The 141,079-nt window shown below is 51.4% G+C and overlaps 3 protein-coding genes and 1 long non-coding RNA gene across 12 annotated transcripts in view; 1 reads left to right on the forward strand and 3 right to left on the reverse strand.

Moving 5' to 3' along the window:
* Positions 1-4,276, reverse strand: part of Capn11 (calpain 11) — a 15,895-nt gene extending 11,619 nt beyond the window's left edge. The window contains exons 1-3 of the mRNA XM_075978924.1: positions 4,046-4,276; positions 3,705-3,774; positions 554-672 (exon numbers count right to left, since the gene is read on the reverse strand). Of these exons, the coding sequence (XP_075835039.1) occupies positions 554-672; positions 3,705-3,774; positions 4,046-4,273 (417 nt within the window). The 5' untranslated portion in view covers positions 4,274-4,276. The remainder of the gene's footprint in view (positions 1-553; positions 673-3,704; positions 3,775-4,045) is intronic.
* Positions 4,277-12,445: 8,169 nt separating this feature from the next.
* Tmem63b (transmembrane protein 63B) lies at positions 12,446-39,701 on the reverse strand. Of its 3 annotated transcripts, none has more exons than XM_075980720.1 (24): positions 39,437-39,701; positions 39,120-39,288; positions 32,627-32,909; positions 32,320-32,399; positions 31,058-31,148; positions 28,837-28,874; positions 27,585-27,727; positions 27,442-27,493; positions 27,199-27,307; positions 26,527-26,597; positions 22,831-22,911; positions 20,238-20,361; positions 19,111-19,244; positions 18,846-18,983; positions 18,572-18,725; positions 17,544-17,650; positions 17,261-17,347; positions 17,087-17,152; positions 15,765-15,927; positions 15,117-15,222; positions 14,069-14,236; positions 13,734-13,849; positions 13,504-13,584; positions 12,446-13,227 (listed from the first exon to the last, which is right to left on the reverse strand). In XM_075980720.1, the coding sequence occupies exons 3-24, from the start codon at positions 32,783-32,785 to the stop codon at positions 13,036-13,038; spliced, it is 2,460 nt and encodes an 819-aa protein (XP_075836835.1). In that variant the 5' UTR covers positions 32,786-32,909; positions 39,120-39,288; positions 39,437-39,701; the 3' UTR covers positions 12,446-13,035. The 3 variants fall into 3 exon arrangements, with proteins under 3 accessions (XP_075836835.1, XP_075836832.1, XP_075836834.1); XM_075980717.1 differs by lacking the exons at positions 39,120-39,288; positions 39,437-39,701 and adding exons at positions 32,088-32,126; positions 38,898-39,034; XM_075980719.1 differs by lacking the exons at positions 39,120-39,288; positions 39,437-39,701 and adding an exon at positions 38,898-39,034.
* Mrpl14 (mitochondrial ribosomal protein L14) lies at positions 38,548-51,154 on the forward strand. 5 transcript variants are annotated; one of them, XM_075980725.1, is made up of 3 exons: positions 38,548-38,571; positions 48,238-48,328; positions 50,700-51,154. In XM_075980725.1, exons 2-3 carry the CDS (start codon positions 48,258-48,260, stop codon positions 51,064-51,066), a joined length of 438 nt encoding a protein of 145 aa, XP_075836840.1. In that variant the 5' UTR covers positions 38,548-38,571; positions 48,238-48,257; the 3' UTR covers positions 51,067-51,154. The 5 variants fall into 5 exon arrangements, with proteins under 5 accessions (XP_075836840.1, XP_075836836.1, XP_075836839.1 ...); XM_075980721.1 differs by lacking the exon at positions 38,548-38,571 and adding an exon at positions 39,120-39,206; XM_075980724.1 differs by lacking the exon at positions 38,548-38,571 and adding an exon at positions 39,788-39,812.
* A 32,015-nt stretch (positions 51,155-83,169) lies between these two features.
* Positions 83,170-88,505, reverse strand: LOC142853754 (uncharacterized). Of its 3 annotated transcripts, XR_012911250.1 has the most exons (4): positions 88,201-88,505; positions 86,947-87,146; positions 86,046-86,291; positions 83,170-84,683 (listed from the first exon to the last, which is right to left on the reverse strand). It is a non-coding gene; the product is annotated as an uncharacterized LOC142853754 (long non-coding RNA). The 3 variants fall into 3 exon arrangements; XR_012911251.1 differs by having other exon boundaries at positions 83,170-84,288; positions 86,046-87,146; XR_012911249.1 differs by having other exon boundaries at positions 86,046-87,146.
* Between the last annotated feature and the right edge of the window lie 52,574 nt (positions 88,506-141,079).

A 141,079-nucleotide genomic window follows, 5' to 3' on the forward strand; every position in this document is an offset into this window, starting at 1 on the left:
TTTAAAAAACTTAGCTGACATGACTTCTTTCATGAGCTGGTATTTCTCTGAATATTGTTGAAAAGCCATCCCAATTAGTATATATTTGAGAAACCAAGTAAGGTTCTCTCTCTCTCTTTCTCCTCTCTATCTGGTGGTTTGAATGATAATGGCCCCCATAGGCTCATATATTTGCATGTTCATCACTAGGGAGTGCAACTATTTGAAAAGATTGGAAGGACAGGGAGGTGTGGCCTTGCTGGAGGAAGTGTGTCACTGGGGGTGGGCTCTGAGGTTTCAAAAGCCCAAGCCAGGCCCAGGAGTTCTCTCTTCCTACTGCCTGTGGGTCAGGATTGTAGCTCTCAGCTCTAGCTTCAGCGACATGCTTGTCTGTGTGCTGCCAATGCTCCCTGCCATGGTGGCAATGGACTAACCTCTGAAGCTGTAAGCCAGTCCCCAGTTAAAGGCTTTCTTTTATAAGAGTAACCGTGGTCATGGTGTCTCTTCACAGCAATAGAAGAGTGACTCAGTCTCCTTCCTTCCCTCCCTCCCTCCCTCCTCCACTTCCCTTCACCTGAAAATGGAAGATACCAGCATAGTTTTTCTTGAAATTCTGGCTCTTGGGCACGACACGGTACAGCAGTTTGGGACATGTAGTAAGGGCGCCAATGGCAGCCAGCAGCCAGCAGTCCCCTTGAAGGCAGACAGGAGGGGTTAATCCTTGAATAGCCCCACGTGTGTGGAGGCCCCAGATCCCAGTCAGGGGAGCAGCCCCCAGATCTCCCCAGCAGAGATCACTCTGCCTTTTACTGTGGTGTGTTGGGAATGGGGCCAAATGGGAAAACTGAGGCAGAGCTTGGGTTCTGGGACAGTGAGCACATCTATTAGTTCAGTCCAGGGAGTCACAAATCAGGGTGACATTTGTGGTTTAGGGGAACTTGGGGAGGCCGCTTAGCACCTTGCTTTCCTATCTGTTGAATATATCCAGTAACCTTTCTGTATGATTCCTTGTGAACAGGCTGGAGTAGCAGCCAAAGGCCCGAGAGGAATCTCTAGAAAACTTCTGTCTCTCATCTCAGTATTTAGGTGGTGAAGGATAAAAGCTTTCTAAGTTCGTTTGTCACCAACCTGGTCTACAAAGTGAGACCTTGTCTCAGAAAACCAGCCAAGAGCTGGAGAGTTGGCTCAGCAATTAGGAGTACTTCCTGCTCTTTCAGAGGACTTGGGTTCAGTGCAGCATCCACGTCAAATGGTTAGCAACCACTTGTAACTCTAGCTGCAGGGGACCTGACAGCGCCCTCTTCTGGCCTCTGCAGGCTCTGCACCCACATGCACAAACCCGTGCACAGAAACACCTACACAAAATTAAAAAGAAAAATTGCAACTCCCCCCCAAAAAAACCAATCAGCCAACCAATAAAAGATGCCTTGCAACTGGAGAGAAGTCTCAGGAGTTTAAGAGCACTTACTGCTCTACCATGAGCACCAGAGTGCAGGTCCCAGCATCCACATCAGCTATCTTACTAATGCCTATAATTCCAACTCCAAGGGATTGTAATACCCTTTTCTGGACTCTGAAGGCATCAGACACACATCTGTGCATACTCTGACACACACACACATCAATAATTAAAATAAAAGTTTAAATCTAAAAATGGAAAAATGTCTATCCCATCGCCAACACTCTGCTGAAAAAGCTGGGCTCTGTCCATATGCCTGGACATATGGAGGCCGGGAGCTAGCTGAGGATGGAGCACAGTGCCCCTGTGGAAGTATGGGAGCACGGTGCCATGCATCAGTTGCCCACTGCCATCTGTCCCCTGGGGTCTGCCCTCAGTGACAGGCCAGGTAACAGGAGGGTCTGGGAAGTTTCTGTGATGGTTGGTAGCCTCTGGGCTTTGGAGGGAGGCTGCAGTCTGGAGGGAATGGTAAGGACTCTGTCATCAACACAAGGGAGCTACAAAGGAGACACTGATCTCCTCCTCTTGTACCCAGCATCCCTCGGGCCCATTGAGCCACAGAGACAGTTCTGGTCCTAGGGCTCTTTGGCCTCTTGCTATACTTATTTCTGCCATTTTCCCCTGCAACGAATAGGAAATAGAGTGGCCCTGGTGCCTGCCCTGGGCCTGAAGGGGCACGAGGAGATTGTGAGGCAGGACTAGCTCAGGGAGGAGGAGATAACCTGGTGCGTGGTGTAGTGTCATGTGACTCCATGCCCCATTATTGATAGCCCAGACCAAAGAAGTCCTACCACCTGTGACAGTTTTGTTTCCTCAAAAGATAGAACCCAATCCCTGTGCAAAAATAAATAAATAAATAAATAAAAAGGGGACTGGTCTCCTCTAGCCCAGGCTAGCCCTGAACTCATCTGAACACATTGCATTGCTGTGAGTGACCTTAAATTTCTCACCCTTTGTTGTTGCAAGGTACCTAGGCTTTTGGCTGGCCTAGAACTCACTTTGTAGACCAGGCTGACCTTGAATTCATGAGTAATCCTCTTGCCTCTTCTAGATTTTGGGATTATAGGCACATGCCACCATACCCAGTTTTTTTTATTAAAATAGGTTATTTATTTTTATTTTATGGTGCTTTCTTTGCCTGCATGTATGTCTGTGTGAGGGTGTTAGATCTTGGAGTTATAGGCAGTTGTGAACTGCCACATGGGTGCTGGGAATTGTACCTGGGTCCTCTGAAAGAGCAGTCAGTGCTCTTTTTTTAAAAAATTTTATTATTTATTTATTTATAATTATTTTGTTTGTTTGTTTTGTTTTTCGAGACAGGGTTTCTCTGTGGAACAGCCCTAGCTGTCCTGGAACTAGCTTTGTAGACCAGGCTGGCCTTGTTTGTGGCTAACTAGTGCGACCTTGTCTCAATAAATAAATTTTAAAAACCTTGAACAAAACAAATAAACGAAAAGTCCCTGTGTTTTCTCTTGGGCTACCATGGAGCCCCGCAGAGCTTCTGGGAAGGGGCTCAGGCTGCACTGAGATCTCATGCACGGTGGTATCTCAGCAGTGGAGCACTGGACCCAGCCACATCTTCAGACGACCAGGGTCCCACAGTGCAGCTGACCTCAGCTGCAACCTCATGAGACACTGGGTTAGCCCTGCCGCTCCACTTCTGAGGCTCTCCCACAGAACCTGGGAGTTGAGAATTGCTTGCTGGTTGTTTGGGACAGTCTCACGTGGCCTCAGGTTGGCCTTGAACTCTTGCTCCTTTTGCCCCTTTTACCCTAGTGCCAAAATTGTAGCTATGCACCACCATGCCTAGTTTGACGATTAAAAAATTTTTTTCTGTCTGAGAATGTGTGCACCTGTGGTGGCCTGGGGGCGGCGGCTGTGGGGTGGGGTGCATTCCTGTGCACATGGCAGCCAGCAGGGGGCGCTGAATTCCTTGGAGCTGGAGCTGAGAACTTGGCTGCTGGGGTCTGAACTCTGGACTTCACTATTTTGTAGCAAGTGCTCTTAACTGCTGAGCTGTCTCTCCACCCGCTTCCAGTTGCTAAGCCTTGGGTCATACATTATGCAGCAACAAATATCTACTAACTATATCATCCCAATTCACTCCCCAACCAGACCGCAGTAGGTACAGAAAGAAGGTCCCTAGAGGACACACGCGACCCAGACTTCCAGGCTTGAGAGCCATTCCACAGCCCCCTCCCCATCCCAATTTTTTTTGGGGGGCCCCACTTTCCCGATGGGGGCCAGCCCCTTGCTCCCCACTCACCGAGGACCCCTTGGCGGATGTCTGTGGGAGAGAGCTCATTCGTGATGAATACGGGGTTAGTCGTGATATCCTGTGGTGAAGGAATAAGAATGTTAAGGGGTGAAGGGCCCCCTCCCTACCTCCCGTGCACCTCTGAGCTCTAGGTGAGCACTAGGAGGTGCTGAGCCCTCTGACCACAGCCTGGCTATGAGAGATAGGCTTGGGTGCCAGCCCAGGATTAAACTAGGAGGCTGGGCAGAAGCACGTTCAGAACAGCCCTAGCTCTGATGGCATCGGGGCCTAGTGCCAGGGCCCTCCCCGCTTCCTAGGCCCCAGGGCCCTCCCGGCTTTCCGGTGCCCACCTTGGGCCGCTGCCAGGAGATGTTCTGCACCTTTTTGGAGTTGGGACCCAGATCCTTGAAGCCTATAGACTTGGATTCAGCAGGGAAAAGGGGGTCCTCAAACAGTTCCCCCTTCCTTAGACATGCCTCTCGGAGCTCCTCAAAGTTCTGATTCTTGTAGTTGTAGGCGTTTTGGTGTTGGCCCACGCCCTTGGCCTTGAGCCGGCTACTGTTTATAGAAGCCGCCATTCCCTTTTCAATATAAATGGGCTCTGTTAGATAAAAAAAAAAAAAAGACAAATAACCCAATTTAAAGCGGTCCTGAAGCTGGGTGGGTGGGAATAGCAGCTGTTTGGGAGGGGGGAACAGGAGCGTCAGAAGCTGACCATCTTCAGTTACAGAGGTTTTATCTTTTTAATACTATTCTGGGTGGTTTTGTGTGTCAACCTGACGCAAACTAGAGTCATTAGGGAGGAAGGAACTGTAAGGAGGTTCCTCAATTAGTGATCAATGGGGGAGGGCCCAGTTCACAATGAGTGGTGCCATCCCTGGGCTGGTGGTCCTGGGTTCTACAAGAAAGCAGATGGAGCAAGCCATGGGAAGCAAGCCAGTAAGCAGCTCTCCTCCTCAGTCTCTGCATCAGCTCCTGCCTTCAGGATCCTGCTGTTTTGAGTTCCTGTCTTGACTTCCTTCAGTGATGAACAGTGATGTGGAAGTGTAAGCCAAATCAACCCTTTCCTCCCCAGCTTGCTTTTTGGCCATGGTGTTTTGCTGCAGCAATAGAAACCCTCACTAAGACAATACTTATTTACTTTTATATGCATTTGCACATGTGCCTGGTTGTGTATCTGTGCACCACGTGCTCACAGAGGTCAAAAGAGGCATCAGATCCCCTGGAACTGGAGTTACAGATGGCCGTGAGCTGCCACGCGAGTGATGCGATTCAAGCCAAGTCTTCTGCAAGAGCAGTAGGTGCTCTTAACCGCCGAGCCCCTCCACCTGCCTCTGCCTCCTAAGTGCTGGGATTAAAGGTGTGCGCCACCACGCCCAACCTTATTTAATTAAAAAATATGTAGGGAGTCTTGCCTGCCTATGTGTCTGGGCAGGTGTATGCAGTGTCCGTGGATGCCAAAAAGGACATCAGATCCCCTGGGGCTGGAGTTAGTGGCGTCTGTGAGCTGCCCAATGTGGGTGCCGGGAACTGAACCAGTGTCCTCTGGAAGATCAGTCAGTGCCCTTAACCTCTGAGCCATCTCTCCAGCCCCATAAACCTAAAAGATGTATTTTATTTACATGTGTACATGTCTGTGTTTGTGGGAGTGTATGTGCATGTGTGTGTTGGGGGGGCAGAAGGGGTCAGATTCCTGGGAGCTAGAGCTACAGACATTCGCAGACTCTCAGGCTTCTCATATGGTGCTGGGATCCAATACGGGGCCTCATTATTGTGCAGCAAGTGCTCTTATGGTGGAGTCATCATCACTCCAGGACCAAACGAAGAGCAAGCATCATGTGTGTAGAGAGCTTTGGTTAATGTCACCTGGCCTCCGAAAACGAAAACAGTGTGGCCGGTTTACAGAAGAGAAGATCAAGGCTTCAAGGGCATCAAGAAGAAATGCCCTTCCTGCTCGCAGATGGGAGGAATGACGGGGCATTCATAAGGCACAGGGAAGAAGTGAAGACACTGGAGCCCTTGAGCTCAGCCAGGGAGAGCAGAGATGATGGGGTCCCTTTGGAGGGCATCGTTTGACAGCACTGACTCAGATAACAGAGCACAAGGACTGAAGAGATGGCTCAGAGATTAAGAGTGTTTGCTGTTCTTCCAAGGATGCAGGCTTGGTTCCCAGCACCCACACGGGAGCTTCTTGGGTACCTGCCCCCATGTGCATATACCCACATATAGACACATAATTTAAAATAAACAATCAGGGGCTGGAGCTATTCCTCCATGATTAAGAGCACTGGCTGCTCTTCCAGGGAATTCAGGTTCAATTCCCAGCACCCACATGACAGCTCACAAGCATCTGCAACTTTAGTTCCAAGGAAGCTGATTCTCTCTCCTGGCCTCTGAGGGCACCAGGAACTCATATGATGCACAGATGTACATGCATGCAAAACACCCATGCATATTTAATAACAAAATAACAATAACAAAATACAGCACGTGGGAGGCAGAGGCAGGTGGATCTCTGTGAGTTCAAATCTGGTCTACATAGCAAATTACAGGCCAGGGCTACATAGTGAGATCCTGTCTCAAAGAAAGAAAGAAAGGAAGAGAGAAAGGGAGGAAAGGAGGGAAAGAAAGGGAGAGAAAGGAAGGAACGAAGGAAGGAAGAAAGAAAAGGAGGAGGAACAGAGAAAGGGAGGGAAGGAGGAAGGAAGGTAGGTAGGAAGAAAGGAAAGAAGGGAAGAAGAAAAGAAGGAAGGAAGGAAGGAAGGAAGGAAGGAAGGAAGAAAGGGGGAGGAACAGAGAAAGGGAGGGAAGGAAGGAAGGGAGGGAGGAAAGGAGGGAGGGAGGGAGGGAGGATGGATGGATGTTCTCAGTAAGGGAGATTGTTTTACCCAGCCTAAGGATTCTTGGCCATGTCTTAGAGACGCTGTTGGCTGCCACAACTGGAGGGCGGTTGCTATTGGCATCTAGCAGACAGTGCCCACATGGGACAGCATTGCTTCCATGTGGACCAAAGGTTACTCAGCCTGAGATGTCAGCAGCTCTGCAGAGGCTGGAAAATCTGGGGCAGGTATCAGGTCATCTACACAGGGAAGTGAGCGACTTGGATGCCTTCCACTCTGGACTTTCCTGGGAGGCCTCTGTCATGGCTGCACTAGGACTGAGGGGACTCAGCCTCTGCTGGAGGTTTCGGAGGATCACAGAAGGTGCTGGCACCCAAGAGAACTGGACATCACCACGGACAGCCCAGCCCAGTGAACGGGCAGTCTTACCTCCTCATTTCCCTGGAAGTTCTGTCCAGGATCCTTGTCCAGCTAAGAGTCATGTCTCACCATACTGACCGTAAACGCTGGTTAGAGCCCCCATTCAGGTCGCCAGTGTCTGAGCTCGTTACTTAGTGCTGACAGCAGGGAGTCATACACCCTACTTTGCCCCCCACTGCCATTGCTATGGCAAACATCTCTAAAGAAGACAGCTGCCCCAAGTCCTGTCGCATGGTGTTGTGGGGCCTTGTGCTGCAAGTAGAGCACCCATCGTCATCTTCATCAGAGTAGCTGGGATTATTAGCAATGGACTCTCAAGGTAGAAGCCACTGGATCCTCACCTAGGTCCCAGCCACTCCCTCTTGCACTTCCTAGCCAGCTGATGGTAACTCTGTGCTAACTCTGTGTGATCTTGGGGGGCACTAGAGTGTGTATAGCATGGAAGGTTAAAGGGGAAGTTGTCATTCACGCTAGGGTGAGACTTTTGGGTGATGCATATGTGTTGGGGTCACCCATGCTCTTGTGAGTAACTCCTCACCAACACTCTGTAAACAAGCCCAATAAACTCATGGGCTCACCAAGTTAGACTTTGGTCTCTCAGGGTCTTTCTTATCTGGGGTGAAGTAGGCATTTGTTGACGTCATGAATTTGAAAAGTTCATGCAACACACGGGTTGGTGAGAGGGGGGCAAGCTGGGACAAACAGAAGAGGTAGGAGAAGTTCAGGCAGACAGGCGTGTTGACACACACTTTCAATCCCAGCACTCAGGAGGCAGAGGCAGGTGGAGCTCTGACTTCAAGGCTAGTACAGTCTACAGAGTGAGTTCCAGGACATCCAGGGCTACACAGATAAACCCTGTCTTGAACAACAACAACAACAAAAAAGGAGATATGACTACATATGAAACTGCCTCCTCCATCAGACTAAACGTCAAGATGGGGAGCAACCCCATCAGACTAGGGGTCCTGCTGATTGCACATGTTTATGTGTTCATTATGTTTTATATGCACACACATGTGCAGAGCGTATCTGTCTGGAGGTCAGAGAACAACCTGTAGGTTCTTGGGGATTGAGCACAGGTCCTCAGGGTTCGGGGCAAGCGCCTTTATCTGCTAAGCTATCTTGCTGGCAAGGATCCTGCTTTTGAGATCTAAGCCACAGAGTTAATGAAATCCAGTCTCTGAAACAAAAAAACCAAGAATATTTCCTCCCAATGCCCTAAATCTATTTATTTGGGTTGCGGCAGTTGAGCCAATTATAATTAATATGTGACGCCCAATCTCACACACTTTTTGTTGTGGTAAGAACACTGACTATGATACTATTGTTTTGTTTTGAAGACAGGGTCTCAGAGAGACTAGGATGGCTTCATGCTCTCCTAGTAGTGTGGGGGAGGAGACCTTGAACCGCAGACCCTCCAACTCTACCTCCTGCGTGTTCAGATGACAGGTCTGGGTCTTTGCATTCAGTTTATCATTTTACAGGGATGGAACTCAGGGTTTCGTGCATTCGATCATTCTACCGCCTCAGTTACATCCCAATCACTATTGTCAGTGATATAAGATTTATTTTTAATTGTGCGTATGGGTGCAAATGCCCACAGACGGTAGAAGTGTTGGGTCTCCTGTGAGCTGGAGTTACAGGCGGTTGTGAGTCCCTCAACATGGGCGCTGGGAACCAATCTTGGGTCCTCTGCAAGAGCATTATAGGCTCTAAGGAGCCACCCCTCCAGTCCCATTCCCAGTGACTTTTAAACCTATTCCATCGCAATCAGGGAACCAGTGGTTTTATGGATAGTTTGCTCTCCAGCATATGGAGGAAAATGAGATTCATCTTCGGAAAACTCTAGGGGTTTAGGGTCTCCTTCAAACCTACACATCCAGGGGTCAGGTCCCTAGCCTGTCACAGAAGCCCGGAGGCAGGGTCTAGAGGCCTTTTTAGTTCCCTCCCTCTTACAGGCTTGAGGGGGAGGGCCAGAGCTGAGCCCTGTTCCTCCTCTGCTGCTGAAGCTAGATTCCCCAAAGGAACAGCTTCTCAGCTTCTCTTACCTGCCCTGCTACCAGCCCAGACCACCCTGGATCTGAGGGGAGGGCTCAGGCTCCATCCAAGTAGCTTGCTTCTGCTGTATCTTCGGACCTCAGGGTTTGGGACTAAGAAGGCTACTTATCTAGGCTTGGGAGATAGTCTCTGTTCCCTAGGGTTTGCCATATCTCTAATGGCTGATGGGGGCCCCTTACACAAACCCATTTGTGGACAGCCATGACTGAAGGGTACAGGACATTGCTCTACCCATCAATGTGTCGGTGAAATGACAGAGGAAGGCTACCTGCCTAGTCTTTCCCTATGTCTAAGAAGACCAGCTTTTATCCCCAGAGCATCCAGCGTGAGGAAGGACCGCCTCTTCTCTGTCTGAGGTCTCAGAGAATACAGCTCCATTTCCGCAGGAAGTGCTAATATACCGAAGGCCCCATTAGTGCCTACCTGGGGAGTACAGCATACCGAAGGCAATCAGGTGAGCACCTAGCACAGTGCTTGACAGTTGAAGGTTCTTGGCGGGGGGTGGGGGGGCACAGACCACCCCTCCCCCCACAGAACTCTCTAATGTAGGGGAGCCTTAAGCCAGGGGCAGTGGTCTAACAGTTGCCTTTCTGTCCTTCCTACTTGGCCCTTTTACCTCGGCCCTTCTGATCTGCCAGGTCCCAGGCCTGTCCCTACTGGGATGGGGACAAGCACCTAACTGGGGAGCCACCCTAGGGCAAGTCCCTCCCTGTCAGTCTGAGATTTCTGGAAGTGGTTGTTCCTATCCCTTCAGCCTGCATTTTTTTTTATCCTGAAAAGCTTCTCGTTTACAAAAAAGCCATGATCTCACAAGTCTGTGCCATGTCTTTGTGTCTTACTATCTCACCATTTTTTTTTTTTAAGATACGTAGCCCAGGCTAGCTTCGAACTTGCTTCATAGCTAAGGCCTTAAACCCAGGGTCCTCCTTGTCGCTACCTCCCAAGTGCTGAGACTGTGGGCACGTGCTACCAGACCCTCCTCCTTCCTTCATATGCCATGTGTACCAGAACACCAGAGGACAACTCTGACATCCTGTTTGAATACTGTGGGTCTCAGGGCTTGAACTCGGGTCATTATGGCAAATGCTTTATCCTGCTGAGCCATCTCCTGGGCCCCTGACCTTCTGACCCTAAGTACCTCTGCTTCCCCAGCGCTGGGGTCACAGGTGTGCACCCCACACAGTTCACGCCTTGCTAGGGAGCAAATCCATCCTTGTGCGTGCTAGGCAAGCACCCCATCAGTTGAACAGCACCCCAGCTCCTATTCCCCATTTGTAGGTGAGGTCCAGGGTTGTGATGTTATTTGCTCAGGGTCACTCAGCAGGTAAGAGGCTGAGCCAGGATTTGAACCTAAAGCCTCAACCCTTACCTATTATTCCATAGAAGGAGGATACCTGGGAGTCTCCCTGAAGCCACTTCCCTTGCTCTTCCTCTACCTGCAGCCAGGATAAAGCCAGTAGGTTGTAGAGACTGTTAGGTTTCTTGAAGAACCCAGACCAGAGCTAAGTACTGTTTGCCAAATACGATTACTACTGGGTCCCAGTTGACCTGAGTTCTGTTTGATGCCAGGAGCCAGGAATAGGTGGGCTTGGGTCTTCTCCATTGCAGACTTTCACCCTGGGGAGCGGCTCTCCTCAGTACCCCTGCTATGAGCTGTTTGAGTCTTACCTCATTTCTTTTCCCTAAGCATTTCAGTTTGGCTTAGAACTTGAGGCCCACCAGGAGACTCCCCATGGAAGAACCATGAGAACCCCATTTCCACCTCCCACCTCAGGGCCGGGAGGCACCCTATATAGGTGAGCGGCGAGGTCAGGTCCAGGATACACTGGGCAGGAAATGGGACTTCCCAGGTAGGGTGTGGTGTGCCTGCTCAGCCATACAGACGATGCCTAGGAGCCTTTCTGCAGCCAAGATGCTTGCTTCAGACTCTCCTCAGTTTCTGCTACCAGGAGCTGGTACTCTGCCTCCAGCCCTTGGCCTGGCAGCTGTTCCCCTTCCAGCACTTAAGGGACTCTGCCCGGGAGCTCATACTGACGGCTGCAGCTCGAGTTTACAGGACTGGGGCTAGGACCAAGGCCACGCCTGTCACCTTGGTAACTAGCTTGGTCCTACGCCCATGGTCAGTTGCCGTGAGCACTGTGTGTGTGTGTGGGGGGGGGGGGATTTATGATGCTTTCATCATGTAACTGGCTTGGTCCTACGCCCATGGTCAGTTGCCATGAGCACTGGCTCTGTGTGCATGTGTTGGGGGTTTTTATGGTGTAGATGGTATCACCACTTCTAGGGAGGGGCCTAACTCCTGTTCCTGATGCCATCATCAGGGTCTTTGTGGTCTTCTCTGCCTACCCTCTTGTCTCTATAGGCCTTTGGGTAATGTTTTGTTTTGTTGTCTTCCTATCCTGGACCTCTTCTCTCTGGGCAGACCTCAACTCACTTTCCCATCTGTTGGTTGAAGGATGGAAAATTTACTAGGCAGTAGTAGCACATGCCTTTAATCCCAGCACTCAGGAGGCAGAGGCAGGAGGATCTCTGACTTCGAGGTCAGCCTGCTCTACAGAGTGAGTTCCAGGACAGCCAAGGCTACACAGAGAAACCCTGTCTCTGTAAAAACTTTTGATCCTACTGCACGTACTGGCTTTGGGGGAGCCTAGGCAGTTTGGATGCTCACCTTACTAGACCTGGATGGAGGTGGGTGGCCCTTGGATTTCCCACAGGTCAGGGAACCCTGATTGCTCTTTGGGCTGATGAGGGAGGGGGACTTGATCGGGGGAGGGGGAGGGAAATGGGAGGTGGTGGCGGGGAGGAGGCAGAAATCTTTAATAAATAAATAAATTAAAAAAAACAAACAAACAAGCAAACAAACAGGACGTAAAACTCCAGTCAACAGAGGCCAAGGCTGGAGAAAGGCATGTGAGATTGGCTTTTGAGGTTACGTGGCCATACAGCTTGATTTGATAGAGAAAACAGGTCCAGAGAGGCTAAAGGCTTTCTCAGAGACACACAGCCAGCTGGTGACACAGCCAGCCTGGGGCAGAGGCTCTCTGGCCTGTGCTGCACGTGACACACTGTGGGGATACACATGGCTGTGCCCTTGCTGAGAGGCCTAGAGAGAACCCTTAGAGAAGATGAGTTTGGGGTCTTAAGAAAAAATTGGCTAGAGAATGGGGGGTCCTGGAGACATGTGGGGTTGAGGCACGCCACACACTGGGCCCACCTGGTGCAAAGCTTTTGCAGTTTTCTCATGACCCTTGTCTCTAGGAATTCTTGGGACGCTCAGAGCATAGGGCTGGCGTGAGGTGGCCTGAGTCCAGAGCTTCTTCCTAACGGATGGTCCCTCTAACAAAGCAGGGAGCTCATTCCAGGACTGTAATTAGGACCTCTCGGGAGGGCAGGGAATGAGGTTCCAAGGCTGTGCTCCCAATCAGACACAAGTTTGGAGCTTTTGTTTTTATTTTAAAGGAAAACAAAAACAAAAAACAAATCCAGTGCAAAATCCCATTTTCCAGTGTCAGCCATAGCCCCCCAGGTCACCCCCTGGCTCAGGCCTGACTCTTCCTCCTACTCTGCACCCCTCCCTTCTCCTGCATCCCAGAGGGCTGCAGGCTCCATGTCCCTGGAGGCCCAGATCCAGGGGCAGGAAGAGGAGAGCTGGGAGCAGCCAGAGATGTGCTTGTTCTCCCCAGGCCTCCAGCCATGGCACCAGGTACCCACCTTGGCTCTCATTAACCCTTTCCTGGCCACGTTACTGGGTGGTGAGGCTGATCTGGGGGGGATTCCCTCCACACCCCTCTTTGCCCCGGGGCCTGCTCGGGGCTGTCCTCACTGAGGTTGGGGGGCTCCCTTCCTCCCTCCATGATGAGGGAGAGCAGTGAAATCCCCAGGTTTAAATACCTTAATGAAAGCAGGGGACAGGCGAGGAGGATGGGGGCTTTAGTTCTAATAAATTATTAGCGTTTTGTTTTTTAGTGTCCGTGTGGGGGGGTTTAGGGGCAGGGCGTGGCCTCCAGGGCCCCTCCCTCCCCTTACTGGTGAATCTCATTCTCTATGAGGCTGTCCTCGCATGACTGGAAGTCCGTGTCCGTGAGGCCCTCGGGCGGCATCAGCAACTCCTCATCTTGGGAGGAGGAGGATGGGGGCTCGTCGCCCGAGCTCCCCGGAGCCCCATCCCCATCCCCGTCTCCCTCTGAGTCCTGCAGCACCTGAGCGATGTATTTCTGAAGGGAAAAGGAATAGGGGTAAGGTGGACAGCTGCCCCTTCTGGGTGGGTAGGTGGGGGCAGGTATCTTAGGGCCTGTGGGCAGCACAGTGGGCAGTGCCCTAAGGGTTGGAGTGGAGAGGGTGAAGCCAGTTCTGTCCCATGCTGGTGTCCACCGCCATGAGGTCTGGTTCAGGCTGACTTCTGTGGAGGACTAACGGTCCACCCAGATTTGGGACTGAGTCTCGGCAAAGGCCTCCCAGGGTACCCATGGCTGTGGAGTAGGGGCACTCACCGCAGATTTGGGGACAGCGGCAGCAGTGGGGGGCCGTCCATTACTTCTGGAGCTGACGGCATCTGTCTCTGTGTGTTCAATCTTAAGGGGACCAGGGAGCAGGAGGAAACATCTTCGTCTTCAGCCCCAGTCATACCCCATCACCCGCTCAGCACCTTTTGACCCTGTATGCCACCCCACACCCCGAATGCCACCCTCCCAATTCCACCACCTCTTTCCCCGCCCCACACCTTGTAGTTGTGGGCACTGAGGTATTTGAAGTGTCCGAAGCAGACGTGGCAGAGACAGATGACAATGGTGATGACCAGAACGACGAAGGTGAACATGGATGTGGGGGCTAGGAATCCTGGGATTGGGGAGCACAAAAAAAGGGGCTATCGCCTGGCCTGCCATTTGGGCTCTCTTCAAGGGGCTCACTACCACTGCTTCTGATTCTTTCACTTCCATCTGTACAACCTTGCCAAGACCTACCAGACTCTACCACGTGGCTCTCATGTCGCAAGTTCTAGCTTCGAAAATCCCTTCTGTCCTTGCCACCCCACCCCCAACAGGACGGCGGCCTCACCTGTACGCATGGTGGAGAAGAAGAGCAGCCAGAAGAGGCATAGGATGGGTGCAGCCACCACCTGGTTCACAGCCCCTGAGTGGATCTTCTTGTCCAGCTTGGCCGGCAGGTAGGCATAGTAGAGATTGTACCTGTCTACCAGGTGCTTCAACAGCATGTACATGAGCCCTGAGGAAAGCCAATGGCCCTGACCTCGGAACCAGCGCCCACAGACCCTGTGTGTCGGCCACAGGCTGCCCTGGCCTTCTGAGGTGGCTGCTCCCTGTCCTGCCGCAGATGGAAGCTGCAGCTTCTTCCCCTCCGGTCCCTTCACCCTGTGCAGCCTCCCTGTCCTCCCCCCCATAACAACCACCAGAGAGCCATTCATTTAGATGATCAAGAAGCCTTTGGAACCTCTCTTACGTCTTCCTACCCGTCCCTAAAGAGTTGGATATAAAGTCAGGGAAGGTTCTGCTTCCTGAAGCACAGGGAACTTTAAACAAGGGCTGGGCGGTTAATTTGAGAATCTGGAGCTTTGAGGAGAGGGTTAGGATGCTATGGGGGAAGGTGAGGTTATTGGTGGGACCACGGTCAGTGAGAAACTTAGCTAAACACCTTCAAAGAGAAGAGGGACCTTTCCAGGTTACATGTCCCTAAGTTACAAGGACCTAGTCTAATCTGGAACCCAAGGGGTTTTCTTGAATTTTGAGGTCTGTGTATACGTGTAGATGTTGGTAATAGGAATGTGTGTATATGTGTGTAACAACTCGGAGGGAAGTATGTCCATGCATACCCAAAGAAAGACTTCAGGGCCAGTAAATATCGCTGAAGTGGATGGTTTGACCCAGGGACTGGGCGTGCCAGGTGGGCCACGCCTCAACAGAGCTGCTCTCCCCTTCTTCCCCAAGGCCCAGCCCCAGACTGAGCCAGGAACCAGGCGGGAGGCCAGAGGGGCCGGTCTCCCAGCCGGGGCCCTGTCCAATCGGGGTGGCCTGCCTTACTAGAGTGGAGCGAGTGAGGCCCTGGGTTCCCCCGAGCAGGGCCCAGGTCCCGGCGCGGCGGTGCCTACCGAAGGGCACGATGATGGGGCAGGTGATACTGTAGGTCATGACCACCGTGAAGACGCACATCATCCAAGCGTAGGCTGCGCCAAACTGGAACTCGTAGGCCTGATGCTGGGGGGGACATGGGCAGGAGGGTGGCTCAGGGTGGAGGGGACAGGCTGCAAGGGGGCGAGGCAGGTAGGAGGCGGCCAGGAACTCTGGGGCTGGGAATAAAGCCATGGGGAGTGAGGGACCTAATGTGGGGGTGGTGCAGGGGAGAGCAAAGCAGGTGGGAGGCAGGGGTTGTGGCTGATAGGGAGGCCAGGCAGGGGCAGTGACGGGGCATGGGCAGGTAAGAGCAAAAGTTGAGATCTGGGGACAGCTATCCAGCGCCCTCTTGTGGAATGAAGGCAGAGGGAACCTAAACCAAGGGAGCTAGACCTTTCCCAACTCCAAGCACAAACAGTATGCTCTCAGAACTCAGGGACCTCCTGGGATAATCTGTCCACCCATAGCTATATGTGCTGGGAAACTGAGGCTTCAGATGGGAACTAAAATCGCTAAGGTCCAGCATTCTTGTGCCCCACCCCCACCCCAGCCTGACCGCTGCTGTTTCTGGCTGGGCCACCAAGAGAGGGCGCTGTGCGTGTTGCCGCTGCCCCAGGCGGCCATACCCGCTTTACGTTGCGTCTTTCAGCGGCGGAGCGCGCCAGGCAGAGTCGGATCATGTACATGAGTAGGCCTGGGATGCGCAGCAGGTCCATGGCGTTACCGATAAAGGCTGAGGCAATGACGTAGTTCACGAAGAAAGCGCCGTTGTCCGGCAGGAACACACACCTGCAGGCAGCGGGTGCTCCAGCACAGCTCCCTTGGGGTGACCTGGTGGCTGTTTGCCCACGGCTAGCATGACAGTCCACCACGCCCTCACCCAGCTGCTTCCTCTACATGTACGCCCTCCCATTCCTAGACCCATCCTACCTGTGCTCCAGTCTTTCCACAGTGTGAACCCCAGAATGCCAAAACACCAAAGCCCAGACGTATACTTTGAAAACCAGCCCAGAGACCTACCTAGATGGTGTACCCCATAAACATCCGAGGAGAGAAGAGTTCAAGACCACATAATGCCACTAGTATGTGTAGTAAGTAACTATTGAGACCTCGACAAAAAACCTCAAAAGCGCAGAAAACCCAGGAAGTTTTCTGACTCTGGTATTCCCACAACAGAGCCTTGGACTCTGTCACTAAAAAGCTTCAGAAACCCTCCCTCAGATGTCTTTGATGTGGGAGGAGTGACAAGAACCAGAAAGTCCTTAAGTCCAAGATGGCCAGAGAAGACTCCAGAAAGTTCCTGGAGTCTGAGCCTACGAGAGACACAGTATGCAATGGAGAAAGGTGCTGGGAGGGATAGGTGGGGAGGACACTCCACGGTCACACCTGAGTGAGGTGGGGAGGACACTCCATAGTCACACCTAAGTGAGTGTGACACACTTGAGAGACACAACTTGTGCTGTATAAGCAACCCTGAGCTTTGTGCCCCAGAGCGGGCCACTCTGAGTTGTGAATCTAAGAGACCTCAGTATTCTAGGGACCCTCAGGGATACTCTAAGGGTCCCCAAGTCACCCCCAAATTATGACCAAGTTCCCACTACAGATATCTCCTCGACTTCCTTGTTGAAATCTAAGACTCCTAGCAGTCCTAGAATAAGAACCCGAGACCGCACAGAAGCCCCTACCTAAGAGCTCTGAAGACTTAGATCCCCCCTTGAGCACGCGCTCAGCTCAATTCAGGTGCATTCCCTGAGCATGAGCTCAACACACTCCATCCAAAGACATAGCCTGTGGGTGTCTTCTTTCAGATAACCCAGTAGATGTGGGGTGTTAACCCCACCCCACACAGCTGGAAGCTTGGTGACACCCTCCTATAAAGGCTAGAAGTGTCTCAGACACATCCACCCGCCGCCATCCGCCTCTCTCCCCAAGAGTTCTGATCACTCACTCAAACCGAATAGCTGCCTCGGCCAGGAATTTCTTGTCAAAGAGCCAGCGGAAGAAGAGGTCTAGGCTGCAGGGAGGAGAGAAGGATGGGAGCTAGAATGGCAGAGCAGCAGAGCGCTCTGTTTGGGGACAGGTAAACCTCCACCCCGGCTCCCCTCGGTCCCACGACACTCACCTGCTCAGCCCCAGCGAGGGCAGAAGCAGCACCATGAAGATGAGGAAGGTGTAGCACTTGTGCATCGTGGTCCTGTTCTCCCCGGAGCTATGAGGGTGGGCAGGCGGCAGAGCACAGGCCAAGATCAGGGCAGGGCAGCCCATCCTGGGCCAATGTCCCAGGAGGCTCCCATGGATGGTGGGGGTCCCCTAGGTGAAGGTACAGGGCCCAGGGCAGGGACCCTTCAGGGCAAAGGGCTGGCTGCCCAGAGACAGGGTTGGTAGGTGCAGTGTGGGCAGCTTACCGTGTCCAGTGTGCTTCGAAGAAGGCAGAGTAGTAGACGATGGTGGGGAGCAGGGCGGAGAAACACCATAGCAGTAGTGTAGGGAAGAACTGAGTGATGATGGGGTTCTGTGTGGGGGGACAGGGAGTGTCATTAAGGGTAGCTGGGTGAGCCTAAAAGTCCAGAACACTCGGATGGCTAAGGGGTGGAGGCTAGGGCCATGAAAACAGCTCCAGGGTGATGCTGACGGTGAGTATCTGCTGAATACCTACTATGTGCTGAGTGCTTGTGCACGCTCTACATATTAAACCACACAACCAGGGGCTGGAGAGATGGCTCAGTGGTTAAGAGCATTGCCTGCTCTTCCAAAGGTCCTGAGTTCAATTCCCGGCAACCATATGGTGGCTCACAACCACCGGTAATAAGATCTGGTGCCAACTTCTGTCTGCAGGGACACATGCAGGCAGACCATTGTATACATAATAAATAAATAAATTAAAAAAAAATAAATAAACCACACAACCAGAAGCCAACCTAGGCTACAAGACTCGATGGCTGGGCCAGTTAGTGAGCAGAGGGATGGGGTTTGCACTGGGGCCGGCATCTTGTTTACTGAGCTTCTGAATGCTGAAGTCCATGGCAGGAGGGGCAGAGGAGGCCAGGCAGCCATGTGTGTACCCTACTGTCATCTGAGCAGCCTTGAGCTTCAAGCTGACAAGAGGATCTGAATGTGCACATGAACGTCAAGGGGCCAATCTAAACCTCCCATTTTTCGGAGAGTGGAGAAAAGGGGCCTTATCCAAGGTCATGTGCCCTCCTGGGGGGTTTCTCCAGGAGGTGTAAACCCAAGAGTGGCCTCTCCTGAGGGTAGGATGTGGTGGAACCCAAGGGCAGGCATGGTGGGGAGGTGTGCTGCCTGGTCCTTGGGAAGCATCCTGGAAGGGCTAAGCTGGGACCACTGGAGCCAGAACTACACTAGGATGAGGGGATGCTGCCTGGCGTTGATGCTCACACCACATCATGGAGGGCTGGGTGGGCATGGGCCTCACATTGAGGTATTCCACAGGCTTGGTGACGTTGAACTTGTCCATGGTGGTGATGATGATGGCCGGGGTGGTGAGGAAGAAGAGCAGGATGAAGAGGACCACATTGATAACCAGGCAGCGCAGCCACCAGATGAAGCCTCGGATGGACAGGTGCTCCCTGGGAAGGTGAGGGAGGGTCACTTTGAGGATTCCGGACTGATTGGTCTCTGGCAACATCCACCTCCCTTTCCATCATCTTCCTGCTTTAGGAAGCCCCATTCCACCTGCCGTGGCTCACCAGTAGATGTTCTGGGGGTCCGGAGCGTAGGTCACAGTCCAGTTGGAGATGTGCAGGGCCTCGCTGCAGGAAGAGGCACGCGGCTCCCCACGGCAGGCACAGCCCTGGCATTTGCACACGTTGAAGTCCTTTAGGATGCTGGGGGGGGGGGTGGGTAGATACTTGTTACTGCAGCAGAGACTGGGGACCACAGTGTCAGAGAGAGGTCCAGGGCAAGAGGTGGGGGTGGGGGGAGGAGGGTCATGTGATGATGACAGCGACTCACATGGCTGTGATGGTCTCATTGTGGAAGGTGACAAAAGCCATGCCAAGAGGCTTCTCATTCACCTTCTCCTTCTCTCGCCTGTAGTCTTCCTTCAGCCTCTGCTCCAGCTTTGTGTAGTACTCAATGGCCTCCACCTATAGGCGGGAGGGCCAGGGGCTCTGGTCAGAGCTGGGAGGCACCCGCAGCATCAGCCAGCAACTCCTGAGGCTTTCTGGTATGTCTGGAGTCATTCTGTCCCCGCCTTAGCCTTGCAAGGTGGGCACAATGAACCCAGTCTCAAGGGGGAAACCAAGGAATGGGGTAATTAAGAAACTTGTTATAAATAATTCACGTTTTCCTCCTTCCCTTCCATCGCTCCTCTTCTTTCCGGAAGCTGCTATGCAGTCAAGATTTGTCTTAAACTTGAGCTCCTCTTGCCTCAGCATTCCAAACAATAGGATTACAGGTCTGGACTATTTCACTAGCTTCTGACTATTTTTAAAGAACAGGGTCTCATGTTGCCCAGGCTGGCCTCAAACTCTCTTAAGTAGTGGGTATGACCCTGAGCTTCGGCTGCTCCTGCCTTCACCTCCTGAATGTTGAGATCCCAGACAAGCGGCACACCTGATTTATGTGGTACGGGGGATCAAACCCATGATCTCTGTATGCTAGGCCAGCACTGACCAACACCCCCAGACCCTCGCTATGCTCGCCTAATCTATGGTTTTAAAAGTTATCACAAACCGGACAAACCCAACAGTGAGAACGGGGGCTGCAAGGGCCTGCAAAATGGCTCAGTGAGTAAAAGGAGCTTGCCACTAAGCCTGAGAACCAGAGTTTGAGCCACAGAACCCATATGGTGTAGAGAACTGACTCATAAACTTCTCTGACCTCCACACATGCACCATGGTATACCCTCCCCTAAATAAATATTTAAAGAAAGAATCAGGGGTTTCATAGGCTCCAGAAGGAGGCGGAGGCTTGTCTGGGGTAGGGCCCTGGGCACTCTTCCTCTGGGAGTGTTTACCTTTGGGTCTTATTGTCCACCACACCTGTTTGTCTTCTGATAGTGGACAGATCTACCATGTCCACTGAGACCTGTCCAGCCCTCCCCAGCCTCGCCAGGGACCCTGGGCACCTAAAGGTACCTGCTCGCAGCCTCGAACCACACAGCAGCAGAGGTGGCCACACGGTTTGGGGTTGATCATGGTAGGTACATTTTCCTTGCTCTGCAGGTTCGTGAAGTAGAGTTTTCCCCGCTCAGCCTTCTTCCTGTAGGACCCGGGGGTCAGTCACCCACCACTTAGTGTGTGAGGATGGCTGGGATGTGGGGTGGGGAGTTGAGTTGAGCAAGAAACCCAGTTTTTTGTTGTTGTTGTTGTTTTTTTTTTGGTTGTTTTTTTTGAGACAGGGTTTCTCTGTGTAGCCCTGGCTGTCCTCGAACTCCCTTTGTAGAGCAGGCTGGCCTCAAACTCACAGAGATCTGTGTGTCTCTGTCTCCTGAGTGCTGGAATTAAGGGTATGTACTACCACCACCTGGCAAAACTCAAAGCTTTTTAACTGTGGGCCGTGATATGGGGTTGCATAACTGAACTTGGGGGTTATGAGTATCAGGCACCGGCCAAAGGCAACAGCCAATCACATCCTGCACCTGAGGTGTTTCTGCAGTGCTCGCCTGTACTGGAGCCTTCAACTCCACTGTAGCCTTGGTTCTGGACACTGCTTGCTGTTTGTGTGGCCTTTGCCACAGTGCCAGAGACACTGCAAACATTCTGTCTCAGACTGTGCCAATGAGTTGCTGTGACCCCACTGTGCATGTGCATACAAAGCCTTCTGCTCTCATAGAAGAATAATGGCTTAATTACGAAAAACAAAGAGTTAATATCTCCCTGTGTTATTGCCCGCATCTTTGGTACCATGTCAGACATAGTACATTCATTTTAGGAGTGTGCTCCCATCTTGTTTGTGCTGTGTGCGTGTACTGGTACATGCATGTTCACATGTGTGTATTCATGTATGCATGTGCCTACACACAGAAACAAGGTGCTGACATTGGGCGCATCCCTCGATTGTCTTGTCTTACAACAGGTTTGTCTTTTTTTTTTTTTGAGAGGTCTCTCTATTATATCGTATTGGTTGTTCTGGAACTCACTATGTAGTAAACCAGGCTGGCCTTGAATTTGGAGCCGCCTGCCTCTGCTTCCTGAGTGTGCAAACCACACTGCCAGGCTTGTATCTTAGTTTTTGAGGCAGGGTCTTTTACTGAATATGGAGCTCATAAATTTGGTCAGGCTGGAAGGCCAATGAATCTCAGGGATTGCCTGTCTCTGCCCTCGCAGTACCAGGGTTATAGATGTGCCTGGGGCTTGTTTTTTACATGAGTGATGGGGACCCTGACACTGGTCCTACTCTTGTATGACGAACCCTTTGCCCACTGACCCATCTTCCCAGCCAGCTCTCTTCACTAGCTGATAAATAGAAAGATTATATAAGGACCAAGGGATTTTATTTTAATGAGTGGAGGCGAGAGGACAACTCAGGCACCATCCTTACTCTAGCCATCTACCTTTGAGGCAGGGTCTCTTGGCTTTGCCTCACCAACACTGGGGTTACAGGTGTGTGCTGTGACAATGACATCTTTATGTGGGTTCTGGGTATTGAACTTCTTGCAAGGCATGTTCTTTGCCGATTGAGCTAGCCATCTAGCCTTCTAGCCCCAGGAATTGTCTTAAAATAAATTTGTTTGTTTGTGTTTTGGCTTTTGAGATAGGGTTTCTTTGTAGCACTGGCTGTCCTGAAACTCACTCTGCAGACCAGGCTGGCTTTAAACTCAGAGATCTGCCTGCTTCTGCTTCCCAAGTGCTGGGATTAAAGATGTGTACCATGACCACCTGGCTCTTTCTTTCTTTTTCTTCTTTTTTTGTTTTAAAATAGGGTTTCTTTTTGTGTAGCCATGGATATCCTGGAAGTTTGCTCTGTAGACCAGGCTGGCCTCAAACTCAGAGATCCACCTGCCTCTGCCTCTCGAGTGCTGGGATTAAATGTGAACACAACAACCACCCAGCTAAAATAAACATCTTTCTATTTTTTTCTATTTTTTTTTTTAAGACAGGGTTTCTATATGTAGCCTTGGCTGTCCTAGAACTCATTCTATAGACCAGGCTGGTATTGAACTTGCAGAGATCCACCTGCCTCTGCCTCCTGAGTGCTTGGATTAAAGGCATGTTTCACTACTGCCTGACTAAAATAAATTTCTTTATGATTTATTCTCAGTAAATGTTTGTCTTATATTCCTATTTATATTCCTACAAACCTGAGGTCATGTAAAATTTTCTCAAATGCAAAGGGGTTGGGAGTGGACAAAAATTCAGGTCCCCAGTGACAGGGGCTGTCTTGTTATCAGGTTTGTTTAGTGCACAGGGCTCAGCAGTAGTCCCATCCAAGGACCTCCCTGCCCATTTCTAGAGGGCCAATTCTTCTACTAGTGTGCCATAAATTTCTCGTACTGTAGATGAAGAGGGTTAAGTCCTCAGACGTGAGGACTGTAGACCCCCTCCCTCTTGCAATATACTCTAAGACCCCCAGACCTTGGAAGTAACAGAGACCCCCAAGGTTGAGCTATATTCAAAATGCACAAGGAAACAACTGAAAAGGGAGCCAGGTTCCCACACAGTAGCCAAGGTTCCCTCCACAACGAGCAGAGGGCCCTTGGTGTTAGCCTCCCCGGCCCCAACCCAGTACCTCTCGGCGTCAAGGAACATAAGACGAGCCACGTTGTAACAGGGCCGAGCTTCCAGGACGGTGCAGTTGGGGTAGGCCTCCCTGAAACACAGTTTAGCTGTCATGCTCTGCAGGCCCCACCCACTGCCTATCCTGGCTACCATCCAGGGCGCCAGCGCATCAACACATGCCCAGTGTACCCCCATCTCAGTCTAAGCGCTCCTCAACAACAGAGCTTTGAAACAAACAAACAAACTGCCTGGTGGTGGCGGCTCACACCTTTAATCTCAGCACTTGAGAGGGCAGAGGCAGGCAGATCTCTATGAGTTTAAGGCCAGCCTGGTCTACAAAGACAGTTATAGGACAGACAGGGCCACACAGAGAAACCCTGTCTTGAAAAACAAACAAAGAATAGAACTTCAAAGTCCTTCCTCATGTTATGAGTGCGGCCTGGGTGCAGGTATGCATTCAGACTGTGTAAAGGCAGCGGGTGACAGTAACCCGGGCTATGTGAGGAGACTCCTGTGTGGAGCTGAAGGGCCAGGCCTGTGGTCTGACTCTTGCCCAGGGCTGGGAACTGAGGTTCAGAGAAACTGTCTCTAGTTACAGGCTGTTCTCTAAGCTCTGTTCCCAGAAGCCCTGGTCCTGATCCAACACTTGGCCTTGACTTTGGATTTACTCCAACCAATCTTGGCCTAAGACCAACAAGAAACTGGTCCTGAATCTGATCTCTAACCCTGGCCATGACCCAGGCCCAGGGCTGACCCCTCTCCCCAACCTGAGTATGGCGAGCTGCCCTGACTCTCCAGCAAGTGGCTCTGGAGAGCATTCACAAAATGCTTGCTGATCTACCAAGCGGTGTCCTTCCCACGTGACTGCAAAATGATCCAGTCCTTGAGCTTGACTCTTTCATCTTTTTTGATGTTTTATTAAAATGAAATGAAGGGCCACCAAGTATTTGAGACATGTGATATAAAGTTCCACAGTAGCAAGACGAACACCACAAACTCACGACAATTTAGAGACTCACACCTGGCCTGGCGTCCTTGGAAACGAACTTGCTAGATGGCCACAGTTCTTTCTTTCATGGCTCTGAGCTGCTGTAGGCTTCCTCTTTGGGAGGGTAAGCGCTCACCCTGGCCAGACTAATGGCAAATCCCTTAAAGCTAACCACACAGGCACGGTGATTCTACACAAAGGGTGTTCTCTACTTCTTCTGGGGCAATCCACCTGGACCACGAGTCTCAGTGAGCACTGATGACTGCTCAGTGTGGACAAAGGCCATCCCCTGGTCATCAGCACATACAGAGTTCTGTCCGACAGCCTCCCCACGGTAAGTACCCACCAAAGCACGTGAATGGACAGGGGGTGAAAGGTGGATTTCATTATGCTCAACCCCACTGCAAGCCGCAGACTCCAATAAAGACCAGATTCTCTTCACTCCTCCTTTGAGTGAGGATAAACTTTAACCACAGGCTGTTTCCTAACAAAGTTAGAGACCGATTCCAAAAGCAGCCCAGCCAGGACACGTCAGTCTAGTCTGGCTTTCTGCCTCCCACAGCACACAGTAGGGTAGCAGAGACTTGGTTGGGAGGGCAAACTCCTTCGCTGTACTCAGGTCTCTGATCAAATGCCAGTTGGTGAGAGTAACTTTCACATGTCCCCCTTCCCTCTCAGGATGGCACCTCAGCACTGCCACAACATGACCCTGTCTAGACTTGTCCGTTTCCACTGACTCCCAGGACCCATGAAAGGAAAGCTTCTGGGTTAGTTTACTGCTGTATACTGAGCTCTCTCACCCAGGGCCAGTGATGCAGGCCCATGGGTCACTGGTGCTCCGCATCAGGGCATGTCAATGCAAGCTGACAACTGTCCAAGTGAACAAAATGTCACTTGATCCTGAGCACACACTAGCCCCCACCTCAACCTAGAGGACCCCTATGATGATAAAAGATTGAACACCAAATAATTCTCCCACCCTGGTTTATAGGCTGTTGGAGGGCAGGGCTTACTTCCCTGTGCCTGCAATAGATGTGCAATGGATGTACGTCACATGCGTCAGGTCTAGCTCTGGATCTCTGTGCACAGGCTCAGCGATGTGACCTGACCAGATCCTGCCTCCACCCTTCTCAGACAGGACTGCTGACGGGATGACGTACTGACTGAACTCTGATGTGAGCCAATGACATTAGACCTCAGGGATAAACCTGGGACTGGAGGGACGGCTAGGGCTTAAGAGCACCGGTGTTCTCCCAGAGGATCAGGGTTGGTCCCCAGCATCCACACAGCTACTCAAAACCATCTGTGACTCGTCCCAGGGCATCCGTCTCCCTCTCTGGCTTCCACAGGCACTGCGCCCACATGGTACACAGACATCCACAGTCAAAACACCCATACACATAAAATAAAAATAAGTAAAATTTAAAAAAGAAAAGAGTAAGTCCTAAATCTGCCTGAATCCTGAGCTTGAACCAAGACCAGTGATGCCACTTGTCACGGACACTTGCCGGCTCCTAATCTGGGTTGTCCCTTGTCACAGTCACTGGCTGGTTCCTAATTTGGGTTACAGATTGATTTGGATCAATCTCAGTTCAGACCCTTGACTAACTCCTGCAGCGGATCTCCATGGTGTGACCCTTGAGCTAGACGACCTTTCATTCATCTTTCGCCATGGTAACTGAAGGAAGCTTGGTGGTGAATAGAAGTGTGACCATACCTCGAACCCTGTTTGCAGACCATCCCCCATACTATATTCCTGCAGCTGGGCCCTTAACTTTTTGTTTGTTTTTTGAGAAGGGTTTCTCAGTGTAGCCCTGGCTGTCCTGGAACTCTCTTGTAGACCAGGCTGGCCTCAAACTCACAGAGATCCGCCTGCCTCTCCCTCCTGAGTGCTAGGATTAAAGGTGTGCACCACCACAGCTGGTAGCCCTTGACCCTCTACACCGTGGGCTCAACACCAAGGTGCCTGTTAGGCGCCTGAACTGAAGAGCCAGAGAAGCTGAGGGAACACAGGCCAACCTCCTCAGACCCCTTCAGAAGCCCCCTCAGCCCATGAGCTGAACTGAAGAGCCAGAGAAGCTGAGGGAACACAGGCCAACCTCCTCAGACCCCTTCAGAAGCCCCCTCAGCCCATGAGCTGAACTGAAGAGCCAGAGAAGCTGAGGGAACACAGGCCAACCTCCTCAGACTCCTTCAGAAGCCCCCTCAGCCCATGAGCTGAACTGAAGAGCCAGAGAAGCTGAGGGAACACAGGCCAACCTCCTCAGACTCCTTCAGAAGCCCCCTCAGCCCATGAACTGCCCCACAATGTCTGCATATGCACCAAGTGCTGATAATAATTCTGAGGCAGTTGCCGCCTCAGGACCCAGTTCTAGGCAGGAGGAGGGAGAGGAAGGAAACAAATGTCACAGGCTGTATTCTTCACAATTCCATCTTATTTCTCTCATTTACTAATTTTTTTTTCTGAAGGGCTAGGGATCAAACCTAAGGCTATGGGTGACCCTGAGCGACCCCTTAGCCCCGCCCAGTTCTGAAGGGGCTGTCACTCAGGAAAATGGGAACCCAGCCCAGCTTGGGACATGAGGCCTTCCTCCAATCTGCTCCCCTCAGCCTGGGCTCCAGACCACTGAGTATGAATCCAAAGGTGCAAAGATGTTCTTGGGGCTGATGGGTAAGCAAGGGTCTGCATGCCTGAGGTGGGGTGGGCTGCTTACTCACTCAAAATGCTTCTTGATTTTTTCTGACTCTGCATACTTGGAGATTCCATTGATGAAGAGAGTCCGCTTGACCTGTGGAAGAGGACAGCAGGCATGTCTTCCTGCAGGTGGGCTCCAGGAGAGCCAAAGGGGCAGGGGGATGGGAGCAGGCCTTGGAAACCTGTTAGGTCTCAGTTGAGTGTCAGAAACAGAAGCCTAAAGGTAGAGCCATATTCTGTGAGGGGTTCAGGTGGACGCCTAGATCCCTGGGGACCTAGCACAGTGGCTGGCGAAAAACAAACATTTGGTCCAGGGTGAATGGCTGCAGAAGGTAAAGGAATTTTCCCACCATCCACATTAAGCAAGACAACAATACAACCATCCGATGGCAGTACCAGCCACGGCCATTTCCCACGGCCAGGAATACAACCATTGACAGCACTACCAGCCACGGCCAGGAATACAACCATTGACAGCACTACCAGCCAAGGCCAGGAATACAACCATTGACAGCACTACCAGCCATGGCCATTTCGCAAGGGCTGAGCTCAGCATGGAGAGGCCCAGGCATGGCCTTCCTAGGATCCCTGGAGAAGTGCCCTGATCCTAGAGTAGGAGGGAACCCAGGCAGCTCAACTCCACAGCAGCCACCCCAGGGCTGCCTGGGAAGCCGAGACAGGCTGCGCTTCCTCACCAGGTCGTCCTCCTTGTAGCGCATCTTTGAGGTATGTCTCCGCATGCTGTAGACCGTGAGCAGCAGGTACAGGAAAGCAAAGGAGGTGTGCAGCCAGAGGAGATTATTCCTGTGGAGGGCAGAGGGTCATGTGGGGCTATGGGGTCAGCACGGTCTACCTCTGCTGTGGCCATCCATCTCTGAAGCTTCAAATCTCTCGCCTCCACTCTAGATTCTACACAATGGAGAGGTCCCAAGCCTCACCCTGATTTCAAGTTGGCAATGGTGGTTCTCCCGAAGCTGTAGGCATTGTTCTCTGGAAGGCGAGAAGGAGAAGGGGAGGGTGGTAGGGTCGGCACAGATACCCCTTTGTCCCCTTCCAGTCCGGACACCTGGCCCTCACTGACCTAGCAGGTCTCCTGAGAAGTTGACAGGCAACACGATGCCTACAGAGAGGACGCCCACGACAACCAGCAAGCCAATGATGTGCCTCTGGAAGGACAGGTAGTGCACGGCATCGCCCCCACACTTGTCCCGGATCTCATCATCCCTGTGGACCACAGGAGGCAGACAGAAGATGCGGGTGAGGAGCAGCAACCAGAAAGCTGGAACCTGTCCACCCCACCCCCACCTCCACCCTAACACCCCCCCCATCCCACCCTGCTGGATGGAACTTTTCATCCCGATTTCCTGGGAGGGGAAGAAGGGGGGAAGGAGGAATGCACAGAGCCTGGAAGTGGTTAGAAAAAGAGAAGTAAAGAGAGGGGGAGGTCGGGAGTAGAGAGGGAGGTCGGGAGTAGAAAGGGAGGTCGGGAGTAGAGAGGTCAGGAGTAGAGAGAGGGAGGTCGGGAGTAAAGAGGGAGGCTGGGAGTAGAGAGGGAGGTTGGGAGTAGAGAGAGAGGTCGGGAGTAGAGAGAGGGAGGTCGGGAGTAGAGAGGGAGGTCGGGAGTAGAGAGGTCAGGAGTAGAGAGAGGGAGGTCGGGAGTAGAGAGAGAGGTCGGGAGTAGAGAGGTCAGGAGTAGAGAGAGAGGTCGGGAATAGAGGGGCAAAGATAAGAAGAGGGAAGGGAGGAGGACAAGAAGGAAGGATGGTGAGGAAGGGATGTTGGAAAGTGGGCAGCAGCAGCTCCTCTAAGGCCTTAAGGGTACCAGGGCTGAGCTCCATGGCCAAGGGCCACACTAGGGGAGGGGCCCAGAGCATGGTGAGGGGCCCAGTGCTGACCTGTCTCAGCTTCCTGCCTTTCTCAGCTCACTGCCTGCCTGTGGACTCTGGCTGGATCTCCTGAGTTCTGCCTGCTGGCTGCTGGCTCCTGCCTGTGGCTGGCTGGCTGCTTCCAGCCTGCCTGCTGCCCCCACCCTCTGGCTGCAGAGAGGATGAAGAAAGGGCTCCAGCCCCTGCTCTCAAAGCTGTGGCCATAGCTGGTAGACCAGGGATGAATGACCTCGCGCAGGGCATCACAGAGAGATGGTGGGTCAGAATAAGCATCAGGGGTCAGCACAGGCTGGCCCCATTGCCTGGCCTCCTGGAGTAGGGGCAGGGTACCGTGAGGACTAGGAGCACTAAGGCCCTCAAAGCTGTTGGCCTTGGTTTTGGAGGGAGATGACAGGTTCTGAGGTTTCTTTCTGTTTCTCTTTTAGAGTGCGCAGACCGTTCACTTACTTTATCCTGAAGATGGCTGTCAGCCAGGAACAGAAGCCCTGGGGGAACAGAGGGGACACACTGGAGATCCCAGTCTGCCAGCCCGACCCCCCTTCCCTGAAGCTCCACCCAGGAACACTTCCTACACCCTCCCCTACACCTGAAGAAAACCCCCATCAACACAAAGGACGTCAGTCTGGTAGTTTGCCTTGTATGAGCGAGGCCCTGGTCTCCATCTCTAGTACTAAAAAAATGAAAGTATTTAAGTGGGGTGAGGGAGATGGGTCAGTCAGTAAAGTGCTCGCCTTGCAAGCAAAGGACTTGAGTTCAATCCCCGGATCCTCCAGAAAAAAAAAAGCAGGGCACGGTGGTAGACACTCCCAGCACTGGGGAGGCACAGACAGACGGATCTCTGGGGTTCACTGGCCAGATGGTTAGCCTAATGGAGACCTAGGTCTCAGAGAAAAACAAGGTGGGCCTGGCAAAGTGGCTTATTGGAAGGAGAGAAACTGACTTCTCCAAGCTGTGTTCCAACCTCTATACACACAGCTTAGTATATGCACGTGTGTGTGTGTGTGCGCGTGCGCACGCATAATGAATAAATAAAGGCAAAAACAAAAATAATTCCTCTCCCAAAACAAAAAATAAACCAAGATTGACAGTATCCAAGGAACAACATCAAGGTGGGCCTGCCTCCCCATGTAACTGTATACATGTGCAAACAGACCTGTACACTCACAAATACCACACACACACACACACACACACACACACTATACAAGAAAAACCTCACAAAGAACTAGGAAGGTCAGCCCTTAAGGCAGAAAAGGCCCAACCCCTTACTGTTAGACCCCAGGTCTAGAAGTGTAGATAACTGCAAAACCTTAAGGTTCTATGGGCCAGATGGGGATGGGTAGAAGTTGGGGTTCAAGAAAGGTAGTGGGATCCCCTGATCTCTATCTAATAAGAAGTTTGCAGGTTGGCAAAATGGCTCAGAAGGTAAAGGTGCTTGCCACCAAACCCGATGACCTGAGTTCAATCCTAAGGACCTACCTACATGGTGGAAAGAGAGCCAATTTCCAAAAGTCGCCCTCACCTCCGAACATACAGTGTACACAGTGGTATACATACCCACAAACTTATACAAATGAATTAATTAAACTAAGAAAAATTAGGGGCAACAAGATGGATCACTGAGCAAAGGTAAGGGCATTTGTTGCCAAGGCTGACGACCAGTTCCACATGGTGGAAGACATATGTTGTCCTTTGGTCTCACACATGCTGTGCCATCCTCCCCACGTCTCATCCTCACACACACACAATGTAAACATCTACATAACAAACAAACAAACAAACAAGGCTACAAAAGCAGAGGGGTGCGCATGCTTCCTGCCTCCATCCCCTAGTCTACCTTGAAGGGACCAAAAGTCTAGAGTTGGCAAGGCTGCTTCATCACCGTCTCTTTCTTTCAGTCCTGTCTTCAGGCAGAGAGTGGACACTTAGAAAAACAGGGTCCCCTACCTTCTACCAAGAGAAGGTCCATGTCTAGCACAGGATGGGAGAGTGCGCTGTCTGGCCAAGATGCCAGGTCTCATTACCTGAGCTCCATTCAAGTCTGGGGACCATCTGGACAGCTCTGACTAGCACAGGTGACTCCAGCAGCTTGCCACTTACCCTGTGAGTCTCAGGAAGCTGATAGCTCTGACAAGTTGCTGCAGCAGCTCCAAGAGCAACTGACCAGGGCCACCCCAGACAGTCTGTATGGGAACTTCACTATCAAAACAGCAAGAGGGCCAGGCAGGGAGCAGCTGTGTACCTGATCTGATGCGAAAGAGGTCTGGGGACTGCTGTGACCTGTCAGGTCTGAAGGGGCTGCTCAGTCAGCACTAATACCCAGTAAGGTGGTCCCTAAGAACTGGGCCACCATCCCACAACTGCTATGTAATACGACAGGGTTTAAATTTTTACTGCACAGACCCTCAAGGCTCATTATGGTTTCTAAAACCATGTTCAAAGAAAAAAGAGTTTTCATTGATAGTAGAGGTGGGCATCAGATTTTACTGCAGCAAACAAAGTTTTGACAAATGTTAGGAGTGCCACTCAGAGGACCCCGTCCCGTGTCACATCCTCTGGGCCTGCTGTGGTCCTCTGGTATCACCATGTAACTTCCCCAAGAGAAGGCCACAATGGTGTCCCTGACCTTATAGCAGTACACTCAGGAAACTGGGAGGAGGACACTCACGTTGTCCCTTTGGTCAAAGTCGACGGAGCTGGAGACGGAGGTGAGACGCTCATACCGATCATGACTGTCCCCATGCATAGCTGATGCCACACTGGGGTGGGGAGATAGAGCAGAGGAAGGTGAGAGGGGTGAGAGGGGTAAGCATGAGACTCAGAGGAGCAGATGTGAGCACCCAGAGAGACTAAAGAAGGTACAGAAAGTGCAGAGGCTGAAGCAAGAGTGACCTCCCCCTACCCTGCCTCCCTCAGGGGTCACTGGTGATGGACAGTGAGTGGGGCGAGGGCCGTATGGGAGAGGGTGTCTTCATTACTGCCCAGAATGGAGATTGAAGCAAGAAATGTTAGATGTCCTTGCAGTTCCAAAGGTAACCAGTAGGGGGAGTGAGAGATAGGCAACAAAGGCAATTATTACCCCAAAAGCAAAGGGGAGGTAAAGGAAAGCAGGGATCAGAAGAACCCAAAGGGGTGGCATGATTGGAAGATGTCTCTTGGGCAGGCCCCGACCCTCCCTTTCCCCTGAGCCATCAGATGCCACAGCTCCAATTCAGTCCTATGGACAGAGACCACGAGGAGACATAAAGGCCACAAAGGGGGCTGCTTGGACAGGGCCTGTCCTAGGCCTCCAGAAGGAGCAGGGAACCCTGGAATATGAAGAACTAGCTGTTAGGGGGGAGGAACTGTGGGTGACGCCCAATCTTGTCTCTGCAGGATTGTGCTAGGGGTTTTCTGGGGAGTTCCCAGGACGGTCCATTGTCCCAGCCAGTTAAGGCCAACAGTGCAGGGGTACGCACAGAGGGGATTTTTTAGGCTGGGAGTCTAAGAGGAGGAACAAATCCAGGAAGGGCAGAGACAAGCTGAGGAGCCCCCTGTTCTGCGAAGCACACCGCCTGCGTTAATCTGAAACATGAGCCTGCAGAGGAGAAAGCTGCAAAAAAGAAGAGAACCAGCAACTGGCGCGGGGAGAAGCGTGAAAGGGAGAAGAAAAAGGAAAGCTGGCTGAGTGTGGATGAGGGGGCTGCTGCCCCACATACTATTCCTGTTCCACTCGCTCCCTCTCCCGTCGGCGAAGCCTGGGGACAGAGAACACACAGGTTAGCAGGGGCAGAGGAGAGTCCCTGGGGTCCTCAGACCTCAGTGCTGGCCAGGGACTGTCCTTTTCCATCCCCCAATAGAGGGATGAGAGAAGCTGGCCCTTCCCTATTCCCAAGCAACATGGACCACGATGTTTGTGTGCAGCAGAGGGACGGTCCCAGGCTTTCTTACCTGTCTGCATCTGTCACCAAGGCCAGCCGCCCATAGTCCCAGGCCACCTTCCGGAGGATAGAGAATAAGAACAACAGGGCCTGGGGGCAGAGGGGAGGCAAGTGAATAGCTGTCCACAGCAGGGGTCGGAACCCTAACTTAAAAGGGGGGACCCTGGCGTGGGTGCACGGGCTGAAGTTGGAAAGTGGGAACCCCTTTTTCTTGGTTAGGTATGGGAAGGTGGGACATGGGTCAGAGATGGAGGACATTTGCAGGGGATGTCCTGGGCCCGGGTGTCAAGGGTGGGGGACAGTTGGAGGATACTCACCAGGAAGCACATGAAGTCCAGGGCCAGCACGGTGGGGACGCCCCCAAAGGGCAAGCCCTGCAGGACAGTGCTGCGGATGCGGGCACTGTAGCAGTAGTCCTTGGAGGAGCTGCTGTTGAGGGCCGCAGTGCCCAGCGTGGCCAGCAGGAAAGGCAGCATGGCTACTACTGCCTCATGGTCCTTCTGGGCAGAGGGCGAGTCGGTCAGCTGCGTTCACCCCCTACCCACCCCAGACTTTCAAGGTGGGTACCGGAGGGTTGGTCAGCTGCCTCAGTGGGTGCACCTAGGGAAGGGAGGTGTGTATCACATGGGTTTATTTCATGGCCCTCTGGCTGGGACCACGCTCTGGGTCTGGCCAGCACACTCTGATCCAGTACCCACGTGGAGGCTCACGACCATCATAACTTTAGTTCTAGGGGATAAGATGCCCTTTTCTGACATCTGCAGGCACCAGGAATGTGTGTGGTGCGCACACACACACACACACACACACACACCACTCATACATATAAAGCAATATAAATAAAAATTTCTAAAGATGGGTAGAGGCCTGTTTCTGTGCCAGAGAGTAAGAATCCAGAGTTAACTGCTTCATTCTATCTCAGAACCTCACAGTTCAGTCTTTAGGACCACAATAAGTAAGTGAAGAATTAAAAGAAAAAGGACTTCTCAGTCTTTTGGCTAAGATCAAGTGAAAAGAAAACCAGAATGATCAAATGTGTTTAGAGATTTTAATTCTGTTAACCTCCTCCATACAACCACCTTCAAAACAGATGTTCAGTCCTGTGTCCTCAAAGCAGGGCACTGGGCTGGAAGGCAGGTAGGTATGAGCACCAGACTTCAGAGTTAGTGTCACCTCGCTGGTCCCAGCTACCCCTGTTTTTCTCCAATCCAGCTTCCCTTCCCTCCCTCCAACTAGCTACACAGGGCAAACAGAGGGGTGTGAGGACTACAACTCCCAGAATGCTGTGCTTCTGCCTCCAGAGCAGAGCAGGCTGGGAATGCTGTGCCCTCCAGCCAGCTTTTCCATTGGCAAAAGAGGGAAAGAGTGGGCGGTCGGAGGCCTCTAAAGGCCCCCAGCAACCCACTATACTAGGGTCTTGCCTGGTGCCTGCCTGGTGCCCTGGCACAGTCCTTTGTGCTCTAAGTGGATGAAGGACAGAAGAGGAGGGAAGGGGAAGCCAATTGGACTCCTGGGCTCTTGTGCTTGGGGACAAAGCTGAGCAGGGCTCTGGGGAGGTTCCCAGGCTGGAGAAGTGTGGCTGCTGCAGAGGCAGCTACCACAGCAGCACAGCCCCACCCGGTCCTACTCGGGGCCCCTGGGGGCCCCTTCTGCTGACAACATGGAAGGTCTGCCTGGAGGAGGGTCCCAAGGGAAGAAGGGCAACCAGACAAAAAGAGAATAACAACTCGAGAAGAGGTGACTGGCAACTCAGAAGGAACTGTCTGTCCCTTAGCCCCCCTGGGGTGACCTAGCAGCCCTGGCGTCTCCCCTTTCCCACTCAAACATCCAACCAAACAGAGCAGGAGCCAGAAGCTTTCTAAGGATGAGAACATGAGCATTGTTTATATGTTTCTCTTGGTCCAAGGAATCTTTGCAAAGCCTGGATCAGGATGGAGCAGAGAACAACTGCCTTGCATGTGCTATACAGGCTCCTTTTCTGGCTCAAGCTGCCTTTAAAGACACATGGGTTTAATCATTGTAGCGAGTGTCCACTGTTTCAAGAACAACAATATACGGGGCTCCAGAGATGGCTCAGCAGATGAGAACACTGGTTGCTCTTGCAGACAAGGATACAATACCAGACACCAGCAAGGTCGCTAACAACTGTCTGTAAATCCAGTTCCACGAAATCTGACACCCTCTTCTGGCCTCTGGCAGTACTACACCCACACGGTACACATACACACAGGAAAAACACCCCACATATAAATAATATATCTTTTTAAAACAGAAGAATAATAACATATATGACTGCACTTAATCCTCAAACCTCCTGTGAGTTGTTATCACTGTCATTTGAAGATGTGAGTAGAGGGCTCAGAAAAGTTAAGTACTTTACCACTAGGTCTCACTGCAATAAAATGATGGAAGCTAAATTCAAACCTAAGTCAATTTCTACCAAAGCAGGGACCCTACTCAGAACACAGGTGCTTTGCTGATAGGCCTAGGACAGGTGAAGGTGGATCTGGCCTCATTCTTCTAATCAGTAACAGAGATACTGCAAGGCTCTCACAGGGAGGTAGAAATGTATCCACGACCAGGGGTGGGGGTGGCAGCCCTCTGTCTTCCACTCTTACCAAGGTCTCTATGCAGCCTAGGCTGATCTCCAACTTAAGATACTGTGCATATATGGAAGCTTCATCAATGCAATGATAATTATTTGTTCTTGGGCCAGAGAATTAAAGGGCAGTTGAGACATGTGCTCAGATGTGTAAATGTGCTCATACGTGTCTGTCTGCATAGAAAGCTAGGTGACTACATGACAATGTGCAGAAATAAAGGCACTCATGGCCTCTGAGTGGAGAAATGTGCGTGGGTGCATCTGGGAGCCTGGGTGTGTAAATAGAAGATGTACATCGCTGAGGCCCCAGGACAGGCTAAAGGTGGGTATAGGTATTTTGAGGAGGGAGGCTCTTATTAGCTCCCTGTTTTTCTTGGAAACAAGGGCTCGAATATTCTAGATTGGCTTCATTCTTGTTATGAAGCTGAGGATTGCCTTAACTTCCTGATCATCTTGCCTCTACTTCCTAAGTGCTGGGAATCGATCCTGGGACTTCATTCGGTCTCATCTCTCTCCCTACCACGCGACATGCCCAGTCCTGACCTCTCTGAACTCCAGAAACCTCAGTGCCTCTCCCCACCCCCTTGTTTCTAAACAAGCAGCTCAAAGCCCTTCAGTGCCCTCCTTCCGCTGTGATCTTCTCTACTCTGAACAAAGATGGGACAGTCTAGAAGCTTCTGCATGTGGCTCCACTAGGGTGGGTGAGAGTTTCCCAGGATGCATGGTAACTGGTTACCAGATCTTCTCATTGCCAATCTTTTCACTGCCACTGAGCACCCCCTGCTTCCCAACACCCAAGGCAAGCAGAGCACACCCAGATCACCCATCCATAGAGAGGAAACAGGGACCAGGGAAGGGAATGGAACCAGGTAAGGTCACAGGGTAGGGAAGGGGTGGAGTTGGGTTGGTGGCTTTGCCAGTTGAGCCACCAACTTCCAGGTCTTTAACTGTAGGGTGGGGCTGTTGGGCTGTGTCCTTTGGAGCAATTGCTCCAAATCCAGACTAGGGGAGAGAAGCTGAAGACAGAACACTGCTTGGGGACAGTAGTAGGGGTCGAAGGTTCTCCTAGTCCAGAGGTGCCCAGCCAGCTGTGAGCCCATTTCTCTAGCTGGATACTGAAGCTGGTTTTGTAGCAGGATGGGAATTTTAGACAAAGTCAAGATGGTCATTTCACTACTAGAAACTGTGCATCACAAGGGTAGAAGTTACTTTTTTGTTTTGTTTTTTTCCTCATAGAGTTACTGGGAAAGACTTAAGGTAGGACTTGGGATTCATATAAAGTCAGTGAGAAGAGATTAACTCTTAATACAAAATGGGTCTCACTCTTCCAATCTGTTACAAAATAGTATTAAGGACTTTGCCTGGCGTAAGTGGAATCAGAGAAAGTTAAAAGTGTATCTATCTATCCATAGGTGAGCACCTCACTCCACATCTCTCTCCAGAGTGTAGCTATGCAGTTTAGGCTTTGCTCCAAGTCAAGGTCTTCCTGAATGCTGGGGATACAAGTTACCACACTGGTTTATTCTACTTTCTTCTGTACAAGGTGTTACTACTCTAAGCACTTTGTAAATGTTACTATGTGCTACCCCTCACAACCCTAACAGGCCACTGAGGCACAAGGACAGCAAATAACTTGGGGAAGTCACACAGCCCGTCTGTGAAGGATCCAGAGATGGGCCCACGCATTTTGCTCCTCCTGCAAATAGGGGAGGACCCTAGAAGGGCTCCAAGGCTGCAGGCTGTTAGCACCAGCACGGGAATGCCACACCCTAGATCTACAGGCTGGCCTTTTTTCTTGCTGGGAGCTCCTGATCCTTGACTCAGGGGTTTGTGGGTTCAAGTTCTGAGGCAGGGATAGAGGGCAAGGGCTCTGGCATGAAATGCACTTGACTTCTAGTCTGGAAAAAATGCTCAACCAGCGTGGGTCTCGGGTCCTTCACCTGTGAAATGGGAACAACAACTCAGCCCTTTGGCTGCTTGAAAGGTGAGATAAGATTAAAAACAAAACAACAAAACTCGAATTTAAAGCTCTTAAAAAAACATCCAACCAAACAAAAGAAACCACCAAGAGAAAAGACCAGCTGCTGAAGGCAAGCACACCTGGGAGGTGGAGGCGCGAAGATCAGGAGTTCAAGGCCAGCCTGAGCTAAATGACTTCACAGCTCAATCAAATCAAAAAACAAAATGTTGGTATTAGTAAGATACAGACTCCAGGAGGTTGCTTTAATGGAGGAAGGTTGGTTAAGACCAAATAAAACGTATAATTTCATGATAGGAATAGAACTACTCACGGGAGGGGGGTGCTTTTGCTACATTAGGGACTCTGTCACCAAGTCCCAGAATGGACCCCATCCACCTGCATTAGGCAAGGTGGGGCACCAGAGGTGACTGGTAGGTCAGGAAGTTCAGAGAAGTGAACCCATTACTATTGATCACCTGCCAGGCAGGATGTCCGGCGCTTTACCTGCATTACACTATTGGATCCCGAAGATACACCTCGGAAGGAGTGGTGGTAGCTAATCACGTTTTTAAATAGAAACAGAGGTTCAGGTGGTTAAGTAACTTGTCAAGGTCACACGGCTCAAGAACAGCAGAGCTAGGATTTGAACCCGGGTTTCTGTTACTCTGTTGTACTTGGAAGGAACTTGTATGATATCCAAAAAACGGGTTCTTAGTTACTTATCATCCATCTTCTGCCTCAAAACATCCCCACCCACCTACTCACTCACTCATTGGCCAAGACTGCACTGGATGAACTAACAGCAGGCCCCAGCATGTGCCACCTGGGACATGCCAGGGCGTAGACCCTCTGGTACCCCGGAGGACAAAGGTGCTGCCAGCATACTCCCACCTGAGCCTGGCAGCCACTCCCCTTCCCTCCTTTCAGGAATCTGGAAGGCAGAGAACTGTGGGCCCCTCTTCAGGAGGTGTTGGGCACAGTCTCATTCACCCCGGCCTACTGCAGACCCGGGAGGAGGCTACAGGGTCAAGGAGTGGTACTAGGTAGGGAGAGGAGCCCCAAGCCCCCTTGGGCAATGGGCCGCCAAACCTCCGATCATGGGGCCAAGACTGGTGGCGGCACAAAGCCCCAAGGGCAGCCAGCCCCTCTGACCTCTCTTCCCCACTTCCCAGGCGCCCTTCTTTTTTCTGGGTAACAACGACAAGCTTCGGGACAGCTAGCACCAGGCGGTCAAGACAGCCGGGAGGGACAAAGCGCGCCCCCTCCCCCTCAACAGGGCCTTTGCCTACTCCGGATTCGCGTCTGAATCTTCTCCCCACAGCACCCTCCAACGCAGGCCCGGGCGGCTCATGAATGAACTGCTCTGTGTGGGGCGCAGGAGAGGACATGCTCCCGGGGCCAGCCGCTTCTTCCAGCCGGCAGACCAGTCCCCACCAGGGCCAGGGCCAGGGCCAGCTACCCGTCTGGTGCCAGCACCCTCGAGCCCTGCCTTTTGCCCAAGCATAGACCCCTTGTTCGAGGCCAGCTCCGTCCCCAGCAACAAGAGAAAGAATAAAGAAACCGAGGGCATTGGACTTGGCGACCCTAGAATTCAAAACTCGGGGGCGGAGGCGGGTGGATCCCTTCAGCGGCGCCGGCGGCTGGGGAGCAGCTGGGACCCGAGGAGGGCCGTGCAGGGGCCGCGCACCTGGACGGGGCAGGTGGGACGAGAGTAGCACTCAAGGGCCGGGACAGAGGGGGTCCCACCCCTAGGGATATCCCAGCGGGGCGGGGGCAGAGGACGGCGCACATCTGGAGCCCCGACAGGGGTGGAAGGACTCACATCTGGCCAGGGACGGTGGGGGCTTGGGGACAAAGCGTGCCTCCGTTGGGTCCTGCGGGGCCCGGGCACCTCTGGGTCCCGCAAGAGGTGGAAGGGAGGGGACGCGCAGCTGAGTCCGGGTGTTTTTTTTTTCCCCTTCCTTGGGGTGGTAGTGGGATCCTGTGATCCAAGTAAGGGGTGCTGGGGAGGGGTCCGCGTACTTACCCCCAGGCGCAGACTCGGCTCCGACTCGGGAGCCCCGGCTCCGGGCGGGGCGGGGCTGGGGAGGGGGAGGGGGAGTCGCCGGGCGGCTTGAGCTCTGGGCTCCTGCGGCGGCCGCGGCAGCGCGTGGGGGAGGGGGAGCAGGAGGAGGGAGGGGAGCCAGGGGAGGGGCTCTAGCAGGACCCGCCCCCACGCCGTACACGTAGAAAGTGCGCGCGTACTCACGGAGCACCGCTGATGCGCAGGCGCAGGGTGCTGGGCGGGGCCTGGTCAGCGGGGTTCGTGGCGGGAGATTGCCTGGGAGCCAACGCGGTATGAAGGGGGCTCAGGGGCCGACTTGCTCCCCTCGCGCTGCTTCTTCTCCGCCTTTCTTCTCTGCAGTAGGGGAGGCTCTCTGGGGGAGGGGTGAGGATAGGTCATACTGGGTCCAGAGTCAAGAGAGAGGGGTCCCCACCCTTTGCGAGAGATCTGGACCCTCTGGCTGCATGGTCCACGCCGCTTCCGCGCTTCCCACACCCCCTCGATTGAGCTCACTTGCTTACCCCGGTCCGGGAAGTGGAGTCTTGGGGAATAGGGGCTGCGGTCTAGCTGGGCCAAGTCACTTAGGCCGGTTGCTCTGGCGCGTCTCCTGCGGTTTATCTGCTCCTCTTTCTCCCAGTGGGTCTGGAGATGAGTTTGTTAGAACCTTCTTCCATGCAAAGAGGGAGTCCTTGCTTTCACTTCTGTCAGGCTGAACGACTCCTCTGGTCCAGGGAATTCCCTGCTTTTTCAGTTCACCAAAGCCCTCACCTAACAGGGGTTAAGACTGGGTCCGCCTCTTTTCTGTATGTCATCGCACAAAGACAGGACAAACACCACCTGTTTAATTTCGGGTTCTTAAAGGAGACAGAGGAAATAATTGCTTTCCCACTGTGCGCAGTAAGTGAGCTTTGCCACGCTGAGACGTTAAGGGATTGATTGTGTAGCGGTCACAAGACCTGAGACGAGTCACCTTGGGTTGTTTGGGAAATACTGGCACCCAGGGCCTTGCAGTCACGGCTGGACACTGCTTATCCTGGTCAGTGTGTGTGTGCTGTATTTGGATATTCAGCTGCCCGTTGTAGCTGGAAGGTTACAACTATAACTGTTGTCTTTCAAACATTCCCATGAGTGACTTGAAAATCACCGTAGTACATCATGGCCATCGTGTGTGTGTGTGTGTGTGTGTGTGTGTGTGTGTGTGTGTGTGTGTTGGGACCCAAGGACATGGGAGTGTATTATACTGTTTCTGTGTGTCAGAAAAGTTTGGAAAGGCATTGATCTCTTGTATGCCTCTCGATTTCCTTGACTTGAGTTTTCAGTCAGTTTAAACCTTCTGAAATTGCAGTTGGTGAGTGGACCAGCAGTGGAGTTTCCCTGTAACCCTAGATGTGGCAGGAGTTCATGGCCATCCTCAGCTGCTTGTGACAACGCCAAACCCACATACAAAAACCCAAACCCTTCCCAAACTGTGAGAGTTTTGTTGGAGGTAAGGGAAAGAAGATGGAGGTGAGGATATTGGATTGATTTGGGTTTGTGTGTAAAACTAGCCTGACCCACTCCCTGGAACAATACAATTCACCGAGAGGCCAGACAGCGCTGATAGTGGGTATCTAGAAGATGGAGATGGGGGCCATGGTAATCTGGTTTGGGGACTTCTGGAGATCACTGGAGGATTTGTTTCTGGAATTTTACTATTTTTAAAAAAGTAATACAAGTGTGAATCTGAACCTCTTGACTTCCTGGGTCCATTTTTCAAGTGGCTGTTACCTGAACACAGTGCCTAGAATCTTAGATGATAACAAATCCAGTCCATGCTCCCCGCCCCCCAAGACAGGGTTTCTTTGTGTAACTCTGGCTGTCCTGGAACTCCTGTAGATCCGCCTGCCTCTGCCTCTGGAGTGCTGGAATTAAAGCAAAGTCCTTTAAAGATTATCTTAATATGGTCTTGTGTGGTTTGGCTGTCACGTGTGGATCTGCCCAAGTGTATTGTCTCATTCTTCATGTTATGTGGTTCTGTGGGAGCTTGGGAAGGCCTCGAGAAGTCAAGTTATAGTTTAACCTGTATTTATTTGTTTGTCTGTTTATGTGAGAGCTTAGGTCATTAGCCCAGACTGCCTTCAGAATCACGATCATTCTGCCTGTGCCTTCATAGTACTGGGATTAAATGGGTGCACCACACCCAACTTCAGTCTCTGTTTTAGAGGTCGAAGGTTTATCTGGTATAATTTTACAGGTATGTTAACCATGATAGTCGGGGTTCAAGAAAGGACCGTGATTCACAGCTCATGGTGTTGTTCTGGGTCACGAACGTGCTGCCCCAGGAGAGGTCAGTAGCTTATTAGTCACTAGGGAATCAGGGTGGGAGGTCCCTATCCAAAAACTCTTAAAAATCACATCTGTCCTTGAAAAGTCAGGAAGCACCTTGCTGCGACTCTGAACTGAGAAGCACTTTGAGGACTGTGATTCGAGGTGGCGGAGTCGGTGCTGCCTTGTGATGGAGGAGTCTGTAGACCAGAAGGATGCCGAGTCAAAGTGGTCCCTCGCCTAACTGAAGCTGAAACACTTTCAGATCCATGTGGATCTGCTCTGCCCAGTGCCCCCAAGTGTCCACAGTTCACTGAGACCTGGAGCAGGGACTTAAAGGTCACAGACATCAGAGAGATGAGTTGTGCCAGTAGCATTTCCTCTTTGGGTCTAACCTTGCTAGCCCACATTCCTCCGGCTATCTGACTTCTCATCCCTGGCTCCTTGCCACTGCCTCAATTAAGTCCTCATAGAAAGTTAAACATGAGATAAAAACTGTGGACCTAGTTGAGAAATGGGTTGCTCAGTGGAGCTGTAGTAGAAATAGATCTTCATATTGTTGAGAGGAGCTGTGCTCCTTGGGACTGGTGCTGTGAAAACATACCTGGGCAGGAGAGTCAGATAGCTTCTGCTTGGGCTGTGCTGATTGTGGTGTGTTACTATTATTGTTACAGTTATTGTTTAGTATTGACAGGATGTTACTATGTAGCCCTGGCTAGCTCAGAATTCAGTATGTACACCACCTGACTCTGCCTCTCAAGTGCTGGGATTACAGGCGTGCACCACCATGCGTGGCCTTGGTTATTTGTTATTTTGTTTGTTTGTTTTCTTTTCGAGACAGTCTGATAATTCAGGCTGGCCTTGAACTTGTGTCTAGCCGATCTTAAGCTTGAACTCTTGGTTTTCCTGCCCTGCCACACACACACATAGTGTGTTGTTTGTTTTCGGTCAAGTTTTTTAGTGGGTAGAACTGCATCTGAGCCATACCCCTGTCCTGCAGGGTGTACTGGGTAGGGACAAGTTTGATCACTGGTCTGGACTTGGTTGCCGTATAACCTGGGAGGAGTGGCAAGCAGTAAGTACTATTTCTGACTTCATTCCTCCACCTGGAAAATGATGCAAGTCCTCAGCCTGTCCAGCCTCTTACAGTTGCCTGTTCTTATTTGTTTTCTGTTTCCATTGGGTGCTTAGGGATGAAATCATCAAAGAAAGCGCTCTGGTGTGGATACTTTGAGAATTACAACATACTAGATTTGTGTGAGGTAAAACTGCATACACAAACTTCTGAAAGAGAATGAGAATGGGCCAGTAGGGAAACAGTAGCAAGTGTTTAAGCAACAAATGCAAGTACTTGTTGGTCCAAATGCAAAGGGTCTTTTTGTGATTCTTCAAAGTGTCTAGGCCTTTCCTTTTTCGTACTTAACATTTGATTTATTTTATTTTTGGAGATAGGGTTTCTGTAGGTGAAGCTGGCCAGGAATTCCTAGACCGGCCTTACTAAAGGTACTCTTGTCTGTCTGGATTCTCCTGCCCCTGATGCTAGAGACAACCCAGGAAGTGTAGGCAAGACAAGTGCCTCTGCCTCCAGAGTGCTGGGACTGAAGGTGTGTGCCTCCAGGCCTGGCTTGGAAACAATGTATAGATCTGTGATACTCAGTATACAGCATACTTGTTTAGAGAGCTGCTCTGATGGTTACTTTGTATTGAAATTCAACACCCAAGGAATACCTGGGAAAAGATGGCCCAGTGAGGCACCAACACACTTGTGCACAAGTCTGAGAAACTATAAATTGCTAACCAAACCCATGTAAAGGTGGAAGGAGAGATCTGACCCCGTACTTGCCCTCTGACCTGTGACACACACACAGTAGTAGATAAATATCCTCAATTAATGGTGCTTTTTTTCTTCACAAAGCACACCAACCATAGATGCTTTGGTTTTGGTTTTGGTTTTTTGAGGCAGGGTTTCTCTGTAGCTTTGAGGCCTGTCCTAGAACTCACTCTGTAGACCAGGCTGGCCTCAAACTCCGAGGTCCGCCTGCACCATCTCCTGAGTGCTGGGATTGAAGGCATGCCCACCACCGCTCGGCTGTGCAGATGCTGCCTTAATTGCTCTTCTAGTCCTTAGTTTGAAAACTAGCTGACTTCCCCCCAAAAGAAAAGAAAGCTAGCTAAAAATGAATCCTCTAAATCAGTGATTTTTAACATTCCTAATACTGCAGTCCTTTAATACAGTGAAACCCCCCGACCATAAAATTATGTTTGTTGCTACTTTGTAATTGTAATTTTGCTACTGTTATGAATCATAAATATCTGTGTTTTTCCGATGGTCTTAGGTAACCCCTGTGAAAAGGTCATTCCACCCTCCCCCCAGGGTTGAGACTCATAGGTTGAGAACCACTGCTCTTAAACATCAGGCATCTCAGTGCATGAAAAAAGTCAAAACACACAAGCTCATAGAACATGGAAACTGCAAATTGAACTGCAAATCAGTTGGCTGCCCACTTGACAATTCTGAGCTGTAGCCATGTGTGTCAGTAGCTACTCTACCCTAGAGTACTAAGCAGGGCAGATACTAGACCCTGCCTCCGGGAAGCATGCATTCCAGTGGGATCTGCATGTGGAAAGGCTAGTGGACACCTCACCGACGTGTTTCTGAAGTCCCCCTCTGTGCCTCTGCAGCATGGTCGAGACTTTAGCCAAGATGGCATGCCTCTCAGATGTATGAAATCATCTCCACCCTGCCCTGTGAAGGAGAGGTTGTGATTCACACTCTGAAGTGGGAGGTTAGTGCTCGTGAGTGGACCAGAAAATCACATGAAAGGCCACCTCTGGCACCGAACTCTACCAAGTAACCTGGCTCTGTCTAAATGAGAGTGTCGTAAAGGAAGAAATACTGAGGACTGTCTGGGCAAACACTAGGCTTAGAAAGAAACAGAACATTCTGTGTGCCCAGGTCTATCTAGCCTCTGGTCCTGTGTCTGCAGGCTGGACTCAGGCTAGCAGAGAATGTGAAGGCCTGTCCATTGCTGTCCCGTTGCCCTGGTGTGCACATTGTCCATACTAGACTGGGTGGTGCTTCCAGGGGTCTGCAGACAAAGCATGAACTCTCACCACCACCAGCACCATCTTGGCACCAGGGAACTCCTAGAGGGGTTGCCTGTGGGGTTCCAGTGTCACATGGGGGAGGGGGAACGACACCTAATATATTTATTGCACACCTACAGTTTTTTGGGACCTGAGATTGTTGTTTCCCAGTATGGGAGAAGCAGTTGTCTTTGGAGGAATAGGGCACATGGGTGAGGTCTGTGACTGTGCCTTGGGGCCACAGGAAACTGCTAAGTCCACTGGGGTTGAGGTCAGAGATCACAGCCACTGCCAGATCCGTTAGAAACAGCGAGAGTAACCATGGGTCTTTTCTTAAGAAAGTGGCAGTCTTCCCTGGAGGGGGACCCCTGTGCTTGAGGGTCGGGTACACAGTCGCTGCCCTCCTAGTTCCTGGGGCCATTTGAGAGGTCCTTCTAAGTTTCTGAATTTGGGGTAGAGTGTGAAGGGACATCCAGAATTACCCAGAAACTGCAGGCCTCTGATCCTGGTGACCTGGGAAGCTGAGGCTGAAGGATGCCAAGTTCAAGGCATGGCTGGGCAATTGAGTGAGGTGGTATATCTGTGGTAGAGGCCTTGCCTAGCACTTTTGAGGCCCTAGGTTCAATTTCTCTCTTGTCAGGATCAATCTAGAGCTGAGATGTGGCTTAGTGGTAGATGGCTGTCCTAGGATATGCGAGGTTTGATCCCCTCAGCATATTGAACATTTCCATCAGTACAGGATACAGGGGTGTCCTGGTGTAGATGAGCTGCAGCTCACGTGGACAAAATGGCTCGGGTCTAGGTCAGACTCAGTAGGCAGAGAGGGCGAGGGCCACAGGGTCAGCTGAAAGCAGGTGCTAAGTGGAGGCCTGGGCCTCTTCTGTAGTGGTCAGAAGGTTCCTTGAAAACTGGGATTTGTGGTGGGACCCATCAGGAGCTTCTGGGGACCCCTCGACACTTGTGCAGGCCTCAGGCTAGCATTCTAAGAGCCCAGTGCAGAGGTGAGGTCCCTGTGACCTCAGGACTGACCATGTAGACTGCATTTGATTCATTTTGAATATCCAAGGATTCCCTTTCCTCTGGGAGCCAGCTTGAAAGTCTGCTGGCATCAGATGGCCCAGCGTGGCTGGGGTTGAGGGTGCAGGCTGGTGCCCTTCAGAGCTGTGGTGGAGCTCTACCCATTTTTGGTTATACTTAGAGCATGAACCCACACTACAGATTGTCTCCAGAACTCAGATGGGGACTGGGCTGTCACTCAGCTGTGGAGTGCTCGGCAGACAGGCTGAAGGTGCCGGGTGCAATCCCAGCCCCACAGAACACAACGGAAACCTTGGGTTGGATTTAAGAGAATCCCCTCACCTGGGATTTCTAGTTATTCAGCAGGCAGTGAAGTGCCTACAGATAAAGTGGGCATGTAATGTCAGTTGTTTTTTTGCTTTTGTTTTTGTTTAAGTTTTTGAGATGGAGGTCTATAGGTATTGCCCTGGCTATCCTGGAACTTGCTAGTTGCCAGGCTGGTCTCAAACTCTGCCTCTGTCTCCTGAGTGCTGGGATTGAGGCATGCACCCCCACACCTGGCAAATGTCAGTCTTCTTGATGGAACTAGAGCATGTTAACAGTTGGGTAAATACTTCAGGTTGCCATAAGCGGACCATTGTGGTTCCGATTTCAACCTTGCTCCTCGCTGTGCCATCTTGGTCAGGTTACTTCTCTGGCCTCGTGTGTGCGTGCAACAGGGAGGTCAGTGAGTACGCACTGCACAGTAGTGCTTAAGTGAGATGATGGTGAACAGCGTTGGGCTATAATGGCCACAACAAAGGTTCATCAAGAAAACAGGGTCCTGAGAGCGCAAACAAAGCCTGAGGGGAGCCAAGGAAGGTCCTGGTTCTGCCCTTGACTGGTTGTGAGCTCTATGTAGTGCTCTATGTGCCTCAGGTTCCTCATCTATGAAATGAGATGGAAGGAGGAAAGAGCTGATGGGCATGGGTGCCCCGCCTGTGCTGGGCACTCTCCATCGCTCACTTGCTGGGATCTTTGCCTTAGTAAAGATGGACTTTCCCGCTGGTCTCTGTGTCTCAAGTGCTCAGGGCCTCCTAGGTTAGCTGCCACCTGCTGTACGTTTTCTGATCGTAGAGCAGGCCAGCACTTCATAGGCGTCCCAACGAGAACACTGGGTGATGGGATTTGAGGCAAGGCACTAGTGACAGGCATTTGTGGAATGCCTATGTATTTCTGCAGAAGTGACTGGTGAATTCTCTCCCACCTTTATTAAATAGTCTTATCTGGGGCAGGCATGTTGAAACCTCACTAGGCAGAGCTGTGTGTCAATACTCGAGTACACAGGCCTAGCTCGGGCTCCCCAGTGGTGCCCTCTGCAGCCAACTGTCTGGGTGGAAGAGCTGGCCTGCTTACAGCTGGGATCCCCGGCTGGTTGGTGGCAGACTTTTCCTTGCCATGCTGAAGTGATGTTTGTGCCCTACGGGACCTTTCTGGATTCCTGACGCCTGGGTGCCTTAGCTGTCTCCTGTCTGTGGAAGTTTTTCCATGCTGCAGTGCTGTGGGGGAAACTCACCCAAAAATAGACTGTGGTCAGTGCCTTGGCAAGGGTGGCTTTGGCTCTGCTTTGCCGACCTTGTGCTCCACAGGTGTCCTGGCATTCACATTTGGGGAAGGGTGATATGTGACAGGTGACTCTGGAAGCTGCTCAGGTCGACATTTGCAACCCCCTTTCATACTGGACCCAGGGTGTGTGCAAGCACACTACCACTGAGGTGTATTCTCAACCTTTTAAAAATTTATTTTTGAAAAAAAAATTATTTTTATTTTGTGTGTACCAGTGTTTCCCTACATATATGTAGGTACACACCATGTGTGCCTGGTGCCCAAGGAGGCCAGAAGAGGTACCTGACCCCTGGACTAGAGTTACAGATAGTTGTGAGCCACTGTGTGGGTGCTGGGAACTGAACCCAGGTCCTCCGCAAGAACAGCTAGTGCTCCTAACCACTGAGCCATCTCTCCGACTCCATGTTTTGTTTTGTCTGTTTTTGTTCTTGTCCTTTCTTTCTTTCTTTCTTTCTTTCTTTCTTTCTTTCTTTCTTTTTTCTTTTTCTTTTTTTTTTTTTTTTTTTTTTTTTTGGTTTTTCGAGACAGGGTTTCTCTGTGGTTTTGGAGCCTGTCCTGGAACTAGCTCTTGTAGACCAGGCTGGTCTCGAACTCACAGAGATCCGCCTGCCTCTGCCTCCCGAGTGCTGGGATTAAAGGGTAAGCGCCACCACCACCCGGCTTGTTCTTGTTTTTCTAATCAGGGTCTCACTGTGTAATTGACCTTCTTGGAATTCACTCTGTAGACCAGGCTGACCTCGAACTCAGAGATCGCCTGCCTCTGTCCGCCATTGGGATTAAAGGTGTGCACCTCCACCCCCGACATGTTTTGTCTTTTAATAATTTCTTTGAGATGAGGTCTCATGTAGCCCAGGCTGGCCTAGAGCTCACTAGGTAGCACAGGTACTGAACTTTTCGCTCTCCAGCTTCAGCCTTCAGCATGCTGGGATTAATAGATGGTGTAAATTACCCAGGGCAACCGAGCACTCACTCTGTGGTCCTGCCAGGCCTGTGCTACCTAATGTTAATCCACCTTCTTCCAAGGTGCTGACATGGGTTCAGAAGGCACGCCGGTGTCAAGAAGGTGTACGGCTTTGTGTCCCTCTTGGGAAGTTGTGGCTAGCTCAGATGTTCTAAAGGACTCCGGTGTCGGTTGCCTGGGGAAGCTGCCCAGGGTGGGACTGTGACGCAGCACAGTTTGAGCTGGAGTTCTGTCTGATCATCATGTATCATCCGAACACTACGATTAGTTCAGTGACTAATGAGCTTGTACTCCGGTGTCCTCTCCCACATGTCCTGAATAAAACAGGCTCTGTCCCCTTTCCTGCAGGTTTGCCGTCTTGAGATCCCATGGCTGTCCTTCCTGGGCTCTGGGGCTCTTTTGCCCATGTCAGCAGAACATTCGGCCTGCGCTGCTTCAGGTAATGCTTGATACCTTGTTCTTACAAAGTTACCTGGGTGAGCCTGCACCCTGACTGGATCCTGTGATGACAGAGTGGGAGGAACTGGGCGGTGTCCTGGGCCAGTGGGGGAGGGAGAGGACAGACATGCAGGAAAGCGTGGCCTGTGGTGGAAGCTGATCTTCAGTCCTGCCAGACCCTTAGAGTCACAGCTCTTGGTCCTGTCATTCCTAGGGCTTTAAAACTCCTTATGTTTAAAAAAAAATTGCTCTGTATGTGTGAGAAAGAGAGAGATTGATTTGGGCATGCAAGTGTCATGGTACACATCTGGACGTCAAAAGACGGCTTAGAAGTTGCTTCTCTCCACAGTGTATGTCTCAGGGATCAAGCTCAGGTTGTTGGCTTGGTGGCAGGCACCTTTATCTGCTGAGCCATCTTTTATTTTTTTTATTTCTGAGACAGTTTCTCTGTAAAATAGCCCTAGCTGTCCTGGAACTAGCTCTGTAGACCAAGCTGGCCTCAAACTCAAAGATCCTCCTGCCTCTGCTTCCCAAGTGCTGGAATTAAAGGTGTGTGCCACCACCACCCAGCCCACTCCAAACTTTTTTAAGAATGGGTGTTTTTTTGTTTGTTTGTTTGTTTTTGTTGTTGTTTTTTCAGGACTGTGGATTGAGTCTGGGGTTTCCAACTAACCCTCTTTTTACATTTATTTTGATTTTTGTTGTTTTGTTTGCTTTATACAATAGAGTTTCCCTGTAGAGCTGCAGCGGGCCTGGATATTTCCCTGTAGACCAGGCTGGCCATCTTCCCATTTCTGCCTCCTGAGCGCTAAGGTTCTAAGTGTGTGCTGCCAGCCTCCTGCTTTACCTTTTATTTAAGAGACGAGATCTCACTAAGTTTCCCAACTCACCTTGAACTCTGGAGCCCACATTGACTTTGAACTTGCTGTCTTTCTGCCTAATCTTCTGTGTAGCCAGGATTGTATTCTTGCAACACAAACCCCGGCCCAGTTGTTCTTTAATTACAAAATTGTACATTCTTGTCAGTACATGCTCCCTTAACCAAACCTAGGTGGCCCCACCCCAGCCACAGTGTCTTCCCCTTTGAGATCCCGTGCTGCCCGTCTCTGCTAGTCCTGTGGAGCGCTTGTGGTGCAGAACAAGGTGGGGGAAACAGCTCGGCAGTAGCCTGGTGGCCCAAGTGAGTTCCATCCCCAGGTCCTGTACGGTGGAAGGAAAACATCACCTCTTACCTCCACACGTGTACATGTGCGCGCACACGAAGTAAATAAAAGTAGTTTTTAAAACATGGTTTTTAAAAAGAACACGATGTGTATAATAGTAGAACAGAGAGAGGTCTGGTGAGGGCATCTAGAAGAGAGGTTCTGAGGAAGCCCTCACAGAAGTAGCCATGGGATAGTGGGGACTGCGAACTCGGGACTCCTCTGAGTTGGCAGTGTGTGCAGCTCACATTGGAGGGAGCTCTGCAGTGGAAAAGTCCAGGCTAAACAGAGGAGCAAGAGGCCCAGAGGTGGAGGCGCTAGCTGGGAGCCATGGGGATAGGCGAGGAGAAAAAAGGTTCTAGGGGACCCTGGGGTTGTGCTAGAGAAAACCACACTTGGGGTGAACAACGGGAGATGGAAATCCCATGGTAGGAAGACTGGATCTGCTAGTGATAGCATTCTGTTTCTGAAAAGGAGAGGTCTGGGGAGGTGTGCTGCAAGCTGTAGTTCCATACTCTCACCTTGGGAGGCTAAGTAGGGGATCACTTGCTCTCAGGAGTTTGGGCAATCTAGAAGACCCATCTCCAAAAACAAGGCAAAGCCCCGTGCTAGCATTAAGAAGTTGTTGCCTGGACAGTGTCTGGTTTCTGTCGTGTTGTGTCAGGACTCCCTCAGAATAGTCTCCAGCTTCCCCGATTCCAGGAGAGCAGGGAAGGGCTGCACCTGGGGAAGCAGGTTCTGCAGGATTGGCAGGGGTGAGGCTGCCTGTAGAGACTCCTTTAGTCCTCTTTAACTTTCAGAAACCAAAGGCTGGAGATGAAGTCTGCCGTGAAGTCTGTCACAGAAGGACCCAAATCCTGACACCCAGGAGAGGGTCTCGCTGAGGAACACAGGCTGTCCTCAAGCCTGTGATCCTCCTGTCTCAGCTTCTCAAGTGCTGGGATTACAGGTCTATGCCAGCACACAATCTTAGAAGCTCTCAGTTAAAAGGAATTGGGTAGTAAGAGCTTCACAAACCCCTGACTTTTTGTTTCAGTTCCTGGGTCATACTCTGCTTAGCACGTACATATATGTATATGCCTGTGACTGACATGTACCTCCCAGCTCTCTGAGACCTGTACCTTGTGGCCCAGAGAGATCTATATCACAGACTTTTTTCTCTCCCACTAGCACCTCCGGGAGCCTCCGTGCCATCCAGAAAATGACTCGGGTGCGTGTAGTGGACAATAGTGCCCTGGGGAACACCCCGTACCATCGGCCTCCACGATGCATCCATGTCTACAACAAGAGTGGGGTGGGCAAGGTAGGCGACCAGATTCTGCTGGCCATCAAGGGACAGAAGAAGAAAGCACTCATTGTGGGACATCGCATGCCTGGCTCCCGAATGACCCCAAGGTTTGACTCTAACAACGTGGTCCTCATTGAGGATAATGGGAACCCTGTGGGGACTCGGATTAAAACACCTATCCCAACCAGCCTTCGCAAGAGGGAAGGCGAGTATTCCAAAGTGTTGGCCATAGCTCAGAACTTTGTGTGAGCAGCGTGCCTCTGAGCCATGCGGCCATTCTCTTCACACTGGTGACAGTTGGAATAGAATAAATGTTTTACTGTGTGCTTCCTTCCTATGCTGTCTGAGCTGTGGTGGTAAGGTGGGTAGCAGCAGTTTAACGCTGACCTCCTCCCTAGACCCCAGGAGGGCCTGGGCTTTCTTCTACAGCTGGCAGCCATGCAGTGATTCAGCAGCTGTTTCTCCTCTTCACTTGTTGATCTCTGTGGGGAATAAGGACTCCTCAGTCTCTTTAATAGAATCTTATCAGTTATAAAGAATTGGCTGCTCTTCTAGAGGGCCAGGTTCTATTCCTACCACCCATATGGAGGCTCAAAGCCTTCTGTAACTCCAGTTCCGAAAGACCTGATGCCCCTCCTCTGGCCTCGGTGGGGACTGCATGCATGTGGTATACAGACATACTTGCTGGCAGAACATTCTTACACATAAAATTGAAAAAGAAAATAAATTAAAATAGCCGCTTATCAAAGTGTCATCCTGGCCTCTGAGAGACCAGTGATGGGGGTCCCCTGCCCTGGGCTCGACTGCCTGGATTTGAGTCACGCCTTCACCCTTGACCACCTCACAGCGTTGACAAGTTGTTTCATTTTTCTGAGCCTCAGTGTCCCTACATGATGCATGATAATGGTGCTCACTTAATGCCATTGATATGAAGATTAAAAGAGCCAATGCCTGTGAATGCTCAGAGCAGCCCCTGGCAGCAGGAAGTACTCGACATGGGCCATTTCCTGTATTGTGACTGCGTGTGCCAGTTCTAGAACAAAGGTGAGAGCAGGTGTGGTTCTCATCCTCTGGGCACTCAGAATTGCAAAGGGAGTCCACAGGAACCCAATAATTCTGCCAACGCAATGCCCAAGTGTAACAAGGGCTCATCACGAAGAGTTAGACCTTCAGTAAGATTAGTGCTGTCCTCAAGAAAGGGTAGCCTCAGCTGCATCTAAGTCAGCATTGTGATAGAAGCCCAAATAAGGGTTCCTTGAGAGGCCGGGTGCGGTGTGGACTGGGAAGGGCCTGGAGGGAGCCTCTGGGCATTGGGGATGTGTTAGACTTAGCGGTTGATGAGTGTTTATATCTGTGAATAATTAATGGGCTGTGTGCTCGTGTCCTTTTCAAGAGTGGAAATTTGCTAGAAAAAAGAGCAGGTGCACAGGCCCTGGGGTAAGTACCAGGGCCTTTAACATGTAAGCCTTTGGGGCCACTTCAGATCTGGCACAGCAAGTCGGGAGAGGAGTGGACCTCCATTTACTCAGGTTTCCTTGGCTGTGGGAAGGAGGCTTTTTTTATCCAAATACATTAAGATGCATGTGATGGGTATTTAGGAAAGAGGAGGGGAGGTGGATTTGAAGAGGACAGGCTGCATTAATTCTGTAATATGCTACCATGAACTGGGGCGCAGTCAGAAGCAGATGCCTTGAATAGGGCTGATATGGTGGAGAAGGCCAAAGATGAATCTGGGGTTTCTGGATTCCAGTCATGGAGAACACTGAGCGAGGGTGCTGCATGGGGAGGGTCTAAGGGAAGTGGTGGTAGGTGGGTAAGTGGCTGTGCCTCTGAGGTGCCAGGCAGGTAGCTGGGTACAGTCTTAAGTTACAGCCGTGGTGCACTGTGCAGATATCCAGGTTTGCACATATCTTAGTGCTTCTCTCAGCCTTGGGTTTGCAGGCATCGGACCCCTTGCAGGTGCGGACAGTTTCAGGGGCCATGTGGGAAAACTGGATCTTATCCAGACCTATGACTTCCCATTCTCATTCAGGACTAGCTTCCTGACTCTTACTTTACTGTTGCTGAGGTCTCTGCCGTGACTCCTACCAGATGTGATCCTACAGGCTACCATTTTGATTTTCTTGCATACCCCAGGGCGACCTTGGTAGTAGTGGGGGGTGGGCACTACCTGCCTGGCTATGAGGAGGTTAAAAACTCAGCTTGTGTCTTCCAGCCCAGGTGTGTCCTGCTTACAGGCTTCCTCTGGCTAAGTTTGCTTCAAGGGATCCTGGGCATTTTGGGAGAATGTCTGTCTGTCCTGATCTGTCCCTTTGCACAGACTGGTGCAGTGTGGCCGCCATAGTGAACTGTAGGGTAGACCACTGTGGTGGAGCGCGCAGCAACACCTTGCCCTTCTCAGCCGGCAGCTGGGACTTAGTAGCTCTTAATTCCCTGCTGTCTCTGCAGCCTGGAAGGCCGGCTGGTGGGGTGGGGGTGGGGTAGACGAGGCCTCTGTCTTGGGCAAAGGGAAGCAGTGATTGTCCTCAGCCTGACACAACCTGCTTCCGTCTGGACCTTTGCTCTTGACAGGACAGCTTGCCCTGTGCTACCTTACAGCTGCTCTGGTCATTTGCTGGCTTAGCTGGAGTTGGGCCCTCCCCTCCCTCTGCCCTGTCATGTGTTTCCAGGGTGCTGGCTGTTTGGCTGCGCCCCCTCACCTGCTTCCTGGCTTCCTCTGCGAGGCTCTATCCCCGCTGTTCCCTCTGTTCTCTCATGGACTTAGCACTCTCCAAGGTGCTCTGTGGTTTCCACACAGCCCAGTGGCCGGGGCCACCTGCCCAGAATAGCCCAGCCTTGCTGCCCTCCAGCTGTCCTATCACTTTGCGCAGGGAGATCTAATTTGTTACCTCTCCCCACCCCCAGTGCCCACAGCCAGTACTTTCTTTGCCCATGAAATATTTATAATCACAGATTATGTTTCCTCCGGAGTATAAGCTTGCTTTTGTTTATTCCCCTTCTGTGCCCCTAAGAAGCCGCCCCTGTCGGGTTGCAGCTTCTCTCACCTCAGAGTCACCATGGACTTCACTGCAGTGTCTTTCCCAGTGTCCTGACCACCCACAGTACCTGTCACCAGCCAGCTATGCGTCTGGGCAAGCCACAGGCTCCGACTAAGGGGGAGATGACTGGTGCTCAGGAGGCCTGGATGATTGCTTCACTTCCCAGATCCAGCCTGACACCCAGCCACCGTGAGGACTGTGCCCATGGCTACTGTACCCTAACATTCCTGACGTCATCTTTCTCTGGCAGGAGTGTCAGGCGGTCTTTCCTGACACCCCCAATGCCACCGAGCCTGCTCCTGTGTGGTCTCAGCTTACCACTTAGTCTTTCTTGGCTTTCTTCTCCTCTTATGTCCCTCATGGTCCTTGGTTAGAGAACTTTAGTTTCTCTTGCTGTAGTACAAGCTGGCCCGGAGCTCCCTGTGTAGACCAGGCTGGCCTTGATCTCATGGTCGTCCACCTGCCTCAGTGCCACAAGTGCCAAGACTATAGATGTGTGGTGCTACGCCCAGCTCGGGCTGAGAACAGTTTTGTTTGTTCTGGTTTTTGGTCTTTTTGGTTTTTTGAGGCCTCTGCCTCCCAAGTGCTGGGATTAAAGGTGTGCGCCACCACCGCCCAACTGAGAGCAGGTTTTGGTGGAGATCATACTATACTGGAGTCAAATACGTAGCTGAAATTCTACTCATAGCTGAAATTTGTTTAAGAAAGACAGACACTGGCATTTTGTTTTATTCTTTCCCTCCTGTTTGGCTGTGGGCCACTGTTTTGTTCCCAGCCTCTGGGACACTTTTTTGCTAAACGTTTTTATTTAATATGATTCCTTTCCAATGCATCTGGCCCTCCTGGGGTGAACGGGGCCATAGGTTTGCTTAACATTCAGGACAGTGATGACCCCTTGCCATTTGCTTGACAGTACTACAGGCCGTCTGTCTCCTCCCCTCGGACACACTACAGGCTTGCTGAAAATGAAAAAACTGATTTTGGGAATTTCACAAGAGCTCTTGCGTAACTGGGATACCCTTGGGTATTATGAAACCCAGAGTGGGCGAGTGATTGAGGCCCAATATTTACATGCCAAACAGAGGCAACCCTTGCTCGCCCAGGATGGAGGGTTCAGCTGGCCACGTATTACCTGGTCCTGCCCGTTCCTGCTGCAGACTCTATTGACTTCACCTTGCTCCCTCAGCTGCCTAGCATAGGGAAAGAAGGGGCTTCTCTTCCCTGCTACCTTAGCACTGGCTACCACACCTAACCTCCGGTGCATCTGCAGCCTGAGAGTGCACTGTACTGCCCTTTCTGGCTTAACCCGGTGCCTTCCTGGCTAGCCATAGCGGATCCAGAAAGGGGTGGGCGTATCAGAGCCAGGGACCTGAGTATTCCTATGTCCATAACCATCACCAGTGTTGTGTTTGTAGCAAGCAGTAACTGAATTTGCTGCCAGCTCTGGTTCAAGGGTGTGGGGAAAGAAGGATGTTTAAATTAAGGTTTTGAGGTTCTTTGTAGGACCCCCTTCTCCAGGGCAGGTCCCTGTAATGAAGGTAGTCTGTGGTCCCTAGTTATCCCAGACAGCCTTCGCTGCAGGCCTCCCAGCCAACTGGCTTCCTTTGTATTTCATTTTTTGCAGAGAGTTTGTGTGTGCATGTGTTTGTTTTGTTATGCATAAAAATTAATTTTAGTTGTATTTTCTTCATAGGGTTATATGTTTGTGTTTTTGAAAATATTTATTTTTACTTTATGTTTATTGGAGGCCAAAAGAGGTATCTGATCCCCTGGAGCTGGAGTTACAGGTGGTTGTTAACCATGGGAATTGAACTCGAGTTCTTTGCGAGATCCTTTCACTGACAAAAACCCTAAGAAAAGGGAGGAAAGACCTCTCTTTTGGTTGGTGTGATTTGTGGTTTTGGGTCACAGTCAGATGCTGCACCATGAGACCTGTGATGAGGCCCAGCATGGAGGAGGCCACTCACTCCGCTCACAGTGGCCGCAGAGCAGAGAGAAGAAACGGTTGACTTCCCGCTATCTCCTTCGAGCACATGCCTCCCACGTGACCTAGCTTCCCTACACTAGACCCTCCCCAACAGTGCTGACAGCGGAGGCCAAGCTTTTACACAGGGGGCTGTGGGGACAGTTAGGATCCTAGTCATGCTATTGCTGTTAGTCTGTGAGGATTTGGAGTTTTCCATTTCAAGAGTCCATGTTCAGGGCCTGGGATGGAGCTCAGTCGGCAGAGTGATTGCCTAGTGTGCTTATCTCCAGCCCTGGGTAGACCCAGTGTGGTGGTGTTTGCTGTAATCCTGGCTCTCAGGAGGTGGAGGCAAGAGATCAGGAGTTTAAAGGTCACCAGTAGCCACACAACGAATTAAAGCCAGCTTGGGCTGCAGGAGACCCTATCTCCTCCTCCTCCTCTTCCTCCTCCTCCTTTTCCTCCTTCTCCCCCTTCTTTTCCTCCTTTTAGATCAAATGCTCAGATGCAAGGGGGACTTTCTCCAAGGTTTTGTTATAGTCATCTGACCTATGGCTTAAGGACAGTTTATTTCAGAACAGAACTGAAGTCTCAAAATAAACAAATAACAAAACCCCGTGGAAGAGTCCAGCCTAAGAAACTGGACTGTTAAAAAACAAACCAAGGCTTCTTATGAGGAGGTAAGAGCCTGGTGTCCTAAAACGATTGCCTGGGGCATGGTGAGGTGTGCGGAGATGAACAGGCAAGAGGCAAGGTATTTGGGATGCTGTGTGGAGACCTTTGTTCCCCACAGCCTGGGACAGCACGGGAGGGTCCTCAGTGCTCTCTCTTCCACTCAGTCCTATCTCATCTGGACCCCTGGCTTCTGATCAGCACAGCTGCAGACCTGCCTTGCCTTGCTGGTCCTGTCTTGCGCTGCCCATATCCACAGTGCTTTTGTCTAGGGATTGTAATGATTGATCTCACATGACAACTTGTTGAGATCTTGACTCACCTGGGAGATGGGTGGCTGGGCATGCCTGAGGCAGGAGATTATCTTGGTTAGATTAATTGAAATGAGAAACTACCCACTGTAGGTGGAACTTTCTGGGGCTGAGAAAGTCGACTATAGAGAGATGTGAGCTGAGCATAAGCATCTCTCTCTCTCCTAATGGTTTTTGAGACAGAGTTTCTTTGTATAGTCCTGGCTGTCCTGGAGCTCTCTCTGTAGACCAGACCATGACTGACGGAAGTCCCAATTTTAGATAGAAAACAGGGGCCAGTGAGGTGACTTGGTGGGTAAAGGCACTGGCCATTGAACCTGACGACTTGAGTTGGATCCCTGGAAGCCACATGGTACAAGAGGAAAATCCTGCAAGTTGTCCTTTGACCTGCACACAAGCATGTGCACACTAAATAATAAATAAATGTAAAAGAAAATGAAAGGGGACTAGAGAGATGACTCATCGGTTAAGATCGCTTGTGGCTTTCCCAGATGACCTGAGTTCAGCACCCAGGTTGTGTGGCTCACACCCACCTATATCTCTGGCTCCTAGAGATCCAATGTTCCCTCTTGTCTCGCTGCTTAGTGCTTCTTATACTCCTGTGGAGTTTGGCAAGCCCCCCCACCCCCAGTGCAAGTTCAGTCTGTCCTGTTCACTACCGCTCTTATCAGATGTTCTAAAAGCACCGAGAGCTCCATGTTAAGATTAGGGCTCATATCGCTCGAGGCTGGAGAGATGGCTCAGTGTCTTTAAGAGCATTTGCCGCTCTTATAAAGACGCGGTTTCAGTTCTTAACACTCACAGGGCGACTTACAACCGCTGATAACTCCAGTTCCAGCCGATCCAGTACCTTCTAAACTCCGAGGGCACCAGGAGTGTTATGCGCTAGTGCAAACAAAGCACTCATGCACACAAAATAAATCTTTAAAAAAGAAAGATTAGGGCTCTCAATTTGTTTATATATTTTTTTATTTTTGTTTGTTGAGACTAGGTCTTGTGCAGCTCAAACACCCTATGCAGGCCAGGATAACCATGAACTTCTGATCCTCTTGCTTCCAGTTCCCAAGGGCTGGGATTATAGGTCTGTGTCACCACAACTGGCTCTTGGACTCTCAATTTAGGGTCTAGCATAAAGTTGGCCTTCAGACATTTGCAGAATGCTAACAAGCCTGTGCTAGGCAGGACGGCCCATTTCCAGATAGATCCTTACCCCCACAGACTTTGCCCACACTGGCTGGGTGCCTCGGGCTTCCTACTCACAGGGTGATTTCCTGTGCCAAGTCTAGATTGATAACCCAGTTAAACTGGAGTCTGTATGCAGAGAATCGATGTGTTTCTTGGAGAGAACCTTTGGTAATGTGACATTTTGGCTTTCACTTTGATGACTGTTCCAGGACGTGGTATGAAAAAGGAACATTAACTGAAAGCTGCCTTTCCTCTCTCTCTCACTCTTTTGAGATAGGGTCTTCCCGTGTGACCCCAGCTGGTCTGGAATTTACAGAGATCTGCCCGTTTCTGCATCCTGAGTCCTGGGATTAAAGGCCTGTATCACCAAACACTGTCTTTAAAAGAATTGTGTGTGTGTGCCGGTACATGCCACCACACGTGTGGAGGAGGACAAGTTTTAGGAGTTGGTTCTCTGTTTACCATGTGTATCCCAGGGATTCAACTCAAGTCATCAGGCTTTGAGACAAGTGCCTGTACCCCTGAGTCATCTTTCTGGCCCTGCCTTGGTCTTTTGAAACAGGATTTCATGTAGTCCATGGCAGCAAACTTGTTATGTAGCCAGCGATGACCTTGAACTCCTGATCCTCTGTGTCTACCTCCTAAGTGCATGACCACAGGGGTGCACCTCTACACCCTCCTATAACTGGTCATTTCCTTCCCAAATGTAAATATTGTCTCCTAGCCTCCTGCTTCCAATTACACAGAAGTTACTGTGATCAAGTGTTCACAGTGAGGGGAAAGAGGGTTAAAGATGGCCCATGGGCACCTGCTTCCGGAGAGTGGTGAGAGCAGCCATCACCTCAGGCTGGGTGAGGGTCTGTGTCTCAGTGGATGGACGGAGGAGGGGGGCTCAAACCGACTGTTTATATGGAAGTTAATCAGCAGTGCCATGTTCGGGAGGAGGCATATAGAAAACGAAAATAAAGAGGAGTTACACTGAGGGAAATGACATCATGCAACCACAGATTGGGTTCAGTGTTGTTCAGTTCCCAGGAAGATGTATGAATGTATGTATGCATGTATGTATGTGTGTATGTATGTATATTTTCACCGGTGACAGGGTCTTGAGAAATAGCTCTGGCTGGCCTGGGACTCCATATGTAGAGCAAACTGGCCTTGAGATTGCTATACTCTTCCTGCCTCAACTACTCTGGTGCTGGGACTAGTCCCATGCTTGATGCCTGGCTATATGGGTATTGTGTATGAAAAAGGATTCTCACCTTCCCCCACCTTGTTTCTCCCCTTGTCTCCACCCAGAGGTTATGGAATAAACAAGTTTTTTTTCTTTAATTTTATGTGCATTGGTGTTTCCTGCATGCCTGTCTGTGTGAGGGTGTCAGATCCCCTGGAACTGGGGCTCCAGACGGTTGTGAGCTGCTGTGTGACCTGGGAACTGAACACGGGTTCTCCAGAAGAGCTGCCTGTGCGCTTAACCACGAGCCATCTCTCTAGCCCCCATAAACAAGCTTATTGACAGACTAAAGTTGGCTTTTTTCGTTTTTTAAAAGATACTTGTCAACTGGGTGGTACGTGCCTTAATTTCAGCACTCAGAAGGCAAACGCAGTCAGATTTCTGAGTTTGAGGCCAGCCTGGCTGACAGAGTGAGTTCCAAAACAGCCAGGGCTAAATACTGAGACCCTGTCTCCAAAAAACCTAAATAAATAAATAAAAATTGAGACGGTCTCATGTATACTAGGATGGCCTTAAACTTGGCTGTATAACCAGGCGGTGGTGAGGCGGTAGTGGCTCATGCCTTTAATCCCAGCATCTGGGAGACAGAGGCAGGCGGATTTCAGTGAGTTTGAGGGCAGCCGTCTACAAGAGCTAATTCAGACAGGACAGCCAGGATTGTTACACAGAGAAACCCTTTCTTGAACACCCCCCACCCCCACCCCAAGGGGCTGGAGAGATGGCTCAGAGGTTAAGAGCACTGGCTGCTCTTACAGAGGTCTTGAGTTCAATTCCCAGCAACCATGTAGTGGCTCACAGCCATCTGTGATGAGACCTGGTGCCCTCTTCTGGCATGGAGATGTACCTGCACAAGGAACATTGTATACATAATAAATATTTAAAAAAAAAAAAAAAGGAACCTCCGGGGAAAAAAAGAAAAGAAACTTGTCTGTGTAGCCCATAATAACTTTCAACTTCTGATCACCCTGCCTCTACCTCCCAAGTGCTGGGATTACAGGTGTGTACCCCATGCCTGGTTTCTATGGTGCTGAGGACAGAACCCAGGGCTTCATACATGAAGCACATGGAGAACCAACTTCAACCCCACATTCTGCCTTTCTACAGAAGGAGCTACTTCACACGCCTGTTCCTGCTCCCTCCTAGGGCTCCCCATCTACATGCTATAAGACTAGCAGCATCCTGTACCACCAGTTCTTGGGAGTGGAAGCCATACCTCTTACATCTTGAGTCTGTAGCATAGACTACGATGTACACTAAGCACACACTGAACATACGCTAACCAGGAGCAGAGAGGATAGCAGTCTGTTGGATGGAGGGGCTGGGCTGCTTTGGCATTTTACCTCTTGTCTTCCAAGCAGTCCTCAAATCAGCACCATGATCGCTATATGCCTGATCTGAGCTAGTGGCAGGCTGGGGTTCCAAATCGGGACCATCTGACCCAGCAACTGCTGCTCTTGCAGCTGCACTGTCCTGTGTTGAAATATTTCTTGGTAAGCTTCCCTCCCCAGCAATTGAAAGTGTTTTGCGGAAGTAGCCTTTGGATGACCACCAAGGTATTGCCACTTCTTGTAGTCTAAGCTATGAAGGCCATGCTTCCGCTGGAGGTCACCTGCCTGCTTCCCTCTCCAGCTCTGCATCTGTCCTCACTCCCTTGGCCGTCCACTGTGGCCAAGGAAATGGGCCCTCTGCTTTCCTGGGGCCTGTACCATGTTTGCTCACCACAGGACTCAGAAAGAAAGGGCTCTCCATAATCATAATGGAGAGTGAGCCTTCTCCCACACCGGCGAAGGTTATCTCTGTCATGGAGAGTGAGCCTTCTCCCACACCGGCGAAGGTTATCTCTGTCATGGAGAGTGAGCCTTTTCCCACACCGGCTAAGGTTATCTATGTCTTCCAAACCCCGTTCCTCCTCTCTATAAACCCAGGCCATGGAAGCCTGTTAGGTCCTGGGTGAGTGGTTCTGGTCAGTGATCCCACAGTACTGCAGTGGAGTTTAGCCCTACTCAGGAGCCTCTTATTCCTTATTGTGTGGCTCCATCCTTGGGATTTCTGCCTTTAATTCCTGGTATACACCGAGCCTAAGCTCACAGGTGGCCCGTGTCCCTTCCTGTGTGGAGAGATGACTGATCATCCTATGGAGTCCCACTCAGATTTCTCATCATTGAATTTCTGTTCAACACACACTTACATAGTCCAGGCTGGTGTCTTAAATAGTCCCTCAGGGCCTGTCCCGTCTGTTTCCATACTGCTCTGTATTGGGGAGGCTGCGGAGGAGCTTGGAGGACCAAAGGAGAGAAGGCTGGAACAATTGCCACCAGCTTATTTCCCCATTCAGGACTGGCCGCAGCCCTGGTCATGCCAGTGTGCTATAGACAAGTGCCCCAGGGCCGTGCAGTACCCACACTCCCTTTGTTAGGCTGCCCACAGACATTAAAGGCTGGATGGACGGTCCCACCTGTCGCTCCGCTCTTGTCTGGTTTGAACATTCGTTATGTGCTTCCAGTGGGCAAGATAGAGCTCCGCCTCTAGAGAAGCTCCTGGGGGGGCTTCCCTGCCACTATGAGCAATGCATTCTGTGATGGCGTTGACACCTGTGTGTACAGCAGCCATCAACCTGGAAGAACAAGGACTTCAGAGAGGATGGCCAGGGTGGGGGAGACTAGACTTAGTCAAGTGACAGTCACAGCCAGAGCCACAGATGTGACAGCAAGTGAATGGGCTGTACTGATGCCCCCTGGAGTTTGCAGGTCTTAGTGGTGATGGTGAGCTGGCAGGAGCAGACTGGCAGGGGCAGCCTGCAGGCTGCATGAGAGCTGCAGCTTTGACGCTGGTGCCCGGCCTTACGCTCATGGCTTGTCATCATGGCACACAACTGCGGATCCCAGCACTCCGGAGGTGGAGGCGGGAAGACTGGGAGTTTAAGGTCATCCTTGTCTCACAGGATGTTCAAGGACAGCCTGAACCACAGGAGATCTTGTTCCAAAGAAAAGAAAACAAAATGGGCTGAGCAACGTTGGCAAGCACCTTTAATCCCAGCACTCAGGAGGCAGACCTCAGGGGAGCTCTGAGTTCGAGGCCAGCCTGGTCTACAGAGAGGACTACACAGAGAAACCCTGTCTCAAAACACCAAATGGGGAAGAAGGTGGGATGGGAAGAGATGTGGTGGGGAGAGGTGGGGTGGGAAGAGGTCTTTGGCAATTTGAGGAAGCTCGTCATTGTGAAGTCATACTAGCTGTTGACATGTTGGAGGCAGCCCACGCTAGTGGAGAGCTGAGTCCATGTCCCAGGGCACTCCACAGGTCAGGAGAATGCAAGGGACAGCACAGGAGTGGAGCTGGGACAGGGTGGCCAGCTCAGTGAGTGACTGGAGAGGGGGACAGGTTTCCTCTGGCTTCTCTTCTGCTCTATAGTCTGTGGAGAAGCCTGATCTGCCTGCTGTGTGACTTGGGCCATGGACCTGGCTGCCTGCTGGGAACCTTCCACTGAGAAACAACTCCTCCTTTGGGCTGTGGCCTCTAAATCAAGCACACTCATGTGTCTGTCCATACTGCAGCCTTCAACCCACAGGGCTATCTGCATCCCCAAGGCTGGAATGAGCAGGACTTCAAGAGTAGTAGGAGGTGGGCTATAGAGACAGCTAGGTATATCTATAATGCCGGAACACAGGAGGCTGAGGCAGGAGAGCTGAAATTGAGGCCAGCCTGGACTACACTGTAAACTCAAGACTAGCGTAGCAAGACCCTATCTCAAAACAACAACAACAACAACAAACGGGGCTGGAGAGATGATGGTTCAGCAGTGAAGTGCCTCTTACAGAGGCCCAAGTTTTGATTCTCAGCACCCACATGGTGGTTCACAACTGCCTGTAACTCCAGTTCAGGGGACCTGATGCCCTCTTCCGGCCTTCATGGGCATCAAGCATGCACACGATGCATAGACAAACATGTGGGCAAAACACTCTTGCATAAAATAAAATAAATCTAAAATTTAAAAATACTTGAAAAGAATGCCTGGGGTTGAAGTTGGTGAGGGTCCAGCTTGAGGTTAGGGACAGACTCCCCCACTGAGTCTAGGATCCTGGGAGTGGAGAGAGATGGGGAAGGGAGTTAGAGCTGATACTGGGTTGAGAATGATCAGGGACTGTAAGGTCTACTTAACCACTTAACCCAAGGCCTGGGAGATCAAGAAAGATTTCCGAGACTTGGAGGGAGTATTGGAGCAGGGGAAGAGGGAGGAGCAGTGGGCCAAGGGCAGAGGGGTGAGGAGGAGGCTGCAGAGACATGGGGAAGGAGAGTCCTGGCAGGTGGGAGGTGAGGCTTTATGAGAAGTGGGCAGGAGCTGCAGAGATGGCTCAGGGGTCAAGGGCATTAACTGCTCTTTCAGAGGACCTGGGCTCAAATCCCAGCGCCTACATGGCACCTCACAACTGTCTGTAACTCCAGTTCCAGAAGACCCATCACCCTCACAAAAACATGCATGTAGGGCTGGAGAGATGGCTCAGTGGTTAAGAGCACTGTCTGCTCTTCTAGAGGTCCTGAGTTCAATTCCCAGCAACCACATGGTGGCTCACAACCATCTGTAATGAGATCTGGCGCCCTCCTCTGGTGTGTGGGCATACATGGAGGCAGAATGTTGTATACATAATAAATGAATAAATCTTAAAAAAAAACATGCATGTAGATAAGACACCAATAAATGAACATAATAAAAGTAAATGACTCAATAAGAAACAGAAAAAGAGGAAGTGGGCACCCGCAAGGGGAGGGACAGAGAAGAGTGGCCGGCCGCTGGTGAGAGTGCTGGGGTCAAGGTAGCCTGTGGTAGTGCGGGAAGGGATGGGGTCAGCGGCGGTCTCCACGGCTGTCTGAGATTGTGTAAGGAGCTCGGCTGGGAAGGGCAGGAAAGATGAGTTGTATGGAGACGTCAACCATAGAGTTGTGGAGACACGAGCAACTTCCTGTGGATGGGTGGGCTCTCGGGGTGCTGGGTGCGAGCTCACTTTATAAAGTACTTGCCTTCTAAGTCGGGACCTGAATTTGACCCTGGCACCCATGTTACAAAGCCTGACCCCAGCACCCATGTTACAAAGCCTGACCTGGTAACGCGTGCTTGTCATCACAGCTGGAGAGTCAGAGACAGGTAAATCCCTGGGGCTCACTGGCCAGTCTAGCCCTGTCATTGAGTTCCAGTACCGGTGACAAACTTAGTCTCAAAAAAACAAGGTGGATGAATGTCATCCTGAGAATGACACCAGACGTTAACTCTGGTCCCCCTCTAAGCATCACACACATACACAGACACACACCACACACACACACACCACACACACACACCACACAAGTACCACACAGTCAACCATACACACACACCACAGACTGCATACACACACAGACACCACATACACACACACACACATACTACACAGACAACCATACACACACACCACAGACAACCATACACACACACACACACACCACACAGACAATCGTGTACACCACATACCGCATACATACATAGACACCATATACACACATACATACACACACACTGAGGGCCCCTTGGTAGGAGATGAGGCACAGGAAGTGCTGGAAGTCTGCATATGTAGTCAGGGAAGTTCTCATGATAGTCTGTGTTTCAGTCCTGATGCCTTTTTTTTTGGGGGGGGGGGGGGCTTAGTTTTTCAAGACAGGCTTTCTCTAAGTAGCCCTGGCTGTCCTGGAGCTCACTTTGTAAACCAGCCAGACTGGCCTCGAACTCATAGAGATCCATCTGCTTCTGCCTCCTGCTTTGCTGAGATCAAAGCATGCTCGCCGGCACATTTCCAATACTTCCGTGTGAAATCTCCACCTGGTGAAACTGGCCCTCTGGGAAGAAGTAGAACCAACTTCCTCGTGGAGAGCTGGGGTGGTGGGTGGAGTTGGAGTGCTGGAGACTTCAGGAGGGGCAGAATCAAGGGCTTATCTTAGATGGAGGGACTCTTCAAAAATATTTATTATTGCTGGGCGGTGGTAGCGTACATCTTTAATCACAGCACTTGGGAGGCAGAGGCAGGCAGATCTCTATGAGTTCGAGGCCAGCCTAGTCTACAGTGAGAGTTCCAGGACAGCCAAGGCTACACAGAGAAACCCTGTCTCAAAAAACAAAAAATTATCATCATCATCATTATTATGTGTGCACACACAGGTGTGCCATGATGCATGCGTGGAGGTCAGAGAGCAATTTTTGAGATTCAAGTCTCCCCTCCCACTGTGGGCTGGTGATCAAACTCAAACCATCAGGCTTGTGTGGCAAATCCTTTTACTGGCTCAGTCACTTTTGTCAGCCCAGGAGGATGCTTTGATGGGGACCATGAACCTGTCTGATGCTGTCCTTGGACTCTGTATCGCTGGTTATCTCTTGTACTGTGCGTGGTTCTATGTCCTTTGAGACTCTAGTGTGCCAAAGGTCACAGCAGCACTGGTCATGTTTGGTGAATGTCCCACCTGCTGTCCCATGTAAGCATGTGTTCCACATCTTTTCATTTCCCCAGGGGCCTCCTAAGACAGGTTCTGTCCACCCCACTGAGTCTTGTCCTGTGCCTCAGACATCAGAGTCAAAGTTCTGGATAATGTAAGATGCCAGGCTGAGACATGGTAGGGCTGGACTGCTTAAGCACTCTGCAGTGTGGCCATACTAAGTGGAGGGAGAAAGCTGGAGGAAGGGAGATGGTGGGGATTGGTGCTGGAAGACCCAGCAGAGGGGGAGACGCAAGGGAATGTGAGGAAATGAAAGTGCTCTATCCCTTGGGCTGGGGAGATGGGAGGACTGACGGGAGAGTTAAGAAGAGAAGCGTGTTTGCTGGCCATGTCTGTAATCCCAGAACACAGGAGGCTGAGGCAGGAGAATTGAAGTAAATCTGGACTACACTCTAAACTCAAGACTAGCCTGGGCTGCATAGCAAGACCCTATCTCAAAACAAACAACAACAACAAATTGGGGCTGGAGAGATGGCTCGGTGCTTAAGAGCACTGTCTCCTCTTCCAGAGGACCCAGGTTTGATTCTCAGCACCCATACAGTCGTTCACAACTACCTGTAACTCTAGTTCCAGGAGAATACAGTGCCCCCTTCTAGCCCCCATGGGCACCAGGACTGCAAGTGGTACACAGACATACGTGCAGGTGAAACACCCATCCACATTTATACCAGAAATATATTTGTTTCTGGGGGGGGAGGTGGAAGGTGGGGTGGTGATGGAGGAAGGTCATTGGTTAAGTAATAAACTGCTTGGTCTCATAGGTTAGAACATAGGTGGGTGGAGTAAACAGAACAGAATGCTGGGAGGAAGAGGAAGTGAGCTCAGACTCGACAGCTCTGCTATCTGGAGCAGAGGCCATGCTCCCCTCTCCCGGGCAGACGCACTCGATGAAGCAAGCCCCCAGGTCAGACATGCTGAATCTTTCCCGGTAAGACTGATGCTACATAGATTATTAGAGATGGGTTGATCGGGATATGAGAATTAGCCTGTAAGGGCTAGAGTTAATGGGCCAAGCAGTGTTTAAAAGAATACAGTGTCCGTGTAATTATTTCGAGGCATAAGCTAGCAGGCGGCCGGGGTGCTGGGGACGCAGCCCTGCCGCTCCTATTACAACAGGGTGGGAGATGAAGAAGCTGCCAAAAGGGCATGGAGCAGGCAGGCCCCTGTGACTTCCATCACTAGAGCAAGATTTTGTCTAGTTGGGCTCTGTGACCATGTGTGTGGGACAGAACAGCAGAGCAGGCAGCCAGGGGCATCGTGGGTGTATACTGCAAGGCAGGAATCATGTTTTGTCTCAGAGTGTTCAATGTTCAGGACAGAAGCGCAGCCCAGGTTGTCCTTGAACTCCCTATGTGTAGGAGGGTGGTTGTGAACTGGTTTTCCTTGCAATGCTGGGACTCTCTAGGGTTTTGTGTATGCTAAGCAAGTACTCTACTGACTGAGCTGCATCTCCACCCAGGGATTTTTGGGTCTTAAACATACTTCTGTCCTTCGGTGCCACACTGAACTGCATGCCTGACTCAGAAGAGCGGGAAGCATGTCTTCTGGTATCCGTGACACTTAGCACAAATGCCAGTGCTTGCAGCTCATACTTGAATGCAGCTGTCTCGTTTCTGTCCCCTGTGAACTCCTCTAGAGCTGGCAAAGTGGGCATATAGCACTGACCGAGCAATGCCCACCAGCCTAGAGATGCTCCATGGGGGAGGCATCGCTGTCCCTGGCCACTCTGCCCTCCTTTGTGTCCGCCTTTGTTGTCCACATACACATATCAACACACACATTACAGTGCAGACTGTGCCCGCATCCACTGGTGCGTATGTGCTTGCGTATGCTCCTGTCAGAGCTGTTCCTGAAAGCCTCTCCAGGCCCAGGGCCACATACTGCCATGGCCCAACCAGATCAGGCCAGCAGTTTGCCTGGTGTCATTGTTCCTAGGTCTTTTTTTTTTCTTTTCTTTTGTCTGATCACACTTGCTCTCTCTTCCTTTCCTCTTTGGACAGTGTCATGTAGTGCAGGCTGGCTTGGAACTCATTATATAAAGATGACCTTGATATTCCTGCTTCTACCTCCTAAATGCCAGATTACAAATGTGCACAGCTATCCTAGATACATAAAGTGTTGGGGAGCAAACTCAGGCGACCTGTGCTGGTAAGTGCTCTACCAATGAGTTACAGGCCCACCTCACTTTTTTTTTTTTTTTGAGACAGGGTCTCAGGTAGCTTAGGATGGCCTTGAACTCCTAATGTTCCTGTCTCACCTCTCAAGTGCTGGGGTTATAGATGTGTGTCCCCTACCTGGCTCCACTGCTCCTGGTTAGCCCATGATAGGTTTTGGCCCAGACTGCCCTTGACAAGTTGCCCACCTGTGTCTGATATAAGCTAGCAGTGCCACTCCTCCAGCATGGCTAATACTTGGACACTTATGGCCACTCCCCCCTCAGCATAGCTAATACTTGGACACTTATGGCCACTCCCCACTCAGCATAGCTAATACTTGGAAGCTTATGGCCACTCCCCCCTCAGCATAGCTAATACTTGGACGCTTATGGCCACTCCCCCCTCAGCATAGCTAATACTTGGACGCTTTTGGCCACTCCCCCCTCAGCATATCTAATACTTGGACGCTTATGGCCACTCCCCCCTCAGCATAGCTAATACTTGGACGCTCATGGCCACTCCCCCAGCATAGCTAATACTTGGACGCTTATGGCCACTCCCCCCTCAGCATAGCTAATACTTGGACGCTCATGGCCACTCCCCCAGCATAGCTAATACTTGGACGCTTATGGCCACTCCCCCAGCGTAGCTAATACTTGGGCGCTTATGGCCACTCCCCCAGCGTATGGACGCTTATGGCCACTCCCCCCTCAACATAGCTAATACTTGGACGCTTATGGCCACTCCCCCCTCAACATAGCTAATACTTGGACGCTTATGGCTACTGCCCCCTCAGCATAGCTGTGGTTCTCTGCTTGTCTAATACAGATGGTCTAATAAAGAGCTGAACAGCCAATAATAAAGCAGGAGCAAGGATAGGCGGGGCTGGCTGCAGAGGGTATAAATAGGAGAAATCTGAGGAAGGAATGAGAGAACAAGGAGAGAGAATGCTCGGGACCAGAGGTCAGCCACACGGTCATGCGGCCACGCCCACACGGTCACACGGCCACATGGCCACACGGCCACACGGCCGCATGGCCACATGGCCAGTCCCAGAGTAACAGTGAAAGTAAGAAATACAGAAGAAAAGGAAAAAAGCCCAAAGGCAAATGGTAGATGGAATAATTTAAGATATGATCTAGCTAGAAACAAGACAAGCTAAGGCCATGCATTTATAAGTAAGAACAAGCCTCCATCTGTGTGTATTTGTCTGGGAGCTGGGTGGTGGGCCCCCCAAAGAGCAAAGAGTAAAACCAACCAACAACATTTTGACATTCCACATGGAAAAATCAAATAACAATCTTATTTATTTATTTATTTATTTATTTATTTATTCATTTATTTAGGTTTAGGTTTTTTTGTTTGTTTGTTTGTTTTTTTGAGACAGGGTTTCTCTGTGTAACAGTCCTGGTCACCCTGGAACTAACTTTGTAGACCAGTCTGGCCTCCAAATCAGAGATCTGCCTGCCTCTGCCTCCCAAGTCCTGGAATTAAAGGTGTACACCGCCATCACCACTGCCCAGCAAGTTACTTATCAAATTTTTTTCATCAAATATATTTTGATAATATTCTTTCCTTCTCCAACTCCTCCCAGATCCTCTCCTCCTCCCTAATCACCCAACTTCAAGTTCTTTCTTTATCAGGCCCCCCACCCCACCTTTTTCTTTTCTTAAGACAGGGTTTCTCTGTGTAGCCCTGACTGTCCTGGAATTTGATTTGTCGACCAGACTAGTCTCAAACTCAGAGAGATCCGCCTGCCTCTGCCTCCTGAGTGCTGGGACTGAAGGCGTGCACCACCATGCCTGGATTATCAGTCTCATTTTTAATAGTGAGAATTAGGAATTCATTAAGTGGCCATCAATAGACTGGGTAGCTGGGTCAGGTCCTCTTGTCCTGTGGGCCACTATGCAGCCCTTAAGAGAAAGGATGCATAGGTACAGGCAGACATAACTTCCAAGGCATCTGACCGAGGGACTGCTTACATAGAACGAACCAAAGTAAAATCACTCAGCAGTATTGCTTATTTCTTTTTGTTTTTTTGTTTTTTCAAGACAGGTTTCTCTGTGTAGCCCTGACTGTCCTGGAACTCAATCTGTAGACCAGGCTGGCCTCAAACTCACAGAGATCCATCTGCCTCTGCCTCCCAAGTGCAGGGATTAAAGTCGTGGGCCATCATTGCTTGGTTTACTTAATTCTTTTTTTTTTAAATATAATTTTTTAAAAATGATTTTTTTGGAATTTCACATCTTTCACCCCAATCCTACTATTTTCCCAATCACTCTATATCTGTCTTCACCCTTGTAGAGTTCCTCCCCTAAAGAAAAGAAAGAAAGACAGACAGACAGACAGATATTAATTAAAAAACTAGACAGACAGACACTGCTTCACTCCCCCATCTTTCCTGCCTCTCCATCACTTCCTCATTTGTCGTTTTGGTCTTGGTAGCTGCTGCATGTCCTGCAGTCCACCCTCCTCTCCTAACAGCTTTCCTTGCGAATGTTCATTGTTTAATGAGTTGCTGGTCTGGTTCCAGGCCTCTGGCTTCTGGTGCACCTTCATCACTGTACTCTCACCAAACCTCCTGTCGGATACCCTGCTGTTTCCCCGAGTCATGGAGGACCTTTACATTCCAGCAGGTCCTAGATGTGCCTGGGCGGTAGCTGAGTTGGTCATAACAGGCCTTCACCTGGACTGCCCTCCTCGGGCAAGGGTCAGGACCAGCTCTTCCAAGTGCAGAGTCTTCCACGAGGGGTGGGGCCAAGTCTCCAGTTGCAACAGCCAGTGAGGGGCAGGGCCAAAGCTCAGCATTTGGCCCTTGGATTTCATGGTTCCCAATGGTAACATGGACCACCTAGATCTGCATGGCCCCCGTGGCCACACAGCTATTGGATACCCACATGGCCACCGCTGGGCATCTGTGTGGCCTTCGGTGGTAACAGGAGCCACAGACATCAACACAGGCCCCAGGCTTGGCAGGACCACGGATTCAGATGTGGCCCTCAGCAGCATGACCCCAGGTGGTAGGGCAGGCCACCCAGATCTGCATGTCTGCAGTGACTGCACAGTCTTTGGACACTAACGTGATCACAGGTGGTGGCTCAGTTCCTGGGCATCTGTGTGGCAACACAAGCCATGGACATCACAGACACCAGTAGCTGTGGGACCATGGACCCAGACGTGGTCCTTGGTAACTACCTGGGCCAGAAGTCACTGTGGTCCCTGGTGGCAGCACAGGCCACCCACATCAGCCTGCTCTTTTCTGCCTCTGCTTCTACAGATCCACCTCTCTCCACAGCACATGAACTGCTCGCTTCTCTTCCTCTCCCGTTTCCCCACCATGTTTGCTCATTGCAATGGTGTTCACTCGAGGCACCAGACGGGCCTGTGGGTATCTTCCACCCACCAGGCCGAGCAGTGCAGGGCTTACTCCATTCTTAGAGCTATAGAGGAACTGTATATAGGCATATAGAAAGCACTGGACTGTGGCCCCTACAGGAATTCCTAGGGAGAAGAGGGTCGGTTCTCAGGTAAGGTAGTCTCATCAATAGCAATGTCTGTGTATGTCTTTGTACATCTTTGTGTGGTTCTAGAGATGGGACATATGGTCTTGCACATTCTAGGCAAATACTCTACTGAGCCACTTTCCAAGTCCTTATTTTTTAATTTAATTTTAATTTTTAAAGGCAGGGTCTCACTATGTAGTCCTGCCTGGCCTAGAACTCACTGCATAGACTAGTCTAATCTTCGACTCACACAGAGAGACCTGTCTGCCTCTGCCTCCTGAGTGTTGAGAGTGCACCACCATGCTCCACTAAATTTTGTGGTTTGTTTATTTATTTTTTTGGATACAGGCCCTCACTGTGTAGCACTGGTCCTAGAACTCAACTGTGTAGAACGGGCTGGCCTTGAACTCATAGAAATCCAACTGCTTCTGCTTCCTGACTGCTGGAATTTCATGCCTGACTTCTTGACTTATTTTTTATTTTTAAAAATTGATTTATCTGTGCCAAGCAGTGGTGGCTCACACACAGAGGCAGGAGGATCTCTGTGAGTTCAAGGCCAGCCGGGTGTACAGAGTGAGTTCCAGGACATCCAGAGATACATGGTGAAACCCTGTCTTGACTGCTCCCACCCCCAAAAACCCCAATATATATATTTTTTCATAGACACACACACACGTTGTTTTGCCTGTATAGATGTCTGTGTGAGGGAACTTGATCCCCATGAATTGGAGTTACAGACAGTTATGAGCTGCCATGTGAGTACTGAGAACTGAACCTGGGTCCTCTGGAAGAGCAGCCAGTCCTCTTAACCACTAAGCCATCTCTCCAGCCCTGCTTTGTTCTTTAAAAATTACTGCCAGGTGTTGGTGGTGCACACCTTTTATCCAAGCATTCAGGAGGCAGAGGCAGGTGGATCTCTGTGAGTTCAAGGCCAGCCTGGGCTACAGAGTGAGTTCCAGGACAACCAGAGCTACAGAGAAAAACACTGTCTTGAAAAACAAAACAAAAGAAAGAGAGAGAGAGACAGAGAGAGAGAGAGAGACAGAGACAGAGAGAGAGACAGAGACAGAGAGAGAGCGAGAGAAATTATTTATTTAGTATGGGGCCAAGATGGACCATGGCAGGTGAATGGAGGTCAGAGAACAGCTTGGAGGGACTGATTCTCTCCTGTCACCAAGTGGGTCCTGGAACTGAACTCAGTCAGCTCTTTAGGCTTGGCAGCATGAACCTTTACTGCAGGGCCCTATCTTGCCAGCTTCAGTCCTTGTTTGTTTTGTTTTTGCAGCAGAATCTCGCCGTGGAGCTTAGGCTGCCCTCAAATTTGAGATCCTTTGCTCCGACTCCACAGTGCTGGGCTTACAGGCCTGCGACACCACACCAGGCAGTATTTTAATTTAAAAAAAGGTTTTTCTTCTTTCGAATATGTGTGTGTGTGTGAGTGCCTACAGGCACGTCTGTGCAGATGCTCATGCCTGGTGCCCTCGGAGGCCAGAAGAGGGCCTCAGAGTCCTTGGAACTGGAGCTATAGGCAGCTCTGAGCTGCCGGGTGGGTGCTGGAAACTGAAGTTGGGTCCTCTGCAAGAGCAGTAAGTGCTCTTAACTGCTGGCTGGCTCTCAGGCCCACAAGTACTTTAATATTTTAAGAAGGAGAATGTATTTCTCTATTATTTATGAACTTACAACCAATTTAAAACTCAGTGTTCACCCGGGGACTTGAGAGAAGGAAGCAGACCAGGTTCTGAGGGGAGTGGCTTGAGTGGAGCTGGCTTTTCTCTCCCACAAGCCTGTGTTCGAGACCTGCCCTTGTCAATGATCTGCCACCCACCTCAGGCAAGTCCCTCAACTCTCTGAGCCCCTAGCCTCTGACTGGTGAGGATCTCCAGGACCTGGTGATAGGAGGCGAGAAGGAAGCCAAGAGGGAGTTTAGTCTATCATACCCACTGTGGCTCTTCCAGCTTTTACACCCCCCCCCAAGTATTTGAGCTCTCGTTGAGTGACAGCTGAGCTAAGGGCTTTAAGGCGGTGTTTGCTTCCAGCCAGGGACTTCTGCAGAGAAGCCGGGCTGCAGAAGGGTAAGTGGGAGACCCTGTTGGCAGAGGCCAGGAAGGGGTGCTGCCTTACTTCAGTGTTATACCCTGGGACTTGGAATCTATTTAGCCTGTCCCCAGACAGAACTGGGAGGCATAGATCACTTGAAAAGGGGTGGGCCAAGGAAGAGCTGTGGGGGAAATTCAGGAAGCTGGGGTAGCTCTGGAGAAGAGGGAAGGGTCCACTGGGTTTTGCAGTGGGACAGCCTCCTCCTGAGGCCTGTGGAGTTCACTGGCCAGTGCTAGTACACAGCCTCTGTGTACCAGAAGGTCCCAGAGAGGGGGCAGAGTCTGCTTTATAATGTAAGATGATATTAGCGGAGCCCTCAGGCCCAGTAGCACTGTGTCTCCCTAGGGCTTAAGCCAAGAGGATTTGAGCCAGGTGCTAAGAGCCAGGTGCTAAGAAGGTTGTCCATGACAGCAGCCCATGAAGCCTGGGGGACCCTTCGAGAATCAGGTAGGTGGAAGAGTCATTGGCCACCCTGTAGAGTTGTTGTTAACGAACTGGGCGATGGGGTACATGAGCGTCCGGGGCTGGGCTGTTAGCTGGTGCTGGAGGTGCCTCAGTATCGGTCCGAGAGTGTGCATGAATGTGGGGGGCCTACCAGGAACTAAGGTGCCCTTAGCAATGAGAACAGACCTAGAGAGTGGGAGTGGAAAGGGAGCGCCATTCGTGTCCTGTCCGGGTTCTTCCTGTGGATGTGATAAAATACCCTGACGAAAGCAGTGCACAGCCAAGGAGCCAAGAACCATGAGCCGGTTCCCTACACTATACAGTTCACAGTCCTCTGCCTAGAGAATGCGTCCACCCACCAGAGGTCGGTCGCTTCAGTTCACCTAATCAAGGTAACAACCGAGGCCAGTCCCCCAGGAGAGTCTAGATTTTGTCACGTGGACACTCTATGAGTTTGAGTTCGAGGCCAGCCTGGTCCATATAGTGACTTCCAGGCTATCCAGAGCTATATAGTGAAACCCTGTATTAAAAAAAACAAAAAGTAAAAGACGCCGTCGGGCATTGGTGGCACATGGCTTTAATCCCAGCACTTGGGAGGAAGAGGCAGGCAGATCTCTGAGTTCAAGACCAGCCTGGTCTACAGAGTGAGTTCTTGGACAGCCAGGGCTATACGGAGAAATCCTGTCTTGAAAAAAAAAAACAAAAAGAAAAGAAAAAAGCTTAAAACAAAACAATGCATGCACTTAGCTTACAGGAGCATATGTGATGGTTGCTAGGTGAGGGACAGAGGAATTGGGATAAAAGAGAGAAGGCACCGGTGGAGTGTTGTGAGGTCCCTTCCTAGGCTGGAGGGGAGGGCGAGCTGGTAGTCAAATTTCCGTGCACATTGCGCCCTCTATTGGATATGAGGGCTTCCAGCAAGGTCTTGGAATTCAGTGCGACCTTGGCACCCTGACCGCCCTAGCGGTTGTGTGGGCCGCTCCACCCCCCACCCCTATTTTCCTAGTAAAGACGCAGAGCGAGAGCCAGAGCAGAGGGCGGAGGCAGCGGGGAACGGGAGTCTGCTGGGGACAGGGCAGTCTGAGGTGACCTGGCTGCCTCTTGTGCAGAGTCGCGGAGGGTTCCACATATTGGCTTGATCCCCACTTTGACCGCAGGCATAAGGCTCCAAGGGGGCGGAAGCTGGGACCCAGACTGCACATCTCCACGTGCAGTCCTCCATTGTGGCGGGAAATGAGACAACTGGCAGGGTCTCCGAAAGGAGAAAGGGAGGAAAAGGAGGGAGCAGGCACCAGGAGGTGGTTATGTGGCTGTAACCCTGAGGAGATCATGAATCCTGATACCAGACTACCAAGGCCCAAAGTAGACAAATCTGTTATGCCTCAATGTCTCTCCTTAGAACCTAGGAGTACCTTATCAGAATGCTGGGAAAGCAACACACGTTTGATGTAGCCCTTGCACGCATGAGGCCCTGGGTTAGACCCCACTACCACATAAACACAGTGGTGCATGCCTGTGACCCCAGCATTTTGGGAGAGATAGGAGACTCTGAGGTTCAAAAATCATTCTTGACTATGTAGTGAGTTTGAAGCCAGCACGGGTTTAGGAAATCCACTCTAAGAAAAATAAAAGATCCGAGCCGGGGAGCTGGCCTAGTGATTAAGCGCTCTGACTTAGAGGCCCCAGGTTCAATTCCCAACACCCACAAGGCAGCTCACAATTGTCTGTAACTCCAGTTACAGGGAATCCAACACCCTCCCTCCACACAAGCAAAACACCAATGCGCATTTGAGAGAGAATGCTGTCTAGATGGGCAGTGGTGGCTCACGCCTTTAATCCCAGCACTTGGAAGGCAGAAGCAGGCGGATCTCTGAGTTTAAATCTAGCCTGGTCTACAGAGTGAGTTCCAGAACAGCTGTGGCTACACAGAGAAACCCTGTCTCAAAAAACAAAACAAAAAAATAAGTGGGGGGGGGGTTGTCATTCTGTGAGTGTCACCACCCCATCCCTTATATCTCCCCAGAGAATGGGATTGTAGGTGCTGGAGAGGACAGTGGTTTTGGGAACTGAGGGCATAGACTGCTGGAGTTCCTGGCAGAGAAAGGGTTGGGGGTGGATGGCTAGGAATGGACTCTGTCCACAGGTGAGGCTAGGAGATGGGTGGGATGCAGAAGGTTGAGGTCCAGTGATGGGGTCACCCCACTCTTACCACCGTTCTATAAGAAAGCAGGCTGAGCAAACCATAAGGAGCACTCCTCCATGGGCTGGGCACCAACATCTGCCTCCTTCCAGGTTCCTGCTCTGCTTGAGTTCCTGTCCTGACTTCCTGCAGTGATGGGCTATGATGTGGAAGTGTAAGCCAAGTAAACCTTTCCTCTCCAATTTGCTTTGGGCCATAGTTTCATTACAGCAGTAGTAATCCTAAGTAAGATGTCTCTTTGTCCCGAATTCTGTCCCCTCGCTGTTACAGCCTTTTTTTCCCTTGTCCCCAACCACTCAGGTTCTTGTGACACAGTCTTCTTTCTAAAATAAAAAGATTACATTTGTGTGGGGGGGGGCAGAGGACAATTTGCAGAAGTTCTCTCCTTTCACAGGGCAGGTCCCTGGGGTTGAACTCAGGTCATCAGGCTTGGAAGCAGATGCTCTTACCCACTGAACCGTCTCATTAGCCCTGACTTTTTTTTTCTTTTTTAAATTGTTTTTATTGAGCTATACATTTATCTCTGCTCCCCCCTTCGTCTCCCCTCCCCTTCTACCCTCTCCCATGGTCCTCATGTTCCCAATTTACTCAGGAGATCTTGTCTTTTTCTACTTCCCATGAAGATTAGATCCATGTATGTCTCTCTTAGAGTCCTCATTGTTGTCTGGGTTCTCTGGGGTTGTGAATTGTAGGCTGGTTTTCTTTGCTTTATGTCTAATAACCACTTATAAGTGAGTACATATGATATTTGTCTTTCTGAGCCTGGATTACCTCACTCAATATGATGCTTTCTAGATCTACCCATTTGCCCACAAATTTCAAGATGTCATTTTTTTTTCTGCTGTGTAGTACGCCATTGTGTAAATGTACCACATTTTGCTTATCCATTCTTCTTCGGTCAATGGGCATTTAGGTTGTTTCTAGGTCTGACTCTTTTCTCTAAAGCACAGACTGCCTTAGTCTGTTGGGTCTTCCTTGGCTACCTCTGCTCTTAGAGATAATTCAAACATGCAGAGACCCTGGTCAGAGCTCCTTCAACCTGTCCTTACAGACATCTATCCTCAGTATATCTGTCATCCCCCAGCTCCCATCAGACCATGTGTTCCGCGCTCCCCACTTTGTTCACAGGGATGGTCCTTGCTTCCCATGCTTTTCCTCCCAGTTTTCCACCTGGTAAGACCCTGCCCAGTTCTTCAGACCTGGTTCTTGTTGACTCCTAAACCAATGAGACTTCCCTGAAAAGTGGCAGCCCCCCAGCTCTTGTCATTGTACGGGTTGTCAGGGGTGAGGATGTAGCATCACCAGAAGAGTACTTGTCTAGCATGCCTGAAGCTCTGGGCTCCATCCTTGGCATTGCATAAACCAGATGTGGCAGTGAACATCTGGAATCCCAGGATCTAGGACACAGAGACAGAAAGGTTGAGTTCAGGGTCATCCTTGGCTATTTAGCAAGTTTGAGGCCAGAATGAGATATATTAAGATGTTAGGGGGCTGGAGAGATGGCTCAGCTGTTAAGAGCATTGCCTGCTCTTCCAAAGGTCCTGAGTTTAATTCCCAGCAACCACATGGTGGCTCACAACCTTCTATAATGAGGTCTGGTGCCCTCTTCTGGCCTGCAGGCATACACTCAGATAGAATATTGTATTCATAATTAACAAATATTTATTAAAAAGATGTTAGGCCCCCAAATAAATAAACAGGGCCAGGGAGATGGCTCAGTGGGTAAAGGTGCCAAGGCTGATGACCTGAGTCGGATCCCCAGGATCCACATGGTAGGAGGAAAGAACTGATTCCCATAACATTCCTGTGACCTCTACATGTGTGCTGTGGCATGCATTCCCCAGCACACATACAAGAATAGAGAAGATAAAGAAAAGTGATTGCCATCAACAATTTGACTGGTATATTTCATACTGGAGCAGCCATTCCATGAAAACCTGTCCTGTGGTCCTTGTTAACAGACCTGGCATATTTTTGGCTCGGTCACTTGGGTCACTTGATGACGGTTGACTTTGCTGAGCCTCATCTTTTCTCTCCCACTAACTGGGATAAAATCCACTTTGCACCCCCTGAGTCCTTGCCATGGCCTACAGAGCCTCTCTCTTTCCCTGCTCCTTCTACCCCTGCACGCCAACCACATGGACTCCTGACGCCTCCTTGGCCTTTCTTTATACTGCTGTTTTCTTCTTGGGATCCTCCAGCTCCTTTTTGGTGTCATTTCTGAGAGGCCCTCTGTGAGTACCTGCCCACTCTAAGCCATGGGCCTAGCTCTGCTTGGGCTCCTGTTCTCTCTGATTTCCTCTAGGACTTACCCTCATGGCACCTGTTCAACCTGTCAGCTCAGGTGCTGTTATAAAGCAGGGCTCTTGGAAGGTGGCTGGACTTGGTGTTAGGGCTGACCTCTCTGTCTCCTGGGTTGTCCTGCTTACGGAAGCTCCATCACACAGGGCTTCTGTCTCCTGGTTCCTGTTTATAGTCTTCACATTAAGCCTGGGCCCTGTCCCTGGTGGTCCTGAAGCCCCCCTCCCATTGTACTGTGTGCACCCATGCATGTGGAGGCCCAAAGTTGATAGGAACCATCCCCAATTACCCTTCTACTTTATTCATAAGGAAGGCTCCCTCAATCAAATCCAGAGCTCTCTGATATGGCTAATGTAGCCATCCCAGCTCTGGGGATCAGTTCCCTTGTTTCACCACCTTCTTGGACTGGAATTACACACAGGCTGCCAAGTCTATCTGGCATTTACATGGGTTTCCAGGAGATTCACTCTGACCCTCACGATTATGCAGCAAGCTTCAGCCACTGGGCCACCCACCTCCAGCTTCACTAAGACAGGAATTTAAAAGGAGCCTGAAGCCTTGTTCATGCTCTCAGCATCTCCTGGTCTAGAATAATCTGGTTAAACCCTAGAGACATGGAAAGGGCCAGGAGGGCACAGTGATGCCCATAGATCTTTCTCAGGGGCAACATGGGCTGGAAGAGGCCCAGGCTGAGTAGAATCTGCAGTCTAGTGAAGCCTCAGGTGTTCAAGGGAAATCGCTCAGCTTCTTACTGGCCTGGGACTGGACCTTAGCTCCTCGTGTTTTCACGGTGCTGAGCCAGCTTCTCCAGCCCTCAGGAAAACTGAAAAATCAGTTTCCTACTGAAGACGACTGGACTTCACACCAGCTGCTACGCCTGACCTGAGTTCCACCAACTTAGTAGAAGGAGAGAACCACCTCTTGCAAAGTCCTCTGACCTGTGCACGTGCACATACACACACACACATGCATAAACATATACAACTATCTATCAATCATCTATCTATCTATCTATCTATCTATCTATCTATCTATCTATCTATCTATCTATCTATCATCTATCTATCTATCTTTTGTTGGGGTTTCTGTCCTGCCTGGCTCCCACAATCGTTAAGTCCCAAAGAAATCACACAGAGGTCTACATTAGTTATAAACTGATTGGCCCATTAGCTCAGGCTTCTTATTAACTCTTTTAACTTATATTAGCCCATTATTCTTGTCTATGCTAGCCACGTAGCTTGGTATCTTATTCAGCGAGGCAGTCACAACTTGCTTCTTCTTTGACTGGGTCAGGACTGCAGAAAGCAGAATTCTTTTCCCAGAATTCTCCCATTCTTGTCACCCTGCCTCTACTTCCCGCCTGGTTGTCCCACCTATACTTCCTGCCTGGCTACTGGCCAATCAGCATTTATTTAAAATATAATTGACAGAATACAGACCATTATCCCTATCTATCTATCTATCTATCTATCTATCTATCTATCTATCTCTATCTATCTATCTATCTATCTATCTATCTATCTATCTATCTATCTATCTTTTTGTGGTGTTTGGGATTAAACTTAGGGCTTCAAGTGCTAGGCAGGCTCTGTATCACTAAGCCTTCTTTTTGCTATCTGTCTGTCTGCCTCTCTCTCTGTGTCTGTCTGTCTGTCTATCTATTTATTTTGAGACAGAGTCTCTACATAGCCTGGCTGTCCCAGAACTCACTCTGCATAACAGGCTGGCCTTATATATACAGAGATCTGCCTGCCTCTGCCTTCTGAGTGCTGGGTAGTGTTAAAGGTGTGCATCACCACACACGGCATTTTATGCTTTTCACTTTGAGACAGGCTCTTGGATAAGTTTCCAGGCTGACCTTGAACTTATGATCTTCTTGTCTCAGCTTCCTAGGTAGTGGAACTACAGGCCTGGCTAAAATTATGGCCATTTGAATAACAATGTATATAATGATATATATAATATAATGAGATAATCCTTAGGAAGACCCGCTAGCATTCCTCACTAACGTTTTGGGATGGGGACAGGTGAGGACAGGCGAGAGGCTCTAGGGGGTGCATGTGTGTGTGCATGGATGTCTGTGTGCACACACGTGTAGGGAAGACAATGGTGTTGACAGGCTGGGTGAAGGCCAAGAGATGGTACAATGGCTCAGAGAGTGAAGAACTTGCCTCCAATTGTGAGGACTGGACCACATCAGTGCTGAGTAGGTGTGAGGTCACTCCCATGGTTCCAGTCCTGGAAAGCAGAGCCAGGGGTCCCAGGACTAGCCAGATTTTCTAGCTCTGAATAGTTGTGAGACCCTGCCTCAATGAATAAGTGTTGCTGGAGGTTTCTGTCCCACCCGGTCCTGCAGCCATTCAGTCCCAAAGAAACACACAGAGGTCTACATTAATTATAAACTGGTTGGCCTATTAGCTCAGGCTTCTTATTAACTCTTATAACTTATATTAACCCATAATTCTTGTCTGTGTTAGCCACGTGAGTGGGTACCTTTTATCAGCAAGGCATTCTCATCTTGCTTGCTCTGTGTCTGGGTGATGAATGCAGACTGACTCTTTCCTCTTCCCAGAATTCTCCTGTTCTCATCACATCACTTCTGCTTTCTGCCTGGCTACTGGCCAATCAGCATTTTATTAAAACAATACAATATAAGCGACAGGGTACAAGACCATTGTCTCATAGCAAATAAGAGGGAAAGCAATTGAGGAAGACTTCTCACATCAGCCTTGGGCACACACACGCACACACAAGTGCATACACACGTACACACCACCCACATAGATATACAGATAAAGAAAAAACATGGCATTGATGCTGGTGTGAGGCCGGAGCTGGGGTTGCTGCTCATCCTGCCTTTTCCCACCTGACCTGGAGGTCTTGAACTTCCCTGGACCCTGTAGCCTCCATGAGTCAGTTGGGTTTCTCTGTGACAATGAATTCTACCATGAATCTCTACCCCAGAGAAGCAGGATGGGCATGGCTTGTGCTCAGTCTCGTGTGAAGGCTTGCACAGGTGAAACGCACTTGTGCTGAACATCAAATACAGGGGTGAGGACAGGAGAGAAGGGAAGAACCCACCCTCACTGAGCCTTTATTGGGATCAGGGACTTTTTTTGTGGATTTCTCACCAATTAATTCATTCACTTCTCCGACACAGTAGACTGCCTTTTAGCAACTCCATCTGACAGGCAAGAAAACAGGTCTGGAAATGCACAGTGATTTGCTGGAGGTCACACAGCAATGGTGGAACCAGCATTTTATCTCTAGATCTGCCTGGGAGCAAGGCTAATGCTTTTTGTTTCTCCAGTATGCCAGGGCATAAAAATAAAAATGTTTAAAACAACTTGAGTTTCATCTCAACAGCCTGGCATTGGCAGGCTTGCTGCCCTCAAATGACGCTGAGTGTGAGCTCCTGGGCCCTCAATGGGCTACGGCCAACTTTGAATGAGGCTCTGCCCTTAGCGCGCGCTCTCTCTCTCTCTCTCTCTCTCTCTCTCTCTCTCTCTCTCTCTCTCTTTCAATGCAGAGGCTGGTTGGACGGCTCAGACATGAAAAGCACTAGTTGCTTTTGCAGAGGACCAGAAGTGGTGGCTTACAGCATTGTCTTCTGGCCTCCACTGGCACTAGGCATGAGGTTAACACACATACATGTGGGCAAAACACACATACACACAATCACGTATTTTTAAACGCACACATAAAATCCACACAAAACATGCTGCTTAATTATTTTGAAAATGCACAATCCAGATATGGTTAGTTCATTTGTGATGGTGCGTGAACGTCACTGCCGCACCATTGCAGTGTGAACATCACTGCCACACCATTGCAGTGTGAACGCCACTGCCGCACCATTGCAGCGTGAACGCCCTGCTGCGCCATTCCAGTGTGAACGCCCTGCTGCGCCATTCCAGTGTGAACGCCCTGCTGCGCCATTCCAGTGTGAACGCCCTGCTGCGCCATTCCAGTGTGAACGCCCTGCTGCGCCATTCCAGTGTGAACGCCCTGCTGCACCGTTCCAGTGTGAACGCCCTGCTGCACCATTGCAGCGTGAACGCCCTGCTGCGCCATTCCAGTGTGAACGCCCTGCTGCACCGTTCCAGGGCTCAACAAGCACTCAGCTTCCATCCCCTCCCCAGTGCTCCGCTCCCAGCAGTCATCAGTCTCCCTTCTGTATCTGTGGATTTCTTTTTCTGGCCATTTTATATAAAGGGAACCAGAAGGTAATGGCTGTTTGTGTCTGGATCCTTTTTTCTCTTTCTCTCTCTGCCTCCGTCCCTCCCTCTCTCCCTTCCTTCCTTCCTCTGCCTCCTCTTCTTCTATACAGGGGTTCTCTACATAGCCCAGGCTGTCCTGGAACTCACTCTGCCTCCCGCCTCCCTGGCATTGGCTCCATTTTTTAAGTTTAGTTTTTATTATAATCACCCTAGTTGTTATGAAATGGTACCTCACTCTGTGTGTGTATTTAGATTTGTTTTCTTTTTAGTTATGTATCCATGTGTGGGTAACTGCACACGAGTACGGGGGCCCTGGGAGGCCAGAAGTGGGTGTCAGGTCCTCTGGAACTGGAGTTACTGGCAGTTGTGATCTACCCAGATCCCAACTGAGAATCAAACTCAGGTCCTTTGCAAGAAGCAGTACATACTTTATTTTATTGATATTTATTGAGCTCTACATTTTTTCCTGCTCCCCTCCCTGCCTCTCCCCTCCTCCCTTCAATCCTCCCCCAGGGTCCCCTTGCTCCCAATTTACTCAGGAGATCTTGTCTTTTTATACTTTCTACTTCCCATGTAGATTAGATCTATGTAAGTCTCTCTTAGTGTCTGCATTGTTGTCTGAGTTCTCTGGGATTGTGGTTTGTAGGCTGGCTTTCTTTGCTTTATGTTTAAAAACCACCTGTGAGTGAGTACATGTGATAATTGTCTTTCTGTGTCTGGGTTACCTCACTCAAAGCAGTATATACTTTTAACCAGTGGGCCATTTCTCTTGTTCCTCACCACAGCTTTATTTTATGTTTATTTATTTACTTTTGAGAAAGGACCTTACCACATAGCTCTGGTTAGCCTAGAACTCGGTATGTAGACCAGGCTAGTCCCGAACAGAAAAATCCACCTGCCTTTGCCTCCTAAGTGCCGGGATTAAAGGATTGCTTCGCCACCCCCACTCGCACTGTGGTTTTAATTTGCATTTGCCCCACCCGCAATTCATGACTCAGTTTCCTCTCTCCAAATTGGTGCTACACAGGACCGTAGGAGAGTTAAATGAGTAGATCTTGTGAAGGATTTAACATCACATCAGACACACAGCAAGCACGGCTCCCAAGACAAGCTTAATGGCCCTCGTTCTTGTGAGGTCCTGCCGGAGGCTGGCAGCCTAAGTTACAGGAGCTCTTCTTTGCTTGGCGGTCCCATCCTCTTCCAGGAGCACGCGGGACTCCACGGGGAGCTTCTGCAGTATGAGTCGAGCTGACATTTATGAGGGCCGTAGATCTCTCCGACCTCTGTTGCGTTTCCATTCTTTCTCTGTAGTCCTGTGACTTCCTCCTGGGAGCGCTTCAGACTACTCAGCTACTGCCGCATAGTGGGCAGTCTTGGAAGTGCATCTTTCCCTTCTCCCTTGCTTGGCGTGGGAACAACCCTGAGACAGAACCGGGATCAGTCAGTTCTCTCTTCTGCAACCGCACCCTTGACGGCCTCTCCCTTCCTTCTCTGCTGCTCCACATCCCTTCCAGTTTTCCAAGGAGCATCCCCAAAATCACAAAGCCACGTATTCTCAGTTCAGAATCTTCTTCGGGGGGATCTGGCGCAAGACGTAGAGCACCCACTGTGTGTCGCACTTTGTGCAAAACGCTGAGACAGACAGAAGAATCAGTTGCTATTCCTGCCTCGGCGCTCAGGGCTCGGCTGGGCTGATTCAAAGCAGCAGTGATACCAGGAGGCTGCGTTGTTGTCACTGTGCGCAGGCGCAAGGCTGTACACTTGGGGTACATGACTTATTTTTGAACCACATAACAGCTCCTTAACAGAAAACTAAAGCCCTGCGAGGTCAATATTTTGTTGAGGGTTCCATGGCCTGAAACTGGGGGCAACAACCAGTGCGCCTTTAGAATGCCTCCTTTTGATAGAGGGCTATGCACTGATTCACCCGCTGATGCTTGTAGCGGAGGAGAGAGGGTGGCTCTCCAGGCCACTATGGGACTAGTAGAAGAGGCTTTCACCAGTGCTTTGCAAACTTCCGTGAATGACTGAAGTTAAGAGAGAAGTGGGGCTAGAGAGATGGCTCAGTTGGTAAGAACACTCCATGCCCCTCCAAAGGACCTGAGTTTGGGTCAGGAGGCTCACAACTGCTTGTAATTTCAACTCTAGGGGACCTAACACCTGGCCTGGGGGGGGCACCACCAATCCCCTGCCTCTCGAGGGAGGGGAAGGCAGGCTGCCTGGGTGTCAGTAGGGCACTCGCCCCTGTGAAAGATTGCTTCCAAGATTTCGCAGTGAACTGGCCTCAGCTATTGCCACAGCAACAGAGCCCCCCCTGGGCAGACAAGGTCTCAGGCTGTCCTGAAGGCTCCACCACTAGTCAGACCCCTTGGTGCAGAGGCCCTCCATTCACCACACCAACAACCAGTCTCTAAGAATCAAAAGTTCCTGATACATACAGGCTGCTGAGCGAACATGCATGTCTGGGTGATTACATGAAAGCTGCCCGCTGCAAACGTCTATACAGCTCTGTTCTTCCCAGTTGAGTGACTGCCGGGAAGTTGTCTATCCTCTCTGCTTTGGGGAGACCGTCTGCTGAATGGGGAACACGCTGCCACTGGCCACAGGACTTATGAACTAAGTGAGACACTATTCAGAGCTGATAGAATGGTTTAAGTGTCATTCTCTTTAAAGACTTGAGTTTAAACTGGGCGGTGGTGGCGCAAGCCTTTAATCCCAATACTCGGGAGGCAGAGGCAGGAGGATCTCTGTGAGTTCGAGGCCAGCCTGGTCTGCAAGAGCTAGTTCCAGGACGGGCTCTAAAGCTACAGAGAAACCCTGTCTCAAAAAACAAAACAAAACAAAAAAGACTTCAGTTCAGTCCCCAGGATCTACATGGAGGAAGGAGAGAACTAACTCCTCAGAACTGCCTCTACAAACTGCCCCGTCCCCACATACAGACTAAATAAATAAATAAATAATACAGACAAAATAAATACAAATGAAGTGAAGTTAAACAAAGAAAGAAAGGAAGGAAGGAAGAAAGAAAGAAGAAAAGCTAACGAAGGGCCCTGCCACCCCCTGTCCCAGCCCTCCCTCCCTGGTTGCATGTGTCTCACACAGGCCCCCTTGTGTTTCCTGACTGGAGCCTTGTGCAGCAAGACCTAGAGGGATCTAAGGGGCGGGTGGTCTCAGGGATACCAGGATACCACTCTACAGTAAATGAGGACACTGTGCACCAGCCTGTGGGCTCTGTGGAGGAGGACAGTGTTGGCCTGGTGCCCTACACCTGTGCGGAACCTAGCTCCCTGCTTCCTGCCTGTGTGACCTTGGCAGGTCCTTCTCCAGGTCCTGGTGACTTTTATGAGCTCTCAGTAAACAAACGGTGCTTCATTTGATCCTCAGCTCACCTGGTGCTTGGAGTCCTGGTGGAGGCGGCTGCCAGGAGCCAGGAGCTGGTGTGGGAGGCTGGGGCGGTGGCTTTCCCTGAAGGATCGTGGCTGGGGGCATTTCCTGTTTCGGGCAGGTGCTGTTTGAGAAGCCAGGGCCACGTGCAGGGCAAGGCCCAGAACAAGGACCACACCTACTGAGGCCTGTTCCAGCCCGAGCCTCTTGGGTCCAGTGACAGGGCTCAGTCGCAGGCTTCAAGGTCCCTTCTTGAAAAGAAGCAGGAAGCTGTGGCAATATTGTTGGCAGGGGCCTCTCCACACACTTTGGTGGGGGGCTCCCTGGAGGGGACTCCCTGGAGGGGGTTCCCTGCCCAGCCCCCCAGCTCTAGATTACTTTGAAGCATGCCTGAGACAGGTTACTATTCCACAGATACTTCATTTTATCTATAGTAAGGACCCATCTAAAAGGGGAAAAAAGATCAACTTAACTACAGGAGCTTGTGACCCGGGAGCTGCTCGCCTCCCGTTTTCCCCAGCATGGCTCCAGAGGTCATAAAGGGAGCTCTGAAATGAATAGTTCCACCGTGTGACAGGTTGACTTTGCCCAAGGTGGTCCCTTCTCCCCAGCCTGTGGAGGAGCAGAGGGAGAGGTGACCGCTGTGGGCAGCCTGGTGCATACCCCTAGTGACTATAGCTCCTGGTTCTGCCTGAACCTGTGCTGAGGGCCTGGGGGACTCTTGCTCCCTTGTGGGCCTCAGGTGCAGTATTAGGTTGGCTCAGGTGATGGCACCTCTCACTCTTCTAGTTTTCTTTATTCTGTGTGGATGCAGACAGACAGACAGATGTGTATGCTCTCACATACACACACAGAGAGACACAGACAGACACACAAAGACACAGACAGACAGACAGACACACATACGTGCATTCCTGGATGGGATGTTCTTGATCATCTCTCCACTTTTTTTTTCTTTTTGGTATGAGTGCTCTGTCTGCATGTGTGCCCGCAGGCCAGAAGAGGGCATCAGAACTTATTATAGATGCTGTGAGCCACCATGTCCTTCCTAGGAGTTGAACTTGGGTCCTCTGGAAGAGCAGCCATCTCTCCAGCCCCTCCACCTTCTTTAAAAAAAAAAAAACGATGTATTTTAATTTATGTGTATGGGTGTTTTGCCTTCTTGTATGTCTGTGTACCATGTTCGTGCAGTGTCTGCAGAGGCCAGAGGAGGGTGCAGACAGAGGGTGGAGTTACAGACAGTTGTGAGCTGTCTTGTGGGTACTGGGAATGGAACCCAGGTCCTCTGCAAGAGCAGTCATGAGCCATTTCTCCAGCCTCCCTCTCCCTTTTTTTTTTTTTTTTTTTTGAGACAGAATCTCTCACTGAACCTGGAACTTGCTAGGCTGGCCAGTAAGTTCCCAGATCCCCTGTCTGTCACCTCAGTACTAGGATTACAGGGTCTGCTTCTTTAATTCTTTAAAAAGAATGTGTGTCTCTGTGTGTGTGTGTGTGTGCGCGCGCGCGCGCACAGGTGTCCATGGAGACCAGGAGAGGGTGTCAAGCCCTCTAGAGCTGGAGTTGAGCATCTGACATGAGTGCTGGGAACTGAACTTTGGTGTTCTGGAGGAGCAGTATGCATTCTTAGCTGCAGAGCCATCTCACCACCCCCTGAGCCTGGTTTTTCTGTTAGTGCTAAGGATGTGACCTCAGGCCTCTGCAGCAAGCCTTTGCCCACTGAGCCTTCTCCCTACCCAGTGATTGTTCATTCCGTCCTTTGCTCCCATCCTTTTCTGCTCCTTTCGGAGCCGAGACCTTTCTGTCTGTGTGGCTCCTGCCAGTGGGTCCGGCTATTTTCCAAACATCTATTATTATCTTTTATATACTTTGGTAAATGCCATTGTGACATAGTCACCCCCATCCTATTGCTGCCTTTACCCCAGGATGGGTATCCCATTTTTCTTGCCCACACCCCACCCTGAATAAGCTGCTTCTGAATGTCCTGGCAATGAAATCACAATGGAATTGGGTTGCAGGACCCTCGGGTGCTTAGTCTATTTAGGCTGGCCAATACAGGGCCAGCGTGGCTGCCCAGCATACCCTGTCTCCCACAGCCTTCTGACTCCTCTGTCCCCCAGTCTCTGCCAAAGCTGGGCTCATTCTGTTTTCTCACTCACCTACCAGAGGTAAAGTGGTGTTTGGTGGCTTTAAGTGACTAGGACGGGAGCTCCCAGGGTCCCCACCTCCTTCTTCCTCTAGCAGAGTTGCCAAGAATTTGCTATGTAGTCCAGGCTGGCTTCAAACTCATGGCAATTCTCCTGCCTTAGCTGAGTGTTGGGATCATACTCTTGAGCGAGCGTAGCTGGCTGGCATTCCTCCCTGTGTTTATTAGCTTTGGAGTTTTGTGTCCTTCCTTCACATGTCTGTTCGTCGTCTTCGCTTTTGGGGTAGGATCTCTGTCCTCTTGTTAATCTGCAGAACCACCCTGGCTGTCTACTCTAGATGTCACCCTGGATTCATTTTGACCCTCTGAGCATCCACTGTCCTGTCATCTTCCGGCACTTTGAAATCTGACTCCTCTCCCTCCTGCAGGCTCCTCAGGAGTGGACGCCTCCCAGAGGCCCTTCTCGCTCTCTGCCCTTTTGCTAAATGCCAGGTGTCAGAGACAAGGTACAGCCTGCACCAGGAACTGCTCTTGACAAGGGCAGGCCAGGGTGGCAGGACAGTGCTCAGAGCCCCTGCCTAGCGTGGTCAGAGCTGGCTCTGCATGCTCCCCCTAGTTTGGCCATTATGTCAGATCTGGTCTACAACTTGACGAAGACTATATAGTTAGCTGCAAAAGCTCCAGGCGGGGAGGGCTCATTTCTTTAGGCCAGGGCTCAGCTGGGCCACATAGCAGGCTTTGCTGGTCAGGGTGGACTTTCCCAGAGAGGAGGAGTCTTCTGCACTAAACACCAGAATTCCCCAGGCCTCAATAAGGACTTAGTGGAAGGCTTGGGTGGAAATGGGGGCCTGAGCTCTCCCCTGTAGTGTCTGGAGCTGCGACTTCTATGCCTTTGTCCTCTCTGGCTACAGGAGGTTTTGCCATTGTCCTGTTTCTTAATGGGGCAGACTGCCTGGCAGATGCTAGGAGATGCTTTGCTCGGCCAACCTGCCTCTCTCTTAACTCCGAGTGACCTTGTGTGAGGCCTTTCTCTCTGGGCCTCACCCCCTCTTCCGAACACCATGTGCAAGGCCCTCTGGAAACCTTTGGAAGGATGCCAGGGTGGTAGTAGAGGGTCTTTACCCTGGCACACCATGCAAGGATGAAAATGACTAGGAGAGGGGCTCCCAGGGTCCCAGCTCCAGGCTCCTGTGTCCTCTCAGAAGTACAACCCCTCCCCACAGCTTTGATGTGCTAGGCCTGAGCACTTTCCTCCCAGGACCTCCCTATTCTTTCCACTTGCAAATGGCACTGGGAGTGTGTAGGGGTGTGGCCCAGTGAGCCCCAGCCACCAGGTCAACTCACCAACTCACCTAGCTCTGAAGCAGCACAGAGATCTGAAGTCACACAGCTCTGCTTGGTGGAGTCCTCATGTCCTCTTTCCCTTTGGGGAACCCCGACATCCTTGGGCTAGATCCTCTCCCCTCCTCTCTAACCCAAACCACAAGCCGGCAAGGACCCTCCACTTCTTGCTCACCCAACACCTTCCCTGTCCCACCCTCCTGGTCCTTACAGAACTTCTGTTTCGCCGGGCGGTGGTGGCGCACGCCTTTAATCCCAGCACTCGGGAGGCAGAGGCAGGCGGATCTCTGTGAGTTCGAGACCAGCCTGGTCTACAAGAGCTAGTTCCAGGACAGGCTCCAAAACCACAGAGAAACCCTGTCTCGAAAAAACCAAAAAAAAAAAAAAAAAAAAAAAAAAGAACTTCTGTTTTCCTCTACCCTTCGGCCATGTTCCCAGTGTCCCTGGGGATGCCAGCAATGGCTGGTGCTACACAAAGCCAGTGGCAGTCCTCCGCAGGCCCTGCCCTGCAGTGTCATGACCTCTGAGGCATCCCACACCCGATCCTGAGCAGGGCAACCCCTGGAGCAGGACATCCTCTAGGGCCAGAAAGCCTGGCGCACTGGGCCTTGGCAGCTGGCCTGGCACATGCCTGACATGGCCTGTCTGAAGGCGACGTGTCTGCCCCTCTGGAAACATCTACGTTATCAGAGGGGAGTGAAGGGGCTGGAACTCTTAGCTCCTGGGACGTGCAGAGACTCATGCCCTGGAGTGCGTGCACGTGCCTCTGTGTGTGTGTCTGTCTGCACGTGCAGCTGTGTGCTCCAGGCCCCTGTGATCCCGTCCCAGAGCAGGGGTGGGAGGTCCACATTCCCCACTCCGCTCAGTTCCTCGTTCTAACACTGTATGGGGTTCCCCTGCACACGGTCTTAGCCACTTCTCAAGCTGGACCTGCTTCTTCTGCTGGATGATGATACAGGCTGGCGACCTGTGTCATGGTTTCCAGGTGGGGATGATCTGGGGACACCTGGCCTAGCCAGCCTGAGACCTTGTTGCAGAGCCTTTGGGGGAGCCGGGGAGCACCTCCATCAAGGCCCCTGCCCTGCCCTGTCCTGTTTCATCTCCTGGGTGTTACATTCCACAGTGGAAAGCGATCCTCCATCCTCGCTAGGGTTACAGATAGGGCTGGCCTGGGCTGGCCTGGGAATGCAGAGGCCAGCCTTTCTCACACGGCTCTCCTCCCTCTGCAAAGGCACGGGCAGGGGGTGATACTGGTGCACCCCAGCTTGAGGACCTCTGTGGTAGGGGATGGATAGTCTGTGTCACCCTTCTTTCATGGGGGTTGACACTTGGGAGACGGAGGGGACCACGTGCAGGTGTCCGTAATGGGCTCTTTCAGGGGATGGCTGGGGTCTAAGCCCTTGGATCTTGGGATGCCTGACCCTCTCTGCCCCTTCACTTCTGCTCTGACCCCCTCCCTCAGGTTGAGGCCCCCGTTCCTACTAAGCCGGGGATTTCCGCAGGCTGAGCCAACCGCCTGACCCTAATTATGGCGCCCTCATCCTGTTAGGGTTAAGCTCCTCGTGGCCTTCCCTCCCCCACTCTAGAGAGGGCTGATTGGTGTCCCCCTGGGGCCCCTGGAGGAGAGGAGACCACTTATCCTATGGGTCTGGGCCAACAGGTTAAATGGTTTCCCTGGAGAGGCCTAGGGACAGGGGCTGTTCTGGGGCACTGGCATCTGAAAGACGCTGCTCTGAGGGTCTCTGTACTGAGAACGATCTCCTGCCTCAGCCCTACCACAGCTGACTGCCATTTCCCTATTAGTCAGGACCGGGCAAGCATGGCTGGTCAGAAACCCTGCACAGGGGATGGCCACAGAGCCAACCTGAGGATCCTCTTGTGTCACAGTGAAGAGACTGACGCTCGGTGAATGGCAGCAGACCCATAGTGCAGGTCACCCCATGAGCTGGGACTTGAAGTTTCTAAGCCTGGGGCGGGTCACTTCCTCTTGCCCTCCTGTCTCCTGGAGACTTCTTGTCTGGTTCCCTGTTTGTTGAGTGTGATCTCTACCCATTCCATCTGTGTGCTGGGAAGCGATGTGACTCTGGGCATATCGCTTGCCTCTATGTGCCTTGTGGTATCATTGTAAGAAGGAAGCATGGGGAAGGTTAACTAGTCTGCTTCTTGTCTGGGATGGGGACTATAACAGCAGGGGCAGTAGTGCAGACACTTCTGGATCATGCTCCCCCCCCCCCCCCCCAATCTGAAGGAGCTGGAGTTTTGGAGCCCGTCTCCGTCTCCTGGCCGACTTGACTTGCTGGAGGGTGCTGCAGTTATAGAAATGACCACTAGGTGTCAGCCTCAGCTCATACTTGAAGTGAGGCTGTGCCGCAAGGGGCTCCTAGTTGGAACTGTCCCTTTAGGGAGGTGATGGGTTTAGAATGGTGGCATAGTCCGCTGGGCTGGGCAGGCAGTGGCTGCAGGAAGATCTTTGCGGTGACTCACCTTTCCCAGGACCCAGATGACCTGGCTAAGAAGCTCAGTTTCACTTCAGATTTTGATATTGAACAGTTTGTAATGTCTTCTTCTCTATCCCTGGATATACATGGGTTCCTGCGGCCCACTGAGGCAATATTCTTACAGAATGACCCCTGACCCATGTGTGCCAGATCCTGTACACACAGAGGTCAGCCAGTATCCACAGCAACACTGTACAATAGGCAGTAATGTGGTTAGCCCACATTACAAGCGAGGAAACAGAGCCTCGGACCTGTCCCCGACTTAAAGGAGGGCTGGAGCCAGATTTCCCCCACAACAGGTGGGTTTCTGGAGTTCTGTAGGCTGCCATGCTGAGGCAAGCCTCCTGGAAGGTTGGGAGTGATATGGCAGGTGACATCCTTTAGAGTTAGGCTCTTGGCGTACCCATGAGCCCAGCGGGAGGAAGAAGGGGCTGTGCTTCTTGGAGTTGGTTTGGGGGTGCCAGGTGTCCTGCACAGGCAGGCTGGGAGACTCTCCTGCCCGTGTCCTCCTTTGAGTAATCTCCCCACCTCAGGGTCATTTCAGTTTCTTCCCCTGTCACTTCCGCAGATGGACTTTGTTCCCTTATCACTCTGTCCCTGACGCCTGTTCATTTCCAGGCCATATGTGAAGATGGACTAGACAAGCCACTCCCACGTCTCCTCACCTGAAGCTGAGACTAGTGACTTCTCCAGGCGGTTTGAGTTTGTATCCTAGAGTTAAGAGTTTCGGGCATACTTACAGCTTAAGTTTTCGTTTGTTTTTTTGAGACAGGGTTTCTCTGTGTAGCCCAGGCTGTCCTGGAACTTGCTTTGTAGACCAGGTTGGCCTCAAACTCAGAGATCTGCCTTCCTCTGCCTCCTGAGTGCTGGAATCAAAGGTGTGTGCCCCCATGCCCAGTAACTTAAGTATTTTTACATTGCTTTTTTTTTGTTAATATCCTTATGCTAAATGAAAATAGGGCTGAGATGGGCTATTGGAAAATGCATAGGTGTTCCAGGACTTTCTTCCAGCATGCCTGTACTGTGCATACATCCATTCTTTACTAGAAACTTAAATGGTGCAGAAACTGGGGGTACGAGCAGTTCAGTCCCACTCAGGATGACTGCCTTGCCCACCTCTTGTCTCCTAACCGGAGGGATAAACTCAGGTGCCACAGGTGGGAAGTGTGAGCAGGGCTATGTCTCGGGGTGGGATGGGACAGGGATGATCTGGACAAGAGCTGACTCTTATTTTACATTTCTAATGCTGACCATGAGCGCTCATTTCTGCTGTTGCGGGTGATACAGAACCAGGACACTATGTCCCAGACTAAATCAGATTCCGTGTGCTTTAGACAGTTTAGTTCATTTTCATGGTTAAGCTTCTCACATGGGACCCTTTGGAAACACCCTCTCAACTACATACATGAAGGACCAGGACAGAGACCAGCTCTGACAGAGTCTCATTTCCCTCCTGGACACGAGGTCTCTGAGTCCCCACTGCCTGGGCAGGTCCTTTTGCAAGAGCCAGCACTTGGAGACTTCTAAAAGGAATTGTAAGAAAGAAGGGGTGGAGGTCACATCTGGGGTACATTAGGGACCTCCCACCCTTGGGCCCACTTCCTCAGAACAAGACTCTTTCCTCCAACCCTGGACAAAATGACTTGTGAAGGATTTGTCTGCCTTCAAGCGTGGCTGCCAGGATGGTGGCCATGATGGCTGGCCCAGTTGTGGGTGCCTTTGTGCGTTCTGACTGGGTGTCTGTGTCTGCAGTCACTAAGCGCTTGTTCCGTGGGGTAAGGGGGGTGGGGGTGGGGGCACGGCCTGTAGCAGGGAGGTACGTGAGGCTGGGCACGAACAGCCTCACCCCCCAGTCCTGCTCTTGCCAGGTACGACCAGCTGCTTCGGACAAATGCCTACCGCCTCCTCCCTTCCCTGGGCACGGCCAAGCCAGGGGGCAAATGACTTGGCTGGCACCTCCCTCACTTGGACCCACTGGGGCAGAGCCAGCTCACCTGGGGCGCAGGCAGGATTCCGTGCTGGTGGGTGCTCTGCCAACCTCCCCCTTTCCCCAGACTCCCAGTGCGTAGGCTGGGGAAGGGGCACTGACCAAGAGACAGGCCCCCTTCTGTCCCAGTCTGTAGATGGGCCGAACCGGGCACAGGATGCTTGATGGATAGAGAGGACAGTTCTCTGTTGAGGGCCCAGGAAATGATTTCCATGCAAATGAGATGCAAACTCCTTAATGAGTTTGCAATTAGGAGTCCAAGCCTGCCAGGCCCGGGCAATGCCTTTGGGTTTTATGAATGGGCCTGGGCCGGGAGGGGGAGGCGGCGCGCCGGTCCGCCCCCACAGCTCCCTGTCTCCGCGCCCGCGACATGCCGCGCCGCACGTTGCTGCCTCACGGCCCGCCGCAACTTGGCCACCCGCCAGCGGGTCAGCTGCTCCGGACGGCGCGGGAGGCTGTCGGCCAGAGTCCCCGCCACGCTGCCTGCCGGCGTCGCGTTGGGGCCCGAGGACACTCCCCCTGAGGCCGGGTTGGGGCTCTGTCCTCCGGCGCCCCTTTCTCCGTTCGCAGTTGGACGAACCTTTGGGATGGGAGAGCACTGGCTCCCAACTTGTAGGACTCTGTGTGTGTGTGTGTGTGTGTGTGTGACCTTGGGAAGGTGGAAGCAAAGGTGACCGGAGAGGGACTAGTTTCCAACCTAGAGTCCCTGCATCTCCCTGGCTTCCTTTTAATGCTGCTTCTCTCCACCCCAGGGCACCTGCATTTTTGTGTACAAAGCTGCCCCGGTCTGCTCTTGGCCTCTTAAGTGGGTGCACGTGCAGAGGTCAGCCGTGGCCCCAACAGAGCCTCACCAGTTTGCCGGTATAGAACCCTCTTTCCCCAAAGCTTCCTCCCCTCCCCCGCTGCTTTCAGAGTAGATTAACTAATTACCTCCAATTAAAGCGCCCAGCTCTCTGTTCCTCCTTGGTCCAACCCCGCCCCTGGGAGCCTTCCCAGGCTGGCTGGGTCTGGAAGGGGACCTGGCCACTTAGGTGGATCAATGAATCGGTTAAGTAAGGGCACCACAAAGGAAGCCCCGTGTCATATGCTTTATGAGGAGTGGTGCGGACAGCCTGGCCCTCTGGCTTTGTCAGCTGTGGAGTAGAAGTCTGGCCTGGGCCTCAGGCCCCAATGCCTGCGAAGGTCAAAAGCGGTGGGCGCCTCTGGAGGTAAGACCTGGTGAAGGGTCTGAGGACCAGAGAAGCAACTGTCAGGGCCGGTCCCAGAAGCCACCAGCCCTCGGGCCTTCCTCACGCAGCACTAAGGGACAGCCAACTCCAAACGTCCCTCCTCTCTCTAACCTTGTTCCCTCCCGCCCCTTCTAGGTTCTCTTCTGCCCCACCCCTCAGTGGCCTCAGCTCTAGCCCAGCCCAGTCCATCCCAGGCCCCGCCCTGACCCCACGTGTGGTACGTGAGGGAAGGGATACCTGGCACCGGAGGTAGGACGATGGGCTGTGACCCAAGTCTCACCTCTGGACAAGCTGGCCTGTCTTGGTCAGGCAAGCTCATGCCAGGCTGTGACTCAGGACCTAATTCTGCCCTGCGTGCTGCCATAGCAGGGATCTGGGCTCGGAGCTCTTGAGAGTCTGCGAAGGGAGGGTGAGCTGCTGCCAGTTGCAGGCTTCCATCTTGGGGTACTCTCTCTCTAAGCTCCTGGGTTCAGAGTATCAGACTTGGCATTCCAGCATAATGCCCTGGTAGGAGGTGGCAGGGAAGGCCCTTTGGCAGGCTCAAGAGCTTCATGGACAGAGGTCAGAAAGGGCCGTTTCTGGGCTGTCAAAAGCCCTGTTTGCCAGCTTGCTTACCCACTAGGCACAAGTAAAGATAATCACGACTTCCTCACGTCTAGGGATACGTCCTAATATATGTTTGGACCATTGAGGGGGGAGCTTAAAGTTTTCACTTGTTTCTCTGCCCCTTGTCCCCTTCCCCAGACCTCCCTTAAGTACATCTGCAGGACTTTGTTCTTTCCTGCACTTTGCATTGGCCAGCAGAGGGCGCTGCCTAAGGACCCGGGGCCTCTAGGGAGATGGGCGAGAATCCTTCCTTGTGTGGGGTTAGTGAGTCGTCCAGTCTCTCTCTCTCTCTCTCTCTCTCTCTCTCTCTCTCTCTCTCTCTCTCTCTCTCTCTCTCTCTCTCTCTCTCTCTCTCTCTCTCTCTCTCTTCTCGAAGAGAGAGATATGAATGAACCCTGGGAAGTTTGCCTTTCTTTTCTTTCTGGGAATCTAGACTTAACCAGTCAGTAGAGGGTTAGAAGTTAGACCACAGGATGAACCCAGGTGGCTTTGGGCAGGAAGAAGAAGTTGAGGGGAGCCATCATCTCCTGTTCTTGCACCTTGAGGTGGCCAGCTTTCCTTCCCTGACCTTGGGAGAAGGGCCGGGAGGGGCTGCACAAAATAGCTGTGTCCCACCCTGTGGGAGGGACTGCTGTCGACATCTGGGCCACATCTGGGATGCTGGCAAGACAGCCCAGGGTTAGAGGATTCGGCTCTTGGTCTCTCACCATTACGCTCCCAGGAAGCCCTTTGTAGACAGGTACACACCTGCTACAAGGGTACTTAGTTATAACACCGTAACACCACTGAATTCCTGCCGACTCAGTCGTCCTGGGAAGCAGTAGGCTCCAGAGACCTTTCTGTGACTGTTTTTGGGGGAGGGTGATGCTGGCCTTTTCCACGCGGAAATGCTGGCACCTATGTCTTGGGGTCCATTTTGCTTCCAGATGGGTGGGAGAGAGGAGGGGAACGAGGCTGAAGCACCTTTCAAGGGTCTCTACCCCATGGCAGGCCTAGTGGGGAAGGGGGTACAGTTGGGTCGAGTCACACAAAAGCTTCACAATGTGGTTGGGACAGAAAGCGAGGGAGGGAACAGCATGGGTCGTTCTTTCCTGAGTCTGGGGTTCTGGGTTCTGGGAGGGGATCAACACCGAGGGGATGAAAAAAAAAAAACCTCTGGATCAGCTCCCTTCCAGGAATCCCGGGAAGGGAGCAGGAGGATGACCGGAATGGTCTTGCAGAAAGGAGTTGGCGGGGGAGGTGGGCCCGGACCGAGCACGGAGCCCACCCGGACTGTCGCCCTGGTCGCCCTGCTCCGGGGGCCTGGCCCCTCTTCCCAGCCCCTTCCCCGCTGGCGCGGCGCGGCCCCTCCCCCCAGGCCGAGCGCCGCCTCCCCTTCCCCTCCTCCCCCTCCTACCCCGCGCTGCAGCTGCTGCCGACGGCCCATTCTGCACGTAGCGAATGGAGGAGCCGCACAAGGGAGGCCTCGAGTGCGCGCGCGCGGGAGCCCGGGCCCGCGCGGGCGGGGGAGCGGAGGAGTGCGCGTGTGCGCGGCGCCGCATCCCGGAGCGCGCGCGCCAAACTCCGGAGCGCGCGGTTTGTCCGCGCGCGGCTGCGGGGCTGGTGATGCTCAGCGGTAGCCACCAGTCCCTCTTCCAGGGTCCTTCCGCGCACGCTACTTCCTTTCTAGCCAGCGCCACCTCTAGCCAGGCCCCTTAAATCTCCCACCCCAATTGCCCTTTCCCTGGCGCATAGTAGGCCCTTCTTGTGGGGCGCTGGGATGCTTCGATTGGCTCGCCTTCCTTGTCCACGGGGTCATTGCTCTATAGTACACCAGGTCCTGGGCTGGGAGCTGAAAGAGGGCTGAAACCGCCGGTCCCTGGCCATAAGAGATTCCCACTGTCCCTCCAGGAGCGCTCATCTTGGAGGCCTGCATCCTCCCACTTATGGCTCCCTGCACAGGGAGACAGGTCCCATGAAAGCCCCTGTAAGGGTTTGCGGAGGTAAAACACGGAGGGCTTGACCGCTCTTTCCTCTGATAGGACCTCCCAAGGGAGTGCCTTCTCCAGTTACTTCCTCCCTCTGTACGTCACCTGCACAGCTCCTTCTCCCTTGGGTGTCCAGGATCTGGCTGGGCTCTGCCCACACTGCTGGCAAGGGTGTGTTAGGGTGAACATAGAGTCTGTTCTGGGAGAGCAGGGAGGCTGTAACATGCAGTACTCTGAGTCCCGGGGCACCCTCCCCGTTTCCTTAATTCCTGATCTAGGGAAATAGTCTAGAATTTGTCCCTTTCCAACATGGTTGGCATCTCGCTCCCTCCCTCCGTCTATGGGCCCTTGGCAAGGCAGGTGGAGGGGCTTACAAAGGGATGTTTGACTAAAATGGGCTGCTTTGGGCCCTCTTGAGGGTGGGTTTGTTCAGAGGCCTGAGGGGGTGAAGGTGTCCGAGGGCTCTCTGTCTCATACTCACTGACTGTGCCTAACTTGTTTGACCTCTCTGAGCCTCAGGGACCATCAGAAACAGGTAAAGCTCAGCATCTTTCCCACTGTTTTCGTTGGCTCAAGGGCTGGGAGCATTTCCCTTAACTCTTCTTTCCACGGGCAGCATGTAAAATGCCAGTGCTGGGTTTTCAGAAAAGCTGTAGAGCCTAGCTGCTTGTCATGTGTATGTCATCATCCAAAAATGAGCCATTCCATACTAGTTTCCAGACATTAATATCTGAAACCTTAAAAAGAGATTTTGGGAACGGAAGTAGCTATTACTATACTTCCCGGCTTTCTTAATCAGAGGGTTTGGAACATGTGAGTCTTGGTGATCCTGGCTGAGGTCATGTGTCCAGAGGTGTCTGGTGGTAGCAGTGAAAGTCAAGGTTTCACACAGAAGACCCATTTCTCCTTTTCATCCTTTGTGTGTGTGTGGGGGGGGGGCTGTCTGGAGGGAATTATTTTTGTTTTTGGAGACAAGTTCCCAGGTTGGCTTCCAACTGTCTGTGCAGCCCAGGCTGGCCTCCGACTGTTGATCTTCCTGCCTCGGCCTCCCAGGTGCTGGTTTTTATTTCTACTATTCTGTCTACTTTTAAAAATAATTTGTTGGGCTAGAGAGATGGCGCAGCAGTTGGTTGCTCTTCTAAAGTACCCAGGTTCAATTTCCAGCACCCACATGGCAGCTCACGGCTGTCTGTAACCAACTCTAGGGGATCTGACACCCTAATATAGACATACATGCAGGCAAAACATCAATGTACTAAAAGCAAATAAATTTAGAAAGTAATCTGTTGATTGCTTCATCAGTTTTTTCTGTTAGCTGCCAGTTGTGCAACTTTCACTTTGGGGCCTCAGGCAGAGCCCCCTAAGCTACCCCATCCTTCTCGGCTTGTTTCAATTTGTCTGTGGGCCGAGAAACCAGAAAATCACATCTGTTAGAAGATGTGAAAAACAAGATCTTTGGAGTTTGACAAATTATATTAAAGTTAATCTGGAGAAATAAACATGTAGAAAGGAATATTAGAAGCCACTAGTGCACAAGGATGTCATCTAGGGCTCAGATAATAAAAGAACTGGGCACTAACATAAGAACAAGCGGGCAGATCAAAGGGAAAGAGTCAGTCCAGACACACACCCACAGCCAGCTTCAAATTTAATATGCAATAGAATGACATTTTGGATCAGAGGAGAAAGGATGAATGATTCAATCAAATCCAATAACTGGCTAGCTAGTTAGGAAAAATAGTAAAATGGATTTCCCACTTCTGAAGTAAACCCCAGATGGAGCAAAGATATAATGCAGAAAGGAAATCATAGAATTACTAGAAGAACATATTAGCCAAAAAAAAAAATTCTTTGGAAGTATGACGAGCAGGCGAGTCACAAAGGCAGTTAAAACAATAACAATGACAAGGACAACAAAACCCAGCTGGCTTTAAAAGTAATACCCTATTTCTCCCCCTCCTCCCGACCCCCAGTTTTGAGATAGGGTCTCTAGCCTGGGCTAACCTGGAATTCACTGCAGATTTGACCTTGAACCTCTGATTCTCTTGCTTCCACCCTCTGAATACTGGGGTTCACAGGTGTGCACTAGCACATCCTGTTTATGAGGTGCTAGGGACTCACGCACACTATGTTCTGAGCTGCACCCTCAGCCCGGGTCTTAAAATCTAAAAGCAAACAACCAAGTAGCAAAAGAAACCTTTTTCAATATGGATGACAAGTGGGTTCTTCTAAGTCACAAAGAGGGACAGAAAACTGGACGGAGCTGTGAGCAGAAAAGGAGCCACAGGTAACTAACAAGGAGAAAATGCCCGCCCCAGCCCAAATCTTGCTTCGAAACTAGGAGAGGCCAGATTCTCTTTCTGCTGATTTGATTGGCCATGATGAAAAGGGCAGCTGCTCACTGTGTGTGAACACAGGCATCCTCAGAAGTACAAAGGCAACTGAAGGGATTGGTAACAAAAATGAGAATTAATTCATAGACAGCTCAAAGGATTCAAGCCAAGGAATGGAGGTGCGAGTGAAAACCACACACAAGTGTGCATGAAGCCAGGTGTGTGGCACATGCCTGGAACACTAGCACTCAGGAGAGTGAGGCAGGAGGATTCCAAGTTGGAGAAGCCCTGTGTTAAATACATAAACAACCCCCCCCTCCGCAAACCCCGAAATGTCAGAAGCATTCATAGCAGGTGTATGTGTAAGAGGTTTGTCATAATGCTACTTCTAAACCTGTAAACCTTCCAGAACCTTCTGGGTTTCAGCAATGTCAACTGCATCAGGAGGGTCCTGGGCAACCATGTGATGGGCAGCTTGCCTGCAGAGTGTGCAGCTCAGTGGGGGAACCCCAGCTTTGGGGATGCTATCATGAAACACGCATGGCAGGATTTGCGTGGGTGCCACTGCTCCATGGAGGAGATGACAGGAGGACATATTGAATACAATGTTGGGCTACTCTAGATTACTGGCTTGGGAACCCTGGGTCTATGACTCAGGGTTGTAACATGTTTTCTGTGTCACGGATGTTTCAGAAGTACGGTAGGAAGCATGAACCGAAAATCGGTAGAAACCTCTTGGCTAGTCTTCCTTGAAGTTTCTAGTATTTGCCAGACATGACTCTAAGGGCAGAGCAAGGAGGTAAGAAGGGACAGTCAGAGCTTGCTTGCTTATTTTATGAGTCTCACTGTGTAACGGTGTAGCCCTTGGCTTGAATTCACAGAGCTTTGCCTGCCTCTGCCTCCTGAGTGCTGGGATTAACTGTGTGCCAACACTCGGCTCACCCATTTCTTTTAAAACATTTTTTAAAAATATGGGCCTGGAGAGATGATTCATAAGTTAAGAGTCGTGGCTGTTCTTCCAAAGAAGCTGGGTTTGATTCCCAGCACCCGTATGGCAGCTCACAACCTGTTGAAACTCCAGTTCCAGGGAACTCTGATGCCCTCTTCCGGCCTCCATAAGCACCAGGCACGCGTGTGTTACAGACACACAAGCAGATAAAATACCTATCTACCTATAAAATAACAGTGGTATTGCATTTAAAAACATTTTTTATTCTATTTTATTTAGTGGGTGTGTGTAGATATGTGGTGTGTGTGTAGATATGGGTGTGGTGTGGTGTGTGTGTAGGTGCACCTGAGCCATAGCATACATGTGAAGGACAGCTTGCTGGGGCAGGTTCTCTGCTTTCACCACGTTGGTCCCAGGGATGACAGGAACTCCAACTGTCAGCCTTGGTGGCAAGTGCCTTTACTTACTCAGCCTTTTTATTCTGAAAATATATTACTTCTATTTTTGAAAACAATACTTAATAGCAAAGTTCTTTGGGGCTAGACTTACAGCTCAATGTGCTTGCCAAGCATTCAAGGACTTGGATTAAAAGACAAGCTGGCTCAGAGGAGCGAGGGAAGGAGTGTATCCCGACAACGGGACATCTTTTAATGTACTGCATTCTGCTATTCATTCATCTACCAGTGGACGTTTGCAAGGATGAACACCTTTGTAATGTTTAGCTCTTCTAATCCAGGAATCCGGTATGATTTATCATTTATTTAGGCCAGTGAGTCAGAATTACCTGGAAAATCTGTTAAAACACAGACTACTCCCGAATTCTGACTCGGCATGTTTATTTGGGTCCTTAACATTTACATCCCTTTTTCTTTTTAAAAAAGATTAATTGTTTGATAATTACATTTATCTAGATAATGAATTGTTGTCATTTCCCCTCCTCCATCCCCCTTTCATTTCTCTTTGGACCGCTTCTCACCCAGTCTCCCTTTTATTTTATAATGATTTTTCTTCTTTTTTAAAGACTCATTTGTTTACTTATTTTGTGTGTGTGCACTCGCGTGTGTCTGAGTGTGTATGTATTCACACTACAAGTGTGTAGGTGCCACAGGGGCCAGAAGAAGTGGGCATCAGATCCCCTGGAGCTGGAGTTTAGAGCTGGTGTGCTCTGGAAACTGAATCCAGGTCCCTCTGCAAGAGTGGGAAGTGTGCCTAACCCCAGAGCCATCTCTGCAGCCTCGAGTCTGCTTTTCGTGTTTGGGCCACTGAATTTAGCTAGGATTTCTCACCAGACCATGGCTGGGAGGTTGCTTACAGGAGAGAGGGCAACTCAGCAGTGGCCAACCTTAAAAAGGAGAAATTCTAACAGAGGCTGAAACCTAGATGAACCTCAAGGACATTACGAGACATGAAATTAGCCATTCACAAAAGGATGGCTTTTCTGATTCTGCCTGAATGAGGCACCCAGAGTTGTCAAATACACAGAGCCAGAGAGCGCCTGGAGGCTGCTGGAGGCTGAGAAGGTCGGTTTAATGGGAAGAGTTTCGGTTTTGCAAGAGAAAGTCTGGAGAGGGAGGGTTGTGCAAGAGTGGAATGTGCTCTGTGTCACCCAGCCACACTTAAACACGGTTAAAATGGGAAACTTCACGTTCTGTATGTTTTAGCACCATTAACAGTTAAGAAGAAAAGCCACCCCAACCCAAAGGTATGTAGAATAGGACCAGTGACTGGAGCCTCAGGTCCTGTGTGCGAGCCTCCCTGGTCCCGGAGTGTGAACTTGGCGATCGATGGCTCTTTCACTTTTTTCTGTTTGTGCACGTCTTGGCATCTGATAAGAGAGTTTATGTCCTCATCCACATGATGGGAAGTGGGAAGCAGACCTAAGTGGTTCTCTGCCTCGAGGGATGGCATGGTGTGACAGTGGGCACAGAGAGAGCAGTTTGGGGATTTCCTGGAAGACAAGCATGCTAAGCTACAGGAAGCTGGCATATTGCCCATCCCTGCAGCCTCTGCAGAGACCCTTCCAACTGTCCCGAGAGGGTTGGAGCTTTACAGAGAGGGTGGCAAGCCCAGTGGCCCAGACAGTTCCCGAGTGTAGGCAGAGAGGGCTTGAGAAGAGACTTGCAGAGGGCCTGACTGGGACATCTGGCTAGAGCGAGGACTGTATTGGAAAGAGGAATTATTGCAGGGCTGAGGTGGAAAAGGAGAGGCCTGGATGCGAGAAGAACCTGGTCACAGACAGCAGCCAAGAGGCCAACCCCAGGGGTAGGGGGTCAAGCATGTGGCCTTCCAGTCCTCTGCTAGTTGGAGGAGGGGCCCCTGTTTGAGGCTGAGGATGTCTCTTTGTGGCTCACTTTGGCCTGAGTGTAGTGCCTCTGTCGGAGCCACCATGGTTTCCTCCCGACTAGGTACTGGGGATCTGGGGCTGCCAGGAGTCAAATGTGTGCACGGAGGGCCAAGAAGGAGCCCAGAGGTGCAGTCTTGGAGCGAGGCTGTTTAGGTTCAAGGCTTGCAGAATCTCACCCTAGACTCTGTGCTTTTCTGGCTTCCATTCAGTCCACTCCCTAGCAAGCTCTTCTGGGAAAGCTGGAGACCAGCCCTGACCCTTGATCTCAGGGAGCTCGTGGTCTGGCCGGGAGAAGGCCCACCCTGACTCAGGCCGTGTGGGTGTCAACCACACGCCTGGCTGGGTCACTGCAGGGCAAGATCTGTCCAGATTCTACAGGAGCCCGGGCCTTAGTCTCCCTGTCTGAAAAGTGGGGCTATCTCGGTGCACCTCACCATGTCCAGTTTTCAGTGGTAGCTGGAGTTGGAACTGTCAGTGAGACACGGAGGGCCCAGAAGCCTTTCCTTCTAGGGCTAGCAGTGAAGATCAGTGGTTTGAGTGCTTACCCTGGGTTTCACCTCACAAACCAACCAATAAAAAGAAATCCTTTCTTCCCAATGTGGCTGCCCTCGCCCCAGCCTTGACATGGCCCTGGTTTCCACTCCTTGAAAGAGGGATAGCAGGTGAGAAACCAGAGAGGAGCTGGGGGAGAGCTGGGTGTGGAGAGGGATTCCCAGGCCTTCCTGTTTTACTCTGAGGTAGGCCATAGTCTCTTGGCATATTGCTGGGGTTCTCCTCCTCTGGCCCCAGGTGCTGGTGCTGCGAATAAGGAAGAAGTGTTGATAGATCCGCTGACCATGCAGATTTGGACCCATGGATGGAAGATCCGGCCTTGCCTGACTATGACAGATCACAGACACGGATGTCCGGACTTGTCTGACTGAGGTTGTCTTCATTTTCAAATGGCCCTAAAGACCCCTCCCTCCAGTTGAGAGCATGGGGCCTGAGATAATGGTATAAAATGCCTGTTCTTACAGCCGGACCTCCTAATTCCCAGGCCTTGCATACATAGCCTGTGAATCTTCTCCATCTTGTCTGCCATGGTGGGTTAATATCAGAGTCTGGGACTGTGTTGTGAGAGGGGTGGTGCACGGGATAGAGCTGGGTATGGTTGACAGTGACTGCTTCTTCAGGAGGGTGGCAAATGGGAAGTAGGTTCTCCACCCAAAGTAAACCTAAAAACCTGAAATGGTGTAGGTGACAGGTGGCTTGTATTTCAGACACCAAAGTAGATCCAATTGTGACCCAACTGATGGGGAGGTTTGGTACCTTTCTTAGTGGGGTTCACAGAGGAAGACGGGAAATTTTCCACTGATTCTTGGGAGACCCAGGCCTTGGAGATACAGCCTTACTTTCAGTCTGAGGTAAGACATGGCTCCATTCCAAGGAAGCCCCCACTTGAGGGAGATAGAGACCTATTCATAGATAGCTCCAGTCTGAAGGAGACAGTCATAGCTCGGTGCTCAGGGAGCACCAGTCTGAAGGAGACACAAAGTCATACCCCTGTCTTCAGGGAGTTCCTACTTGATAAACAAATGCTGTGTATTCCCTGCTTCCTCTTTCCCGGGCATTTTTCCTGCCAGCACTTTTCTCTTCTTTTCTGAAGGTTTCCATCCCTCAAAAGGAATTGGTGGGGGCCCGGGCAGTTCCTGTCCGCTGCTCTCTGCCCTCTGACTTCCAGCTGGCTCACTGAACCTGCAGAGAAGCGCTAGTGTGAGCTTCCAGGCAGGGAGACTCAGTCATTGTGACTCAGGATGAACTGGACAACCCCTCCGCGGCTGGATCAGAAGTGACAGGCGGGCCTGGTGGAGAAAGAGCTTGGCTCCTGCTCACTCCCGATCCTGGTGCCTTCTCCCATGTACATACATGTGGGAGAACTTACGCAGCTCACTGAACACCCGTGTTCTGCCCCTCGGCTGACATGTGAGGCTGGGGTGAATCATGGATTAGGATGGGAATGTCTAGATGCAGTCCAGCTGTTTGGGACAGTGAGCCCAGCAACCCCCAGACAAGATGTGGTGGGCTTCTTGCCCCTCTCCATCCTCTAGCTCCCATACTCCCAGAAACACTTGTAGGAAAGACTCCCTTCCCAGGAACCACCTGAGGGTCTCCTGGCCACCCTTTGAGGACTGCTCTTCCCTTCGCCGACACAGGCGGGGCAAGGGTATGGAGCGGGCCCTGAGAAGCTAGAATAAAGTCCACATTCACACATGTGCACGTGTGTGTCTGTGTCCGGGTACTCATGGGTACAAACACCTCCAGACAGTGGGCTCCCTGAAGACAGAGGCCATGTCTGAGGGCAGGAACAGGGATTCCTGCATTATTTTTGTGGTTTCCTGATGCAGGGGCTGTGTTCTCTTTCTGGCAGGAGCTCACTGAGGGCAGGCCTGTCTCCACCAGCAGCCTGGAGGGTCTGATAGAAGCCAGGAAGGGGTCAATGCACAAACATATACTTGGTTCCTCGGACAGAGACTCCTGAGCTGGGGGTTCCCTGAGTGCAATCAAAAGCACTGTGATTTTCAACATGGAGAATCAGACATAGCTTCCCGGCAGGGTACAATTTCCTTGAAGACAGACGTCTTTTCTCTCCTTGTTGAAAGGAACGTCTCTTGGGTCAGCTGGACTCTCAGAAGGCAATCTGTGTCTACTACCTACCATCCCAGCTAAGAGGACCAGCTGAGTCTGGTTTCCAGTAGAATCTTGGAGATAGAGTCTGCCACAGGACCCTTACTTGTCCTGTTTGCCATCTCTCCAGTGTGTGGGGCGGCTGCAGGGAAGCAGCAGACTTAGCATGACTTGTGACGCTGCCCCTCAGCCCATGTGTCTTCCAGGCCAGGACCCACTTCCTCTTCTGACCTCGGTGTTTGGCTCCCATGTCCTCCTGCCCACCCTCACACACTGTGACTTGACTCCGTAGGCAGAGTTCCGCCTCCAGGGAGGTGTGTCACAGCTGTGGTGTTCTCTCACAGGCCAGGAATGTCGAGGAGGAAAGTGATCCCCCTGGACCAGTAAAGTCACACTGCTCCAGGAGCAGGCTGGCCTGGGCTGCGGGTCTGCAGCATCTGATCGTGCACTGTCCCACGTGAGCAGACAGGCAGCCCTAGCATCTGGCCCCTGCTTAGGGTGCTTCATTTTCCCAGGGAGAAGTCAGTGAAAACTCAAAGCCCCTGGAAGGGTACCTGATAGAACACGAGCTGAGTGCCTCAGGGGCTGCCTGGAGCAGGGGCACAGCAGTGTCTCAGAGCTGAGCCTGAAGGCCAGGGTGCAGCCATTTTGAGGGTTTGGATTTAGGGGTGGAGGCTGGACTATGAGGCAGGGGGTAGTCTTGCCAATCAATAGGGGGATGTGGTGGGCTCTGCTAGGGAAAGGGTTGGGGGTTCACACACACACACACACACACACACACACACACACACACACACACGGCTGTACTTCCTCACTGAGTCACAGCGCCCCCTCCACAGGTGAGGAGACACTGGCTTAGAAAGGGCCTTCACTTCCCCAGAAGCTCTGTGTGTCTTGTTTTCAGCCACGTCTGTCAGACCTCCGAGCCACCACACAGGGGAGGGGGGAGGGTAGGGACTCTTACCAGCTGTGCAGTTGAGATTTTCAACTTCTTGGGGCCTCAGTTTCCCCATGTAATAAAGGGGATGCCTACGAGAATCTGTTATGAGGAATGATCTGAGCTGGTGTCCTGGGTATTCTCTGGAGAACGTGGGGCTCCCTTTCTTCTGCTCCATTCAACCCCTTCCATCTAAAGGGAGAGGAGTGAGTGAGAGTTGGGACCTGGCCAGATGAGCTAAGGTTTTTTGAGAATAGGAGACCAGCAAGGGGGACCAGGACCTTGGGAGGATAGGAAGCTGTATTTCCCACTGGTCCTGCTCCTCCTGGGCCCCTGGTTACCTCCCCACAGTCTGTATGGGTTCCTGACACGTACTGGGTGATAAGGGCTGCTCAGCAGGCAGGACGTGGGCTACGTGAGGGGCCAGTGGAGGCGGCTGTCTGCCCAGCTCTAGGGGCCAAGGCCAGGAGGCTGGACCATGGGGTCTATTGTCTACTCACCACCCCCTCTGGCGATCACAGGCTCAGCAGCAGTCAGCACCAGGCCCTTGGCAGAAACCGGGTCTTGTTCCCCCCCCCACGCAGACACGTCCTGGCCCGCACGTCGCTGGGCCTCCAGCCATGTTGGTGCTGGCCGTTGCTCTGCCATTGGCCTCTAGGGGGCGCTGCCTGGGCACCTTAGGAAATTCCTGGCATGGTGAGTTAGGCATGGGGACCACATCTTGAGGATATTGGGGGGCTAGCTTATTGACACAGGAGAAACTGGGGAAAGGGCAGAGCAAGAGGGCGTGGCTCCACCTTGATGTGGAGACAAGCACTGTCCCCAGGATGTTGCTTTGGATGTTTGCTGAAATGTGGGGTTCCAGGTGTGGATAGAGGTGAGGAAGCCCGGGCTGGTGTCTCTCGGGTCTCAGTTTCCCTAGGTGTGTCTACAGGAAGTAGAGAGAGAGCCCTCTCCAGGTGAGTGCTCATCCTCACCTGGGCTCTGCTCCAGTTGACAGCAGTGGGCAAGAGTGGACATGTTACCGAGCTGGGCCTTCCTCTCCCCTTCTCCATCAAAGTTAGGTAAGCTTCGGGGTCTCTGTGGCCCTATGCCCTTGGAAGTCCTTGAGGGATGCCTGGCAGCTAGCTTACCTCTTTCAGAGCCCCCAGTCCCAGGCCTCTTAGGGCCAGGGCTGTGCCTCTGATCAACAGGTTAAAAATAACCCCCATGGGCTTGTCTCCCTCCACAGGAATGGTGTTTGTGTTGGCATCCATGATCCCTGCAGCCCTGCCAACTCCTACAGCATGTGACATTGTCAGGGGACTGGAGGTGTGAAGCAGCAGTCAGCCGGAGAGGCTCATGCTGCTGCCTGCTTCCAGGTGGAGTGTGGAGAATAGGTCATGGCATGGCCTCCTGGAGCCACAAGGCTGCCCCGTGAGGCTGGGGACACATGCTTCTCAGGGCAAAGCCCCCTACAATGACTGAGGCCTCAACTGGGCTGTATCTAGGTGTGGGCCAGAGTTTCCTAAGTTAAAGCTGGCCAGCCAGGCCATCCCCAGTCCTCAGACCCCGGACTCTTAATCAGCGCCTCACAGGACTGTAGAACCAGAATTCTACACTTGAACTCAGAGGCACCCTCCTTCAAACCTCTGCCCAGACAGGAAAAAAATAGCAGCTCCATTAGAGAATATTTGCAGAGTTTGTCCTGGATGCCAGGCTAAAAGCTGGCACGCACAGTTAGTCTTCCCACGTACCTTTTGAGCCCAGTTTTTATCCCTGTGTGTGTGTACACATTCATATGTGTGTATACATGTGTATATGTATGCATATATGTGTGCCTGTGCCTATGTGTGTGCACATGTGTGCATGTATACATGAATGCACATGGGTGTATGCATGTGTGTATGCATGTGTATAAGTGTGTCTGTGTAACAGGAGAAAGGCGATTTGTCCAAAGTGGCTTCCAAACTCCACATCATGATAACCCCTGTGTGTGACCTCACAGCCAGAAGCCTGCTGGTGCAGGCCTGTGCCAAGGTGGCCTCGGGCCCGGACCATTGAGGCTGTGCCTTCCCCTTCTGACTTGGTCCACATCCTTCTTCACTGCAAGCTGCCATTTCCTGGGCAGTCAGAGTTCTTTCCTAGGGCCTGCATTCTCCTGATGACATTGACAATGGTGAAAGACTAGTTCTCCTGTCCCCCAAAGGTGTGATGTCCCCACTGTTCCTGTCTGCTCACTGTTGTGAGGATTTGTGGAGAGCAATTGTCTGTCTTACTGACCTGGCCAACATGGCTTCGGTTTTGCCTTCTCTTCCTCAAGTGACATGAGATCAGCTCCTTTCCTGCCTGAGCTTGAGCTTGCCCTCCACAGTGTCTCTGCTACACTGCTGGCCTCTGCCGGCTCCTGTGACCAATCAGAGGCATGGACTCAACCACTGCCCCTCAGAGGGTCTCCTAAGCAGCGGGACGCAGTCTCTTTTGACTGCCGCCATCCCTGCAGGTCTTCCCATTCTCTCCCCTGCCCCACACCCAAGGATGCCGATACGGGTTCAAGGTGCTGTCTTTGGGTCTCCAGGGACTGGGGACGGTGTTCCAGGTAGGAAGTCCTAGTTTCCTCTTCCACATGCACATCACCGGCCACTGTGTGCTCCTCACCCTCCACTGGTGCAGTGATGTGACAGGCACAGAGCAGGAGACACTTGCTGGATTCACTTCCCCACGTCGGCCAAGCGAGGAAGGTTCTGCTGTCTCCAGGTCCCAGACCTGGACGGGAGCTCTGTCTGGGGTTCACCAGAGGATAGACTGTACCATTTAATGCCTGGTTTATATGCAATGTGCATTTTCACTCATGCGCTTGAACCCTGGAGGTAACGAGGTAATGTAGTGGCTATGTGCTGCAGGGTTCCAGTATTTTCTCTTATTGATCTCCTGGCTTTCCATTTCTAAGGGCATCATATGGCCCAGATGGCTTCTGGAGCTCCCACAAGCACGAAGGACAAACACACACCCCACAAAAACCAAAAAACAAAATCCTGAAGTTGGACATGTCCCTCCCCTTTATAGGAACTTCCTGAACGTTGTACATACTTCTTATGTCCCATTGAGTAGAATTCAGTCACGTTGGCAAACCTAGCTGCAAGGGAAGCCGGATGCTATTGGATGATACAGCTTTAATTCTGAGCATCTGGCTAAAAAGCTACAGAGGAAGCAATGCTGGGAAACAGTTTTGTCACAGAGCCCTGGTATTCTTCAGCTTGTAATGGGCAGGAGCCAGATGGTGTCCTTCCCATCTTTTTGCTTTTAACAACCCCGGTTCTCTCCCTTCTCCAAGGCCTTGGTTTTCCTGATACTTAGTGTTGCTCCAGAGCTGTTGAATGGTAGCCGCGTAAGGGCAAATCTGTCTGCCCTTATCTTCTGGTAGATTGGCAGGTACCTAAACTGGCCCCTTGACAGTTGGGCCAGTTGAACCCCAGAGATGCTGGGTAATTTTTCTCAGAACACAGCTGGGTTGCGAACCCAGTTCCTGTTGTCCTCTTCCATTACTGCTTGCTGTAGGGTGGATGTGCTGGACCCCCACTGGGCTGGACAGGAGGAACCGGACTGGCTGTGCCCTAGGAGGGCCATGTCTGGGAGTAGAGGGCAGGCAGGGGTGTGGCCTTAGGTGCAGGTGTCTTCCGAGCACTTACTCAGTGCCATGGTCAGCAACACGTCTGAACAGGACATTGACGGGTGTGGGGATTTCTGCTGGCGCCAGGAGCTGGCCACGACAGCCACATCCTCAGACGCCACTTTTCCCCAGATGAGCGTCCGAGGCCTAGTGGTGAGGAAGGGCAGATATGGGGCAGCTTGGCTCACTTCCCCTGTTTCCTTGGTGTGTGTGTGTGTTCTTTGTTTTCACCTCATATATGTGGAAGCAAGGCAGCAAGTCCCTGCTAGACTATTTGAGGGTAAAGTCAGGAGAATACAGCTAGGAGAGAGAGAGAGAGAGAGAGAGAGAGAGAGAGAGAGAGAGAGAGAGAGAGAGAGAGAGACTAGATGCTAGAGGAAGCCCATTTGGGCTGTGCCTCCGCCTCTGGGCAGGGCCGTCCTTGCCTGCTGTTGACCCACGATGTAAGGTCATTGCCCTTGCCTGTGTGGAGGAGCTGTACGCGTAAGTGTGGTTACTGCAGCTTACATTGCTGTGGTTAGTGCTGTGGGTCTCTGCTCCTGGGTCTATGGCCAAAGAGAAAGGGCTCAGGAGTTGTGAGTCAGAGCTGGCAGTCTGAGTGGGGTGTGCTGGGGACACTCCTGAGACCCAGACGTAACCTCTGCCCTCAGGAGTTCTGGCCAGATGCAGACAATGAGCAGAAAGCACTATTTGAGGATCCTCCAGGAAGACCTTCTTGGTTAACTGTGATGAAGTTTCTCTGGGATTGCTCTGCAGTTGCAAGATTGGCTTCTTGATCTGTCCCCTCCAGCCAGATCTGAGCATGGAGAATCTGCAAATTCTGTACCAGGGACATGGCAGAATGCTGTCCTTCCAATAGAGCCCTTTACTCATTCAGCAGGTGTGCCAGCTGCTCAGGGAAGGCTAACATCAAGTAATTAAACAAAAAATCACAGAATAATGTGCTGGGGAGGAGAACCGCAGGGGTTCTGGAAGGCTCACTAGGGACTTAGTTTACCTGGGGTTGTACTGCTACTGAAGCTGACCTCCTGCCTAGCTGGACACACACACAGACATACACCACATACAGCACACACACACACACACACCCCGCACACACCACACATAGACACATACACCACACACACCACACATACACATACCACACACACAACACACAAACCACATCACACATACACACACACCACACATACACACACCACACACAACACACACACTCCACACACAACACACACACATACTTCACACACACCACACATACACACACAATCCACACACACACACACACACCACACATACCACACACACACTTCACACACAACACACACCACACACACACCACACATACACACACACACACTCCACACACACCACACCACACACCACACACAGACACACACACACACAGTTAAGAAAAGTTAATCACTTAAGTGATGGTATCTTTTGGTCCATACAGAAGCTTCCTACTTGCTGGAACCATATATTGTATCTGCATGGTCAAGGCCCTGTCCTAGGCCTGGCATAGGGGAGGTACCTGGGATTTGGGGATACTCTGTTCACCCCCAAATTAATTTTAGGATGCTGGAGTTGGGGCATGGGGGCTTATGGGTGGTCCAGGAAGGCTCCAGGGATGACTAGGGATGAGTCTGGAAGGGCTGGAACTGAGATGGGCTCAGCATGACAGCTTTAGTCCAACTACGGAACAAGGAGGAGGCCGGAGGGCAGGCAGTGGAGGACAGGGCAGATCTGGGCTAGCGAGAAGTACTGTGTTCTTCCCTGAGGACTGCCTTCAAGAGGCCAGCCTGTTGGGCTTAGAAGTCCCACCTTTTGTCACATCACATGACGCCCTGGGGAGGGGTCTGGAATGGTCCAGAGCCGAGAGCTTCCTACCCACCCGCTTGTCTCCAATAGTGGCTTCTTGTCACCAGGAGCAGCAGCTTCGGAGCCACAAATCACTTGAGTTTTCTTAGCAGAGCTGATCACTCTGTGGTTGGACCCATCTCCAAGCTTTGGTGTCCTCTCCTTCCTGTTCATTATTCTGCCCTTGGCTATGCTAAGACCGGGAATGGTCTCGGTAGGGTGGAATGCTCCGGGGATATCTCCTGGGCTGGCTGCCGCTCTTGCCAGGCTCTCATCTCCGTCGCAGCCCCTCCCCTGCCGCTAACTATTCTGCAGGGAGAAGGCTCACTGACAGGGTGGCATGCTGCCCACCAATGAGGGCCATGCCAAGCGTGATGTGATGTGTGCTGATCCTTCTCCACGCCTTGCAGAGGACCAGCAGCTGATGCACCCGCGGGCTGGGGAGCCTGGGCTGTTCTCCATCGTACCCATGGGGCTTGGGGAAACTATCACAGTGGACAGAGGGCTCTCTTGTGCAATGGGTGGAGGGGCGAGTCCTAAAGACGCTCCTAGATCCCTTCTGTCTGCTCTTGTGTCCTCAGCTGATGGGAGCTCTGACCTCTCAGGGTGTTGTGCCATTTGTAACCCCAGGGGATACAAATCTTACTGGCCTATAGGCCCTGCCACTCCCAGGAAGTGGTACCCCTGTTCCAGCATGCTAGAGATGTTTTCCTGCTCTTCTCTGACTAACTCTGACTATTGAGGTCTCAGGTCCCCGGAGAGAGTGTGAGGCGTTTTAGGGATGGAAGGGGACACCGTGGCAATGTTAAGTGCAGTGCCGTTACAGTTTCAAGAGCTCATTTCTGTTTTCTTTCCTGCCCATTACTATCTATAATGGGTTTGCCAGGCAAGAGGAAGTCTGGAGACCTGGCATAGCCCATCTTTCTCAGTAGAGATACTTGAGGTTATCATGTAGAGAGGGGAGGTCTGGGGAGGATCTGGGTTCTGCATGTTGAAGGTCCCTCGGGGATATTAACCTCAGTGGACAAGGATCACACTGTTTTGAGGCTAGATTGATAGATCTCAGATTCTGGGAGGGGAAAATTCTGGCTGGTCCCTAGGTCACTTTGGATACCTCTTGAAGACTCACCTTCTTATCTGTGGCAATGAGTCAAAGACCAGACTGGGTAAGTGCAGAGAAAGTCTAGTATCAGCCTGTGTGGTGCTGCAGGAGGCAGCAAGACAATGGTGAGTCTCAGGTCAGCCCAGTATGTGTACAAGACCCTCTCCGAGACACATACACACACGTGCACGCACACACACCACAGAGGCACACACACACATGCACACATTCATATATATACACATGCACACACACACAGGCACACACACACACATGCATGCATGCACACGTGTAGTAATAGGGAGCGGCGGCGGGGCTATGTCCCCAAAACCCCAGCCGCCTGCCCTGCCCGGCTAGCTTATGCCCCAAAATAATTACACAGACACTGTATTCATTTAAACACTGCTCTGGCCCATTTCTAATCATCTGTGTAGCGCCCCTAGGTGCGCTTACCGGGAAGATTCTAGTCTAAGTCCATCCTGGGTCGGAGCTGGGGCATGGTGTGCGTCTTCCCTGGAGCAGGTAGCATGGCGTCTCTCCTGAGGCGTCTGCTCCGGAGAGGAGAGCTGCGGAGTCTGACCAGGAGCCGGGAGCATGGCGGACGTCTGCTCCCGAGAGGAGAGCTGTGGAGTCTGACCTCACTTCCTCTTCCTCCCGGCATTCTGTTCTGTTTACTCCACCCACCTAAGGGTGGGCCTATCCAATGGGCCTAGCAGTTTCTTTATTGCTTAGCTAATGAAATCAACAGATATGACACTCCCACATCACTTCCCCTTTTTCTGTTTAAACAAAAAAGGAAGGCTTTAACCTTAACATAGCAAAATTACATATAACAAAACAGTTATCAAGTAAAAGTTACATCAGAAACATTTATACATATAACAAAATTGACCGTAAATCTCTATCAATAAAGCAAAATCTATACTAATGCAAATTATTCATATCTATATCATATCCCCCTTTAAATGTAAAAGAACATTTATAAACTATATTTGGGAACATGGGCGCAGTTTTTTCTCTCCAAACTGCTTCCTGCTGAATGGGGGCGTTGTTAATCAGATTATTTAGGGTGTAACCTGTGTGCCAGGTTTATCTCAGTTGGCAGTTGAGCAAGGCAATTTTCTGAAGATGTTCACAGCAACCCTTCAGGAGGACGTGGTCCATCATACCAAATCGGAATAGAAGAAATGAACAGGGTCTCATCCTCTGTGAAAACAAAAGAAGACTCTCTCCAAAGCATCATATCCTTAGACCCAAATTCTGAAGTCATACCCTCATGATATCCGTTCTGGTTCCACTTGGCAGCCCATATAATGAAATGTCTCTCTGTACTTAGCTCCTTCACAGTCAAAAATTTTAAAGAAAACACAATGTACATAATCCAGACTCTCTGTGAATTTTCCATCTTTACGCGGCTTATTTTTATTTATATCTATAACTATCTGTACTCTGTCTCTTTAAAGACTTTACTTTTACTTTTTTCTTTTTAAACCATTAACTTTATTCTCTATATTCTTTTTCTTCTCTCTCCAAGCCTACGTACATTCATCCAACAGTGTGACTCATTTAGTGGTCTGAATCTGTCCTATTGTGAATCTGCAATTTTTTACTATCCAGGAGCACTTTTGATTTGCGCCTTTAAATCATTAGGCGCTTAAGAATCTAAGCTGAGACATTCCTAAGTTAACTTTTTGCTTTTTGAGCATATATCTGTAGACCAGGCTGTCTTTGAACTCTCAGAGATCCGCCTGTCTCTGCCTCCCAGGCATTGGGATTAAAGGTGTTTGCTACTACACCTTGAACTCACAGAGATCCGCCCGTCTCTGCCTTCTAGGCACTGGGATTAAAGGCGTGTGCTACCACACCTTGAAGTTTACTTGAGGTTTACTTTAAGAATTTTAACTTTTAGTCTGCATATATTTTTAACACACAGTAAACCATTCAGAAATTTTCTCTGTCTTTGAATCTCTCTTTACTGTATATCTCTCTTTTTCTGACCACAAGAGCCTTTAATTTACCAAGCAATATCAGTAGGACTAAAGGCGTGGCTTTGCCAGCTAGATCCAGTCCATTCCTTAGCTTTCCAGCCTCAAGGCTGAGGTACTGACTGTAAGGTCCCTGCCAGCCAGCAAGCTACAACAGACAACACTCAAATCCTCTCTCGGTAGCCGGCCCTCCTGCCTCAAACAGTCAGAGTTTGCCCTGGCAGGACAGCCCAGAAAGCCGGCATTTTTAAACGGCACAGCTTTTTTCCTGCTACGGCTTAAAACCGAAAAGCATGTGTTCAGCTTTTCATCAACACTGTTTAAGTGTTTTGTGGCAGGACCTCTTAATGAGCCGCAGGGTTTTGCAGCTAAAGCTGAGTCAGGAAGCCTCTTGGGGCTACCAGGTAGGAGCGGCACTCAGCACTTTAATTCTGAGACTGAGCACGCAGCACAGAAATTCTTTTCATCCAAGTTACATCCAAACCTGACACGCAGAGCACTGCGCAGTCTGAAAACACATCCCTGTATGGCGGCAGGAATCCGCCATGCTCTTCCGCCTGCCTAAGCCTGATTCTGCCTTCTGCCCAGGAGCAGGCAGGGAGCTCTGAGTCATCGTCACGGTCTCAGAGCACTCTCCTTCGGATCCCATGCGGGAACACAAACATAAAGCCAGAGTTTGCACTGGCGGCACAGCCCCAGGAAGCCACGCTTTGAAATGGCACAGCGTTTTTTCTGCTGCTGTTGCCGAATCAGGAAATCTCTCTACAGCACGCCACCAACAAACAGCAAAAATCTGTGTTAAATGCTCTCTCCCTTATTTTTAAGCCTTCTCAGGTTTTTTAAGTGGGTTTAGTTAGCCACACGTCTGGGCGTCATTTGTAGTAATAGGGAGCGGCGGCGGGGCTATGTCCCCAAAACCCCAGCCGCCTGCCCTGCCCGGCTAGCTTATGCCCCAAAATAATTACACAGACACTGTATTCATTTAAACACTGCTCTGGCCCATTTCTAATCATCTGTGTAGCGCCCCTAGGTGCGCTTACCGGGAAGATTCTAGTCTAAGTCCATCCTGGGTCGGAGCTGGGGCATGGTGTGCGTCTTCCCTGGAGCAGGTAGCATGGCGTCTCTCCTGAGGCGTCTGCTCCGGAGAGGAGAGCTGCGGAGTCTGACCAGGAGCCGGGAGCATGGCGGACGTCTGCTCCCGAGAGGAGAGCTGTGGAGTCTGACCTCACTTCCTCTTCCTCCCGGCATTCTGTTCTGTTTACTCCACCCACCTAAGGGTGGGCCTATCCAATGGGCCTAGCAGTTTCTTTATTGCTTAGCTAATGAAATCAACAGATATGACACTCCCACATCACACACGCACGCACACACACACAGATGCTGACCAGTATCTGGCCTGGCACAGAGCAGATGCCAATAATAATAATGGCTATCCTTGGAATGCCACTGACTCATTTACTTCCAAAGTGTATTGAGAGGCCTATGTGCTTCCCATAGCTTGAGGACCCTGATGGAATGATGGTGGTAATTATGAGGTTGGACATGGAGACAGGAAGTAGGGGAGATTTCCCTGTTTCACCAACACAGGGACTATGACTTTAAAAATAATAACCTAAACCAGACATATATCACCATGTGCCAGGCACCATACTGAGGCCATTAACCAACTCAGTTCTCAAGAGGAAATGCTGGGTGGGATGTGACCCAGTTGGTACAGTGCACGCCTAGCATGCGTGAAGTCCTGGATTCAGTCCCCAGCACCGTGTAAACCAGCCACGGTGGTTCATGTTTGTAATCCCAGTACTTGGAAGGGAATCAGTAGGACTAGAAATTCATGGTCAGTGTGGGCGGTTTGAGACCCTGTCTCAGAAAAGAAAAAGGAGCAACAATTATCTCGCTTTTTGGATGGAGAAACTGAGGCACAGAGAAGCCAAGGCCTCTTCTTGGGGTCACACAGCTAGTAGTTGGTAGAGCTGGGCTCTTGAACCCAGGCAGTTTGGTATTTGACATTGCCTCTGGCATGTGGGCCCCTTGCGGGAGAGGTGCTATATACCTTCTCCTGGTGTCTCTCTGGTGTTCTGGGACTGGCTGGCTAGGCTGAGCTTTGGTGTTCTGGTGGGAGGGGCTAAGTCCCAAAGAGACCTCCCTTCCTCTAGCAGCTCCTGCCCACCCACCGCCCCTGGGTTCCTTTGCCTTCTGTGGTTGCTGTCCCCACCCTGCACCGCTCTCTTCCTTGGGGTTAAGTTTCACTTTCTCTAACTGTGAGCCTCTGGACCCCCCAGGAGCAGTGACTGGGGTTTGTGTGCCCAGGCTGCCTCAGGCTTGCTACCCAATGATTGGAGATCATTGTGGAGCTTCAGATTCAGCCTGACTCCAAGGCTCAAGGCCTCGGTACTTAGCCACTCTTTCCTCCATCCTGGGTGGTGGACACTAGGGCACCTGCCCCCACCCCCAGGGCTATTTATGACCTGGTAAATCACTCACTGTCAACCCTTAGGCTTAACGAGGGCCAGAGCCCACCACACACCCTAATTAACCACATCATCTGTTTCCTTTTAGCAGAAACAGTGTGGCTGGTGACTGAGGGACCAGACTGGGGTGTCATGAGGTGGGCTCAGGCAGGGGTGGTTTTCTTCTCTCGAGAATGGCTTACCACCCACTCTGACCTCTGTGGTGCTCAGAGAATAGCTTGCTTCCCTCCTGAGGAGACTGAACACACGATTATCTGCCTGTTCACTAGTTAGCTGTAGCGGTAGGCTAGACTGGGCTTTGGGGGTGGTGACTCAGAGGGATTCGGGATGCCCCATTGCATGCAGGCTTCCTGGAGATTTGGGAACCTGAGATGAATGTCAGCAAAGGTGTCCAAGTACGGGAAGGGGCAGGAGGTGAGGATGGGAAAAGGGAAACCAGCTGTCGGTGAGGTCACACTCAAACAATCCTTGGGTTCTTACCCTGATCCACGGGTTTAGCAAGCGCTTAGCCACTGCCTTGCACTGGATGTGTGGGTTGTGTGGGGCCTAGGAGGGAGGGCCTTTAGAGGGCCTGGGTGAGAGTTCTTCCTGGAAAAAGTAGGGGCTCAAGAAATAAAGGAAGGAAGTCCCCAGTATGTGAACCTATGGCCACATGGGAGCCGGCTCTCCTCAGGCCAGTGCCCAAGGTCAGGACCCTGGTGATCACAAGAGTGATTATAGATTCTGGGGTGCTGGGATGGACCCAAAGAGCCAGGAGTTTGGACTCATGAGGAAGCTATGGGTGAAGGAAACTGGTGTATGGGGTGAGTACAGTAACCATAAGGTGGCATTAGTGTTGGGTGGCCAGCTGTCTTGGGAATACGTGGCTGGGTGAATCCCAGTTTACCTTAAACGGAAGCGCCCCATTCACATTAACCTTAAATAGTAACTACACATAGTGTCACCATCCACTTCTGCACCGGGGGCAGTTCTCACTAGCTGGTCATAGAACCTGCTCAGTCGGGAACAGTGCTTCTCGACCTGTGGGTCTCAACCCCCTTAGAGGGTCACACATCAGATATCCCGTGTATCAGATGCTTGCATTACTAATCATAACGTAGTGAAACTGCAGTTATGAAGTAGCAACGACAGTAATTTTACGAGGGGAGAGGGTCGCCAGAACATGAGGAGCTGTATGAAGGGGTCTCCGTTGGCTAGCAGTACACGAGGAGCCAGAGGGACTCCATTCAGAGAGCAGATTCAATTCTAAGCCAGCCTGGGTTCTATCGCTGGATCTTCCGTGTTCTAACTTTTCAGGAGCTATAACGGTAAGGGACTTGAAGTTCGGCAAGCGGAAGGAAGCGCTAAGGGTAAAATGTCTTCCGACCTTATGTGGCAGAGGACAGAATGCCACATGGCTGGCTTCGTGCCTTAAACGATGCGGAAGTCCTAGGGTAGCCTGAAGACTGAGCGTCCAGGTACAGCGTTCAAAGCCACTCAGCAGAGCCGGGCCACGGCTAAGCTGTTGCTTCTTCTGTGATTACGAGGTCACCAGCTGCAGAGACGCACTACAGGGCCACCAAGAAGAGGCTACATGTTCACTGCCCCTTTAGGACCAACATTGACAGGCAGGTCTGGGTGTCTGTTGTCATCCCGTCCCCGTCTGCAGGAAAACAATACAGCATCAATAAAATCAAGACATGCCCTGCTCCCCACACTCAGGCTTGCTCTCACACACTCATTCACCCTCCCCACTCACACGCATGTTCACGTCCCCACCACATACACTCACACGCATGTTCACATCCCCACCACACACACTCACACGCATGTTCACGTCCCCACCACACACACTCACACGCATGTTCATGTCCCCACCACACACACTCACACGCATGTTCATGTCCCCATCACACACACTCACACGCATGTTCATGTCCCCACCACACACACTCACACGCATGTTCACGTCCCCACCACACACACTCACACGCATGTTCATGTCCCCACCACACACACTCACACGCATGTTCACGTCCCCATCACACACACTCACACGCATGTTCATGTCCCCATCACACACACTCACACGCATGTTCATGTCCCCATCACACACACTCACACGCATGTTCACGTCCCCACCACACACACTCACACGCATGTTCACATCCCCACCACACACACTCACGCGCACATTCATGTCCTTCCACACACACTCACACACATGTTCACGTCCCCACCACACACACTCACACGCATATTCACATCCCCACCACACACACTCACACGCACATTCACATCCCCACCACACACACTCACACTCACATTCCCTCCCCACATTCACGCGCACATTCATGTCCCTCCACACACACTCACACGCACATTCATGTCCCTCCACACACACTCACACGCATGTTCACATCCCCACCACACACACTCACACGCACATTCATGTCCCCACCACACACACTCACACACATGTTCACGTCCCCACCACACACACTCACACACACATTCACATCCCTGCCACACACACTCACATTCACATTCCCTCCCCACACTCACACGCACATTCATGTCCCTCCACACACACTCACACGCACATTCACATCCCTGCCACACACACTCACATTCACATTCCCTCCCCACACTCACACGCACATCTATGTCCCCACCACACACACTCACACGCACATTCATGTCCCCACCACACACACTCACACGCATGTTCACATCCCCACCACACACACTCACACGCATGTTCACATCCCCACCACACACACTCACACGCATGTTCACATCCCCACCACACACACTCACACGCATGTTCATGTCCCCACCACACACACTCACATGCATGTTCATGTCCCCATCACACACACTCACACGCACATTCACATCCCCTCCCCCACTCACACGCATGTTCATATCCCCACCACACACACTCACGCGCATGTTCATGTCCCCACCACACACACTCACACGCATGTTCATGTCCCCACCACACACACTCACATGCATGTTCATGTCCCCACCACACACACTCACGCACACATTCACATCCCCTCCCCCACTCACACGCATGTTCATATCCCCACCACACACACTCACACGCACATTCACGTCCCCACCACACACACTCACACGCACATTCACGTCCCCACCACACACACTCACACGCATATTCACATCCCCACCACACACACTCACACGCATATTCATGTCCCTCCACACACACTCACACGCATATTCACATCCCCACCACACACACTCACACGCACATTCATGTCCCTCCACACACACTCACACGCATATTCACATCCCCACCACACACACTCACACGCACATTCATGTCCCTCCACACACACTCACACGCATATTCACATCCCCACCACACACACTCACACGCACATTCATGTCCCTCCACACACACTCACACGCACATTCACATCCCTGCCACACACACTCACATTCACATTCCCTCCCCACACTCACACGCACATTCATGCCTCTGCCACACACATTCCCATGCACATCTATGTCCCCACCACACACACCTTTTCTCACAAAACAGCCTTCCAGTCTCCTGTGGGCTGTGGGTGCACCTGATTGGTTGAACCTGAGTAACCTGTGAAAAAAGCTGGAAGGGACCTGAGCGCCCAAGTTGGAGCTGCTTGTCACTACAAAAGTCAGTGAGCCAAGACAAGGCTGACCATCGGACCAGAGCTGCAGGACCAAATTTTAAACTCCATTCCACACACACACACACACACACACACACACACACACACACACACACATATATATCCCATATACATACCTACATATACTTCCTGTATGTGCTGTCTGGAGATGGGATGCAGGGTAGTTCTTTGTCTTGTTTTGAGACAAAGTCTCTCTGTGTAGCAATGGCTGTCCTGGAATTCTCTATGTGGGTCAGGACTTGAGCTCACAGAGATCTTCCTGCCCCTGTCTCCCATGTGCTGGGACTAGAGGCGTGTGCCACACCTGGACAAGAGGTAGTTTTTAGTCAGCCATCTTCAGATCCTTCGGTGGCTTTCAGAATAAGTTCAGTTCAACGCTCACTGCCACTGGTGACAGCAGCACGAGCTCAGCACCCACTGCCACTGGTGACGGCAGCACGAGCTCAGCACACACTGCCACTGGTGACGGCAGCACGAGCTCAGCACACACTGCCACTGGTGACGGCAGCATGAGCTCAGCACACACTGCCACTGGTGACGGCAGCACGAGCTCAGCACACACTGCCACTGGGGACAGAAACACGAGCTCAGCACCCACTGCCACTGAGGACAGAAACACGGAGCTCAGCACACACTGCCACTGGGGACAGAAACACGAGCTCAGCACCCACTGCCACTGGGGACAGAAACACGAGCTCAGCACCCACTGCCACTGAGGACAGAAACATGGAGCTCAGCACACACTGCCACTGGGGACAGAAACACGAGCTCAGCACCCACTGCCACTGGGGACAGAAACACGAGCTCAGCACACACTGCCACTGGGGACAGAAACACGGAGCTCAGCACACACTGCCACTGGTGACGGCAGCACGAGCTCAGCTTTCAGGTCACTTTCTCAGGACTGTTCTTCCCTGCACACCATCCAGGAAGGCCCGGTTGGGGAGGATGGGTGTTGAGAAGTCTGGACTGCTGCTCCTAGAGCATCCCTAAGATGCCAGGCACAAGCAGGGTGCATAGAGGAGTGGAAGGGATGTAGAAAGCAGCCCTCACCCCTCCTTACCACTGGCTGCTTTGTGGTGCCCGCATCTCTGGGACCCCTCGTCTGTCAACAGTGACTTTGGCATCCAGGAAACAGTCCAGGTGAGACTTCTGGTCCTGTTTAGGCATGGTTGGTGGAACTCTGCAGGGAGTGGGACCAGTACAGGTTGCCGCTTAGGATCGGAGTGGTTTTATCTCAGTTCTGGCTGTGCTCATCTTTGAAAACATCACAAACACATCAGTACTGGGCTGGGTGTCGGTAGTGCTGAGGAGAATGAGGCAGAGGCAGTCTCTAGCTCCTCATCTAAGAAGAGGTGAGGAATTCAGGAATGACAGCACACGTCTCTAGCCCAGCACGGGGGTAGGGGACTCGCTAGAGGCTTGTCACCAGCTAGTCTAGTCTAAACAGTGAGCTCCAGGGCCAATGAAAGACCCTGCCTCAAAACATGTAGTGGTAGGGGAAGACACCACTGTGGGTCTCTCACCTCCACACACGTATGCACGGGGCAGTACACCTGCACACACATGCGCACACACATGCACACACACAGACCACATATACACTGAGAGAAGAAACAAGAAAGGCAGATAAAGGGCCAGCCATAGTGCCAAGGGTAAGTCTTGGGGGCCTGCAGGTGCTGGCAGGAGACCCCGAGAGGATACCAGACTCTCAGGAGCCAGGCAGGAAGGGGCCAGAGGAGAGGAGACAGTGTTTGGGAAAGCAAAGCAGAGGTTTCTCTGGACCCAGAGTCTAGGCCAGGTTGGGTGGTCCTGCGTCCAGCACCAGGTCTGGCCAGTTTGCTCGTTTCTGCAGATGACTTGATGAGGTTGACGTTTACACTTGCACAGGTTGAATGACTTAAGGCCGAGGAAGGGCTTGGGGGCGCCGCGGGGCTGCTGTCCAGGCAGACAGACCGCAGGGGGGGCTCCATCTACCAACTGGAACTGGCAGCAGTAGCAGAAAGTAGCCTGTGTGAGTGGGCAGTCCTGTCACCCTGCCCCGGGCCTCCAGGCAGCAGGGACAAGTGGCCAGGGACAGCTACGGTTCCTCAAATTCCCTATTTCTCTCTGTGTGCCTGTGCCCTGCTTTCTCCCCAAGACAGAGCAGCCAGCCCCTCCTTGTATCTTGCTCCAGCCGATGCCCGATGCCAGTCCTCCTCAGCTTGGGCGGTGGGGGGACCCGGGTGGGGTCATGACAGGACACCACTGCCTGAGGGTGAGAATGGAGGAGGCCCAGCTGTCAGCTGGAACCCATCAGAGGCCAAACCAAGCCCTGGCAGCTGGTAAGAAGGGGAGGGCAGGCTAATAAGAAGGATGCCCTTAGCGCTGTGTTTCCAAGCCCGCTCTTAACCCTTCCTGCGCCAACTCAAAGCAGGGTCTGACGTTTTTCCCATAGAAGCAAGTAGCTCCGTGTCTCTATCAATCCAAGTTGATCAGGGTTGGGTGAGTCTAATTTAACAGAGAGACCATGCCCCTGTCTCAGGGTATTCTAATCTGAGGGGAGAGGAAAGTTGCCTCAAACAAGTTGGGGTCCCATAGCTTTGTCTTAAGAGGGATCCTAGGCTTTTGGGGGGAAATATAGCTCCTCTATACTGAGGAAGGAAGGTTCTGTCAGCCCTCCGGGAGCTCCAGTCTGAGGGATACACTCCAGGAGCCCTAGTCTGAGGGCTGTGTTCAGAGAGTCTCTTGGCCACAGCTATACGAGGTTCTTTCCCTTTATTGACTTGAGAAACCAGCACCATGTCACCCCTCTGCGACTGAAGAATCAGCAGCTAGAACGCAGAAAGACTGTTGATCTGAAACCCCTACGAAGCCTGTCTCTGCAGAACCGGGGTGCTGTCCCTAGGGGACCATTTTATCCCCAGATGTCTTCCTGGGACCAGCTGCCTTCCTCTGCTGCCTGCTTTCCTGAGACCCTTAGAAGTCCCCAAACCACTCAGCAAGTGGCTGATCTCCAATCGCTCTTTCTACCTCCTTCTTCTGATGTCCACGTAACTTATATAACTCATGCCTTTCACTGAACGACTTAGCTCGGTGAACAAGAGCCCAGAGGAAGCATGCCTACGTGCCGTCGGCCCTTCTTCAGCTGCCTGGTTTGGATGGCCCTGATTTATTTTCCACAATTAGTGTCTGGCCTTCTCCCAGCTTCCCAGCACTTCTCAACTGGCCTGTTGTTGATGGCCACGAGGCCTGGGGAAGCTGTCTGCGGGTCCCCTTTTCCACTGCTGCATGGTCCCAGGGTTCAGAACTCTAGGTTACAGGTTGTGCGGGGCCAATATCAAGCTGCTTCTGGGGGAACAGCTGGGCCCAGGCCCAGAAAACCGGTTCAGAGATACGCTGCCACTCTGTCAGCCTGGGCCATGTTCTCTGGATTCAGACAAGGCATTCCAACTCATGGGCCTTGGTTTCCTCATTTGCTAAAACCTCAGGCCTGGAAGCCCCCTGCACCCAAGGTTTTCTGTTTCTGACCATTCTCTCTGTCACACTGCCCTGGGTTCTTCAAGCTCCATGTCATGACGATGGGCAAAGTGATCACTAAACTGCCCATCTGGTTAGCAGGGCTTTCTGGGCCATCCTGTGTTGCTGGCCAAAGGGCAGATTGTCCCTTCTCCACCCCTAAACATGCACTCCAGTGTTTGAGGACACCTATGGGCACACAGGCAAGTGGGGTCATTTGGCCACATCTCCTGGGACCTTCTGAGCAGGCTGCAGGGCCCTGTTCACAAGGGGCTGCTGGGCCCTGTTCACAAGGGGCTGCTGGGCCCTGTTCACAAGGGGATGCAGGGTCCTGTTCACAAGGGGCTGCTGGGCCCGGTTCACAAGGGGATGCTGGGCCCTGTTCACAAGGGGATGCTGGGCCCTGTTCACAAGGGGATGCTGGGCCCGGTTCACAAGGGGCTGCAGGGCTTTGTTCACAAGGGGCTGCAGAGCCCGGTTTACAAGGGGCTGCAGAGCCCGGTTCACAAGGGACTGCAGGGCCCAGTTCACAAGGGACTGCAGGGCCCGGTTCACAAGGGACTGCAGGGCCCGGTTCACAAGGGACTGCAGGGCCCTGTTCACAAGGGACTGCAGGGCTCTGTTCACAAGGGGCTGCAGGGCCCTGTTCACAAGGGGCTGCAGGGCCCGGTTCACAAGGGGCTGCAGGGCCTGGTTCACAAGGGGCTGCTGGCACAACCATGAACCCTGTGCTTCAGCCAATCATGTTGACTAAGTTCTTACTCCACACCAGGTCTAGGGCTGGGAAATGACAGAGATGAACACACAGATGTGGTACAGTTTTTGGTGGCACTTGGGTACATGCACCTGGCCTCCATGGTTAGTTCGCCAGATCAGTCCGGCTCTCACCTCACAGAGGACCCAGCTAGGTTCTTCCCTCCCGAGACTGAGATGCTAATGGCCGTGTTGGCGCCAGGTGGGGATTACTGCAGCCCATGAATGTAAAGTGTTTAGAGCCCGGGTGTGGTCATGACAACTTTCTCCTCGTGAGCACGGTGCCAGAACTATTGAGCATTTGCTTTCCACAGAATTCTCCCCAGGAAGCAAAAGATTACTGACTCTGCTGAGGAATGAGGCCTCGCAGAAGAGATGACCCCATAATCTGGACGTGAAGGATGGTGGGAAACAATAGGTAGTGATGGGAGGAGGCGCTCTGGGAGGAGGGAACTACATGAGCACAGGCCAGGGGCACGAGGGCAAATGCCATGCTGGGTGAACCCTGCAAGGTGCAGAAGGCTTGTGTGCAAGGGAAGTAAAGCTGGGAAATGGGATGGATGAACCGAATGAACATTGAAATGAACCTATGGGTAATGGGAGCCAGTGGTGGTTGCTGTGCAAGGGGACCCTGCAGGGAGAGGAAACAGATGTTTTCCCCTCCATAACAGCATCAACGGCAGGATAGCCAGAAACCTTCCATGGGGTAGGTTATAAAATCCACCGAGTGTTTGCATCGACATGACCCCCAGGGGCCAGTGTGGTGGACACCATGAGGTGGACTTAGCGGTTAGCATAGAGATCCCCAGCAGCTGTCCTGGGCCTCCCAGGCAGCATCAGTGTGAACCACACCGTGAGAAGGTGACAGGTCACCACCTCTGGCTACCCTGAGACTTGACACAACTTCTCAAGTTGCATCCTTGAGTCCCCTCTCCTGATGGCTTCGGTTCCATTTTAGGGTATGGGCAGCTTGAAGTTGCCTGTGTGCCGGGTGAGGCAGGGCAAACGAGGCACCTGGTCAGCCCTATGCCTGCTCTGCCACACTTCCTGTCCACTGTGGGCGGCACCCAGCCAGCCGCACATCTGACCTCTGCTCACAGGCACTGAGAGCACTGGTGACTTGGATGGGAGGTGGCTTGGGGGATGGTGCGTGTAGGGGAGACCACGTGGCCCCACTTTACCCTGGGCTCCTTGCCTCTCTAGGGGTCTTGCTGGCTGAGCCTATTCTAAGTAGAGTTGCTATCTTCTGCCAGGCTCTTCCTCAGGGCCAGGAACTGGCCTTCTATCTCATAAGCTATTGGGGTTCCCCAGTAGACCTGATTTGAGGGTCTATTGCAGAATCCTGAGCAGACCATGAAAGTCTAGTTCAAGGGAGCATCTGTTGGTTCTGTCTGCCGAGGAGCCCTAGGGGAGCTAGCATGAACCCACTCAAAATGTTCCATCATAATGTAACCAAAGTGTGGTTCTAACAAAGCACCGTTTGGGGTTCACTGAGGAGGGCTGAGAGGCAGCATCCCTTGCAGGAAGGACTCTGGCTGGTGCGGATGACGCAGTAGGGTGGGACACTCACAGTGCAGACCGGCATGTTGCTAGCACTCAGCAAATAACCAGGGAGGCTCTGGGAACTCTTTCAAAGGTTTCGAAAGCAAGGACTGGATGGCACCCGATTTGTGTTTTGGAAAAAACCTTCTGGCTCAGGTGGAGAGCAGGTTGGGTGGAAGCCTGAGCTGCCTCAGGCACAGAAGAGGGAAGAAACTTGGGAGCTGGCATGGTGGCCTTTAGACTGTTACCCTGTGGGGGGTTGGCTGGCCACTCCTGCCTTGTTGGGTGCTCCCACTCTCTGGGGAGGACAGGGACCTCATGTTTGTGGCTGCTGAACGCAGATGGGGGGAGGGGTTCAGAGGATCAGGAAGAAACAGTTTCTTGAGTAGGAACTACTAGGATCCCTTTGTACCCTCCTGTTCCCACACAGAGCCCCGTATGTGAGTGTGCATTTGTGTACGTGTGTGTGTGCGTGTATGCACATGTCCCACTCATGTGTCTCATTGCTATTCATTTGTCTTTTTCCTTTTTGTTTGCTTTTGAAACATGGTATTTTTTTTTTAATTTGGTTTTTCAAGGGTTTTATGTAGTCCAGTCTGGCCTCCAACTTGCTACACGGCTGGGGATGACCTTGAATCTCCTGTGTCACAGGTGTGTCCCACCATGCCCAGCATATGGAGTCCCGGGGATTGAACCCATGGCTTTGTGCATGCTAGTCAAGCTTGCCACCAAGCAGCTGGGCTGCATCACCAGTCCTCCCTCGGCCTTTAAGGCTAAAGGGCTTGTGGTTCTCATTGCCTTTTGTGGAGACTTTGGGAAGGAGGCAGCCTGCCCTCAGTTGAGCCCAGCCAGCACATGAGAAGGGCAGATGCCATCAGGTATGAGTGGAGTTGGTATCATGCTGAGGGACAGTGGGTGGGTTGTACTGCCCAGGCTGTCTACTGTGGGTGGGGTGGGGATGGATGGAGCCTGACTTTGGGGATCAGCCTTGCCCTGTGTGGTGGAGGGACGGACACCAGAGATTGGGGACTTCCCTTCACTTCTACCTGAGGAAAGGCAGGAAGGCTGGCTGGCAGGACTTGAGTTTATGCAGCCCTGGGAACATTGCCTGAAGTGTCTGAGACAGTGCAGCCATGGAGGCTGATCTGGCCAGGGTGGCCAAGGGGCAGGAGCAGGGCATTCTTCATTCATAGCCCTGCCTCTGCATGGCAGCCCACACTGCCATCCCTGTTCCTGGGCTCCCAGCCTGCCCCTTGGCAGCTGGCACGCAAGCTATCCTCCCATCCCCCCCAGATATCCTATTTCCCATTGCTTGTAACCCTCTGAGGAGTAGGTGTGTGTGTGTGTGTGTGTGTGTGTGTGGCCACGGGTGTGTACTGGAGGAGGCTCAGGTTATGTGACTATGTGGATGTGCGCGTGTAAACTTGTGACTGTCTAGGTAATACGTATATGTACCTGAGTGTGTCTCCATGCGTATGTAAGTGCACATGAACACGACTTTGTGTGTGCAAGGCTGTGTCTACGAGTCTGTGTATACGAACGCATGGCTGTGGAGTGAGTCTGTGTGGGTAGTGAGGAGTCAGAGCTTGCCCTCACAGCTGTTCCGAGAAGTGTGTGCTCCCTACTCACGAAGGAGGTCACACACCATTTCTTAGGACAGCTCTTGTGAACTGATGTTCCCCACCCCCACGGCCTGGATCCATGACCTCGATTAAGAGTGCAAGATACAGACATCCATTTCTGGGGATCGCCTTCTTCTCGAGCTGTGGGAGTGCCCAGACTGTCCCAGCTGGACCAGGGAGGGTGAGGCTCAGCTGGGGAGGGCTGCTGCTGCTTCCAACAGACTGGACTCCAGCATATCCGAAGCTTTGCTGGGAAGCTGGAGGCTGGGAGGTCCTTTGGACAATCTTCACTGTTCCCAGCCTCAGGCCTGGCCTGGATGTCCCTCTAGGGGACAGTGGGAGGGAACCACAGGACTGGGTTGGTTTATTCAATGAAGTAGCAACTCAGGCTGTTTTCCCAGCCAACTTTTCTTCCCGCCTCACTTTCTTCTCAGATGATAGAAATACCCAGGAGGGTTTTCTTTCTCCCTGGCAAGCCAGGGTGGGGGTGGCTGGAGCCCTGCCATTGGCCCAGACCCTTGTCATTACAGGCACACCCCTTGGATCTGAGCCAACTCCACTTCAACAAGGGAGAGCAACTGTATTAGCAGCTTCCTGCCCAGCTCAGGGCCCTCACTGGGAGAGGCCCCCTGACCTCTCCAGGAAAGGCCAAGGCTTCCTCAAGAGGCAGGTCATTCCTGATTATGCTCTCTTGATCTTGACTCTCTCTGGTCTCTGCCAGGTCTTCAGGTTACAGTAGCAATGGGGCTCAGGTGGAGAAGTCTTATGCCAGTTCTAATCCTGGCTCAGTCTCTTCCGAGCCACGTGGTATTGGGCTAGTCTGGAAATCTCTCTGGGCCTCCTACCTGTGACTCGGGACAATAGGGCTGATTGCATAGTTTGCTTTTGTTTTTCTTTCCGACATTCAATGAGTTCTTGAGTTTGTGTGATTCTTGAACTTGACCTTGGGCTTATGAGTGGTTGTTAAACACACTGTCACTTTCCCAGTTCTGAGCCGCTGAGAAAGAAGTAGCATCATCGGATTACCCTTTACCCTTTAGAGCTCACCCCTGGCTCCAAACTCGGGCCCCATACCCAGAAGGTCTTTTGACTTTCTTCCTCAGCTTCTAAATCCCAACCCAGGTGCCCTTCGCTCTTTGTCTAAGACCAGTGACTGAGGAGGTTCCCCATTCCCACATATCCCTCTCCTCTGCTGCAGAAGCCACTCCCAGGCACCCCATGTGGCAGGCCTCTCCCCAGCTCTAGCTCCCAGCCACCCTGGAAAGGAAGTGGCGGTTCTACCACTGGGCCACAGACCCAGGTTTTGGTTTGAGAATGGAAAGGGTTCACTCATGCAAGTTCACACTCCTTCCTGAAGTGATGGTTGTAGTCAGAATGGTCTCTGACACTGGGCTGGGACCTCATAGAGACTTCCCCTGCCTTCCAGGGAGCTTCACCTTCCCTTGCTCTGTCTTCCCTCCTTCCAATACCTGGTTCCCACCTGCGCTCCCAAACTGAGCCTCACCTGGACTCCCACGGGCAGCAGGCAGCGTTATGAGGTCATCCTGGACTCTCAGGGAACCTCTCAGCCTTGACGGCCTCTTGTGTAGGCTACATTCCCCCACTCCAGTGCCTTCACTGGGGCTATAGGCAGATGCATGGCAGACTGGTCATTGATGCTGAAGTCAACTTCCTTCCCTAGCACTTCACAAGCTCCCACTCTCTGCCCTCCTAAACATCTTTCTCTGCTTTAGGAACCCAGTTTCGTTTGTCTTGCAATGACTGGTGGCCTTCTAGGAACTGTCCAGGCCCTCGGCGCCGGATTGGGGGTGCTGAGGTGTCCAGGCCTGTGTACCTGTAGCCACCAGGTTCTCAGCCTCTCCAGCATGCAGACAGCCTGGAAAACCAGTCTGATGATAGACACCCCCTCTTCCTAACATACATCCTTTCCATCAGTAAACCTTGCCAGATACAAATATTTACTGCGTTGATGGGTTGAGAGTGCTCACGGCAGTCCCTAAATCCAGCTTTGGTTTCTCACTGGGACTCCTGAATGCTGGGCTGGAGACTCGCCCACATCACACCATCATGGCATTCCCAGGTTCCCTGAACTCTTCCTTCATTCACAAGCACATGAGAGGTGCCTGCTCTGGGGAAAGCGGTCTGCCTCAGACATCTGTTACCAGTGGACGAGGGGAAGCCGGGTCTGGGAAGAGGGTTCCCAGCAGAGGGAAGAACATGGCAAAGCCGGGAAGCTACATGCTCTTGGAGGCTGGCCCTGGGCCAGGTAGGAAGGTGGTTTTAGTGGCAGTGACTCATAGTGAGGCTCTTAGGAGGACAGTTGAAAATTTCACTCCTGTAGCTGAGGGAGGGTTGACTGTCAAGAGACCTGGACAGTTCTGGGGAACCCTGAGTGGGGGGGACGCCTGATGGTCCAGTCGTGCCTCATTTAGCATGCTCCTCACGCTCCTCCCTCCTTGTGGGAATGAGTCCCCGGTCTCTAGCTGTCATCAAGCCTTCTCTGTTATCTAAGCTGAATCTCCTGCCAAATTCTTGCATGTCCTTTGTGGGGATGGACCACAGTGGGGCCCCTTTCTTTTTGTCTGTATTCCCTTGGCTCTCTCTGCCCTTCTTGCTTTCATGATCGCCTTTGATTTCTCCCTCTCCTTCCTTTCTTCTAGGTCTCTGGCTTTACCTCATCTCTGAACAAGGTCTTCTCATGTCCCTTGGCAGTGCTAGGGACAAGAAGGCAGACTGTGGGGCTGTAGGTAGCCTGGTAAGGGGCTCTTTGCAGAAATCCTCTTTCTTCTCTAGTATCAAAGGGGCAGGACCCAGCTGAACCCAGGCTGTAGCTCTGTTTCCACAGCAAGCCTCGTGGGAGTGGAGTGACAAAACAGTAGGCACTGGAGCCCATAGCAGCCCTGCTTTGCCAGAGAAAAGGCAGTACGATGGCTGCTGTAAGAGGAGGTGGACTGAGTGGCTATCCCTTCCTCCCAGAGCCAGGATGTCATCCCAGCCCAGGCTGCTGCAAAGGACCATGTCTGGGTCCATGGTCCAGCCTCAGCTGGGGTCTGTGTTGATGTCTGTGGCCAGTGTCACCTCTGGAGGCCTTAGGAACTGTGTGAGATGAAACCAGAGAGCTATGCTGAACTTGGGCCTGGGAAGACTGGCCTTGTCTCTCTCTGGCCCCTACAGCAAGAGAGCTGTCACCTGTACTCAGGAGAGAGGGCCACACCCCTCACCACAAGCAAGGATGAACCTACCATGAGGGTATGCATGTAGGGGAGCTGACTCCTCTCCCCAACCCCTCCCTACTACATTTGAGGCAGGTGGCCCTATTGGCTCAACCTGACATGCCTGGCTAACACCCAGGCCCACAACTGGGCCTTGGGTTGACCCACCCTAGCATCTACCCCATCTAGGTCCCTCTGGAGCCCATTAAGGAACTGGTCCTGTGGAATGATACCCTTAAGATCTCCAAGACTCAGGGCAGACCACAGGACACCCCGGAGGAGCTCTGGTGAGGACCACTGAGGATGGTGTCCCAGAAACTGGAGGCTGTGAACCAGACCAGTGACTCATTGCAATGAACACTTGCCAGTCAAGCTGATGGGACAAAGGGGTGTACTCTATGCCACACTGAAACCTCCAGTGCCACCAGGATGGATGAAGAGGGATGGAGACTCAGGAGAGAAGGAAAAGCAGAGATTTCCTGTTCCTGGTGTGGTTTTTGTTTTGCTTTGGTTTATTGAGTTTTTTTTTTTTTGTTGTTGTTCTTGGATTTGTTTGTTTGCTTTACTTGTTCTCATTCTTTTGTGGGAGGGCACAGCAGGAATGATGGGGGGTATTGGGGGACTGGGAGGTGAACAGAATTGGGGTACATGATGTGAGACCTCCAAAGATTCAATAAAGAAGTTTAAAAAAAAGGAGGTGGAACTGTGGGCAGGAGTGCTGGCTGCTGAAGCTTGAGACCTAAAGTTGGATCCAGCACTTGGGGGTTGAGGGCAGGAAAGAGAATCTTGGGGAGACAGGAGGATCTCTGGGACCTGCTGGCTTAGTTGAAGAGAACAAGCTCCAGGTTTACAGAAAGACAGCTCAAGAGAAGACGGTGGAGAGTGATAGAGGCTGCCCATGCACGTGCACATGCACGCACGCGCACACACACACGCGCGCGCACACGCACATACACGCATACATGCGCACACACACACGCACACACGCTCGCAAGCACACACATGCACACATGCACACATGTGCGCACACATGCTTGCATGTACACACATGCACACTCGCGCACACACACACATACATGCATACATGCGCACACACACGCTCGCATGCACACACACATGCTTGCATGCACACACATGCACACATGCGCGCGCACACATGCACACACGCGTGCACACACACGCACATACACGCATACATGCGCGCACACACACGCTCGCATGCACACACATGCACACATGCGCACACACAATGCACACGCACACACACACGCACATACACGCATACATACATGTGCACACACACATGCAGAGGGACAGCCTATGAGAAGACTGGAGAACACACAGCAGGGTATTGCTGTGGTCCCTGGAAATAGTGATATCCCCAAATGGCTGGTGGGACTGGGGACACTGGCTACTGACAGATACAGGAAACAGGAGGAGGTGGCTAGCCTCTTCCCAGGCGTCCAGGCTGGCCCCAGTGCCTCTAGGCGCATTTGAAGGAGGCAGGAGAAAGTTGAGCATGTCCTGGTCATCAAGCTCCTTAAATGTGGGGGACAACCAATGTCCTGGGTGGTGTAAAGGGCCAAGAAATGGGAGAGGGTGTTTTCTCCAAATGGGAGGTGCGTCATTATAAGACCAGCTAGAGTCTTGAGGGTTCTTGTGAGTGAGCTTCCCCGATCCTATCCCAGACAGATAGGTGAGGGCGTCTCATACCCAGGATGGGAGCTATCTAGATGGCTGTGCCAAGCATTGGCCTGGAAGCCTTGGCTGTGGCCCCAAGGCCTTGAAGCCTGGGTTTCGGAACTCAGAGATGAAAGGCCTGCCTGTCTCTCAGAGAGGTGAGTGCTGGGTAACTATGGCTGGGGACACAGGGAGAAGACGGGGACAGAAAGGCCTGGGGAATTTCCAGCAGCAGGCAGAGCAAGGGTGGACGATGGAACTGGGGTCCTTTGAGATTGATAGGAGAACATATCCCTGCTGACCTCTGAAGCCCCAGCCCCAGCTGATGGAGGCCAAGGCGGCTTCCTCTCACCGCCTCTGTGGTTCTGTGTGTCTCCCTCTCCCAGCTCCATGTGGATCCTGTGTGTATGTGTGTGTGTGTGTGTGTGTGAGAGAGAGAGAGAGGAGGAGGAGGAGGGAGGAGGAAGAGGCCTGTGTATTTTTGAAGTTGGTCTCTGCAGTGGGTTTGAGGCATTAAACCCAGGTCATCAGACTTGGTTAGCAAGTGAATTTTACTTTCAGAGTCATCTCGCAGGCCCATTTTCATATTTTTTGTGTCTTTTTTTTTATCCTCATATGGTGACCTTTGAACTGTCTGGTTCATGGAAAGCTGCCTCTCTACCAACTACTGGGCCCAGGGTGACACCTGCTTCTCTCTCTCTCTCTCTCTCTCTCTCTCTCTCTCTCTCTCTCTCTCTCTCTCTCTCTCTCTCTCTCTCTCTCTCTCTCTCTCTCTCTCTCTCTCTCTCTCTCTCTGTGTGTGTTTGTGTGTGGTGTGTGTGAGTGTGTGTGTGTGTGGTGGGCCCAAGCAATGGTGTGTGTGTGTATGCAGGAGGCACACATGAAGGCATGTGTATAAGTATATGCAAACCTTGGGTATGGTCATGAGTATATGCAATGGCATAGGTGAAGATGTGTGTATGCAACAGAATCAAGTGAGGTATTTGTGTGTCTAAAGCAGGCAAAAATGAGGGTGTGTGTATGTAGTAGGCACAGGTGAGGGCAGGTATAGGTGAAGGGATCTGTGTGTATGTAGCAGGTATGGGTGGAGTCATGTGTGTATGTAGCAAGTATGGGTGCGGTCATGTGTGTATGCAACAGGAGCAAGTGTGGTCATTTGTGTATTCAAGAGGCTCAGGTGAGGGCATTTGTGTGTATGCAGTAGGTGCCCGTGAGTATGTGTGGCTAAAGGAGGAACTGGGGAGCTGAAGTGCGGTGGCTGTAGTGGGGCTGCTGAAGGCAGAGGGACAGGAAAGAAACAGGGACTCGGGCTGGGCACACAGGGTCAAGTCAGGTTTTCTAGGCAGAACCAGACCCACACCCTCACTTATTCTAGGAAAGCGGCGGTGAGAGCTAGTCCCGCTGTAGCTAGGGAACACAAAGAGCATTGTTTCTGTCCCCAGGTCTCTGCCCGTCTCTGTCAGCGCTGCCAGTTCCCGGTTGCAGATGGCAGCTTTGTCACTGAGGCACAGGCTGTTCACCTGGCAGACAGGCAGGGTGTGTGTGTGTGTGTGTGTGTGTGTGTGTGTGTGTGTGTGTGCACGCAAGCACGTGCACACTCATGCATGTTCTTTGCTTGTCTCCTGCTGACTCCAGGCAGCACGTGGACCTGTCTTGGGTCTCTCTAAACTTCTTGCTTGGGCTGGGAGCTGGCCTGAGCTCGAGCTGGTGTGCCAGGATTCCCCGCCCAGCTCCATTCCGCGGGTCTTTGCAGATGCCAGGACTCCTGTATGGGAAATGTGCTTTCTTTCTCCCTACTTCTCAGCCCTCATTCCTGCACCTCCTCCTCTGGGAAGCCTTCCTTGATGGTTCCCTGCTAACTCATTTCCAGCTTGACCTCATGAGGTCACTGGTCTCACAGCAGACCCGCAGTGTGACTGAGTCTAAGTTTAGAGGCTGAGTGTTTGTTTTCAGGAAGCAGCCTGGGCTTTGGCCACTGGCTACCATGTCCTGGTACTTCCTGTGGACTGTTCTGTTACTCACGGGCAGTCGTTTAGGTGCCGGCTAATCAACCGTATATGACTGATGAGAAAACGGAGACTCTGAGAGACGAGCCATTAGCCACACAGCAGAACTCTAAATAGCCGTACGGCCTGAGAACGGCAGGGGCTTCAGGCTAAGGTCTCCCAAGGGAGCAGATATGTCGGGATCGGGAACTTGGGTTGGAGGTGGGTTGGAGGGAAAGACCCTGGGACGTCCTGGTCCTTGCTCACTTTTCTGTCTTCTTTGTGCAGACCACCAGCACCAACGAGAGAGGGTCTGCCTTCTCCCCAGGGAATGAACACTTGCCTCAAGTCCTGCTCCACTCAACTCTGCCTACTGTGCTCCTCCTCCTCCCAGCTTCCCGGGAGGCTTGGTTTTGAGCTGCTTACCCATGCCCTGCTCTACCTGGCCTGTGCCTTGGACACATACAATAAGATACACCGGGGATTTCCATTTGTCCTTCTGGGGCTTTGGGGTGTGGAAGAGCTTGGAGTCAGCCTTTTCCTCCCTGGAGATGATTCATAGCGCCACTTCCTCTCTCTCCCTCTTCCCCCAACCTCTCCATTGCTCCTCTTTTCTGTCACTGTGTACTCCCTGCTGGGCACCTACTGGGTGTAACATAACTGTTCTTGCCAGACACAGAGCCTGACCACTGGAACTGGCCCAATCTGCTTCCAACCAGACAAGCATACGTGTGTACATGCACTCATTTTTAAAAAACATTGATTTCAGGTTTCTGTGTACATGGTTGTGCTGACCCTGGGGTGGGAATCACAGTCTTGTGGCCTGCCTCATTGTCCTTCCCCATGCTGTGTGGACTTCAATCTGCTTGTCCTGCTGTCCCTATTCCCACTGTTTCCTTCTCCCATGGAGTTCGTTCCCGTGCCCCTTCCTCTGCCTATCCGAGGTGCTCCTTGCTTGGCTCTGCAGTCTCTACCAGAAGTCCGGCTCTCCTGAGACCTTCCTTCTCTACAGCATCTCCTGTATCTTTAGCAGCTGATCTTTCCCTTTGGGGCCCAGACAGTTCAGCCTGATGGCTAATCTGGGCCTTCATGACTCTCAGACACAGAAGTGGGGTCCCTGTCCTCTAGAGGGGAAGCAGCAGTGTTAGAGGTGAGGGATAAACAAGTAACCTAAGGAGGGTCCCGGCAGAGACCCCTCCCTCAAGGTGGAGGCCCACTGCAGCACCTTCCAATCTCTGCTTGACTGGGATCATCTCTTTGGGGGTCTGTGACTACCCTATGATTATACTATAATTTTTTAAACCAGTTTTCCGTGAATGAACATTTCTTATCTTGTGGCAGCATGGATGATGATGAACAACACTGTCCAGACTCCTCTGAGGCTCTCCTTCAGCCCCTAGCCTCCTCTCTCTGCCTCCTGCAGCCCCTAGCCTCCTCTCTCTGCCTCCTTCAGCCCCTAGCCTCCTCTCTCTGCCTCCTGCAGCCCCTAGCCTCCTCTCTCTGCCTCCTTCAGCCCCTAGCCTCCTCTCTCTGCCTCCTGCAGCCCCTAGCCTCCTCTCTGCCTCCTTCAGCCCCTAGCCTCCTCTCTCTGCCTCCTGCAGCCCCTAGCCTCCTCTCTCTGCCTCCTGCAGCCCCTAGCCTCCTCTCTCTGCCTCCTGCAGCCCCTAGCCTCCTCTCTGCCTCCTTCAGCCCCTAGCCTCCTCTCTCTGCCTCCTGCAGCCCCTAGCCTCCTCTCTCTGCCTCCTGCAGCCCCTAGCCTCCTCTCTCTGCCTCCTGCAGCCCCTAGCCTCCTCTCTCTGCCTCCTTCAGCTCCTAGCCTCCTCTCTCTGCCTCCTTATCCGTACATAACCTCCGTTCCTCTGGCTTCCCTCAGCCCTCTCATGGCTTGCTCTCTGGGTCATGCCTGAAATGTGAGCAGCAGGTTTGGGAAACACATCTCCTTTCTCTTCAGAGCATGTGCCCTACACGCTGACGACTCATTTGGTTTCCCAAGTGCCCAGTAACGTCCGGCCCTTTGGTTACAAGTAATAGAAACTCAAATGGGTTAGACAGTACAGGAAGTTATTATTGCCTAAGAAAAGAAATCCTGAGGTGTGGTGGCAGTGTGTGTTGGGGCAGCTGACCAGATGTTACTACATTGTCTTCTTTGTTTTTTTTTCTTAGGAAGTTTTTTCCCCTTGAAGAATTTTATCCATTTGAATACTCACTTAGCGTACACTGCAAAGGGAAAAAGTACATATTCAATCTAACTGGATGAAAGGTTCACTGTGGATATTAGACTATGTGCTTACAATGTACCTACCTTTAAATTCCATTATCCAGATTCTTGGATATCAAAACACAGTCATAATACCTATGAATCTGTGGCCAGCCTTGTCTACATAGTGAGTTCTAGGCCAGCCAGGGCTACATAGTAAGATCCTGTCTCAACAACAACCATCTCAATTACACCTGGGCTGGAGATATAGCTCAGCAGTTAAGAGTACTGGCTGCCCTTCCAGAAGACAGAGTTCAGTTCCCAGCATCCACGTCAGTCAGCTCACAGCCACCTGTAACTCCACTTCCAGGGGATCCAACACCATCTTCTGGCCTCTGAAAGCACTCCCACACATATGTCAACACACACACACACACACACACACACACACACACACACACACACACAAAGAAAAATTTATAGCAAATACAAAGAAGTTCTAGTACTATCCCCAGTGGTGTCTTAGTGAGTAGTGATCCCAGGGTAGGCTAGCCTTCATGTAGGTTTTGGAGTCTACTTGTGTTTAAAATGGAGTGGATGAGAGTGGTCCAACGTCCTGTGAGAAACGTTAGTAGAGGCTCCTTCCAGCCTCATTGCTTTTGTTGCTTTCCATCATCTTCAAACAGATCTCTCTCTCATTTAAAGACTTGTTTCTATTGTATATGTCTGAGTCTTTGTTTTCCTGCACGTATGTATGTCTACTGCATGTGTGCAGTGCCTTTGGAGGCCAGCAGAGAGCATCATACTCACCTGAAACTGGAGTTAGAGATGATTGTGAGTTGTCATTTGGGTGGTGGGAACTTGAACCCAGGTCCCCTGCAAGAACAATGTGTTCTCTTAACTGCTGAGCCATTTTTCTAGCCCCTATCCCCTCTCTCATTTTATTTTATTGAGCTCTACATTTTTCTCTGCTCCCCTCCCTGCCTCTCCCCTCCACCTGTCAACCCTCCCCCAAGGTCCCCATGCTCCCAATTTACTCAGAAGATCTTGTCTTTTTATACTTTCTACTTCCCATGTAGATTAGATCTATGTAAGTCTCTCTTAGTGTCCACATTGTTGTACATTGTTGTCTAAGTTCTCTGGGATTGTGGTTTGTAGGCTGGCTTTCTTTGCTTTATGTTTAAAAAACACCTATGAGTGAGTATATGTGATAATTGTCTTTCTGTGTCTGGGCTACCTCACTCAAAAGAATGTTTTCTAGTTCCATCCATTTTCCTGCAAAATTCAAGCTGTTGTTATTTTTTTTTCTGCTGTGTAGTACTCTATCATGTAAATGTACCACATTTTTCTTATCCATTCTTTGATCGAGGGGCATTTAGGTTGTTTCCAGGTTCTGGCTATGACAAACAATGCTGCTATGAACATAGTTGAGCACATGTCCTTGTGGCACAATTGAGCATCCTTTGGATATATACCCCAAAGTGGTATTATTGGGTCTTGAGGAAGGCTGTTTCCTAATTTTCTGAGAATAGCCTCACTGACATCCAAAGGGGTTGTACCAGCTTGCATTCTCACCAGCAATGCAGAAGTGTTCCCTTTTCCCCACAACCTCTCCAGCATAAGTTGTCATCAGTGTTTTTGAGCTTGGCCATTCTTACAGGTGTTAGATGGAATCTCAGAGTTGTTTTGATTTGCATTTCTCTGATGGCTAAGGGTGTTGAGCATTTCCTTAAGTGTCTTTCAGCTATTTTAGATTCCTCTGTTGAGAGTTCTCTGTTTAGGTCTGTACTCCATTTTTTTTATTGGATTATGTGATCTTTTGGTGTCCAATTTCTTGAGTTCTTTTTATATTTTGGATATGAGACCTCTGTCTGATGTGGGGTTAGTGAAGATCTTTTCCCATTCTGTAGGCTGTCGTTTTGTCATGTTGACCGTGTTCTTTGCTTTACAGAAGCTTTTCAGTTTCAGGAGGTCCCATTTATTAATTATTTCTCTCACTGTCTATGCTGCTGGGGTGATATTTAGGAAGTGGTTCCCTGTGCCAATGCGTTCACTTTCTCTTCTATAAGGTTTAGTGTGGCTGACTTTATGTTGAGGTCTTTGATCCATTTGGACTTGAGTTTTGTGCATGGTGATAGATATAGGTCTATTTTCATTTTTCTACATGTTGATATCCAGTTATACCAGCACCACTTGTTAAATATGCTTTCCTTTTTCCATTTGTTATATTTTGCTTCTTTATCAAAGATCAGGTGTTTGAAGATGTGTGGATTGATATCCGGGTCTTCTATTTGGTTCCATTGGTCCTCCTGTCTGTTCTTATGCCAATACCAGGCTGTTTTCGGTACTGTAGCTCTGTAGTAGAGTTTGAAAACAGGGATTGTGGTGCCTCCAGAAGTTCTTTTATTGCCCAGGATTGTTTTGGCTATCCTGGGTTTTTTGCTTTTCCAAATGAAGTTGAGTACTGTTCTCTCAAGGTCTTTGAAGAATTTTGCTGGGATTTTGATGGGCCCCTCTCTCATTTTATCTGGTCTTGAATATTACTAAAGAAAGTCTCATGTGGTTAGATATTTGCTGATCAGCAAAAATTGTCTCATCAACATCTTTCAAATTTCATATGTGGGTTTTAGATTGATGGAATCAAATTCCTAACTATAAACAACTAGGGAAATGTCGGGGCATTTTCTTTTCATCCTGGCTATTCCAGGTTGATCCTGGCTGGTACCCTCTGGAAGATACAATGTCTTTCTGGTCTTTGCATTCTGAGGGTAAAGTCCACTATGGAGGAAATGTTATGCCCAG

This window comes from Microtus pennsylvanicus, chromosome 7, assembly GCF_037038515.1.
Source record: "Microtus pennsylvanicus isolate mMicPen1 chromosome 7, mMicPen1.hap1, whole genome shotgun sequence".
Lineage (NCBI taxonomy): Eukaryota > Metazoa > Chordata > Mammalia > Rodentia > Cricetidae > Microtus > Microtus pennsylvanicus.

Bases quoted from the DNA above. Each gene is read 5' to 3' on its own strand.
- Tmem63b (XM_075980717.1), bottom strand. From the start codon at position 32,785: ATGCTGCCTTTCCTGCTGGCCACGCTGGGCACTGCGGCCCTCAACAGC. The intron at 31,149-32,087 runs GTATGTGGGGCA...TCCCCACCCCAG, and splicing joins GAGCGAGTGGAACAGGAATA to TGTGGCATCAGCTATGCATG. The intron at 27,308-27,441 runs GTGAGGCTTGGG...TGCCCTCCACAG, and splicing joins ATTGCCAACTTGAAATCAGG to GAATAATCTCCTCTGGCTGC.
- Mrpl14 (XM_075980725.1), top strand. From the start codon at position 48,258: ATGGCTGTCCTTCCTGGGCTCTGGGGCTCTTTTGCCCATGTCAGCAGA. The intron at 48,329-50,699 runs GTAATGCTTGAT...CTCTCCCACTAG, and splicing joins TTCGGCCTGCGCTGCTTCAG to CACCTCCGGGAGCCTCCGTG.